The sequence below is a fragment of the Hyperoodon ampullatus genome (genome assembly GCF_949752795.1).
Source record: "Hyperoodon ampullatus genome assembly, chromosome: 12".
NCBI classification, from domain to species: domain Eukaryota; kingdom Metazoa; phylum Chordata; class Mammalia; order Artiodactyla; family Ziphiidae; genus Hyperoodon; species Hyperoodon ampullatus.
The window spans coordinates 15,094,566-15,238,744 of NC_136925.1; positions in this window are offsets into that span (position 1 = coordinate 15,094,566).

The window sequence follows — 144,179 nt, forward strand, 5'->3', positions numbered from 1 at the left end:
CTGATGTTAACTCACTGTTCTATTTTCCTCACTGAGCCAGACAGTATTTTATCTCCATCTTTTTAAGTTAGCATCTCCTCACCATGGATTTACTTTTGTTTCTTGGGAATATCTGTCTTCCTAGAGCTTACGGAGATCCTGGACAGTAAGCCCTGTGAGGGATGAGATTTAGACAGTCTTCCTCATTGTCTCCTACACTATCTAGCAACTGTTAGTCATTCAATAAAGTTTAGTTAAATATTGGAAAAAAGCAGCTATAGAAAGGTGTTTTAATAATTACTTCTATTATGTGCAACAACTATTTCCAGATATCTGCTTTGCCTTGTCCTCTTTAGGATTTTCTCAGATTTCTGTGTTGCAGGTTTTTTCAGGTGCTGTTTTGTTTCCTGTTTACTTACCCTTGAATTAGGAGAAAGAGGATTAGTTATTTTCTGGACACAGTAGTTATCATCCTTTTGTACACACAGGTTTTCTGGTGAAATACTTCCTTACACGTCACAGTCTGTAAAAGTATCAGTGCACAGATTTTAGCCAATATTTAGTGTATTATGGCCATTCATTTAATATTCTCTGTAATATATTTGTACTCTCTTTTCCCCTTCAGAACTAAATTATTTAATTATATTAAAACACATGAGATAAAATCTTATTCTTTTCTGTATCTTTCTATTGTGAATTCAGAACTATTCTTACTCTCTTGGCCATGCTTCTTGGCAGGCTCTTTTTGTCACTGAAACCACTTGTAACAGTTTCCCAAAGTGGCTTACACATTTCAGGATATAATGCATATCTCTGCATTATATCTTAGCCCTTTTCTCTGCCTGAGCTGAGTTCTGATACCTTCTGAATGGATTTAGTAGTAGAGTCCCTGACTGTGAGGGGTCTGGTGGTGGTGGTGGGAGGTTCACACAGACAACTGCCTGTTTTTCCAGTCACTAGTGTTTTCCTTTATCATAGTGTCTGCAGTAAGCTTAAATCTCTTCCTTGCTGTTTCTCAAGTGTTGTGTTATTCTGGTCAGTGGGTTATTTATTTATAAGACCTACCTTTATGTTTCATTCAAATCCATTAGTAGATTCATTAGTTGAGACTCTCCCAAAGAAGCTATGCTTAGAATTTTGCTTTATATCTTCAGGAGAATTGTATTGAGAAATCTGAAAAGATTATACAATGTATAAATAACATCACACCACATAAATTTGGACAACTGCTGTGTTAATTTTATGTATCAAGTTGACTGGGCTAACGGATGCACAGATAATTGATAAAACATTAATTTTGGGTGTGTCAGGTCTGTGATGGTGTTTCTAGAAGAGATTAGTACTTGAATTAGCCAACTACATAAAGATCTCCCTCACCAAATCGAGTAGGCTTCATCCAATCTGTTATGGGTCTGAATAGAACAAAAATACAAAAAATAAATGGAAATAATATAACAAATTGGAATAATATAAACTACTTCACTGTGTTAATTGTAAAGATGTAACCTCATGTGAGATAAAATGTAAATAGAGGGCTCCCCTGGTGGTGCAGTGGTTGAGAGTCCACCTGCCGTTGCAGGGGACATGGGTTCGTACCCCAGTCCAGGAAGATCCCACACGGATCCCACGGAGTGGCTGGGTCAGTGAGCCATGGCCACTGAGCCTACGCATCCGGAGCCTGTGCTCTGCACAACGGGAGAGACCACAACAGTGAGAGGCCCATGTACCACACAAAAAAAAAAAAAAAGAAAGAAAGAAAAAACGTTAATAGATTAATGAAGCCTTAACAGTAAGCTGTAGTAATTCATGAGACAGCATAACTCTTTGTACCCTCTACAATTCTACAAATGCTTCCTTAAAGAGCATTTCCAACCCTCCCTTATAATACTCCTTTGAACCACTGAGGGAGACATAATATTGGCCAAACAGACATGAGATTTATTCCACTGTCTCACTGCTTAAGTTCTTAGGGTTTAATTTAAACTAACTTGAAAGCAAAAGTATCTCTGAGTAGCACTAATAAAAAATCTAATGAATATAAGAGTTAAAGAACTTAACAAAAAATTCATCAATCTTAGATCAGTTTATAGAAATTCAGAACAAAATCATATTTCACAGTAGATTTTAGGTTTTAACTCTACAGGCAATATGAAAGTACAAATTGAACTACTTCTCCTAGGATGAGGGGAACTTAGAGATTTAAGTAGTCAAATATGATGTCCAGAAACTCAACATACATTTTAAAAATAAATGCCATTTTGACTCCCAAATTTTCTGCATAATTTTATTTTTTAATTTCATTTTGACTTACCTGTTAAAATGTGTATCTTCAAAAATGAGCTAGAAAATCAAGGGAATGGGAGGATTGCCTTCAAAAAAAATTGGAACAAGTTTATATGAAACTCGGTGTCCCAAAATATGCACTATATTGGAGAAATATAAATTTGGGGAGAACCAAAACAACACTTTATAACTGCTAATCATGTAAAAACATCTGACAGGAAAGGAGGTAGTCTATTAAATCATTAGCCCTGAAAAACTTCTACAGAACACCTGGTACATGCAGAGAGGAATGAGAACATTATATATAAGGGAAAATCTCACACAGAAACCAGTAATTAATTTTCATTTACTATTTAATCTTGTTTCATTTAATGGAGAAAGTAATCTTTGGAGATATGATTTTACTTGATGTTTACCTCTACATTTTGGCACTTAGGAGAAAATAGTAACCAATTTAACTTACCTTGTATATATTTTACTAGATTTGTTCTAGCTTTTTGTATGGTTGCATGCTATACAAATTTATTAATGTAAAAATATCAAGTCTAGGGGATAGCTCATTGGATTTAGATGCAGAAATATCCACTGGCAATTCTGACATTAAAATATTTACTCTCAATTCTCACCCTTCCTCAGTTACCAGAAATATCACTTCCCACAATTGTCCCTTGTTCTCAAAGATAGATCTTCCAGAGATAGGTGATTGCAATTTAAGACATACAGCAACATCTGTCAGAAGAGTTAGCCAAGTGCAGTGAGAATCAGAATGAAATTAGAATACTTCCTAACACCATACACAAAAATAAACTCAAAATGAATTAAAGACCTAAATGTAAGGCCAGACACTTTGAGTCTCTTAGGGAAAACTACAGTCAGAACACTCTGTGACATACATCACAGCAAGATCCTTATTGACCCACCTCCTAGAGAAATGGAAATAAAAACAAAAATAAACAAATGGGACCTAATGAAACTTAAAAGCTTTTGAACAGCAAAGGAAACCATAAAAAAGACAAAAATACAACCCTCAGATTGGGGGAAAATATTGGCAAATGAAACAACTGACAAAGGATTAATCTCCAAAATATACAAGCAGCTCATGCATCTCAATATCAAACAAACAAACAACACAATCCAAAAATGGGAAGAATACCTAAATAGACATTTCTCCAAAGAAGACATACAGATTGCCACAAACATATGAAAGGATGCCCAACATCATAATTGTTAGAGAAATGCCAATCAAAACCACTATGTGGTGTCACTTCACACTGGTCAGATTGGTCATCATCAAAAAATCTACAAACAACAAACGCTGGACAGGGTGTGGAGAAAAGGGAACCCTCTTGCACTGTTGGTGGGAATGTAAATTGTTACTGCCACTATGGAGAACAGTATAGAGGTTCCTTAAAAAACTAAAAATAGAACTACAATATGACCCAGCCATTCCACTTCTGGGCATATAACCTGAGAAAACCATAACTCAAACAGTATGTACCACAATGTTCATTGCAGCTCTATATACAGTAGCCAGGACATGGAAGCAACCTAAGTGTCCATCGACAGATGAATGGATAAAGAAGATGTGGCCCATATATACAATGGAATATTACTCAGCCATAAAAAGAAATGAAATTGAGTTATTTGTAGTGAGGTGGATGGACATAGAGTCTGTCATATAGAATGAAGTAAGTCAGAAAGAGGAAAACAATACCGTATGCTAACATATATATGGAGTCTAAAAAAAAAAAGGAAAATGGTTCTGAAGAACCTAGGGGCAGGACAGGAATAAAGATTCAGACATTGAGAATGGACTTGAGGATATGGGGAAGGGGAAGGGGAAGCCGGGATAATGTGCGATAGTGGAATGGACATATATACACTACCAAAAGTAAAATATCATGAACAATTCAGTTTTCAAGAAGGTAAACACTCCTAGGCAAAGTTGTATAAAATTTCAGCAAAAAGTCATTAATGTATCAAAGCCAGTGTAATTATAATAGTGATATCATTACATTAATGTCTTTGTAAATTCTTAGGCTGGATTAGGACTTGGACTTAGCACTTTACCTCCATTTCCATGTTTTATTTTTACTATAATGTTATGAGATGAGCAATATCCCTCCTGTTTTTCAGAAGAGGAAATATTTGTTTTATTTCTTTAAAATATTTTTGTTTGTTTGTTTGTTTGTTTGTTTTTGCAGTATGCGGGCCTCTCACTGTTGTGGCCTCTCCCGTTGTGGAGCACAGGGTCCGGATGCGCAGGCTCAGCAGCCATGGCTCACGGGCCCAGCCACTCCTCAGCATGTGGGATCTTCCTGGACCAGGGCACGAAATCGTGTCCCCTGCATCGGCAGGTGGACTCTCAACCACTGCACCACCAGGGAAGTTATTTTTTAACTTTGGAAAAGAGCTAAAATGTACATTAAACAGAACTATATTTCACCACATTTTTGAACAACAATGTTTCAGTTAACAGTACTTACTGTTATAACACCTTGTTTTTGTTTTTTTTTTTTTTTTCCCCTGGGACACCAACTCTCATTGCTCCTTTGAAGGGAAATAGAATACTGTGCTTAAGAGACCTGTCTGCTAACACAGTCAGACCTACATTTCAACCCTAGTCTGCTAAATGCTAAGAGTGATCTTGGACAAATTACTGTCAGGCTTCATTTTTCATATAATTTTGGATTAACAGGGCTTGTACCATAGGGTTGTTGTAGAGACTAAATTAGATAATATATGAGATATACTTAGTACCTGGCTTATGTTAGTTACTCAGTAACTGGTAATAATTATAATAATTTGCTTAAATTATCATGAGCCAACTTTTTCCAGGTCATGTTTTGTCTCCTTTATCATCAGCATTTTCTTTCATTTATATTCAATTGAAAATGTCTCTGTGCAGCTTTCTTCAGTGTTTATCTCAACCTCTGTTATAAGAGGTCCTTTTTGCCTTCCTACATTCTTAGTTTGTCTGTTTTTCATGCTTCTAATCAGCGAAACAAATAGACCATTCTATTACAAGGGGATTTCTTTAATCCAACACTTATTTTTCTTTGTCACGTTGCAGAGGCAGGAAAACAAAATGATCAGCTATGAAGCATGTGTTTGACAATGTAAAAATCCATGGGTGATTATATTTTCCTAGTCTGAATAGTAGAATTCTCAGTGTTTATCCCTTTAGAGGAGGAAGGGATAGTTGGGGGGGGGGTGTGAAACAAGGGGCACTTACTAAATTTCTCTTCCATACAAGGAACTTCCTGGATTAATTGACACATAATGCTCCATTATATAGAAACCTTTAAAAATTTACTCAGTTTCTAAATTAACAAGTGAAGAAATGGTCTTTATACTAAGTCAAGAGAATGCTGTGCTAAGATCCATTTTTCTTAAGATAGTCATGGATATTCATCTGAGTTGCTACCATTTAACTTTTTTGAAGACTTTAAATTATCCAATATGTCTTAATAAATTACATATTCATAATTTACATAAAATTATGCAAGGATATGATGTAATATTAGATATATTAGATATAAATACAAAACACATATATAGTGCTGCTTATGTTTATAAAATTGTACAAATATAAGAACCGAGAGGAGGCACATTAAAATAGTAACCATTGTATATGGTGATTTGATTTATCATCTTGGTATGTATAATGAATTGATATTTTCTAAATTTTCTAAAACAAACACACGATTTTAAAATCAGAAATTAGCATAATCAAAAAAGAGAAAAGAAAATATAATACAAAGATTAAAAGACAAATAGAATTAATTACAAAAAGGACATTTCTAAAAATAATTTTTAATGATTAAAATGATTTGAAAAGAGGAATTAACAGGAAAAATAAATAGTGAGCATGAAGACAATTCAATATTAAGCCTGCAATAAATGTAGCTAACACTATTAGTTTTTGACTTATATTTTTACTTTTTCAAAGGTAAAGTTAGAGAACAGATGGAAGACAATTCAACATATTGAAGGTGGCAAACGATTTTTAAAAGGTTGATTAAAGTCTCATATGTTTTTCCCCACTTACATTGCTTTCAATTTAGAGCCCGTGTCTCCACCAGCAGGAAAACTTAAAGGACCAATTATATTAGTTTTAACTTTTAATTTTTAAAAAGGTGGAACTTAATAACAAAAAGAGGGACATCAGAGAGTATGATTAAATAATCATGAGAGGTGGTTAAATAAAGTCCAAGTCAAATAAACGTTAAAAGCATAGTCTAGTCACAGGCTGTGTTCAGGCCTCTGATGCTGATGTGTGCCACTGGTAAACTCACTCTTCATTATTTAGCTCAGGCAAGATCCTAGAATGCAACAGCCAGTTTTCCTCTGCACATTTAGGTTCTACTCAGACTTTTCCAGCTGTAGGCCTTGGCTCTGTCGCACCCTCCATTCAGTTCTCCAGCCCATGGGTCCCCCTCTAGCATTGGCCCCGTGGTTAACAAGTCCCATCATGGCTGGGCCTGTGGCCAACTGGCTGGCTCCCAGCTCAGTGTGGCAACCCCACCCTGAAAGAAAGAGGGGTTTGGGAAAACTTGCTCTCTTCTCTGATAAAGCAACTTTGTCCGCTTGAATCAGCTTTGACTTCCTCACTTTGGTACAGAGCAGTCTAGATATAGTACTCTCACCCAGAGGTGTGTGGGTCTCTGTGCTGCCTTCCTCCTATGTAATACCTGCATCCATCTGAAATTCAGATACCAGAAGTGAGAAAACATCTAAAAGTCTGATTCACCTACATGTCTGCCCATCTTTCTACTATAAATTCCCTGGGGGAAGGGAAATTTCCCTCTCCTTCATCCAGTCTGAATACTTCCTCCAGGGCATACTATTCTGGGTTCCTCCATAATCTGTGATCTCTGTATTGTAATTCTAAAGCCAACGGTAAACTACATTTTTGCCTCTATACAGTTTGTGTTCCTTAGAAGGGTATACTTTAGAGTTGATTTTATTAATACCTTTACTTGATAGAATTGGTTCTCTCATATTTTAAGAAATATGGATATTCATGTCAGTGAGATTACCTATGAGAAAAATGCTAGAAGATATATCTGTATCACAGTGCCTTTAATTTACAGATCTTTTCCCCAAAGAAACTGCCTCTTCCTTTGTAATTCTTTGTCTTACTTACAAATTATTTTAATTTCTTAGTGTTTTATCTTATTTCTACTATATGATTTTACTTAATGTATATGACAATTTATCACAATCTATTTTTAGAAAAATAATGTGTGCATTTACCTTGTAAAAATATATATCATTGAACACAACTAAAAATACCAGTAGTTTGTTCTTTTTATATGAATTCATTCTGAAAATGCATTCTTTTCTGGGAATTGTCATAGATGCTAAACATTTTAAGATCTTTAGATTCCAATGTAAAAAAAAAAGTTAATTAGTATAGTCATTTTCCCTTAAGTATAATCTAATTTAAAGAGTGTTTTGGGAATCAGTTGTTTGTATGGTAACTCAGAATTCAAGTGGAATTACAACCTGCTGAAGCATGATCCATTTGATCAATCTCATGAAAGAGATTTAGAAAAATACTACTTAAAAGGACAGGCGTTAGTTTTCTTCAACTAAATTATTGGGATAAAAGACAACACTTCTTTGTGTTTACTGTGTTGTGTTCACTTCACTGCTTCAAACAAATTCCAGTATAATGTATAATAGTTTAATTACAGGAATAGGACTTAGGAATTCTTCACTGATAAAGAAAAGTCCATAAAAACAATATAATCACAGGTTATAATCACAGGTCATAGAAGATAGGAGCCCATATTATATAATTACCCCAGCTTCCATTGGCGTTCCAAACTTTTTCAGCTGTACACAAAGAACTGATCACAGAATCAGGAACTCAGTACAATTTCAACAGTTAAACATGCGTACAATCTACTCTAATGCATAACAGTCTAAATTTTTAGAGAACAAAACTTAGATAAGGAAGCTTGAGTAGGGGTTTTCTCTTCTCATCTGAATATACATGGTTGATCCCCTCCAGATAGTCCCGCACCACTTTACCTTTGAGATTCAGGTTTGATGACTGGTAATAAGGTGACAAGAAGAGGAAAGATGCCTTACCAGATTTTGCCTTCGGATGAAGAGGAGCAAAGTGCCCTGGGCACTGGGTATCCTATATGCTGAACAATTGGAACAGCAATGATTTTTTTCTTAAAGTATGAAAGTGAATGTGGAGTAAACAGAAAAAGGCATGGGAAGAGCACTGAAAGTTCTCTCTCCACTGTGCCTTCTTCAGGTTACTCAAATCTCCATAATCTTCCACATATAAATTAAGAAACGCCATCAGATTCAGATTTTTTATGAGAATTAAATTGATTCATCACATCTAGTAGATTCTTATTGATCATAATGGTTCACTACTATAAAACTGTTCCTTTAAACAGCATATTCTTGATTTTAAAGATTATTCTGTAATATTGAACAAAATTTTGATTTGAAAAAAATTACTGTTCACTAGCTGATTTTCTTTTTCCACATGAAAAGAGGTGTACATCCAGTTTATTTATTATTGAATTAAACATAGTGATGTTACCAGTCTTAGAAGGATAGTGTGAGTATTAGATAGTGTTTATAAAAAAGTTTTATGAACTCTAAAGGCATAGAAATTTTAACGGACATATTATCTTTTGCAGTGTGATAAAATCTTCCTATTTGAATTGGACAAGTAAAAAAGGTATAAATGTATTATATTTTTATTTTATAAATAAATATAGCAATTATGAATCTCTATCACAATACTCAGATTCAGGCTTTCAAGAACTAAAGCTTTATTTTTAATATCTCATCCTCTAGTATTGTCTTCCATTGGACTGGCAGATAAACTGGAACCCACCCATAAAACCCCATCTGTATAGAAGGGATTGTGCCATAGTTCTGTTTCTTACAGACAGTTGAAGGATTAAAGGGAGTGGGGCCAATATTCAGACAATATGAGTTACTGCAAAACTATCTCTCATCACTGTCTTGAGGATGTCCATGAGTTTAGTATGTTTCTACAGCTTCTCAAGATACTTTTTTTAAACTGCTTATCTTATCTATCTGGAGCTACTTATGCAACCAACCTCCCTCATTTTGTTGCCTTTCTCTAATACTTCCAACGTGAGTGAACGAACACTTTGTTCTAGTCTTACAGAAATATTTTTCTTCTTTTAGAGGAAAAGCTATACCCATAAAGATGCTTCTCCAAGGTAGCACTTCTATGATTCCAAATTTCCTCCACCACTTTTACCTTTTTTATTAACTTTATGCTCTCCCAAGTGATTAGGTATTTAGTGTACAAAGAGTAGAATGGCTTGACCTTACATCTCATTTCTTCCCTACCACATACTTTCCAGACACCAGTAAAGAATATAACTTTCTAACTTCATGAAAGCAAGTAAGGAAAAGGTAAATATACTCGGAGAAACAGTATGTTATTCATTCAAATTATCATCCAGGCAGATAGTTTGAATATGTAAGCACATTGAGAAAATTTGCTTTGTGTTTGTATCAATCAGAATAGTTATGTTATGCTGAGATAACAAATACTCCCTAAATTTTGTGCTTCAACAATAACCATTTTTGTTTTGTTTGGTTGTTGTTATTCATTTTATTGCAGGTCTTCTAGTGAATCTTTTCTGTATCACTGCTGGCTTAACTCAGGGACCTGGGTTGCTGGAGCAGCTGCTATCTGGAAAGTGTTATTGTTGTAAAAGGGGGAAAAGAAAAGGTCTTGAATTGTCAATTACATATGCTGGCCTAGAAATAAAATTATTTGGCCAATACAAGTCAACCAAACGGTTTCCTCCAAATCAAAGAACTTGCCTAGAAGAAAACAACTATCTGAAAATAACCCCAAGTGCCACCACAGTTCTGTGCATTAGTGTTAAATGTATCTTCATGTCTGTCTTTGCAAAAAAACATAATCATTTAATGGAAGGATTTAAAAATAAAGTGAATGAACAGAGTTAATGTCTACCCACAACTAAGGCACATGTCGGCCACTGGTGGGGGACTTTGTTGCCCAAGAAGATGGGAGGCACCCCAAAGTGAACCAGTAAGAGGTAGGGGGACAGAAGGAGAAGAAGAAGTGGAGGCCAGACAGGATCGGCACCCCTGAGGCCGGGCAGATCAGGAGAGTCAGGCAGGAGGGGCCATCCAGGAGGAAAACGAGAGGAGCAGAAGGCATTTGCCCTGCCCACTGAGGCACTGGAATCCTGCTGAGCTCCCAGGGTGAACCCCTGCCCTCCAAAGCACCCCCAGGCCACGTGGGTCCTTGGGGCACAGGAGGGAGACCTGGGAAGTCAGGAGAAGCAGGCAGGAGGAGCCAAAAGGAGGAGCAGTAGATGAGAAGATAGGAAGGTGTCTGCCCTGAGCACTCGAGCACAGGAAGCCTGCTGCACTCCCAGGAGAGGTCCCCTCCCCTCTGAGACCAGGGGTAGGGGGCGCACCTGGGCCCTTTCTGTTTCTTGAGCCTAAGCCCCACCCTCCACAGTTCCCAGAGATTTTCCCAGCCCTGTAGGTCCTGAGCATTGTGCCCACCCACCACCCAAACTTTGCCCTTGCTTAGGCCTTGCCTTCCACAGCAAAGGCCTTTTCCCTTCCCCTCTCCTTTTTTTTTTTTTTACTATTGTGGTACTAACGTACCTTCTGGTACATTAGTACCACAATAGTAAAAAGTACCTTCTGGTTGTTGATTCATCTATATTTTTATTTTTATATTATTTCTAACATATCTGAAGTTTCCTAGTCTAATTTTATTTTTTACTTTGTTATTGTTCTCTTATTTTTGTTTTGTTTTGTTTTTGCTGCCCCATATGGCTTGTGGGATCCTGGTTCATGAGCCAGGGGTCAGGTCAAAGCTCCTGTGGTGGGAGCTTCAAGTCCAAACCACTGGACTAACAGAGAACCTCAAATCTCAGGGAATATTCATCAGAGTGAGGTCTCACAGAGTTCCTCATCTCAGCACTAAGATCCAGCTCTATCCAATAGCTTACAAACTCCAGTGTTGGAAGCCTCAGGCCAAACAACCAGTAAGACAGGAATACAATCCCACTCATAAAAAAAAAAAGAAATGGAATGGCAAAAGAATATGTCAAGTTGAAGAAACAAGGTGAAAACCTCCAAGACCAAATAAACGAAGAGGAAATAGGCAAATCTACCTGAAAAAAAAACTCAGAGTAATAATAATAAGATGATCCAGAATCTCAGAAATAGAATGGTGGTATGGATTGCGAAAATACAAGAAATGTTTAATAAAGCTCTAGAAGAACTAAAGAACAAACAGAGATGAGCAATACAATAACTGAAATGAAAAATACACTAGAAGGAATCAATAACAGAATAACTGAGGCAGAAGAACGAATAAGTGAGCTGAAAGACAAAATGGTGAAAATAACTGCCGAGGAACAGAATAAAGAAAAGATAATGAAAATAATTGAAGACAATCTCAGACACCTTTGAGACAACACTAAACAAACCAACATTCGAATTATAGGGGTCCCAGAAGAAGAGAAAAAGAAAGGGTCTGAGAAAATATTTGAAGAGATTATAGTGAAAAACTTCCCTAACATGGGAAAGAAAATAGTCACCCAAGACCAGGAAGCACAGAGAGTCACATACAGGATAAACCCTAGGAAAAACACACTAAGACACATATTAATCAAACTAAAAAAAATTTAAATTCAAAGAAAAAAGTATTAAAAACAGCAAGGGAGAAACAGAAAAATAACATACAAAGGAATCCTCATAAGGTTATCAGCTGATTTTTCAGTGGAAACACTGCTGGCCAGAAGGGAGTGACAAGATATACTTAAAGTGAGGAAAGAGAAAAGATTACTCTACCCAGCAAGGATCTCATTTAGATTTGATGGAGAAGTCAAAAGCTTTTCAGGCATGAAAAAGCTAAGAGGATTCAGTACCACCAAACCAGCTTTACAGCAAATACTAAAGAAACTTCTCTAGGCGGAAACACAGGAGAAGAAAAAGACACCCAAAAACAAACCCAAAACAATTAAGAAAATGGTAATAAGAACATAACATATGGATAATAACCTTGAATGTAAATGGATTAAATGACCCAATGAAAAGATACAGGCTGGCTGAATGGATACAAAAACAAGACCCATATATGCAATGTCTAAAAGACACTCACTTAGGACCTAGGAACACATACAGACTGGAAGTGAAGGGATGGAAAAATATATTCCATGCAAATAGAAGTCAAAAGAAAGCTGGAGTATCAATACTCATATCAGATAAAATAGACTTTAAAATAAAGACTGTTACAAGAGATAAGGAAGGATACTACATATTGATCAAAGGATCAATCCAAGAAGAATATATAACAATTATAAATGTTCATACACCCAACGTAGGAGCAACTCAATACATTAGGCAAATGCTAACAACCAAGAAAGGAGGAATCAACAGTAACATAATAATACTGGGTTATTTAACACACCACTTATAACAATGGACAGATCTTGCAAAATGAAAATAAATAAGAAAACAAAAGCTTTAAATGACACAACAGACCAGATAGATTTAATTGATATTTATATATCATTCCACCCAAAGTGGAAGACTACACTTTCTTTTCAAGTGTACATGAAACATGCTCCAAGATAGATCACATCTTGTGTCACAAATCAAGCCTTGGAATATTTTTAAAAATTGAAATCATATTAAGCATCTATTCTGACCACAACACGATGAGACTGGAAATCAGTTATGTGAAAAAAACTGTAAAAAAAACACAAATAAATGGAGGCTAAACAGTGCACTACTAAATAACAAAGAGATCACTGAATAAATCAGAGAACAGATTAAAAATACATAGAAACAAATGACAATGAAAACACGATGACCCAAAACCTATGGGATTCAACAAAAACAGTTCTAAGAGGGAAGTTTATAGCAATTCAATTTCACTTCAAGAAACAAGACAATCTCAAAAAAGCAATCTAACCCTACACTTAAAACAACTAGAGAAAGAAGAACAAAAAAAAAAAAACCCCTAAGTCAATAGAGGAAAGAAATCATAAAGATCAGAGCAGAAATAAATGAAATAGAAATGAAGACAACAATAACAAAGATCAATAAAACTAAAAGCTGGTAGTTTGAGAAGAAAAACAAAACTGATAAACCATTATCCATACTCATAAAGAAAAAAAGGGAGAAGATGCAAATCAATAAAAGTAGAAATGAACAAGGAGAAATCATAATTGGCACTGAAGAAATACAAAGGGTTATAAGAGACTACTACAAACAACTATATGCCAATAAAATGGACAACCATGAAGAAATGGACAACCATGAAGAAATGGAAAAATTCTTGGAAAGGTACAATTTTTCAAGACTGAACAAGGAAGAATTATAAAATATAAACAGACCTATCACAAGTAATGAAATTGAAACTGTAATTTAAAATCTTCCAACAAAAAAAAGTCCAGGATGAGATGGCTTCACAGGTGAATTCTCTCAAACATTTAGAGAAAACAATGAATCTTCTCAAACACTTCCAAAAAATTTCAGAGGGAGAGAAACACCTGAATTCATTCTATGAAGCCACCATCACACTGTTACCAAAACCAGAAAAAAAATCACAAAAAAAGAAAATTATAGACCAATATCACTGATGAACATAGATGCAAAAATCCTGAACAAAATACTAGCAAACAGAATCCAACAGCACATTAAAAGGATCATGCACCCTGATCAAGTGGGATTTATCCCAGGGATGCAAGGGTTCTTCAATATATGCAAGTCAATCAATGTGATACACCACATTAACAAATTAAGGAATAAAAAACACATAATCATCTCAAAAATGCATAAAAAGCTTTTGACAATATTCAACACCTATTTATGATAAAAACTCTCCAGAAAATGGGCATAGACAGAACCTACCTCAACATAATAAAGGCTGTATATGACAAATGCATGGTGAAAAACTGAAAGCATTTCCACTAAGATCAGGAACAAGACCAGGATGTTCATTCTCACTACACTTATTCAACATAGTTTTGGAAGTCCTAGCCACAGCAATCAGAGAAGAAAAAGAAATAAAAGGAATACAAATTGGAAAATAAGTAAAATTGTCACTGTTTGCCGATAACATGATACTATACATAGAAAATCCTAAAGATGCCACCAGAAAACTACTAGAACTAATTAATGAATTTGGTAAGGTTGCAGGATACAAAATTAATGCACAGAAATCTCTGGCCTTTCTATACACCAACAACAGAAAATCAGCAAGAGAAATTAAGGAAACACTCTCATTTACCATTGCAACAAAAAGAATAAAATACCTAGGAATAAACCTGCTTAAGGAGTTGAAAGACTTGTACTTAGAAAACTATAAAACACTGACAAAAGAAATAAAAGATAACATAAACAAGATGGAGAAATATACCATGTTCTTGGATTGGAAAAATCAATATTGTGAAAATGACTATACCACCCAAAGCAATCTACAAATTCAATGCAATACCTATCAAACTGCCAATGGCATTCTTCACAGAATTAGAACAAAAAAATTAACAGTTTGTATGGAAACACAAAACATTCCGAATAGCCAAAGCAATCTTGAGAAAGAAAAACGGAGTTGGAGGAATGAGGCTCCCTGACTTCAAACTATACCACAAAGCTGCAGTAATCAAGGCAGTATGGTACCAGCACAAAAACAGAAATATAGATTGATGGTACAGGATAGAATGCCCAGAGATAAACCCACGCACATATGGGCACCTAATTTATGACAAAGGAAGCAAGAACATACAGTGGAGAAAAGACAGCCTCTTCAATAAGTTGTTCTGGGAAAACTGTATAACTACATGTAAAAGAATTAACTTAGAACACTACCTAACACCATACACAAAAAAAGCTCCAAATGGATTAAATACTTAAATGTAAGACCAGACATTATAAAACTCTTAGAGGAAAATATAGGAAAAAACACTCATTGACATAAACCATAACAAGATCTTTTTGACGCACCTATTAGAGTAACGGAAATAAAAACAAAAATAAACAAATGCAACTTAAACTTAAAATATTTTGCACAGCAAAGGAAACCATAAACAAGACAAAAAGGCAACCCTTAAAATGGGAGAAAATATTCACAGATGAAACAAGAGACCAATAATTAATCTCCAAAATATACAAACAGCTCATGAAGCTCAATATCAAAAAAACAAAATGTCCAGTTATAAAATGGGCAGAAGACCTACATAGACATTTCACCAAGGAAGACATACAGATGGCCAAGAGGCACATGGAAAAATGCTCAATATCCCTAATTATTAGAGAAATGCAAATCAAAACTGCAATGACGTATTACCTCATGCCAGTCAGAATGGCCATTATCAAAAAATCTAGAAACATTTCCAGGCAAGGGTGTGGTGAAATGGGAACACTCTTGCACTGTTGGTGCAAATGTAAATTGATATAACACCTATGGAAAATGGTTTGGAGTTTCCTTAAAAAATTAAAAATAGAACTACCTTATGACCCAGCAAACTCACTACTAGGCATACACCCCGAGAAAACCATAATTCATAAAGAGACATGTACCACAATGTTCATTGCAGCACTATTTACAATAGCCAGGGCATGGAACCAACCTATATGTTCATCAACAGACGAAAGAGTAAAGAAGATATGGCACATATATACAATGAAATATTAGCCATACAAAGAAACGAAATTGAGTTATTTGTAGTGAGGTGAACGGACTTAGAGTCTGTCATACAGAGTGAATTAAGTCAGAAAGAGAAAAACAAATACCATATGCTAATGCATATATATAAAATCTAAATAAAATAAAATAAAATAAAATGGTACTGATGAATCTAGTGGCAGGGCAGGAATAAAGAAGTAGACAGAGAATGGACTTGAGGACATGGGGTGGGAGGGGGAAGCTGGGGCAAAGTGAGAGTAGCATCAACATATGTACACTACCGAATGTAAAATAGTTGACTAGTGGGAAGCAGCATCATAGCACAGGGAGATGGGCTTAGTGCTTTGCAGTGACCTGCAGGGTTGGGATACTAATGATGGGAGGGAGGCTCAAGAGGGAAGGGACATGGGGACATGTGTATGCATATGGCTGATTCGCTTTGCAGTGCAACAGAATCTAACACATTATTGTGAAGTAATTATAATCCAATAAAGATCTATCAAAAAATTAATAAACTGAATGATTTTGACATCCTCTAATTCTCCAAAAATTTTAGACCAACCTAAAATAGGTAACTTAGTAAACCAAACAGTTTGAAAATTGAGAGCTGCTTTTTCTTCTTGACATCACTCAATATTTTTTTTCCAAAATATTGATTAAGTATTTATTTGGAAATTACTATGCAATTTGCCTTGGAAAACACATCATAAAAATGGCTGATATTGACATCAAGGGATTTAGAATTTAATGATGTAGAAAATTTATGTAAATAACATTTACCTTGCAATTCCAATAAAATCACCCTTGTGAAATTCACAAATACCTACTTGATTGCATATCTACTGGTCAGCTCCTAGTTCTCTTTTTAATAGACCCTCTCCAGCTTGTAACATATCATTATTATTCCTTCCTCTTTAAGAACCTCCCTCCACCCCACCACCTGTACCTTATCTTCTGACACATTCTCTTAGTTGCAGATATACAAGTAATTTTTCTAGCTGCATTTTTTCTTTTGATCTCCAGACTTCTATAATCCACCATCTAATTTACATCAACACTGCTATAGCTAAAAGAAAACTCAAAAGTACCATGCCTAAAATTTTACTCTGAGGTTTCCCTCCCCAAATACATCTTTCTCTCACTTTACCTATCTCATTAAGAAACACAACAATTCATTTATTATGAGCGACTTTCTAAAAGTCACATTTGAAGGTTCTCTATAGTTGTTACACACTCCTAACTCCTCATCCAACACTTCAGCAAATGTTATCAACCATACATTCGACTGTACATTATACCTTCATTACCTTCACCATTAAATACACACACACACACAACGTCCAATGTACTATCATTTCTATGTGAATTTGTACTGTTGACCTAAAACAAATAGACTGCCAACAAAGATGAGTTGACTTGTGAAGAGCAGAGAATTGCAAATCGGATTCTGCAAGCATATTTGCCAACAAGGGAAGGAGAACGCTTTTATGGAGGCAGAAACAAAGTTGGGGGGCTACAGTAAACAAACAGTCATGGATTTTCACTGCCTGAGTCCTTGCCAGAAAACAAGAGGAGCCTTCCTGTTGGGCTCTGATATCATCACAGGGCATGAGAGCTCCTCCTTCGTGCTTCATGACTCTGTTTAATTGAGGTTTCTGTTTATGAATTTTTAACACTTTCCCTTCTTAAGATTTTTCTCTGAAAGTATTGTTGATCAAGAGTCAGGCTTTCTGAGTTCAGTTACTCTTTGTCCCTCAATGCCAGGAAAGATCTTCCTGGGTGAAGTGTCTGACATCCAAAGGAAAGTTCACTGCTTGAAATCTATTAAAGTCACATGTGAACAATATAAGGAGGGGTAGGAGGGAGAGCTTTCAGATTTTTTTTTTTTATCTGAAGTCCATATGTGATCAGGATCATAGACACTGAAGATCATCTTATGTGTTATGTCATCATCAAAGGTTGGTTACGAACTTGCAACAGGCCTGTCTGGTTATCTTGGGAAAGCTGTCATCAGATGTCGTCTGCTTCATCTCCAGGAAATCTTTACTCTCGGGTTACCAGATAATGTGCAGATCCAGTCAGGGTTTTGTACTTTCTTTAGGTGTGTCACGTGACTCCAAAAGTCAATTCTTTGGAGTTTGGCAGCACAAGGATTGATTGGCAGTATCTGATGAAGAGAGTCCTTCTGGAGGTGCCTTTCTAACAAATAAAATCTCCAGGTAGCAAGGTGTGATGCTTAAGGTCTTCATCTCCAAACAGTGCAGTGTGAAAAGATTGCTCCACCAAAACATGGATATTTTTAATAGATGTAATTAAGCACCTGAAATATTGGAGTATATTTTCCTTTTATTGATTGTTGGTCAAAAAGAGGTGGATCTGAGATTTAGAAAGACCGACAGCAATGTTTTTGCCAATGTATTCTGAGAGCCTTTAAAATTTTGCCAATTGAGAATTAACAGTGCCATTAGTGCATTTGACTGAACCAGAGGAATGAGGGTAGGAGGCACATTAGAAGTGTTGTAAAACCAGATGAAGTTAAATAGTCTGTACAGACGTGTACCTGACCAATAAAATGGGTCCTTCTGCCACAATAAAGTATAGAGGAGTTTCCCAGGTAGGAATAATGCATTTTTTCCCCCAAAAGGATTACAAGAGATGGCTTCAGTCCAGTTTGAAAACATACAGACCATGACTGCAATATATTTATATCCATGAGATGGAGAATGTTGCATGAAAGCCTTTTGCCAGACCTCAAATGGTTCATTAAGCAGTTTAAAATTTTTGGGAGCAGTACAAACAGACTTTCTTGGGTTGTACTTCAGACAACTGGGACAAGTGAGTTAGGCAGTTTTGTGGCCTTGCTAATGTTTCCCCAACAATATAGATTTATTAAAGCTACCATTTTGTCAGTAGATCAATGGTTTATCATGTACAGTGGTGAAGAGTGGACATTTAGAGTCTCCAGTAGGGCTGGGTTATTTGGTCTAAACCAGAATTTTCTATTTTTATCAAACTAACAATTGTTGAATTTCCAATCTTGCTTTTCCTTTTCTGAGGCTAATTGTTGGGGTTCTCTAGACAGTGTTTCTAAGTTATCACTTGGATAAATAGTCCATTGGACCATGGCAGATGTTTGGCTGCTGTTGGTCCCTTTAGGGCATCATTCCTTATGGAAATATCAGCAATGTGATTATCCTTAACTTCCAGAGAGACACATTTATAATATCTTGGAATCTTAATAACAGCTAAAATGGTAGGTTAAAGTATTGCAGTCAATAATTTTTAAACATAGGGGCCATTTTAAATTTTATTTCCACTGTAAGTAACAAAGCCACATTGTTTCCAGAACATTTCAAAATCATGTGTTACTCCAAAGGCATACCTTTATCAGTATAAATGTTGATAGTTTTGCCCTTAGTTAAAGTGCAAGCTCATGTAAGAACATATAATTAAGCTTGCTGGGCTGAAGTAACCATAGGTAAAAGATGCTGCCTCAACAGTATCGAAAGGAGTTGAAATAGCATACCCTATTTGTATGTACAAATAGAAATGTGAACTACAACTCAGTGTTACCCAGAGAAATTTCCTGTAGATCACAAAGAGTCAGAAGGTGTTCCATTAGCATCAATCAGTCATGAGGGACTTTGTTGATAGACAGAGGAGAGAAGGGTAACAGGTTTAAAGTCATTACAATCTAAATGAGTTATGTGAGGAACAGTCAACAAAAGGACTTCCTAGGAGGTGAAGCCACTGACTGAGAAATGTTGAGTGTGATGAGAATTCATGAGAATTTTGTCTTAACCCAAAGGGCAGTGTCTGTAATTGCAAGGCAAAGGGGGTATCCCTGGGCTACAGGGTCCAGTTTCTGGCTGTAATACCCTATGAATCAATGGTGCTCCCTATGTTTTTGGATGAGTACCCCAAGAGTATCCCCTTCCTTTTCATATACAAAGAGGAGAAAGGGATCTGATAATTGGAATGCCCAAGGGCAAGTGGAATTAGCAATTCTCTTTTAAGGTCTTAAAATCTATGTCATCTGATTCTTCCCATAAAATTGGGTCAGGGTTTTTATTGCTTAGTAAAACTTACAGAGGTTTGACCACAAAAGAGAAGTTTGTAATCCAATTTTGAAAATAATTAATTAGCCTCAGAAAATCTTGCAATTGTCACTTAATTTTGGGTTTGGAAAAATTAGGACACCATGAAGTCTGTCTGGATCAAGGTGTTTCCAGCGTTCTGACATCAGATGCCCTAAATATCAAACCTGGGTTTGGACAAACTGCAATTATTTTTGGCAACCTTATGTCTCTTTAAGGCTAAAAGCTTTAGCAATTTGATGCTGTCTTTTTGTGTGGAAGCTTGAGAAGAGCAAAGGAGCAAATCATCCACATCCTGAAACTAGTACAAACTCAAGGAAACTTTATGTCATCCAGGTCAGCCTTTATTTACTGGGAGAAACAAAAAGTACTTGCAGTACAACCCTGAGGCGCTACTGTCCAGATGAATTTTTTCCTTTCCCAAATGTACACAAAAATGTACTGGCTAACTTCATCAACTGAAATACTAAAGAAGGTACTGCATAAATCAATTACAGTAAAGAATTTTCTTCAGGTGAGAATGGGTCTTAGTAATGTATGAGGGTTTGACAAAACACTGTATCTAGAGAAAACAAGGTTGTTTATTGCTCAGAGTCCTGGAAAATCCTCCATCCTCAGCCCTTAGGTTTTCTCAATGGGAAAATTGGAGTATTACAGGGACTAATACAAGATATAAAGAGGCCTTGAGTCTTATAATTTTCTATTACATATTTTATGCTTTAAAAGGCTTCTTTACCTATAGGATATTGATTACTTCTGGGAAGAGGTTTTGCAGGATCTATCTGAATATTAATGGGATGTGTGCTGCAAACTTTGCCAATATCAGTGAGAGATTTTTCCCATAAGGAGGTTTGTAGCTGATTCAATAGAAACAAATGATCATTGTTTTAGAATCAGCTCTAGTACCATCAGAGAAAGGGAGAGAGGGAATAAAAAAGTCAAAGGGTCATTTCATTCACCTTGTTGGTTACTTTTATGGCTATTGTCAATTTCTAGAATTATTTTCCTCTTTTGGGAGAAAAATATTTCTGAATGATACTTCCCTGAGAGTCTTGGCCTAAATGGATAGGGTTGGAGGAACTAAGGAGGAAAGAGCATGTATCTCTCAAAGGACCTAAACAAAAAGGAATAGGCTGAGTAATCTCCACCATTTGAACTGTTTTTTCTGAGGTGGGGCTGCTTTGTACTAGTGGGGCTGAGCACCAAGAGTGTGACTCTGGTATCATTAGGACTGAAAGAGATTCATCCCCAACTTGGAGAAGTGTTTCTCCAAGCTGATTAAGACAGAAGATTGGGAAAATCTCCCATAGTTCCTTGGAGCCCCATTATAGAGAATTGGGAGGATATTGAAAAGGCTGGTTAAAAGACTGAAGGTGCCTAAAGTGCTTAAATTTGTAAAAATCTCTTTTCCAATGTCCTGGCTCTTTGCAATAATAGCAGAAATTAGGAGGGCTTTGATTTCATTAAGGGGTGTCCATTTGCTGGAGTTAAAGGATTTTGGCAGGCTTCCTTTGACGTGGCTCATCTAGAGTGTGAAGAGAGCTGGTTTGCCAATCTGGAGCGGACATAGTTTCCTATTCCATCCTCGTCCTTTTTACCAGAGGGGTAGTGTCCTGGCTCAGCCCATTAACAGAGTTGAAAGCTATCCAGGTGAAATCAACATCTGAAGAATGACTAGAATTTTCTTTAAAAATAATCAGAAGTTGATTGTAAAAGTCATAAACAGGTTCATCAGATTTTTGTGTGGCAGCCTGAATTTTGTTCCAATCAACAGACTTTGGAAAAGCCTTAGGAATTACTCTATGAAGTTGCCTGGAATTTACCTGATCCTGATCATATAATAAGTAGTTAGAAGACTGGTCTCCCAGTTGTAATTCTAGATATCTCAAAGGATTTCCCAATTAGAGATTTTCACCCAATATTGTGTTTGGCCTTCATCAACAAACATATGAACTAGCTCATACAGGTCAGAGAATCCAGGTTGATAAGTCTGAATGACTGTATTAAATTCCTCAGCAAATCTGTGAGGATCTTTGGAACTTTGGGAAAATCTTTGACTTTGACTCTCAGTACAGTCTTAATCCAGGGAATTTAATCCAGGCCCAAAATTTAATTGTTTGGCCTCTGGTTCCTTAATTTTAAAAGGGATATATTTGACAAGTTCAGAGAAAAAGGGAGAGTGAAAGTTTCAGGGAAAATGGAAAGTTTGGCAAAGGAATTAATATTCCAGAACTGAGGGTATAATGGGGCTTAGGGGTGAGTTTAGATCCAGGAGAAAGATGTAACTTCAAACTACAAGGTTGGTGAGAAAAGCAGTGAGCAAACAATGGGTTCAAGTGTGGGTACCACACCTGTTTGCTCACCAATCTACGAACCTTCAGTTTTTATGTTTTTCTGGACCCCATATGGGCCACCAAAATGTTGAGCTGAAATAGCCTGCCAGATATTTCTCCAGCAAAAATAGGTTTATTGGGATCAACAGAGAATTGCAATCCAAGGTCTGCAGCCATATTGAGCCACACCCAATTTCCCCACCCAGCAAGGGAAGGAGAAGGATTTTATAGAGAGAAAAATGATGTTGGGAGGACTATAGGAAAAAATAAAAGGTTATTTTTGGCTGAGTCCTTGCCAGGAAAGAAGAGGACTTCTTCTTCCTGTTGGACTATGCTATTGTCACAGGGTGTGAAAATGTTTCTTTCTGGTCTTTCAGCTCTATTTAATTTAGGTTTCTGTTTATTAATGTTTTTATAGTACAATAGCTGTTTGGCTTCTGTTTTGCAACTTTGTACCAAGTTCACAATGAATGCCTGTACGTGGAAAATAATTACTGAGTGGTGATTGTACACATCAGGCTTGCAGTCAGTCATTTAGCTTGTTATTAACTCTATTGAATGCCTGCTATACAAAAGGGAGTGAACTAGAAATAAAGATGACACACCTATGCCCTTAAAGACTGAATAAATGCTCAATTATATTTAATGTAAGTATCCATTTTTATGCTTTTGTGTTTATAAAGGTGATTATATTATGTTTCAGAGAGTCTCATAGTTCTTCTGAATGTTGTAAAATACCTCCAATAAAAATTTGTCAAAAATATTTCAATAAATCTGGTTTCAATTTATTTTCTATCTAATCCTCTCACTAATTTATAGAGGGAAAACCAGCACTGTGCTGAATGAAATAAAGCTTCCCATCAGTAAATTTTTGCAAATGCAGGTTCAAACATTTGTTTTGATTAAGTCAAACATAATTTTCTGAAAGAATTAACTCCACCATATAACTGACAATTTTTTTAATAGATAAAAGAAAATAGTTTCACTTACACGTTTTTTTCAGAAAGTCACTAAAATCTTCTAATTTTCATTTGCAATGTGTTTATAAATGGTGATAAGCTCACACACTGGAAATAATAGTTCAACAACTTTAAAGTGAATAATTTTATTATAAATTGGAAAAATTAAACTGGAAAAATATGCCAAGCTTTTATTTATTTTCTACCCATTAACTTTATTTTATTTTATTTTACTTTTTATTATTTACCATCTTTATTGGAGTATAATTACTTTACAGTGTTGTGTTAGTTTCTGCTGTTTAACAAAGTGAATCAGCTATATGTATACATATAGGCCAATATCCCCTCCCTCTTGCATCTCCCTCTCACCATCCCTATACCACCCCTGTAGGTGGTCACAAAGAACCTAGTTGATCTCCCTATGCTATGTAGCAGCTTCCCACTAGCTATCTATTTTATATTTGGTAATGGGTATATGTCAATGCTACTCTCTCACTTCATCGTAGCTTACTCTTCCCCCTAACCGTGTCCTCAAGTTCAATCTCTACATCTGCGTCTTTATTTCTGTCCTGCCCCTAGGTTCATTAGAACCTTTTTTTTTTTTTTTTTTTTTTAGATTCCATATATATGTGTTAACATACGGTATTTGTTTTACTCTTTCAGACTTACTTCACTCTGTATGACAGACTCTAGGTCCAACCTCCTCACTCCAAATAACTCAATTTTGTTTATTTTTAAAGCTGAGTAATATTCCATTGTATATATGTGCCACATATTCTTTACTCATTCATCTGTTGATGGGCATTTATGTTGTACCCATGTCCTGGATATAGTAAATCAAGCTGCAATGAACATTGTGATACAAGACTTCTTCTTTTTTTTTTTTTTTTTTTAAACATATTTACTGGAGTATAATTGCTTTACAATGGTGTGTCAGTTTCTGTTTTATAACAATGTGACTCAGCTTTACATATACATATATCCCATATGTCCTCCTTCTTGTGTCTCCCTCCCTCTCACCCTCTCTATCCCAACCCTCTAGGTGATCACAAACAACTGAGCTGATCTCCCTGTGCTATCTGGCTGCTTCTCACTAGCTATCTATTTTATATTTGGTAGTATATGTATGTCAGTGCTACTCTCTCACTTCACCCCAGCTTACCCTTCCCCCTCCCCGTGTCTTCAAGTCCATTCTCTATGTCTGTGTCTTTATTCTTTTCATGCACCTAGGTTCTTCAGAACCTTTTTTTTTTTTTTTCTTTTTTAGATTCCATATATTTGTGTTAGCAAATGGTATTTGTTTTACTCTTTTGGACTTACTTCACTACAAATAACTCAGTTTTTTTTTTTTTTTTTTTTTTTATGGGTGAGGAGCATTCCATTTTACATATGTGCCACATCTTCGTTATCCATTCATCAGTCGAAGGACACTTAGGCTGTTTCTGTGTCCTGGCTATTGTAAATAGAGCTGCAGTGAACTTTGTGGTACATGACTCTTTTGAATTATGATTTTCACAGGGTATAGGCACAGTACTGGAATTTCTGGGTCATATGCTACCTCTATTTTTAGTTTTATAAGGAACCTCCATACTGTTCTCCATAGTGGCTGTAACAATTTACATTCCCACCAACAGTGCAAGAGAGTTCCCTTTTATCCATATCCTCTCCAGCATTAATTGTTTGTAGATTTTTTATGATGGCCATTCTGACCAGTGTGAGAAGATATCTCATTGTAGTTTTGATTTGCATTTCGCTAATGATTAGTGATATTAAGCATTCTTCCATGTGTTTGTTGGCCATCTGTATATCTTCTTTAGAGAAAGGTCTATTTAGCTCCTCTGTCCATTTCTGGATCGGGTTGTTTGTTTATTTGATATTGAGCTGCATGAGCTGCTTGTAAATTTTGGAGATTAATCCTTTCTCAGTTGCTTCATTTGCAAATACTTTCTCCCATTCCGAGGGTTGTCTTTTCGCCTTGTTTATGGTTTCCTTTGCTGTGCAAAAGCTTTTAAGTTTCATTAGGTCCCATTTGTTTATTTTTGTTTTTATTTCCATTTCTCTAGGAGGTGGGTCAAAAAGGATCTTGCTGTGATGTATGTCATGGAGGATTTTGCCTATGTTTTCCTCTAAGAGATTTATAGTGTCTGGCCTTACATTTCGGTCTTTAATCCATTTTGAGTTTATTTTTGTATATAGTGTTAAGAAGTCTTCTGATTTCATTCTTTTACATGTCAGTGTTCAGTTTTCCCAGCACCACTTATTAAAGAGGCTGTCTTTTCTCCATTGTATATTCTTGCCTCCTTTATCAAAAATAAGGTGACCATGTATGTTTAGGTTTATCTCTGGGTTTTCTATCCTGTTCCATTTATCTATATTTCTATTTTTGTTCCAGTACCATGCTGTCTTGATTACTGTAGCTTTGTAGCAGAGTCTGAAGTCAGGAAGTCTGATTCCTCCAGCTCTCTTTTCCTTTCTCAAGTTTCCTTTGTCTATTCAGAGTCTTTTTTGTTTCCATACAAATTGTGAACTTTTTTGTTCTAGTTCTGTGAAAATGGCATTGGTAGTTTGATAAGGATTGCCTTGAATCTGTAGATTGTTCTGGGTAGTATAGTCATTTTCACAATGTTTATTCTTCCAATCCAAGAACGTGGTCTATCCCTACATCTGTTTGTATCATCTTTAATTTGTTTCATCAGTGTCTTATAGTTTTCTGCATACAGGTGTTTTGTCTCCTTAGGTAGCTTTATTCCTAGGTATTTTATTCTTTTTGTTTCAATGGTAAATGGGAGTGTTTCCTTAATTTCTCTTTCAGATTTTTCATCATTAGTGTATAGGAATGCAAGAGATTTCTGTGCATTAATTTTGTATCCTGCTACTTTACCAAATTCATTGATTAGCTCTAGTAATTTTTGGGTAGCATCTTTAGGATTCTGTATGTATAGCATCATGTCATCTGCAAACAGTGACAGCTTTACTTCTTCTTTTCCAATTTGGATTAGTTTTATTTATTTTTCTTCTATGATTGCTGTGGCTAAAACTTCCAAATCTATGTTGAATAATAGTGGTGAGAATTGACCACTATGTCTTGTTCCTGAACTTAGTGGAAATATTTTCAGTTTTACACCATTGAGAACAATGTTGACTGTAGGTTTGTCATATATGTCCTTTATTATGTTGAGGGAGGGTCACTCTATGCCTACATTCTGGAGAGTTTTTATCTTAAATCTGTGTTAAATTTTGTCAGAAGATTTTTCTGCATGTATTGAGGTTTTCATATGTTTTTTCTCCTTCAATTTGTTAATATGACATATCACATTGATTGATTTGCAAATATTGAAGAATCCCTGCATTCCTGGGATAAACCCCACTTGATCATGGTGTATGATCCTTTTAATGTGCTGCTGATATTGATATTGGCTTGTAGTTTTCTTTTGTTGTGACATATTTGTCTGTCTTTGGTATCAGGGTGATGGTGGCCTTGTAGAATGAGTTTGGGAGTCATCCTTCCTCTGTGATTTCTTGGAAGAGTTTGAGAAAGATGGGTGTTAGCTCTTCTTTAAACGTTTGACAGTATTCACCTGTGAACCATCTGGTCCTGGACTTTTGTTTGTTGCAAGAATTTTAATCACAGTTTCAATTTCATACTTGTGATCTGTTTGTTCATATTTTCTTGTACTTCCTGGTTCAGTCTTGGAAAATTATAACTTTCTAACAATTTGTCCATTTCTTCTTGGTTGTACATTTTATTGGCATATATTTGTTTTTCATAATCTCTCATGATCCTCTGTATTTCTGCAGTGTCAGGTGTTACTTCTTTTTCATTCCTAATTCTGTTGATTTGAGTCTTCTTCCTTTTTTTTTTTTTTTTTTGATGAGTCTGGCTAATGGTTTATCAATTTTATTTATCTTCACAAAGAAAAAAGTTTTTGTTTTATTGATCTTTGCAATTGTGTCCTTCATTTCTTTTTCATTTATTTCTGATCTGATCTTTATGAGTACATTCCTTCTGCTAACTTTGGGGTGTTTTTGCTCTTTTTTTCCTCAAATTGCTTTAGGTGTAAGGTTAGGTTGTTTATTTGAGATTTTTCTTGTATCTTGAGGAGTGTATTGCTATAAACTTCCTTCTTATAACTGCTTTTTCTGCATCCCATAAGTTTTGGGTCATCATGTATTCATTGTCATTTTTCCTAGGTATATTTTGATTTCCTCTTTGATTTCTTCAGTGAGCTCTTGGTTATTTAGTAGCATATTGTTTAGCTTTCTTGTGTTTGTATTTCTTACAGTTATTTTTCTGTAATTGATATTTAGTCTGATAGTGCTGTGGTAGGAAAAGATACTTGATATGATTTCAGTTTTCTTAAATTTACCAAGGCTTGATTTGTGACCAAAATATGATCTATCCTGGAGAATGTTCCATGAGCACTTGAGAAGGAAGTGTATTCTGTTGTTTTTGGATGGAATGTCCTATAAATATCCATTAAATCCATCTTGTTTAATGTATCATTTAAAGCTTGTGTTCCCTTATTTATTTTCATTTTGGATGATCTGCCCATTGGTGAAAGTGGGGTGTTAAAGTCTGCTATTATTATTGTGTTACTGTCAATTTCCCCTTTAATGGCTATTAGCATTTGCCTTATGTATTGAGGTGCTGCTACTTTGGGTGCATAAATATTTACAATTTTTATATATCTTCTCAACTGATCCCTTGATCATTATGTAGTGTCCTTCTTTGCTCTTGTAGTAGTCTTTATTTTGAAGCCTATTTTGCCTGATATGAGTATTGCTACTCAAGCTTTCTTTTGATTTCCATTTGCGTGGAATATCTTGTTCCATCTCTTCACTTTCAGTCTGCATGTGTCCCTAGGTCTGAAGTGGGTCTCTTGGAGACTGCTTATATATGGCTCTTGTTTTTTTTATCCATTCAGCCAGTCTCTCTTTTGTTTGGAGCATTTAATCCATTTACATTTAAGGTAATCATCAATATGTATGTTCCTATTGCCATTTCCATAATTTTTTTGGGTTTATTTTTGTAGGTCTTTATTCTTCCCCTCCTCTTTTGTTCCCTTCTCTTTTGTTTCTTGCTTAGAGAAATTCCCCTATCATTTGCTGTAAAGCTGGTTTGGTAGTGTTGATTTATTTTAACATTTGCTTGTCTGTGAAGTTTTTATTTTCTCCCTTGAATCTGAATGAGATCTTTGCTTGGTTGAGTAATCTTGGTTGTAGGTTTTTCCCTTTCATCACTTTAAATATGTTGCCACTCCCTTCTGGCTTGCAGAGTTTCTGCTGAAATATCAGCTGTTAACCGTATGGGGATTCCCTTGTATGTTCTTTGTTTCTTTTCCCTTGTTGCTTTTAATATGCTTTCTTTGTATTTAACTTTTGATAGTTTGATTAATATGTGTCTTGTCATGTTTCTCCTTGGATTTTACCTACATGGGACTCTCTGCACTTCCTGGACTTTACTGACTATTTCCTTTCCCATGTTAGGGAACTTTTCAACTATAATTTCTTCAAATATTTTCTCAGATCCTTTCTTTTTCTCTTCTTTTTGTGGAAACACTATAATTCGAATGTTGGTTTGTTTGATATTGTCCCAGAAGTCTCTGAGACTGTCTTCAATTATTTTTATTATTTTCTCTTTATTCTGCTCTGTGGTAGTTATTTCCACTATCTTATCTTCCATGTCACTTATCCATTCTTCTGCCTTGGTTATTCGGGTACTGATTCCTTCTAGAATTTTTTTTTTTTTTTTTTTTTTTTTTTTTTGCAGTACATGGGCCTCTCACTGTTGTGGCCTCTCCCGTTGCGGAGCACAGTCTCCAGACGTGCAGGCTCAGTGGCCATGGCTCAGGAGCCCAGCCGCTCCATGGCATGTGGGATCTTCCCAGACTGGGGCACGAACCCGTGTCCCCTGCATCTGCAGGCAGACTCTCAACCACTGCACCACCAGGGAAGCCCTAGAGTATATTTAGTTTCATTTATTGTGTTGTTCCTCATTATTTGTTTGCTCTTTAGTTCTTCTAGGTCCTTGTTAAACGTTTCATATATTTTTTCCTTTCTATTTCCCAGATTTTGGATCATGTTTACTATCATTACTCTGAATTCTTTTTCAGGTAGACTGCCTATTTACTCTTCATTTGTTTGGCCTGTTGGGTTTTTACTTTGTTCCTTCATCTGCTGTATATTTCTCTGTCTTCTTCTTTTGCTTAACTTACTCTGTTTGGGGTCTCCTTTGTGCCAGCTGCAGTTTTGTAGTTCCCATTGTTTCTGGTGTCTGCCCCCAGTGGGTAAGGTTCATTCAGTGGCTTTTGTAGGCTTTCTGGTAGAGGGGACTGGTGCCTGTGTTCTTGTAGGTGAGCCTGGATCTTGCCTTTCTGGTGGCCAGGGCCATGTCCTGTGGTGTGTTTTGGCATGTATGTGAACTTAGTATGTTTTTATTCAGCCTCTCTCCTAATTGGTGGGGTTGTGTTCCTTTCTTGCTAATTGTTTTGTGTGGGATGTCCATCACTGGAGCTCACTGGCCATTGGGTGGAGCAGGTCTTAGTGTTGAGATGGCAGTCTCTGAGACAGCTCTCACCAATTGATATTATGTGGGGCTGGCAGGTCTCTGGTGGTCCAATGTCCTGAACTCAGCTCTCCCATCTTGGAGGCTCCAGTCTGACATCAGGCCAGAGCCCCAAAACCCTGTCAGCCACACGGAGGTTCCAGTGATTTAAATGTTGACATCATTTGAGATTGATGATTATGCCCTTTACAGTACTTTATAGTAATTATGCTGCCAGGGACATATCCTTTTATTTCCTTCCTGCTGCATCTAGTTTCACTTGCTCATAGGTTGTAATGTAATGTAATAGGTTGTACCCGTCACTTTAGGCCAGAGTTCCTAGTGCAAAACAGCTGCACCTCTCCATGCTTTTATGAAATAAGATTTTAAAAGTAAATTAAATTTCCATTATTTTGAGAATTATTTCTTTTTGTATGGAATTCTTCTAAGTCCCAAGTGCAAAGGCACTCTTGGTATTTTGGGGGGTGGTTCACCTCAAGAGACTCTTATGTCAACACTAAATCATTTAAATTCTTCAGAGTTTTATCTATGCTTCACTGCAGTCCCAGTATTAATGTTATGCTGAAGAACTTTGAGATACTTGTGCATTTTCAATTGATTTCTTTGGAGATCACTGCAAAGCACTACAAGTGTGAGCTTTATAACGACTTCCATGGGGTTTAATGGCTGATGGTTATTTCTTGATGTACCGCTTGTCTGTTCTTGAGCTCTGGAGAGTTGAGGTGCTGTCATGGTAGCTGTATAAATTTACATTTCTTCATAATATTAAAGAAAGCCTAAGACTCATTCCCAGGAGAGTTTTCTGGTCCTATTTTTGTCTAGTGGTAAAAATCTCAAAAGGATAGTCCATGCAGATATACTGTAATCTTGATAGTTTTTAAGTACTTAATAAAATTTAAATACAGAAACAATGAGTAGGGAAATAGAGGAAGTTAGCAAGATGTATATGTTTAATGTATATGTGTATTATATAATTAAATTAATTAAATATTTATATATGTATTTTTTTTACTTAGATGTCTGAAATGAAACAAGAAAAAAAAAAAAAGTTAAAACTTTCGTGTCCAAAGTCTCACAATGATTCATCAATCATAAAGTTTTCTGATGCTTCTTAAAATATATTGTCTTACCTGATTAAATAAAAACATGCCTTTTTTATTGTTAGCTGAAGGATCACTGAACATTCCAGAAATGAGAAGTAAACATTAATACTTCTTTGTTATAGCTGAATCTAGAATTTTGTATTGATTTTTTACAAAAACTTCCAACCTGGACTGGCAACAAACTTCATATTGGGCAATTCTACTTCATATTTTTTACATAATTTCAGCAACTCTTTTAGTTTACTTTTAAATTCTAATGAAACATATTGGGAAATATTATGGAGCAATATAACCTCTCCTGGCCAAACAGCAACTTCCTGTGAAGTAAATGGCTTACTATTACAATGCAATTTAAAATTATTTGTACTAATTTTTACTTGTACCAAGAATAATACTAAATAAATTATACTCATGAGCTTTCCATTTGCAAAAAAAAATCTCTGTCAAGAAGAAAATTCTGCTCATGGCTGAGAAATGTGTCTTGTGGGAGGAAAGTACAGTAATAGTTTTCTTCCTTTTCTAAAACATGCATTTCTAATATGCTGATGAAGGGTAAAATATATCTCCCAGTCGAACAAGACATGATTCTCTTCACTCAATTTTATGCTTCCAGTCTATTGCTCCATAGATTTTTTTAGAATGGAACCCTCTTGAAATTTATTATTTTAGTCACCTATAATTTGAATAAAGTAGGAATGTGCTAAGACACATCAGGGCATGAATAAATATAAATTCACAAGAATCTCCATAAAGAAATAAGAAATGAACATAAAAATGATAACTTAGTAATATTATGGGAAGCTACCAAGAGTTAAGGTTGTAAGATTTTTATTTCCCAATAAAAGAAAAACAATGTTGAAATATTTTTATTGACACATTGCAATAGATTTTCCTTATATGGAAGACATCTCTAATAGACACAGTCCACCAATAAAAGACTTATAGAGTACAAGGGGAGATATTAAAAAGCATTATGGTGACTTCTGGTTTCAAAAGCAATATGAGAAAAGTTTAAATGTAGTCACTTTCATCGTTAGTATAAGAAAAACCTACACTAACTGAAAATAAATTATTTTTCTTGGACTCATCAAAAACTGAAATTGGGAGGCAAACTGCTACTGTAAAATATGAAACTTGGATGAATCTATATCTGCTTACATGGTGGAGCAAAGAGGAGGGGTATTACACCAGTAGAGGTTCTCCCCAATGAGCAACGGGTCCAAGTTCCACATGGGGGTCCTCAGTTGAGGTTCTTTCACCAGGAATGGGATCCTCGAAAGCTGGGTTTTGAAAACCAGTAGTTTCCACTCAGGAGAGCCTGAGGGTTACAGGAAATAAATATTCCATTTTTAAAGGGTGAAAGCAAAATCTCACATGCTCTGAGTGCCACTGCAGAAGCAGTAGTTTGAAAGGTACCTGGGTCAGTTGTACTCCCTAATCCTGGAGAAACTCCCAGAGAGACAAGAGGTAGCTAGGAACCCCTGGGGACACAGAGGCTGGCAGCAGCCATTTTTATGATCTTGTTCTACTGTGTTAACACTGGCCCCATCAAGTGCCATTGTGAAAACATTGCTCTAGCCTATACTATAGCACTAGAGTTCAGCCCCACCCACCAGTGGACCTGGAACAGCCACATGACACTGGGCCTTAAGCCAGCAGTCCTGGGTGTTGATCTTGCTCACCAGTGGTCCACAGAAGCCACATCAGGCAGGATCCTGCAGCTAGCCAGGGGAGGGTTCAGCCCTATCTACCAATGTACTAACAGGAGTCAGTCCACCAGAAGAGAAGGGTGTATGCAGCCCAAATAGGGGACACTCCTGGAGCATTAGCTGGTAGCCAGATGAGAGCATGCTGCTGGGCTCCATGGGATGTCTCCTACATAAGCCACTTCTCCAAGACGTAAAATATTTACCTGTTACATAGGAATAAACACAGAGAACTAGGCAACATGAGGAGAGAGAGAAATATGTTCCAAATAAAGGAGCAAAACAAAACCTCAGGAAGATATTAAATAAAACAGAGATAAGCAATCCACTCTATAACTAGTTCAAGGTAACTATCATAAAGTTTCTCACTGATCTCAGGAGAAGAATGAATAAACAGAATGAGAAATTCAACAAAGAATTAGAAAATATTTTTTAATATTGGAGCTGAATACTACAATAACTGAATTTTGTTTTTAATTGAGGGAATCAACAGTACAGTAGGTGATCCAGAAGAATGGATCACTAATTTGGAAGACAGAGCAGTGGAAAAAAACCCAAACTGAGCAGAAATAAATAATTTTTAAAAATAAGGATAGTTTAAAAAACCTCTAAGACAACATCAAGCATACTCTCATTTGCATCACAGGGGTCCCAGAAAGAGAAGAGAGAAAGGGGCAGATAAATTATTTGAAGAAGTAATGGCTGAAAACTTCCTTAATCTTGGGAAATAAACACATACACGTCCAGTAAGCACAGAAAGTCCCAAAAACGATGAACCCAACAAGACACACACCAAGATATGCTATAATTAAAATGTCAAAATTAAAGACAGAGAAGTTTATAAGCAACAAGAGAAAAGTAACACCTTATTATACAAGGGAAGTTCCATAAGACTATCAGCTGACTTTTCAGTAGAAATTTGTAGGCCAGAAGGGAGTATACATATATTCAAAGTGCTGAAAGGAAAAAAAAAGAAGAAATCTACAAATAAGAATACTATACCCAGAAGTTACCACATTCAAAATTGCATGAGAGATAGAGATTCTGAAGACAAGCAAATGTTAAAAGCTAAAATGGGCAGAGGAACTGAAGGAACATTTTTGCAAATGAGACATACAAATGACCACAGGACATGGAAAGATGTACAATATCGTTAATCATAAGGGAAATACAAATCAAGACAGCAATGAGTTATCACCTCACAGGTGGCAGAAAGGCTATCATGAAAAAGACAACAGAAAAAAAGAGTTGGTGAGGATGTGGAGAAAAGGGAGCCCTAATGCTGCTTTGGGGATTGTAAATTGGTGAAGTCTCTGGAAAACTGCATGGAGGTACCTCAAAAAATTAATAGTAGAACTACCATATGATCCAGCAATTTCATTTCTGGGTATTTTTCTAAAGAAAACAAAACACTAATTTGAAAAGACATATGCACCCCTATCTGTATTACAGCATTATTTAGAGTAGACAAGATATAGAAGTAACCTGACTATCCATTGATAGATGGATGTATATATAAGATATGGTATGGTGTATGCACACACACAAACCCCACTGGAAAAATACTCAATAATAAAAATGAATAAAATCTTACTATTTGTGATAACATGGATGGACCTTGAGTGTATCACACTAAGTGAAATGAGTCAGACAGAGAAAGACAAATACTGTATAATCTCACTTATAAGTGGACACAAAAAAACTAAACAAAGAACAAACAAAACACAAGTAAAACTGACTCTTAGGCAGAGAGAAAATAAGGGTGATTGCCAGAGAGTAGAGGGCTGAGGGAATGCCTGAAATAGGGGAATGTAATTAAAGGTACAACCTTCCAGTTATAAAATAAATTATTCATAGATCATAACAAATATGTTCATTAATATTGTAGTAAGGTTGTATGGGGACAGATGGTTACTAGGCTTATAATGGTGAATATTTCCTAATGTATTTAATTGTTGGGTCAATATGTTGTACATCTGAAACTAACAGTATAGTAAGTCAACTATATTTCAATAAAAAAAGAAAATGTGAATGAAATAGGAAGGGAAATTGAAGGTTTAAAGTATTGATACAACTACTGATACCTGCTAAAGCACTCCAAACTTCTGCTTTATTACTATAATATAAACAATAATAATATTAATAGTTCCCCTTTCTTTTTTTTTTTTTTTTTTTTTTTTTTTTTTTTTTGCGGTACACGGGCCTCTCACTGTTGTGGCCTCTCCCGTTGCGGAGAACAGGCTCCAGACGCACAGGCTCAGCGGCCATGGCTCACGGGCCCAGCCACTCCACAGCACGTGGGATCTTCCCGGACCAGGGCACGAACCCGTGTCCCCTGCATCAGCAGGCAGACTCTCAACCACTGTGCCACCAGGGAAGCCCGATAGTTCCCCTTTCTTAAGTACCATGCACTGCAAGGCACTTAGCATACATCATCTCATTCAACCCTCAAAAAACTCCCCATGAATCAGGTATTATTCTTCCCATATTTCAAATGAAAAATCCTGAGAATTAAAGAGGTCCCTAATATGTGAGGCTTACATGGGTAATCAATGCAAAGCCATCAAGAGGATGGGTCTGACTGTAGAGGCTGCACACCCACCCACTGTGGTGCACTCATGCAGAGGTGTCAGGGCACGGGTTCAGTTCTGGAAAAGTCCAAGTGCTGAACTGTATGTAAACTGAACAGCCATAAAAACAAAATAAAACAAAAATGAATAACTGCTCCTAAAATTTTCTCTTCTATTCTCCTCCTCATGGATTTTTTGGTGTTACATTAATAATTTTGTCTACTCCAAAAATAGCAATAACTTCTAACTCTTTGATTGTCTTAATGGATCTCTGGGATTATAATTGCTGTACTGTCTTTATGCCAAAGCAGTACTATTTCAGAAAGCTGCATAATTGTAGAACAAGGCCTATGCTGTGAACAGAATAAAAGTAATCCTTTAAAAAAAAACTGAGTAGATTGGGCAATGTTAGTTGAAATATCAGTAGCATTAAACATAATGTAATAAGAAATTGCCAATATGTAATGAATGTTCTGGATACTAGCACATTAGATGTAAAGTATCAATGACCTTGGGGGGAAAAAAAAAAAAAAAGAAGAAACTAGATTTTAGAACCAGATGCTGAGGAGTGATTAGCTGTTCTCTGATGTTCTTCCCAACTCACTGATTTTGTGTTTCTTCTAAAATAAAAATAATCTCTAAGCTGTTCTCCTATGAGTAAAAGTAAAAGTGTTTGCCTCTTGAGAATGACACTAACCATCTAATTGTATTGTGATTCTTATATAAGAGTAGAATATGAATAAAAGCTTGAATGCCAATTCATATCAACAGAAATTCTAACTCATTTTGTACCCCCACAAAAGTTCACTTCTGGCCCAAAATGCTAATAACAGAGTTGGAATACATATTCAGCATAAATTTTTGAGAAATAATCTCATAGAACTTGGAAGGTTACTAATAAATAAAACTATACAGTGTGAATTAGAAATTTTCTATGTTTACACTACAAACTGTAAACTAGACTGGGTGCATAAGCAGACTAGTTTATATGTATTAAATATTATTTGTACCTGAGATTTCAGATATGGGAGGAAACTTGACCTATTTTATTGACCTGATCTAAAGGGCTGGCAATCAAAAAACGTTGTTTTAGATTGCAATGAACTAATTAATACTGTGTTTTGTCACAACTTCTCCATTATAAAATTCATTTATCAAACTGTGAGTTAATCACAATTTGGCCAATGGCTATGCTAGGAATTATGGCATCAGCAGTGTTTCATTAAGCAAATAATTACATTACCATTAAGATAACTTGATTTAAAAAGAGATATTAACTGATTGATTGAGGAATTGAAAGTAAAGCAAGGGGAGAACTCGGAGAATATGGTATCCAGGAAACCAAGTGAACCAAGTGTTTCCAGATAGAAATAATCCTTTTTCTGGGTAAAGTTAACCAATTCAGAAAGATAAAGTAACAAACATTTAAGGTTTGACCATTGGACTTTGGAGTTCACACCTCTGGAACCCTCTACAGGGTGGTGGAAACAAAAGCCCAATTGGAAGGCCCTTAAGAGAGAATGGCATTGAGTGATAAGAGATAGAAGTATACTCCACCCAACAAACTGAGAAATGTTGCTGAAAGCTGAGGAGGAGAGAAAGGGGCCAGTAGGGAAAGATGGCATTGGACCCTTGAGGGTGATAAGATGGAGTAAAACAAAATGCATACATGCTTACCACAGTGATCTAGCAGAGAAGGAAAGCTTGGTGATGTGGATGGGAGATGGTGAAATTGCTGAAGTGATAGCCCTTAAGAAGGTTAACAAGGATGAGATTTAGTGCAGTTTAAAGACACAGGAGAGAGGGCAACAACTGTGATTAGAGAGGCTCATTGATGTTGAATACGGTGGTGGTAATTGGTGAAAGTTTTCTCCTGGTTGCTTTAGCTCCTGGAGTGGAGGGATTGGGGGTAGTAAGAATGCTGAGCTGAATGCTGTGCTAAATGTTGGAGTGGAAATACTGAGCATATGGGGGAGAGAAGAAGAAACTAAAAGTCATGATTTAGAAGAGTTAGAAAATGATGGACTCAACTTTTGTGGTTACCACTTAACTACTGTATGTGACCTTTAAAAATATTATTAATGATAGGGGTATATATTCTCTTAGTTTTTCATGAGCAAATAACAACTGAGCTAGCACAGTGCCAAAGGAGAAAAAATCATAATTTAGTTTTTTCTGTAAATATATTTTAAGATGCTTTCAATAATATTGTATGTGTTTTTAAAAAGCAAGCTTGTCTGGATTGAATTCTAGGTCACTGAGGTGGATTCTAGACACTTTATTAAAACAAATAAGACCTCATTGGAATTTTATAGTCATGTCTGCATGGGACCAATCCAGGAAATTCAAGAAGTAGAACTTATTTGCATAACAGAGCTGGCATATAAACAATATTTTTAGAATGTCTGCATAAACTTTATAGATAATTTGAGAATATCTTACTACAGAATTTTTTCTTTCACAAACTTAATAGGAAGTACATGCTAATGGGTTCATATAAAAAGAATGTCATGAAGTTATATATATATATATATATATATATATATATATATATATATATATATATCCTACCTATTGCACAAATTAATCACGTCACATTAGAAACAGTATATTGATTTACGTCTCCCTTAATATATCTTCGAAGGCTCTTTACATTTTGCATAATGGCAGTGCTGACCATAAACAGGGCATATATGATTTTCCAAATTACTTTATGTTTTAAATAGTATATTTTATTAAGCTCCTGGGGAGAAGATTAGTTTGAATATTTCTCTTATAGCATGTACGTGTATGTTGAGTGGTTTATTTTTCTCTCTTTAATGTTACCTATTTACATTTTGGCTGTTTTGTGGTGTTCAATTGCTTTTGGTAATAAGAATTCACAGCAGTATATTTTTGATAACGGAGAGTCAAGTTGAAATTATAGGCAGCCATGAATTAGAACTGAGAAAGTTAGTAGCCCTCCTATTGAGATGAGTATTAAAGTTATTTTTTTTTTTGTATTTCAAGATGTAATCATGCAGTCTACACTAAATTCACTCTTTTCTGAATAACAGAATTATATATTTTATACTGAAGTGATGTAAACAATTTACCTATCTATCCTTATTTAGCAATAAGATATCTATTTTCAAAACTTAATTCTTAAAAGAATAAATTCACATTTTTTTTTAAATTACATCTTATAAATATTGCCTGCTGCCTTCAGTACGAAGCAGAAGGATGTAGCCAAGTCATGTAAAATAAACAGCACAGACACACAGGCGGGGAAATGGTTTGTAAAATGAGCAGCTTGCTTGGTGGGCTTCATTGTCCCCTACACTTCTTGTTCAAACACCATCCACAGAGACAAACACACAAGAAGAGTCAGAAAACACTCTGCTGGGCAGCATAAGTGAACTAACTATAGCACGATGCAAGTGGCCCACCGTCTCTGATGTGGGTTCTGAGTTGTACTGGCTGTTCTCCTCAGAGCATCATTCACTCACTCACTACTATATGAAATCTGCTTTTTCCAGGATTATTTTGGCCATATGGTTCTGGGTTACAGTGTGAAATGAGAGTGCTCTCAAGATATTTGGAAAGTGGAGAAGAAAGACAAGTGGCTATTCTCTGGAGACAGGTACAGGCAGATGTGTGAACAAATGCTCAGCTTACCAAAGCTTCAGGGTGGGTCTTTCAGAACCACCAGCTTCGTTTAAATCACTGACATGAACAGGGGAGAGAAAGGTCAGGGAGCACCACCGATGCTCTCATTTGTAGAAATAAAATGGTCTGAGCATGTGTCTCAAAAAGCCCTATAGAATTACCGCCAAATTCTTGGCTTACATAGCACATGAAAGTCTCTTTAATCAGAATTGCACACATGGACCAAAAACAGATATAACGACAGCTTGCTCATCCCCACTGCTGGCTTCTACTTTTGGCGTAGCATCAGAAGGGTATCTAGCATTTCTTTCATTTGGTATGTGAGGCAGCAGACTCACTGCCCCCTCTTGGTCAGTAACAGTTCTATTCTTGAGAACGCTGAGGGACAGAGGCTCCTCAGGTAGACCAACTAGAAATGAATGGGGGTTGTCAGCAACTCTTTGCCTTCTCACATTAAATTTTCATAAAAATGACGTCCCTTAGTGGAGCTGTCTCCAACCTTTGATATGTTTAATAGGAATGAAGAAAGACATATTAGAACTTCAATTATATCTTAATCATTTTAAATTTCTATTTTTGTCTATGTTGTATAATTAACATAATATTCTACTATTATGTAACTTATAGAATACAACATAAATATGCATATACTATAAATATAAGCCAATAAAATGTTACTGCTATTAGTCACAATTAATGGTATTTGGGGACAATTGGCTTAAACTATGTCATATACAGTCAACTGGAAAAAGAAAACTATTGGTATTAAAATGTTTTAATTATCACATTTTATCTTTAGTAATTAAAAAGGATTATGGTTTAGGTACTCTTTTATAATCAGAAAAAATGTGGCAAAGCCACTTACTACACAGCATCTTTACTTTCAACCTTGTTTACAAGTGGTACAGTATGTCTCTTTTGACTGAAGCATTTCAGAGCTAGTGCACAATCCTCCAGCCCTTGTTTTCTGTGTGTAAATGAGATAGATTTTGCAAAGGTTTGGAATCTAAAGAAAAACTTACAAAAACTGAGGAGTAGGACTTTACTTATTAAGGTGCTTACATTTAAAAAAATTGTTACCATAGTATAAACTTGTCCAAACTGATTAAAACAAAATGCAGGTAATAATTAAAATCATGGAAAATTCTGAAAAAAAATATGAATGAATATGTTTCTGATCTTCAAATCAGGATGGACTTTTAAAGCATACTGTTATGTAATAAATTATTTCCCTCAAAATTCACATATTGAAGCCCTAACTCCCAATGCAATTGTATTTAGAGACAGAGCCTCTAAGAAAGTAATTAAGATTAAATGAGGTCATAAAGATGGGACCCTCATCAGTTATAAGAAGAAGAGATACCAGAGCTCTATCTTCCTCTGGAAGAGCACAGAAAAGGCCATGGGAAGACACATGAAGAAAGTGCCATCTGCAAACTGAGAGAAGTTTCAACAGAAACCAACCCTGAAGCCACCTTGATCTTGGACTTTCAGCCTCCAGAACTGTGAGAAATAAATGTCTGTTGTTTAAGCCACCCAGCCTGTGGAATTGTGTTTTCACAGCCCAAGCAGAATAATATAGATGTTTGTTCCAAGAGTGGCATGCTGCTGTAACAAATGTGGAAGTGACTTTGGAAGTGGGTAATAGGTAGAAGCTAGAAGAGTTTTGACATGGATCCCAGAAAAGGTTTATGTTGTCTTGAAGGGACTGTGGGTAAAAATATAAACCTTAAAGGTGATTGTGATGAAAGCTCAAAAAGAAAAGAGGAGACCTGTAGAGAAAATGTCTATCATCTTAGGGGATGCTTATATCATCATGAACAAAATATTGGTAGAAATATGTACCTGAAATGTGATTCCAGAGAGGTCTCAGATGGCAATGAGAAATATACTGTTGGAAACTGGAGGAAAAGTGATCCTTGTTATAAAATGACAAGTACTTGGATGAATTATATTCTAATGGGTTGGGATAAGTAGAAGGTTTGTGATGAATTTGGGTATTTAGCCAAGCAGATTTCTAAGAAAAGTCTTGAAAATGCATCCTGGGTTTTTTCTTACATCTTGAAGTAAAACATGAGAGGAGAGAGATGAATTGAAGAAGGAATTGTTAAACAAAAGCAAAAAAAAAAAAAAAAAAAAAAAAAAACAAAATTCTGGAAAGTACATTAAAGCATTGGCTTGGACAAACACTCCATAAAGACATTACCCATGATGTTAATCAGCCATCTCAACAGAAGCCAGAAACAACGATGGGGCTATACCAACAGAGATATTGCTAGTTTGAACAAAAGGGAATAGAAAATCAATGAAATAAAGGAAGGCTTTGGGTCTTCTGAGATTCTATAGAGCAGAGCAATAGAGTTATCCAGCTGAGAATATGCATTTTTTTCCACAAGAAAAGGGAAGGTCATCAGGGCTGAAACACCTACCACAGACCCTGAGTGTACAGCTGGAATGGCAAGGCTGTTTACTCCTTGGTGTCAGAGGGTTAGGTTCCTTGCTTCATTTCACTGGGCCAGGCTCCCGTCCCAATGCCTCAGGGTGGTGCCACCAGCAGAGAGGTTGAGGTCTCTGCCCAGCACCAAGAGGTCACTGCCTCTTGGTCACCACCAAGAGGTAGGTCTGCCACCTATGGTCTTCGAAGTGATATTGCCACCCCAGTGGACCCAGAGAGTATAGAGTCAATGACAGTTGTTTTCAAGCTTTAAAATCTAATGGCTTTTTTTTTTTTTTGTATATGGTGTGAGGAAACATTCTAATGTCATTGTTTACAGGTAGCTGTCTACTTTTCCCATTATCACTTGTTAGAGACTCTGTCTTCTCCATTGTGTATTCTTGCTTCCTTTGTTATAGATAAATTGAATATAGGTGAATGGGTTTATTTCTGGGCTTTCTGTTCTGTTCCATTGATTTATGTGTCTGTTTTGATGCCAGTACCATACTGTTTTGATGAATGTAGCTTTGTAGTATAGCCTGAAGTCAGGGAGTATGATACATCCCGATTTGTTCTTCTTTTTTCTAAAGATTGCTTTGGCAACTTGGGGTCCTTTGTGGTTCCATATGAATTTTAGGATTATTTGTTCTAGTTCTGTGAAAAAATGCCATGGGTATTTTGGTAGGGATTCCATTAAATCTGCAGATTTCTTTGAGTAGTGTAGACATTTTAGCAATATTAATTCTTACCATCCATTAACATGGGGTACGTTTCCATTTCTTTGTTTCATATTCAATTTCTTTTATCAATGTGCTATTGTTTTCAGAGTATAAGACTTTCGCTTCCTTAGTTAAGTTTATTCATGTGTATTTTATTCTTTTTCATGTGATTTAATAGTATCATTTTCTTGCTTTCTCTTTCTGATATAGTTCATTTTTAATGTATAGAAAACACTTTCTCACACTATATACAAAAATAAACTCAAAATGGATTAAAGACTTAAAACCAGAAACCATAAAACTCCTAGAAGATAACATAGGCAGAACATTCTTTGACATAAGTGGTAGCAGTTTTTTTTAGTATATGTTTCCTAATGTAAAAGAAATAAAAGCAAAAATTAACAAATGGACCTAATTAAACTTAAATGCTTTTGCACAGCAAATGAAACCATCAAAAAATAAATAAATAAATAAATAAATAAAAGGCAATCTACTGAATGGGAGAACACATTTTCAGAAGATATGACCAATAGGGGTTAATATCCAAAATATATATAAGTCAAAATCAAAAAAAAAAAAAAATACAAGTAACCTGATTTAAAAAAGGGAAGGACTGAATAGACATGTTTCCACAGAAGACATATAGATGGCCAACAGACACATGAAAAGATGATCAAAATCCCTAAACATCAAGGAAATGCAAATTAAACAGCAATGAGATATCACTTCATACATGTCAGAGTGACTGCTATGAAAATGACCAAAAATAACAAGTATTGGTGAGGATGTGGAAAAAAAGAGAACCCTGGTTCACTTGTGGTGGGAATGCAAATTTGTTCAGCCACTGTGGAAAACAGTATGAAGGTCCCTGAAAAAATTAAAAATAGAAGCGCCATCTGCAATTTCACTTCTGGATATTTTTTTCTGAAGAAAACAAAAACATTAATTTGAAAAAGATGTACATCACTCCATTCATTGCAGCATTATTTACAATAGCCAAGATATGGAAGCAACCTAAGTGTCTGTCAATAGATGAGTAGATAAAAAGATGTGTTATATATACACAATGGACTACTAGTCAGCTACTATAAGGAATGAAATCTTGCCACCACAACATGCATGAACCTGGAAGGTATTATACTTAGTGAAATAAATCATACAGAGAAAGACAAATACTTGTATGTCACTTATATGTGGAATCTAAAAAATAAATTAAATAAACAAACATAACAAAACACAACAGACTCATAGTTACAGACAACAATCAGGTGGTTTCCAGAGAGGATGTGTGTTGGAGGAGGAGTGAAATACGTGAGGGAGATTAAGAGGTACAAACTTCCAGTTACAAAATAAATGAGTCACAGGGATGAAATGTACAGCTTGGGGAGCATAGTCAATAATACTCTAGTATATTTGTATGGTGACAGATGGTGACTGGACATGTCATGATGATCATTTTGTGATGTACAGAAATATCAAATCACTGTATTGTGCACCTGGAACCAAAATGTTGATGTAGGTTGATTATACCTCAATAATAATAATAATAATAATAATAATAATAATAATAATAATAATAATAATAATAAACTACTATGATTCAGCAAGCCAAACTGACCTTAGTTGTCTAAAAAAAATTATTATCCCAGCTACATAAGGTCTATGTCAAATAAAAAGAGGCAATGGAATTTTTGATGATCTGTAGAATGTGTTGGAATTAAAAACAAAAACAAAAACAAAAACAACACAAACACAAACAGGAGCAGAGGCCATAAGCTAGATCAGGAAAGAGTTAATGCCAAGCAGCAGTGGAATGATAGCCTTGGAAATCAAAGAGTAGGGTCAGATAGGAAAGAGTTTCTGGAATGAAAATCTGTGGGATTTAGAAATTAATTGGTTGTAGAGAAGAGGGAGTGATAAATAACTACTGTGAGCTTTAAAATCTAGTTGACTGTGCAAATTGTGGTGTTATCTATCTACATCAAGTGCTCAGCCATGTTTCTCTGAGGCTCAGCTGGTCACGGTTTTTATTATATTTCCCCAGATTTAGCTGAGTTGGGTTTTCACTTACTGAATCCAATCAATAAGCATAGCAACCAGTGATGACATGGAAATAATGCAAATCTGGGACCTTAGGAAGACATATCTGAATATTATATGTATGTGTAACACTGTGTGTGTGTGTGCGTGTGTGTGTGTGTGTGTGATATATATATAGAGAGAGAAACAGTGTGAGAGAGAGAGAGAGAGAGAGAAGGGAAGAGATAGTGGGCACAATACTAATTAGCAGGTATTCAGCCATTGATCTATGCTAAGCATGTTTTTTTTTTTTTTAAGATGTTGGGGGTAGGAGTTTATTAATTGATTTATTTATTTTCTGCTGTGTTGGGTCTTCGTTTCTTTGTGAGGGCTTTCTCTAGTTGTGGCAAACGGAGACCACTCTTCATTGTGGTCTGTGGACCTCTCACTATCGTGGCCTCTCTTGTTGTGGAGCACAAGCTCCAGACGTGCAGGCTCAGTAGTTGTGGCTAACGGGCCTAGTTGCTCCACGGCATGTGGGATCTTCCCAGACCAGGGCCCGAACCCATGTTCCCTGCATTGTCAGGCAGATTCTCAACCACTGCACCACCAGGGAAGCCCAGCATGGTTCTTAATATGCCTTTACTTGCAGGAACTCACTTAATCATCAAAAATGATGACTACGTGCTCTCATTACATCGATTTTTACAGATGAGGAAGCAGGCTTAGAGAGATTAAGTGTGTTTCCTAGGGTCAGAGAGCCAGTATGTGGAGGCTCAATGACTCCTTCCATTCAATCTGACTCTAAGGCCTGTGATAATGCCCCATAATGTCCTTCACTATCCAAAACCAGAGTGGTAGGGAGAATGGTTGTGCAGACCACAGAATCTGGGATCCTTAAGCCTTAGGCAACAGGGTCATTGTGGAGGTTAGAAGGAAGGGGGTGGTCACTTTGGGAGAAGCCCTGTGTTCAGATGACTGAAGCATAGGATGAGATGGCTGGTGCTGGAAAAGGAGAAACACGTTTAATCCAGGATCTGTGGCTGGGACGACTCACCACTCCTTCAAAACCTGGATGCAGAACTGGGGTTAGTGTGGTTAAGAGAGTTGACCACTAAAAGAGCTGAGTTCTCTGGATCGAAGGAAAATGCTAGGTTATAAAGCCTGTGTTCTAAAATGATTCTAAGATATTTCTTTAATATCTTTAAATACCTTTAAACACTCCTCAGAATCTACTTATAAGACATTATCCACATTCAACAATATATGAGAAGGTACAAACTTCCAGTTATTAAATAAATGTCATGGGAACGTAATATACTTCATGGTAACAATAATTTATTGCATATTTGAAAGTTTCTAAGAGAGATGTTAAAATCTATCTTCACAAGGAAAAAATTGTACTATGTGTGGTGATGGATGTTCCCTAGACTTACTGTGATCATTTCACAGTATATACAAATTTTGAATCATTATGTTGTCCTCCTGATAATAATATAATGTATATGTCAATTATACCTCAATATAAAACGGGATATATATATATATATATATATGAGAGAAATTCAGCCTCAGAAAAAGCAATCTAGGCCTAAAGATGAACTAGGCAGACAGGCCATTCTACACAGACTGACACACTTGAAATACTGACCACTGCAGACTTCTGCGAGCCAGAATGAATAGACTACCATGAATGTTGTTTCACTGCCTGGCATTCATTGTCCTCCTCTTCCTCAGGCATCTGCCTCCACATTCTGTTCTGTTCAGGCTCCCCCACGATTCCAGGTAAACTCCCTCTGAACCCTGCCTATCATTCAGAGCAAAGCCACCCACTTTTCTGGGGACAAGTTACCGTCCACTAGGCTGAATGAGACAAAATAGTTCCTGGAGAATTTCACAAAATTCCTAACCATTTTTTCTCCCAGAAATAACTCATTCCTGCTTTTGATAAATGAGGAAGTCTTAACCCCAGTTTCTCCTGGCAGCCACTTTATGATCATGAGGCAATCAGCCAAAGAATAAAGTAACATTCTGGGTGGTGGTTTGGAGAGAAGAACAGAGACTCCTAGAATATTTTTTTTAGTGGCTGGATCCACTGATCTGATGTCTGTCCTAACTTTGGATTCACACTTCTATGAACAAATTGTTCTCATTATTTAAGCCATTATTAGACAAAGCTTCTGTTTCTTGCTGACAAATGTATTCTATTGATATGCTGACAGTTTGGTTAAACCCAGAAGTGCAGACACATGATTATGATCAGCTATAATTACCTGTTTGGTTTCACAGACTTTTTGAGACCTTGATGTCTCTAGACATTATAATACTTTGGGTATACTGACTGCTGTATCTGGCCCCACAAAAGCAGACACTCTGACGATCTTAGTCACTTTGACTAAACCTGATGTTTACATGGGTCCCCTAGCCAAAAGGTCCCTGGGCATCTGTCCAGCCCACGTCTTAGGAAACCCCTCAGTCATAAGCCAACAGGAAAGCCACCACCCTACCTAGAGTCTCATGCTGCTATGTTTAGTTGGTGGGTGAACTAGGGATCTGGCTCAACTGTAAGTGGACATTCATTCCAAGCACTCTCAAGTTGCTGTGGCCACAAGGAAATAATCTAAAAGTGTTAATATAGGAGCTTCCAGATGGCTTAAAGTCTACTTTTCCAAACCTCATGACCTCACTTCTCCCACATTCTATTGGTCAAGCAGATCACAGGCCAGTCCAAATTCAAGGAGAGTAGAAATAAACTTAGATTTGAAACTTTTCCTTGAAAATTAAACTATAAATTATAGAGCAGGGGCTCTGACAATGAATACTTGACTAAAAGGAATCCCTCCTTTGAATTATTGCATACCTGTTAGATGCTATTTTAGAAAAACAGTTTACACATAGTCCTCCGAATATGTTTTCTAATGACTTTTAAATTATCTTTCAGAAGTCTCTAGATCTAAAGATGGGAGAGGGAGATAGGGGGAAAGCAGATGAAGCTAACCCTCAATTCCCACCTGACCTCCCACTTCCTACTTCCACTAACTTTATCTGTTTTACATACTGAGCATCTGGACAATATTTCATTTGGAAAAATAATTCTCTTGTTAAAATTCGTTTAAAGAAATTTGTGCATTTTATGTTATTTTATATAATAAATCACATTATAGCAACTTGGGATTCTAAGTCTTAAATTTAAAAAAAAAAAGTAAACCTGGTGTTCAAATCTCTCGTATTCAAGCTTAATTATGCTTCCAGGATGACATTTTGTAGAAAAGTATGAGTCCACCTAAATATACACAGAAAAATCTAGGATTATGAACTTATAAAAGACACATTATATGCTCACGGCATATAACAATTTGATATTGTTCTTGATTTTGAGCAAGAATACAACTGACACTTGAACAACATGAGCTCCACAGGTCCACTCTCTGCAGACTTTTTTCACTACATACCTGCTACATTACTATATGATCTGCAGTTGATTGAGTCCTGAGATGCAGAACTGGGGACACAGAGGCCCGACTGTGAACTTACCTTTGGATTCTCAACTGCAGGTTGGAGGTGGTTGGTGCCCCCTGCAACTTGTTAAAGGTCAGCTCTACATGTTCTCCCGGAAAGGTCAAAACAATGCAAAACTTGTTTTATGAAGAGGAAAATTAATATGTTAGTAAGACAGTGATTTTTGTTTTACCTTCAGCTGTAAAACAAAACAAAACAAAAGAAAAATAGACATATTTAGAAGTTTCATATAACACAAGAAGGGATTATAGTCCTTCACAAGATTCATCCTCTTCTTTTTTTTTTTTTTTTTTTTGTGGTACATGGGCCTCTCTCACTGTTGTGGCCTCTCCAGTTGCAGAGCACAGGCTCCGTATGTGCAGGCTCAGCAGCCATGGCTCATGGGCCCAGCCACTCTGTGGCATGTGAGATCTTCCTGGACCGGGGCACGAACCCCTGTCCCTTGAATCAGCAGTCAGACTCTCAACCACTGCACCACCAGTGAAGCCCCATCCTCTTACTTTTTAAGAGTTGGGATAATGTGTTTCTCTGTTCCATAAAATAAATTTCCACTGAAAGTAGAAAAAAAAATAACTTTGCCTTTCATTATGACCCATCATATCATACCCTGTACATTCTGAGTAGACAGATGAGGTGAAATGTCTACTTTTTTTTTTTTTATCACAGTAAGTCAACATTAAGATTGCCTATTTCTTAGATAATGTTTAATAATTTCCAGTGCTGATACCTTTAATCATTCATTGTGCCTGTAACAGAAAGATAGAACTTATTTCAAAAATAGCAGTCTTGTCCCTTGCACTGAAGAAAGAAATCCACAATGTTAATTGATCACTGTGACAGTTTTCATGGTCAGAAATAGGACCGAGGCAAAAAGAGAAAGTACAGTTTCCATTTATCTTCCTTAGTAGCGTGGGACAGGCAGAGAGAGAAAGAATCTGGGCATGCAGTATTCGACTTTATCCAGTGGTTTAAAGTTTATGTTGACAGATAATGGAAAAAATATTTTTTATCAGCTCTAAAGAAGATATATTCCCCCATCTAATCATTTTATTATTTGCTTATTTATTCTTTCAGTAAATATTTCTTAAACACTTGTATGTTTTAAAATATTGTGCTAGTCAATGTTGTTCTAAGAGTGAAAAAAATGGTATTAGCTAATAAAATAAAGAACCAAAACAATATGAAAAATATTAAAGATAAAATTCAAGATTGAGTTTTAGCCAAGACAAATTTATCTAAATATGTGGTGACAATTTCTGCAAAACTAACAGAGATTGTTATTTTACTGAATTAAAAATTAGACTATTGAATATTTTTAGAGGGAAAATTATATAAAGACAAATTCATAAGGCCTAAAAAAGAACTCAAACTAGTATTTTATTAAAGGCCATTTTAAATATAATAAATATTTCTTATGATATAGAAATATTTGTTGTTAATACTAAGGGATAAAATATACAGCATTATATTTAGAAACTTTACTTAGGACTTAGTGAATTCCCCTAATGCCGTTAAATGTTGAAAGTATTTTAAATTCTAGAAAAATTTATGGAATCATAATCTGTTTTGTCACATAAAATCTGCTACCTTCAAGTGAGCATATTAAACAAATACTTATTAGATTTACATAAACTATGTAACTTTACATAAAGTATACAAGAAACTTACATGAAATATACCAGATCTTATCCAAATATGCATTAATATTTCATGCTACCATCAGTCAGTATGAAAGAATGTGGGTAGCAGGATTATCCAACATCCCATATTAAAAGCAACCAAAATCATTAAATTTTTTTTTCCCTTAAGATGCAAATATATACATTTTAAGTCATGGTATGTTTCCAAAGAGACAATAATAAAGTTCATGTTAATTACTTAAAGTTCTTAAAAGATGAAAGTAGAAGAAAAACAAAATCCAGCATAAAATTTATTGAGCATTTACTTATTTGTTGTTTGTTTTGATTTGTTATTCACTTGTTATTTTCACTTTTGTAGATGAAGAATTGAATTTTGAGGATTTAGATCCCAATCTAGTGCTGCATCTTTCCTCCAAAGTCATTCTTTTTTATCTGAAAGCATGTGTGGTTTTCAATTCCCTACTGACTCATTGTCATTGTGTAGATGTTCATGTACAGCCTTTAATACATATTTCCACAAAGCACACTGATGTAAATAGCAGCAGAATTAAAGCCGAGGTCCTCCTGCTTCAAGTCCAATGCACTTTCACTATAAGTTACTGCTTTCCTTAATATGATAAATATTGAAAGCATATCAAATAATCATAAGGAAAGTTATTAATTTTCTTAAAAATGTATCTTGAAGAAAAACACATATTTCTATATTATACCCAATCTCAGATTTTCTATATATTATTTTCTGAGTTTGGCAAGTTTAAGATATTTATAAAAGAAACTCTTGATGACTCTGTTTACTAAATTAGTCTCTAAATACCTCTCTAGTCATTAAGAGAAGGATCACACAGAGCTCAGAACAGTAAAATCAATAAGCAGGTTCTCACAGAATCTATTTCAGGATGAGTGACTCATGTAGCCTCTATTCTTCACCATATTGTTGATAATTATGATGGAGGGTGGAGAGAGAAGGGGAGAGTAGGAAGGAAATTTTTCCCCTCATAAAACGCATTACAAAGATTTAAACCACCAAGCTTTTCTCACTGGCACCTTAGAAGTTGTGAATATCACTTTATTTTTCATCAAAAAGACTCATGAAATACTCTCAAAGATTTATATAGAGCTTTTTGTAGGGATATTTCTACATATATAGTATATGGGAATAATATGTGATGAATTTTAAGTAAAAAAATATCAGTTTCATAAATAACTTCTATAGAAGCCAAATTGAATGTGTATTCACACACATTAGTTTATTAAAATGATTTAGAAATATTTGATGGAAGACCTAACTTATTTCTAATATTTATTCTTATTTATTAAGGAACATAATTTTCTTCTAACATGATGATCAATGCTGAGGGTTTTCTAAACAATGAGGTTCTACTTATAATAAGATATTCTCTATGGTAGAATGATTTACGTGGGGAAATCCCTATGAAATCAACCTCATGATTGTTGATATTTTCAAAGGACAGTTTTGTTGATTAATCTGCAAAATACATATAAGCTATTTTTATGTCCATATGGATCCAGAATTCTCTCTGATAGAAAACATATCTTCATTAAACTAGTTTCTGTTTAATTTTAATTCTCATCCTATATTTTGTCAAAGGATATATTTTCAAACAATATGTGGATGTTTATTAATGTTTGTATGTACTGTATGTACAGACACAGTGGCTATTGTGACACAAATTCCGCAGGAGAACAGTGTCCACAAAGCATTATATGCTATTGATGAAACATAGTACCTATCAATTATCATTATATCACTTATAGATAGCCGTCATTAATCTTTTTTTTTATCCTAAGTTTGCTTAAGAATCTAAAGAAAGACATTTCAACCACCACCCCCTACACCCCTTTCCAAAAAATAACTTTTGTGCACTAAATCTTTCATTCCATGTCAGAGAAACCATAGACATTCAATTTGGCATTTATCAAAGTAACTTATAATAGTCTACATTTTAAAAACCAATATCCATATTAACTTCATTGATTTTTCAATAAGCATTGATTAGAAATCGAACTATTTGGAGAAAGAGAGGAATGATATCTTAATCCTAACCTTAAATCAAATGAAGTCCCATGATTAAAGAGTGAAATCTCATTTAAAAATTTAGAATGCCTGTTATATTTATATGACTTCTAGCTGCTTAAAGATTATTTTTTCACCATTTAAAAATTAACTTGTCTGGAGTCGACAGAGCAAACTCAGAATTAAATGGAACCAGAACTCACAGAACCTTCTGGAGTGCAGGGGACAAACTGAATTAAACAGAACCAGAACTCACCAGGAGGCGCCAGGCTCACAGAACCTTCCACAGTCCATCATGTATCCTTCCCCCTGTCAGGCACGGCGCTCAGGTTGTTCACCGCTGCTGTGCTGGGCTGTCCTCGCAACCTGGCTGCTCTGTCCACTCCTGTGGTGCTGGGGCTGCTGACGCTGTACTGTTTTGTGTGACGCCTCTCATTGCAGTAGGGTCAGAGCCAATCCTCCTCATTGTGGACCACACACCTGCTCCCTGGCATCACCCGGATCTTGTTAAAGTGCCGAATTCTAGACCTCAGGCAGTGGATTGTTAGAGAATCTGCGTTTGACAAGGTTTCTCAGTGATCTGTAACTACATAACAAATCACTCCAAAACACAGATGCTAAAAACAGTGAACATTTATGATCTACTACGGCTGCAGGAAGATTTGTCCAAGGTTAGCCTGGGGCTGGAGGGCCCACTCGCTCTGCCTGGCCAGTCAATGCTGGTGTGGTCAGAGGTGACAGCTCTTCATCACGGGGCCACTCCACCCCACGGGACAACTCGAGTGTCCTTACAACATGGCAGCTGGGACCTCACAGCATGTGGTCCAAGAGAGCCAGGAGGAAGTCCCAGCGCCTCCAAAGTCACCTGTGTCATTACACAGGTTGCCACCACTCAGACTGCCAGGGGCCACTGAGGCCATGACTGCCAACGGCAGGCTCACTGGGGCCAACCTGAGACTGCACACCACACACGTTACAGCTGGGGAAGCACTAGCTTCTCCCCAAGCTTCACATCCCTGATGCATGGGGGGTGGGAAGGTTTTTGAGATTCCTCGGGGTTCCAGGCATTGAGCCTCCTTCAGGGCAATGGGCTGCTCGCCCCCGCCCATCCTGGAAAGGCCATGCTTGTCCCCTGCTGGAGACGCCGCTTGGATGAACACACCTCGACTCAGACCCACTGAACACACGGTCTGCTTGAACAGGGCAGTGGCCAGTGAGCCCCACTGTCTTCCCAAGGAGTTGAGGTGACTCCCTCCCCTACCAGCATGTCTATTCCTCCACATCAGCACTTGGTTTTGTCCAATTTCTATTTTTTTACCCACTTGGTGGGTGTGAAATAGATGTCATCGTTTTTTCACATGAATTTCCAAGGTTCCTAATAAGGCTTAATATCCATTTATGTTTCCTTTGTGTGAAATGCCCATTTTTCTATGACACGGATCCTTTCTTGACCATTGGCGTCCTAGGATATTTTGGATATTAATCCTTTGCTGTTACATGTGTTACAAAGAAAAAGAAAAATTCTAATGCTGACTAAAACTACCAGATGCTGGGGGAGAGTCAAATAGCTAATTAAGTCTCCTCCCCATGAACATTCAAGCCCTGAATAATGATTACGTGGCCTCACTCAATAACCATACTCTTGAGGAGCAGACTTTTCTTTATGAAAAATTAATATTGGAATGAGGTGCCACTTCTATTGTATAGCCAAGAACACTCCCTTGGAAGATACTGCTTCATTGTAGAGAAGGATTTAAAAGACCCTCTAAGTTATGAAAATTTATGGCAAACAGGCAATCCTTGCCAGTGAAAGTTTGTGTGTAGGTGTAGGTATGTAAAATGGGTGTGTGTTTGTTGCTTAGGAACATTTGTCTTTCCCCTTTATGTGAAACGGGGACATCCCTTATTAGGATGTACTGAGGTGGACCCATGTAGGGGGAGTGGATCAAGCTCTATGGGGAAGACTTATTCCAGCACCTCAGGAGGCTGTGGCTGGGTTCTTCTCCAACGTGGCCCACCTGACACTGCACTAAGCATTAAGGGAAATGGCTGAGTATGTGTGTGTGATCTAAAAGGATAGTGTCCTCAGAGCTCAGGGGGACGCTGCTCGGGTGATGGGAAGAAAAGAGCTGAATCAATAGGAGTATCATAGCCACTGTGAACATATTTCCTGCCATCAGAATGTGCAGGACCGACCACCTGTAGCTTCATGTGGTAGATACTCAAGCCATGGCATTCGTGGACTGGTCACACTTCCTGATTTACTCTCTCTTCCCTAGAGTTCCTGCCTAAGTGTGGGGGTTGGGGGAGGCCTTGGGAAATAAGGGGGCTTCCTGAGGGAAGATGGGTGCTCAAGCAATAAACTGAATAAGTTAAAGTGAGGTGATTGTGTTTGTACTCCAAGCTAGTAACGTGGATCATTCCAGTTACACTACTGACTTGGATTTCTACAAAGTGAGTCATTTCCCTTATATGGTCTTTCTCTAGATTTCTTAAATGTATCCCAATAACACCTGCAGTTAAACCCAATGTTTCTGGGGATATAAAAAGCAAAGGACAAAGCCTATTTCTGAGGAAAAATGGACCCAGAGGGTAATAAAGAGAGCTTTGAGAGCAAGAGACCTGCATGGGCTAGTGTGATTCTTTGTGCTCCTTCTTTCTTACATCCCAGCATGCTGCCTGCCTGAAGCCATCTCACAAGGACATTTTCAGGATCCACTAGGTTGGCCATTCCATGAAAGCAAGAGTTCTGCATTGTTTATTGACCTATACGACAGCCAGGTATAAGCTCAGTAAATATTTATTGAACAAACAAATAAACCTAGTGAGCTAACGGACTAACAGAAAGTATCTAAACACTACCATGTAGGACTGAAGATTGATGAGGGTTAATTTCTGTCCACTGAAAACACTACTAGGGAGGGAGAAGTTTTCTGAAGGAGTATCAGTGAGAGGAAGGAACACGTTAATACAAACATACTGGGGAGAAACCTTGTGTCATGGAGGGCTTCAGTCTAGGTCCCTGGGAGTTAAATTGAGCCAAAGAATATTTGTTTACTGATGAGTATCCCTACCAAGAGGAAATAGACAGATTCAAAGAAAGGGAAGTAAATCTCGATTTTCTGGGCCTGATGCCAGATAGTCCAGCACATTGAAGATGGAAGACAAAGGAGACAACACCTTAAGACCTATTCCAGATTGCATATTTTCCTTCCTATGTAGGTTAGCCGGCATTGTGTAATGTGTGTCCAGGAAGTAATAGAGAATGTGGGGAAATATGTTTTGTGCTGTTTTCTCTGTACTTTTAGGAGGTACACTGTCAGGGAGCTTGAGGTCTAAGTCATATTGTGATGTCTAGACTATATGAGAAGAAATGGGATGACAGTAAGATATAACTTATCCAAGGATGCTTGTGGCTGAACATATATTAATGTTTCGATTTCTCCTAGAGTGACTGGAAAGGTCAGGGTAGCCTCTAGTTACTGGGAAAGAAGAATATTTTATCTTTGATTAGAAAAAAAAAAATGTTACCTGTTAGGAAACCCTATTTTTGCGGGTTTTCTTTGCAACAGTATTATACTTTGTACCATATTATTCATTATGCTAATGTAGAGAATGATCTAGTAAACCATCTATGTCTTGCTACTTGTAGCATGGGAAGAGTTTTGAAAAAATGTAGAATTGTGAAAAGGTATAGAGTTTCTCTGAACTGAAAGGTTTATACTTAATTCAAACAAAATTGGAAGGCTTTCTGCAAATGTGATAATTTCAAAGCATGGGAGTTTGAAAGACTGAAAGATCTTACAGTCTCCAGAAATTTTGAGTGGAAAAATAAACACATTTAGAACATTAACTCATGCGGGGCTGGGTTCTAATTACTGTAAAGGTAGAGGTAAAACTTAGCAGACAACAATGATTTACAATTTATAAGTATTTCCTTGTTAGTGAAAGAACCATTTAAATGTGTGAAAAGCAATTTTGTCAAAAGAATAAACTGGTAGTGAGACTGTTTTTCACATTTAGCATTACGGACATTAACGAAACTTAAGTAGAATAAAGTCAACTAAATTATAAACAATAAATTTAAAAAATAAAACATAATTTTATAAGGCATAATTGGCATGCAACAAAATGCTCAAAGATGGATCAGTTTGTCAAATCTACATATCTGTGTAATGAGCACTTATAACCAACTTACACAACACCCACACAAATATCCCTTATGACATGTACAGTCAACCTTTCCCACCACGTACCCGAGATCCAGGTAGCCATTGGTCTTTCTGTTACTTTACATTAGTTTCCTTTTTCTAGAATTTCATATAAATGGACTCTTTATACTCTTTTGTGCCTGGCTTTTTTCAGTCAACATAATATTTTTAAGTTATTTCCATATTGTTTTACATATCAGGAATTAATACTCTTTTTAAAAATAAAAACATTTTTTAAAAGTAGAATAAAAACCATAGACAACTACAATAATAGTAAAAGTATTTCCTTATGTCACAAAGAGTTAATATAAATTAAAAGGCATATGGAAAAATGGATAAATTGTTTCTATAGATAAAACAAACTATGACAATTTTTGGTATATATAAATCAATTAGGCAATATTTACCATTACATCAGTAAAATGGATAAAGGAAATTTATAGAAAACTGACAGAGAATAATAAATATGAACAACTAACAAACATCTAAAATATCCAAGCTTATTAATAATGAAATGTGTGATAATAAAACGAAGGAGATACTTATTTTATACTATAAAACAATTAATATAAAAAAGAAAATATGATCATAATAAATACCCTCAGGATACAGTAACATAGACATGTTCATGCCCTGTTTGTAGCAATCTCTACAATTTAAATTTGTAATTGAAAGTTTCCAAAAACAGAAATTTCCAAGCACAGATAGTTTCATAGGAGAATTCCACCAATCATTTAATGAAGAACTCTACACAATCTTTTCCAGGAAATAGAAGAGGAGGTAAGACTCCCAGTCCATTTTATGAAGATAGTATCACCTGATACCAAAACCAGACAAGAAAATTATAAACAAAGAGCAATACAGATCTATATTTCTCATGAATATAAATGCAAAGGTCTTTGACAAAATCTTAGCAAATGAAATTTAGCAATACATAAAATAATTATATACCATGACTAAGTTTACTGCAAGGGATGCACATATAGTTCATTATTTACAAATTAGTAAATGTAAAACATACTATCAACAGGCTCAAGAAGAAAAGTCACATAATTTTATCAACTGATATATAAAAAAAGCATTTGTCAAAATTCAACAGTCATGTAACAATTAATTCAAAATAGCTTATGATTAAGTGTTAAATGTAAAGTTCTAAAACTCTTACAAAACGCACTAGAGTAAATCCTTCGTATCTAAATCTAGGTAAATACTTCTTAGCCTTGCCACCAAAAGCAGAATCCATAAAAGGAAAATTTGATAAATTAGACTCTGTCAAACATTCTAAAAAGCAGCCAAAAATGTTTGCTCTGTGACTATACATTTAATAGGATGAAAAAACAAGCTACAGACTGGGAAAAAATATGTGCAAACAACAGGATAGGCCAAAAGACTGTCAAAAACCGTAAACAACCAAAGATAGCAATTAGAAAATGGGTAAAAATATGAAGAGACATTTCACCATAAAGGTGAACAAAAGGTGACAAATAGCACATGAAAAGATGCTGAACATTACTAGTCAGTAGGACAAAATTATGTGAGATATCACTGCATATCTATTAGATTGGCTTAAATGAAAAACACTGAAAACACCAAATATTGGAGACAATGCAGAGAAATTTGACCACTCAGACATTGCTCTGTGTGTGTTTTGCCACTCTGGAAAACAGTTTGGTAGTTTCTTAAAACACTAAACACACAACCAAGCAATTGCACTCTTGTGAGTTTATTTCAAATAGGTGGAAATACACACACACACACCTACAACAAAAATGTTTATAGCAGCTTTATTTGTAACAGTCAAACGTGGTCCTTCAGTGGGTTGACCCACTGTCCTTCAGTGGGTTAACCTTGAGTGGGTGATGATTTAAGAAACTGTGAAGACAAATACTGTATGATATCTTTATATGTTGACTCTAAAAAATACAGCTAACTATTGAATAAAGCAAAAAAGAAACAGATTCACAGATTTAGAAACCAAACTAGTGGTTACCATTGGGGATAGGAATAATGGAGGGGCAAAATAGGGGTAAGGGATTGAGAGGTATAAACTATTATGTATAAAATAAACTACAAGGATACACTGTACAGTGCAGGGAATATAACCAATATTTTATAATAGCCATAAATGGAGTATAATCTTAAAAAATTATGAATCACTGTAATATATGCCTGTAAATTATATAATATTGTACATGAACTATACTTCAATAAATGAAAGGAAAAAAAGAAATACAAAGAAACTGTAATACATCTATACCATGGAATAGTACTCAACAATAAAAAGGAATGCACTATTGATACAGACCACAGCCTGGATTTATCTCCATAGACTTAGGTTGAGTGAAAAAAAAAATTACAAAAGATTACAAATTGTATGATTCTGTTTATACACGGTTCTTGAAATGACACAGTCATAGAAGTGAAGGATGTATTAGTGCCTGCCAGAGGTAAGGAGGAAGTGGGGCAGGAAGGAAGTGATTGTGGTTATAAGTTGCAAAATAAGGGATTCCTGTGGTGATGGAAATGTTCTGTTTCTTGTCAGTATTAATGTCAATATTCTGGTTGTGATAATTGTACTATACTGTATAAGGCATTACCGTTGGTAACTGGTTAAACCATACTTGGGATCTCTGTATCATTTCTTATAACTACATGTGGGTCTGTAATCATGTCAAAACAATAAGTTTAACTAAAACAATTAAAGGAAATGTGAAAGTCAAAAAAAAAAAAAAAAAAAAAACCAAGAAACAATATGAAGAATATGTATGTTTTGAATTTAAAGCCCATATAAGATATTTTATAAGAATTTAAAATGTTATCTTAAATTTATCCTAGTCGTATCAATGATTAATCCCAGTGGGTAAAAAGTTTACATTGTTTATTCAGATCTGAAACAAGTGAGTAAAATTTCCTTAAATAATAATCTAGAGAAAATCATATACAAAGGAAAATTAATGGAAACATCTATGTAAATTTTATACTTTTGAATGAATAACTTACATTTAGAAATTTCAAAAATGTAGATTCACCAATCTATTCAGTTGTGCTACATTTTAATTTACTTTCACTTTATGCCTTCTTTCAAAGAGGTCTTTCAAAATAAACTTTAATTATTCATTTAAATAATGTTTCTTTTGCACTTTTAAGACACTATATTTAAAATAAATAATGTAATTTTACAATGTATCACAATATATTATTTATCAAATTATAAAATTAAGCAAGGCCGCTCTTTCCAGAGGTAGTGCTTGGAACTTTCAGGCCACTGAACAAACACACTAACAGGTATGGCTAAATTTCTATACTATCATGCTTCCAACTTGAACTTTTCAAGAAAAACATTTTATTAGAGAACCTTCATAATAATTATTACTACTTATGAACTATCTACTTGCTAGGCTCTATGACAGATGACAAAGGGAAAACAGTGAAATGCTGCGGTCTATCACAGTAAGTTGTTTAAAGTAATTTTTCGGTTGAAGTCGTATTTTGTTATTCTGAATGAGCAATTTAAAAATATTAGCTCATGGAAATATCCTTGGGGAATCTTGTTAAAAACAGTTAGCAAGTGGTTAAAATGAGAACCAGCTTGGAGAACTGTAATGTATCATGCATTTTTTACTCATTCTAAGCAAATATTTATTTTTATACCTAATTTTATATTAGGGATTCTGTAACCTCTCCCTTTAAGAGGGTTTCCAAAATTATATAAGCTTCAAGCCCCCGAAAGTCGATGTGCACAGCAGCCTGCTTCGAACCACTGTCATGTGGTGCAGTGTCTTCTCCACGGCCCAGCATAACCTGCTCATTCATGGGTTCTTTTGCAGGGTATCCAGGTCCTGCAGTGGTCACTTCCAATGGGATTTCCTTCATGTGGGCAGTATGTTTCTAGCATCTGGCTACTTGAGGTGTCAACCTAGACCCCTATGTTTCCAGTTCTCTTGTCTTCTTTTGGGATCATTTTTCTTTCTTTTCTTTCATGTCTTTGCACCAACATCAGTGGAAATACAGCTGGTTCCAAATGCAGCCCCATCTCTAGTCTACCCAGTCAACACCCACCCAGCCTCACCATTAGACCTGTCAGATGGGTTACAGCTAATTTATCCACACTTGAGGGGGCAAACGTGTGAGTGGTCCCCATGGAGCACCCTCACTTCCTCTAAGGACAGGACACGATTCTTTGCTTTTCCCTGAGTGAGACTGCCTATGCTTTCTAAATGAGTCTTTTCCATAGTTTTGACAACTCTGTCTCACAGAGCATCGCCTTACAGGATAAGATGGTCTCTGCTAACCTGTTTCCTCATCTCACTGTGGACTGCATGATATGCTATGTTTACAGGAATATTAAATCAGCACTTCGGGTGACAAAATCCAGACAAAAAAACCCCATTTTAATCACCTATTACATGAGCTTTTTAAATTTTTTTTAACATCTTTATTGCAGTATAATTGCTTTACAATGGTGTGTTAGTTTCTGCTTTATAACAAAGTGAATCAGTTATACATACACATATGTTCCCATATCTCTTCCCTCTTGTGTCTCCCTCTCTCCCTCCCACCCTCCCTATCCCACCCCTCTAGGTTGTCACAAAGCACCGAGTTGATCTCCCTGTGATACGTGGCTACTTCCCACTAGCTATCTATTTTAGGTTTGGTAGTGTATATTGTCCATGACACTCTCTCAATTTGTCCCAGCTTACCATTCCCCCTCCCTGTATCCTTAGGTCCATTCTCTAGTAGGTCTGTTTCTTCATTCCTGTCTTCCTGCTAGGTTCTTCAGAATTTTTTTTTCTTTTTTCCATATATGTGTGTTAACATACAGTATTGTATTTCTCTTTCTGACTTACTTCACACTGTATGACAGACTCTAGGTCCATCCACCTCACTACCAATAACTCAATTTCATTTCTTTTTATGGCTGTGTAATATTCCATTGTATATATGTGCCACATCTTCTTTATCCATTCATCTGTTGATGGTCACTTAGGTTGCTTCCATGTCCTGGCTATTGTAAATAGAGCTGCAATGAACATTTTGGTACATGACTCTTTGAATTATGGTTTTCTCAGGGTATATACCCAGTAGTGGGATTGCTGGGTCGTATGGTTGCTCTATTTTTAGTTTTTTAAGGAACCTCCATACTGTTCTCTATAGTGGCTGTATCAATTTACATTTCGACCAACAGTGCAAGAGGCTTCCCTTTTCTCCACACCCTCTCCACCATTTATTGTTTCCACATTTTTTGATGATGGCCATTCTGACCAGTGTGAAATGATATCTCATTGTAGTTTTGATTTTCATTTATCTAATGATTAATGATTTTGAACATTCTTTCATGTGTTGGCAATCTGTATATCTTCTTTGGAGAAATGTCTATTTAGGTTTTCTGCCCATTTTTGGATTGGCTTTTTTTGTTTCTTTGTTTTTTGTTTTTGTTTTTTGACATTGAGCTGCATCAGCTGCTTGTAAATTTTTGAGATTAACCCTTTGTTGGTTGCTTCATTTGCAAATATTTTCTCCTATTCTGAGGGTTGTCTTTTTGCCTTGTTTATGGCTTCCTTTGCTGTTCAAAAGCTTTCAAGTTTCATTAGGTCCCATTTATTAATTTTGTTTTTATTACCGTTTCTCTAGGAGGTGGGTGAAATAGGATCTTGCTGTGATTTATGTCATAGAGTTTTCTGCCTACATTTTGCTCTAAGAGTTTGATGCTGTCTGGCCTTACATTTAGGTCATTAATCCATTTTGAGTTTATTTTTGTGTATGGTGTTAGGGGCTGTTCTAATTTAATTCTTTTACATGTAGCTGTCCAGTTTTCCCAGCACCACTTATTGAAGAGGCTGTCTTTTCTCCACTATATATTCTAGCCTCCTTTATCAAAGATAAGGTGACCATATGTGCGTGGGTTTATCTCTGGGCTTTCTATCCTGTTCCATTGATCTATATTTCTGTTTTTGTACCAGTACCATACTGTCGTAATTACAGTAGCTTTTTGTATTGTCTGAAGTCAGGAAGCCTGATTCCTCCAGCTCCGTTTTTCTTTCTCAACACTTCTTTGGTTATTTGGGGTGTTTTGTATCTCCATACAAATTATGAAAATTTGTTTTCTATTTCTGTGAAAAATGCCATTGGTAGTTTGATCGGGATTGCACTGAAACTGTAGATTGCTTTATGTAGTATAATCATTTTTACAATGTTGATTCTTCCAATCCAATAACATGGTATATCTCTCCATCTATTAGTATCATCTTTAATTTATTTTATCAGTGTCTTGTAATTTCCTGCATACCATTCTTTTGTCTCCTGAGGAAGGTTTATTCCTGGATATTTTATTCTTTTTGTTGCAATGGTAAGTGGGAGTGTTTTCTTAATTTCATTTTCAGATATTTCATCATTAGTGTATAGTAATGCAAGAGATTTCTGCACACTAATTTTGTATTCTACTACTTTACCAAATTCATTGATTACCTCTAGTAGTTTTCTACTAGCATCTTTAGGATTCTCTATGTATAGTATCATGTCATCTGCAAACACTGATAGCTTTACTTCTTCTTTTCCAATTTGGATTAGTTTTATTTATTTTTCTTCTATGATTCTGTGGCTAAGACTTCCAAAATTATGTTGAATAATAGTGGTGAGAGTGGACAATTTTGTCTTCTTCCTGATCTTAGTGGAAGTGGTTTCAGTTTTTTACCATTGGGGATGATGTTGGCTATGGGTTTGTCATATATGGCCTTTATTATATTGAGGAAATTTCACTCTAGGCCTACATTCTGGAAGGTTTTTTATCATAAATGGGGGTTGTATTGTGTTGAAAGCTTTTTCTGCTTCTATTGAGATGATCATATGAGTTTTCTCCTTCAATTTGCTAATATGGTGTATCACAATGATTGATTTGTGTATATTGAAGAAACCTTGCATTCCTGGGATAAACCCCACTTGATCATGGTGTATGATCCTTTTATTGTGCTGTTGGATTCTGTTTGCTAGTATTTTGTCGAAGATTTTTGCATCTCTGTTCATCAGTGTTATTTGCCTGCAGTTTTCTTTATTTGTGACATACCTGTATGGTTTTGGTATCAGGGTGATGGTGGCCTTGTAAAATGCATTTGGGAGTGTTCTGCTCTCTGCTACATTTTGGAAGAGTTTGAGAGGGTTAGGTGTTAGCTCTTCTCTAAATATTTGATAGAATTCACCTGTGAGGACACCTGGTCCTGGCCTTTCGTTCCTTGGAAGATTTTTAATCACAGTTTCAATTTCAGTGCTTGTGATTTGTCTGTTCATATTTTCTATTTCTTCCTGGTTCAGTCTTGAAAGATTGTACATTTCTAAGAATTTGACGATTTCTTCCAGATTGTCCATTTTATTGGCATATATTTGCTTGTGGTAATCTCTCAGATCCTTTGTATTTCTGCCGTGTCTGTTGTTACTTCTCCTTTTTCATTTCTAATTCTATTGATTTGACTCTTCTCCCTTTGTTTCTAGGTGAGTCTGGCTAATGGTTTATCAATTTTGTTTATCTTCTCAAAGAACCAGATTTTAGTTTTATTGATCTTTCCTATTGTTTCCTTCATTTCTTTTTCATTTATTTCTGATCTGATATTTATGATTTCTTTCCTTCTGCTAACGTTTTGTTCTTCTTTCTCTTATTGCTTTATGTGTAAGGTTAGGTTATTTATTTTAGATGTTTCTTATTTCTTCAGGTAGGATTTTATTGCTATAAACTTCCCTCTCAGAACTGCTTTTGCTGCATCCCATAAGATTTGGTTTATCGTGTTTTCATTGTCATTTGTTTCTAGATATTTTTTTGATTTCCTCTTTGATTTATTCAGTGATCTCTTGGTTATTAAGTATTGCATTGTTTAGCCTCCATGTGTTTGCATTTTCTACAGATATTTTCCTGTATTTGATATCTAGTGTCATAGTGCTGTGCTCGGAAAAGATACTTGATACAATTTCAATTTTCTTTACTTTACCAATGCTTGATTTGTGACCCATGATACGATTTATCCTGGAGAGTGTTCCATGAGCACTTGAGAACAATGTGTATTCTTCTGCCTTTGGACGGAATGTCCTATAAATATCAATTAAGTCAATCTTGTTTAATGTATCTTTTAAAGCTTGTGTTTCCTTATTTATTTTCATTTTGGATGTTGTGCCCATTGGTGCAAGTGGGGTGTTAAAGTCCTTTACTATGATTGTGTTACTGTCAATATCCCCTTTTATGGCTGTTAGTGTTTGCATTATGTATTGAGGTGCTTCTATGTTGGGTGCATAAATATTTACAATTGTTATATCTTCTTCCTCGCTTGATCCCTTGATCATTATGTAGTGTCCTTCTTTGTCTCTTGTAATAGTCTTGTTTTGTTTTTTTTTTTTTTTTTTTTTTTGCGGTACGCGGGCCTCTCACTGCTGTGGCCTCTCCCGTTGTGGAGCACAGGCTCCGGACGCGCAGGCTCAGCGGCCATGGCTCACGGGCCCCACCGCTCCACGGCATGTGGGATCTTCCCGGACCGGGGCACGAACCCATGTCCCCTGCATCGGCAGGCAGATTCTCAACCACTGCGCCACCAGGGAAGCCCAATAGTCTTGTTTTAAAGTCTCTTTTTACTGATATGAGAATTCCTACTCCTGCTTTCTTTTGGTTTCCTTTTGCGTTAAATATCTTTTTCCATCTCCTCACTTTTTGTCTGTATGTGTCCCTAGGCCTGAAGTGGGTCACTTGTAGACAGCATATATACAGGTCTTGTTTTTGTATCCCTTCAGCTAGTCTCTGTCTTTTGGTTGGAACATTTAATCCATTTACATTTAAGGTAGTTATCAATATGTATGTCCCTATTACCATTTTCTTAATTGTTTTCTGTTTGTTGTTGTAGGCCTTTTCCTTCTATTTTGTTTCCTGACTAGAGAAGTTTCTTTAGCATTTCTTGTAAAGCTAGTTTAGTGGTGCTGCATTCCCTTAGATTTTGCTTGTCTGTAAAGGTTTTAATTTCCCATTCAAATCTGAATGACATCCATGCTGGGTAGAATAATCTTCGTTGTAGGTTTTTCTCCTTCATCATTTTAAATATGTCCTGCCACTCCCTTCTGGCTTGCAGAGCTTCTGCTTAAAGTTCAGCTGTTAATCTTAGGGAGATTCCCTTGTGTGTTATTTGTTGTTTTTCCCTGGCTGCTTTTAATATTTGTTCTTTATATTTAATTTTTGATAGTTTGATTAATATGTGTCTTGGCATGTTTCTCCTTGGGTTTTCCTGTATGGAGTCTCTCTGCTTCCTTGTCATGATTAACTATTTCCTTTCCCATATTAGGGAAGTTTTCAACTATAACCTTTCTAAATAATTTTCCAGTTCCTTTCTTTTCCTCTTTTTCTGGGAGCCATATAATTCGAATGTTGGTGCATTTAATGTTGACCCAGAAGTCTCTGAGACTGTCCTCAGTTATTTTCATTTTGTTTTCTTTATTCTGCTTTGCAGTAGTTATTTCCATTATTTTATCCTCCAGGTCAGTTATCCGTTCTTCTGCCTCAGTTATTCTGCTATTGATCCCTTCTAGATAATTTTTAATTTCATTTTTTGTGTTGTCCATCAGTGTTTGTTTGCTCTTCAGTTCTTCTAGGTCCTTGTTAAATGTTCATTATTATCAAATATTTCACTATTTTGAATTCTTTTTTCAAGTAGACTGCCTATTTCCTCTTCATTTGTTAGGTCTGGTGGGTTTTTGCCTTGCAAATTCAAATGCTGTGTGTTTTTCTGTCTTCTCATTTGGCTTAACTTACTGTGTTTGGGGTCTCCTTTTTTCAAGCTGCAGGTTCTTAGATTCTGTTGTGTTTGGTGTCTGTCCCCAGTAGCTATGGTTGGTTCAGTGGGTTGTGTAGGCTTCCTGATGGAGGGGACTAGTGCCTGTGTTCTGGTGGATGAGGCTGGATCTTGTCTTTCTGGTAGGCAGGTCCATGTCTGGTGGTGTGTTTTGGGGTTTCTGTAGCCTTACTGTGATTTTTGGCCGCCTGTCTGCTAATGGGTTTGGTTGTGTTCCTGTCTTGTTAGTTGTTTGGCATAGGGTGTCCAGCACTGTAGCTTGCTGGTCATTGAGTGAAGCTAGGTGTTAGTGTTGAGATGGAGATATCTGGGAGATTTTCATCATTTAATATTACATGGAGCTGGGAGGTCTCTTGTGGACCAGTGTCTTGAACTTGGCTCTCCCACCTCAGAGGCACAGCACTGACTCCTGGCTGGAACACCCAGAGCCTGTCATCCACATGGCTCACAATAAAATGGAGAAAGAAAGAAAGAAAGAAACAAAGAAACAAAGAAACAAAGAAAGAAAGAAAAGATAAAATAAACTAAAATAGTGTTATTAAAATAAAATATAAAAAATAATTATTAAATTTTTAAAGTAATAAAGAAAAAAAAAGATAGAAAGAAGAGAGCACCCAAACAAACAAACAAACAAAAAGAAATCCACCACTGATAAGAAGTGCTAAAAACTATTCTAAGAAAAAAACAAAAACAGGCAGACAGAACCATAGGACAAATGGTAAAAACAAAGCTATACAGAGAAAATCACACACAGAAGCATACACATACATACTCACTAAAAGAGAAAAAGGGAAAAATATATATATATATATATATATATATAGTTGCTCCCAAAGTCCACCTCCTCAATTTGGGATGATTCATTGTCTATTTAGGTATTCCACAGATGCAGGGTACATCAAGTTGATTGCGGAGATTTAATCCACTGCTCCTGAGGCTGCTGGGAGAGATTGCCCTTTCTCTTCTTTGTTCGCACAGCTCCCAGGGCTTAGCTTTGGATTTGGCCCTGACTCTGCATGTAGGTCGCTGAAGGGTGTCTGTTCTTCGCTTAGGCAGGACAGGGTTAAAGGAGCAGCTGATTCGAGGACTCTGGTTCACTCAGGCCAGGGGGAGGGAGGGGTACAGATGTGGGGCAAGCCTGCGGTGGCAGAGGCTGGCAAGATATTGCACCAGCCTGAGGCATGTTGTGTGTTCTCCTGGGAATGTTGTCTCTGGATCCCGGGACCCTGGCAGTGGTGGGCTGCACAGGCTACCAGGAGGTGAGGTGTGGATAGTGACCTGTGCTCGCACACAGGCTTTTTGGTGGCGGCAGCAGCAGCCTGAGAGTCTCATGCCTGTCTCTGGGATCCACACTTTTAGCCGCAGCTCGCACTTATCTCTGGAGCTCCTTTAAGCAGCACTCTTAATCCCCTCTCCTTGCGCACCAGGAAACAATGGTCTCTTGCCTCTTCGTCAGGTCCAGACATATTCCTGGACTCCCTCCCTGCCATCCGTGGTGCATTAACCCCCTTCAGGCTGTGTTCACGCCGCCAGCGCTCCGACCAAAGCCCGAGCCTCAGCTCCCAGCCCCGCCCCCCCACCGGCGGGTGAGCAGACAACCTCTCAGGCTGGTGAGTGCTGGTTGGCACTTATCCTCTATGCAGGAATCTCTCCCCTTTTCCCTCCATACCCCTGTGGCTACTCTCTCATCTGCGGCTCGGAAGCTCCCCCCTCTGCCACCCACCATCTCCGCCCACGAAGGGGCTCCTAGTGTGTGGAAACCTTTCCTCCTTCATGGTTCCCTCTCACTGGTGCAGGTCCCATCCCTATCCTTTTGTCTCTGTTTATTCTTTTTTCTTTTGCCCTACCCAGGTATGTGGGGAGTTTCTTGCGTTTTGGGGGGTCTGAGGTCTTTTGCCAGCATTCAGTAGGTGTTCTGTAGGAGTTATTCTGCATGTAGATGTATTTCTGGTGTATCTGTGGGGAGGAAGATGATCTCCGTGTCTTATTCTTCCGCCGTCTTGAAGCTTCTCCCTCTACATACGCTTTTAACAAGATATTTTCATGGTATTATTATGTACATTGTAATTTTAAAGTTACTGTCTCAAAATAGCTGAAAATCACTATTTTTAAGCTGAAAATCACTCTTCTTTAAACTCTTATTATGAAAGAACACAACCTTTCAGATTTTTACTTTAATCATTGAACACAGGGCCTAGCAAACAATATAAGTATAATAAATACTATTTTGTTATTATAAAGTTTCTCACATTCAATTCTTTTTTCACCAAGTCATTCAGATCAGAATTATTTGGGACTTCCCTGGTGATCCAGTGGTTAAGACTTCGCCTTCCAATGCAGGGGGTGCAGGTTTGATCTCTGGTCAGGGAGCTAAGATTTCACATGCCTTGTGGTCAAAAAACCAAAACATAAAGCAGAAATAATATTATAACAAATTCAATAAAGACTATAAAATGGTCCACATGAAAAAAAAATCTTTAAAAAGAAGCATTAGAGTGTAGAAGATAGAACTTCATTGTATCTTGTTGTGTGGTTTTACTTTAATTATTAATGTTTTGTTTTTTGGGTGGATCAGTGGTCCAAGTTATCAACAAAGTAACAGAACCTGCTTGCTATTTCATGCAGTGGCAAAGAGGAATAACTTGTACAGAACAAGCTGAGAGGTGATGAAGAAAAAGAATAAGGTTATTTTCAGCTGACAGCTAAAGTCTTCCACTCTTTCCCACTGGATGATGACATTAATGACTCAGCAGGTTTGGTGTGCAGGGACATAGCTACATCATCTTTGAAATCACGTCCTAGATCTGAGAATATGTTAATTTGTAAAATAAAATATACACAGACTCTAACTTTTGTAAAACGCTGTTGACATGTGTGAAAGTGACTCACATTGTACATATTTTGCAAGGAAACAAAAATCCTCTATAAATACACTTATCATAAAGATAGGGAGTTTCAAGAAGAGGAAAAATTAATTCATTTGTTTCAGAAATTATAGATAAATCCATGTCCTTTTATTTATTTTAAATATATTACATATTAATAATTCACAATTAGTTTGATATAACAAGTTAAGCATATTCAATAAAAAATGGCAACTTTCTGAATATGACAATAATGAAAATTTGGACTACAAGGTTGTGTATTACTGAAGCAGATTTCCCCAAGGTTATTCAACTTCTTCCACTAATCATTTGCTCTGAGACTTCATTAACTTGAAGGATAAAAAACTTCCTCTGTGAAACAGGATAAGATTGGACCTCTTTCTTTTGTTGGTTTTATTAGATGAGATAATGAACATCAGGACTCAGGATAGTGACCACTAAAACTGTTCAATAATGTAGGGGTGACAAAAACAATGATAGTATTGATGAAGATAATTGTTTCAGGGCTTAAGTTAAATCTTGAATTTATACTAAAAACAAAATGATGAATTACCATTAAAAAGCAGAAGAAACATGATTCCTGTGACTGAAGGAAATGCTGTATTGAACAAACAACCTTCATTCCACAATGGCACATTAGTTTTGTATTCTTCTTTGAATATGAGTGTTGTGAAATAGAATTTGATGCCATTGCTATTATTGTTGATGACATATTTTGAACATTTAAGGTAGTTAAATGGACATTTAGAGTGACTGTAGACTGAAATATAAAGGATCAATTCCTCACTGAAGGCCATATTCTACACTCGACCCCACAACACTCAAAAATATATATCCAGAAATGTAAAGGTTGAATATCTCAACTTGAAGTAAGCACTGGATAGATTTTGAATCTACTCTTCCATTACATTTGGCTTCTACGTTCTATTAACACTTTTGAATATTCCATAAATATGCATACTCATGTAGCTTTATTTATCTTTTGAAAATTAAAGCAAATAATCAAAGGGTAGGAAACAATATCTCACCTATTAGACCATTTTAAAGAATCTTGATATATCACCTCAAATATTAAGAGTCTATAATTGAATGCTCTGGAACAGTGTTTCTGACTATTCAAGAAACATGATGCATTGACAAGAAACACAGTTCCCCAAGGAGCTGATTTGAAATCATAAACATAATGATTTAATGGCTTTGTCACATCGTGAAAATATATATTTTGTAATTTAATTCCTCAACTCAGAAACTCACATAATCGTCTTTACTCCTCCCATGCAGCATTGAGAGAAGATAGGCTTTTATTCACCACATCGTTCTCCTCAGATTCTGGAAAAGATAGAAACTGAGTGACGAGGATTTGATAACAGGTAGTATTCCACATTACCTACTCAAGGTCAGGAGTCAGAATTGCCCCTCAGCTATTTCCTGTGAAGTAACACTCTGAGGTTCGGCATGGGAAACAACTAATTTTATTGATATGACAACACCCTTTCTTTCATAAATGTAACTGGCACTCCCTCAATATTTCCCCAAAATTCTTTTCAGCCTATGACCCAAAACTCAAATCTAAAGTAACTTAACTCATTTGTAGTGCAAAATTTCTGTACTAAAAAGAACCAAAAAATGACCTTAGCTCTCATATATTTGACACACATATTCTTTGAAATCACTCATACTTTTTGAATCAGTGGTTCCACTGATGTAACTGGCACTGAAAATACACCTGAATTAAGTCATTTCCTATTGCATGCATCTCATCTGATTTTTCTCTAAGCAAGATAACTCTCCTTGATATTTCAAGTGGTTTTATAAATTCTTTGTAATAGAGTCACTTATGTCAATAGTGTCTCCTCAGAGTGCTAACAATAGGGGTGAAGAACTTGCCATTTCAATAAGAGCCAGTTTTCAGATATTCATATTTTTATACATACTACTTCTGCAAAATCATCATGTTTATAAATTCTTTGTTCTAGGTGGATACAAGTTCACAATACTTTATTTATACACACAGTTGTTTTTACTGTTTGTTGATATTATTTTATCCTCAATAGAAATATTCACATAATTTTTGAGTTTTAGTTCACTACTGTAAAACAGTGCTCTAATTTTTTAAGTGAAAATGTAACCATGAGCAGAAGAAAAAAAAATCCATATGATATGGAAATATGATGATAGTTACACAGTGCTACCCAGTGTTAATATTAGTATATGAACATGTCATTTTAATAGTTACTAAATTCAAGAAGCCACATAGGTCCCTGAAATAATTTCACAACAATTAAAATACAATAGTGAAACAGATATGAAAACATGTGTAGCATCACTAATAAAAATTAAGTCAAAATTAAAATAAAAAACTAAATGCTGATTAATGTACCACATTGGAACGTATATGTTTCTAATTATCACAAATTATCACTCCTAATATAGCATTGCTTTTGAAAGTGTGAAATGGTACAACCATTTTGAAGGGCTATTTGGCTGCCTTATCAAAAGCCATATATCTGTGCTTGATTGTTCACTGAGAAGTACCCTTTTAGGAATTTAGTCTAAAGAAAAAATCAATGATAGGAACAAAGATTTAGATATAATGATCCTGATAGCGTATACAATGGAACAAAGCAATGACCACATTAGACTATTTTAAATATAATTTATAACACAATCATTAGGTATTATCAGTTAAATAAAGTGATCTTAAAAAGGAATAATCCTACTGAAATTATGTTAATAATGCCAGCAATGAAAATGTGCAAAACATTCTTACATAGAGAAAGAGATACAAATGACCAGAACTTGCAGGTAAATAAATGAATTTCTGTATTTCAATCTCTACATCAACATTCTATTAAACAGAATTTACTGTTAAATAAATATATAACAGAATGTTTACAATAGTCATGTCTGGATGAAATATCATTGATAAAGTGTGTATGCATGAGTGGTGTTTTCTAACATGTATTTGCTTAACTGGAAAAATTTTACTTGGAAAATTTTATTTTCCAAGTAAAGTAAATATTAAGAAATATATATTTCTTTTGTCATTGTTAAAATATATGTTTAATTTCTTTATAATAATATTTTTATGTAACGGAGAGAAGTAAATTAACACATTCTCATTTTATTTAAGTTAAAAGGGATACATTTACTCAACCCTTACCTGAAAAAAAAAGGAAAAAATTATAAATCCAACCAAAGAAGTTAGTGATTTCAGAGGCAGAATGAAATTAGGAAACAAAGTACATTATCATCAGAATATATGTCATTTCTATTTTGCTCATAATTGATAGTTATTGAAAACAACAAGTTATTTAAACTTCTAAAAATATTTGAAAACATACATATAATAAATATTTGTATATCTATTTTATATATACTCATATAAATATATGCCTGTACACACACATATACACACACACAGTGTATTCTTCTTCATTTTCTTTTAATGAGTAACAAGGGAAATGTATCATAATGGTGGCTTAAAGCAAAAAAAAAAAAAGCAAATGTTAATTCAAATGATTTCAGAAGCCACTATAGTACCTGCCAGAAAAAAAAAAATGTAGTATCCACTTTGTGTGAGTAAACATTTGACCATTTTTCCTGTCATTATCAACATACTTCACATTTTAAAGAGAACAGCAAATGAGTTTGACTAGTGCAAATAGCATCATATTAAAAGCCTGTATTTTAGTCTAACAGAAATAAAATCAGCAATTACTTTAGAAATGGAAACTATGTGGGTTTTATTTTATGTTAAGTTAAATATTTGAGTGTAGAACCTCTTTTTATGTATTCATGATTAAACCAATTACTCTTAAAATGATTTTGGCGATGAGTTTTGCTTAATCAAAACTTAACTAAGATGAAGGTGAATAATTAGAGCTGGAGTAAAAAGGTAGTATAAAGAGCTAGTAGAAAGTATTAGGACCAAAAATGACTCTATGATGTTATTTTGGGCAGATTCCTCATTAATAGCATTCTTTTTACATAAAGGTACTAAAATGTGTGAACTGTCTCATTCTCTATGTAACTGAAACCAGTGAGGAAAGAGGGCAATAGGAAACTAGTGTGTATTATATGAGCATACTGTCTTAGGAGACCTCTATCTGGAACTGAAAAAAAGTTTGTCCTAAAGTTGATTGGAGAACACTGGAATGACGAGACATTAATATTTTGGATGACTCAGCTAAGCTAATAATTCCTTGGTCTTCTTTTTCCTTGTATATGAAAATATGAATCTTTCACCATTGAACAACAATAATTTTAACAGTATTCTTTTCATGTCATCATGTATAGAGGCCACAATCCTTCATAATAAATCTTATCTGGAAAAATGGTTTCTTAAATAAAATACATAAACTTGACAGATTTCTTAGGTAAGCAAAATGAGGTTTCATTTTACTAACAGTAAAGCCAATTTGTAAAAATGCAGTCATGCAAGTGTGCTTATGATATAATATTTTGGAAACAGTCCATTGAAGGGAAAATAAATGACTTCTATGGGAGAAAACTGTCATCTATAAAATTGCTCACAAAAAGCCCTACAAAAGCACTAAAAATAATTAATATTGTTAAAACGACCTTACTACCCAAGGCAATCCACAGATTCAATGTAATCCCTATCAAAAAAGAAACAAACAAAAAACAGAAAACAATAGCATTTTGCACAGAACTAGAGCAAAGAATTATAAAATTGTGCGGGGGCAAGATCAAGATGCTGGAGTGGAAGTTTGTGGAACTCACGTCCCCCCACCAACACATAAAACATACATCTAAATGTGGAATAATACTCATGGAAAACTAACTGGTGACTGACAGAAAGACCTGGAATAAGGTAGAGAGGCGGGAGAAGTGATCAGATCAGGACGTGATCAGAAGAGGAAGGGGATTACACAGGTAAAGATCCTCCCTGAGGAATGAGCAGTCTGAGCCCCATATAGGCCACCCAAGTCCTGGTGTCCAAAACTGGGAAGATGAGTCCACCTGGCCAGTTGGAGGACAGGTGGAACTAACAGGAGGGCTTTGGGAAGCCTGGACTCTGCTCAAGAGGAGTATGTACATGCTTGCATACTCTTAAAACAGGGCAAAGAGTGTGGATTGAAACTGCACAGGACAGAAGCCAGTTTCCTGTGACTGCCATGGCACATGCCCCAACCTGAGCCTAGTGCCACTCCAGCCTTGTTTGCTCCAGGATACAGCTTGACACTACGGCAACAGCTGCAGTGGCTGGTCCAGGAGAAGGCTTTGTTGTAAGGGACAAATGTGGCTTGGACCCAGGGCCAAATCTGAACGTGGCAGGGGCAGCCACTACTGGCATTTGCAGAGGCAGCAATTCAAAAGTGTTTCGAGACTCTGACGAAGCGCCACCGCATTCTGTGCTCAGATACATGCTGAGAACCCATGCCAGCCTCTTTTGCTCCAGCACTGCTCCCCTCTGGGGTGAGGGTGACTACTGGGACGCGAAAGAGCTTGAGCTTAAGGAAATGGCGCCAGCTCAGACATGAACCTCTGAGCTTTTGCTCTAGCAACTTGGGATCTGACCCTACCCCCAATAAGGTAGTACTGGCCACTAAGCAGAGGTTAAGCCCCAGCTCACACTTGACTCTGGCCCTAATCCTTGCATCTCTAGCCCCACATCTTACCAAGGTGATAGCTGCCAGCAAACACTGGAGAAAGACGTGACCTGTGCTCACATCAGATCCAGCTCTCTCACCAAACCCCAGGCACATGCAGACGGTACAGAGATGCTCCCACAAAAGGACCCTCTTCAAGACCACAATAGGTAACAGTTTACCTAATTTCATAGAGAAAATGAGAAGACAGAGAAATTTGTTTTAATTGAAAGAACAACAGAACATCCCCAAGAAAACAACTAATGAAAGAGAAATAAACAATTTACCAGATGAAGATTTCAAAGCATTAATAATAAAAATGCTAACTGAATTAGGGAAAAGAATAGATAAACATGGTGAGAATTTTAACAAGGAACTAGAACATATATAAAAGAATCTGTCAGAACTGAAGAATACAGTAAGTAAAATGAAGAACACATTAGAAGAAATGAACAACAGACCAGATGATGCAAAAAAACACATAAGTGATCTTATAGATAGAAGAAAGAATAATAGAAATCACCTAGTCAGAACAGCAAAAGAAAAACACTAAAAACATTAGGGAAGTCTCAACAGCAAGCATACTAATGTTTCCATTATAAGTGTTCAAGAATGAGAAGAGAGAGAAAAGGGCCAAAGATGTATTTGCTGTAATTATGGCTGAAATGTTTCTGAACCTGAAGAAAGAAACATATCGAAGTACAGGAAGAACAGTGAGTCTGAAATAAGATGAACCCAAACAGGCACACACAAAGACATTTCATAACTAAAAAGGCAAATATTAAATATAAGAGAAAATTCTAAAAGCAGCAAGAGAAAAACAAAAAGCCATATTTAAGGCACCACCATAAGGCTATCAACTGATTTTTCTGTAGAAATTTTGCAGGCCAGAAAAGAGTGGGATGATATATTCAAAGTGCTGAAAGGGAGGGGAAAACCTGCAAACTATGATATCAGTATGATTATCCTTTAGAATTGTTTGTTTTAGTACAGATTTTTAAGTAGGATAGATAAATTAATCTTCCTGGTACAGTATTATAGTTAGAGATCTGGAAGCTGTGTTTGTAAATTATTTCTCTCTGGTCTTTGGGGGTACTTTTCTTGTTGCTTCATGTTTCTATTTGGAAGGACCTACACTGGATAACACTCCAGACTTATGACTACTCTTCACTCATTCCTATGTGGAAGAGGAGAGATAACTATAGTCAGTTTTCTTTAAAGATTATGGTTTATTTCTGAATTAAAAAGTAAAGTTTTGGAAAGCAGTCAGTGAATTTGTTTGAAGTTTGATGTGTAAAAATAGGTAAGAAGGTTACAAATAAAATATTCTCCAAAATTTAATCTAACATTAAGTGATATTTCATTGATTATGAGTTTGCAATATTTCATTACTGTCTATTTCCTTTCATTTTTCTCCTTTAAAAGCCTACTATGAATTCTTCAGTTACCAAGGAAGTATTATTGACTCATATATCTTCAAGCCTTTGTGTTATTCAATATTTTTGGTTTCTTTCCCAAGATGAAATATTTTAGGCTGTTTTTTGCACATGAATGGTCGAAGGTGATGTCGAGTCAAGATGAGTACCTCTCTCTCTCTCTCTCTCTCCCGTCCCTTGTCCAGGAACAAAAATCCCTCCTGAATACCAAGGGATGACTTAATTGTCCACAGAATTGCTTACTGATTCATTTAACGTAGTATTTACAATAGGTTTTATTTCTCATGAAGATGTAATCTAAAAGGATTTTACCACTTTCAGAAGATTTTTACATTACTACTGTCATATGCCAGGATGTTAAAATAGGTAGGGTGGTTGCCCTTTTTTACACATGAAGAAATAAAAGCTCAAAGATGTTGAATAATATGATGATGAAAAGTAACACAGCTCAGGTATTCCAGACATGAGCCTCAAAACTAGGACTTCTGTGTGACTCCAGTGGTTTTTACTATTTTGAATAAAACTCATTGTCTCTTACATATAAAATTATTTGGTAAATATTTTTTCACTTGCCTAATTAATTAGGCACCGAGGCTTTAATCCCACACAGTAACAATTTTCCTCAGCATTTTAGAAGCACTAATGAAAGCAGTCAAAATGAAGACTGAAAATATGCTGATCTGAGGACATAATCTGGAAATAGGATTTAAAAAAATACTATATTCTGGTTTATTCATTTTACCCTCTTTTTTTTTTTTTTTTTTGCGGTACGTGGACCTCTCACTGTTGTGGCCTCTCCTGCCATGGAGCACAGGCTCCGGACGCGCAGGCCCAGCGGCCATGGCCCACGGTCCCAGCCGCTCCGCAGCATGTGGGATCCTCCCGGACCGGGGCATGAACCCGCGTCCCCCGTATCGGCAGGTGGACTCTCAATCACTGCGCTACCAGGGAAGCCCCATTTTTCCCTCTTTATTAAGAGTTATGTATGAAAAAAAAAAAAAAAACTTTGTTGATTGCTCCCCTTGCTTCCCTATAATTCTTAATTTACATCTATAAATTGATCTATTGCCTATCAATAGATGTGTATTAGCATTTATAAAGGTTTCAGAGTAGACATTTAAAATGTTAGCTATACCACTGACTTTGTTAAAATGATATCTATTCCTTTCCTTACAGAGGAAGGATTACTCTAATGGCTACAGGATGATATCTTTTTAATTTCAGTGGTTTAAATATACTTCATATCATTATTCAAGAAAGTCTGAGTGTGAAAACAATAGTGTATCTTTCAGGAATTCCCTACGGTCCAGTGGTTGGGACTCTGTGCATTCACTGCTGAGGGCACGGGTTCAATACCTGGTCGGGGAGCTAAGATGCAGCAATTTTAATTTTATCAGTATTAACAGCTGATATCACTCTCTTCAAGTAGAATAATACCCATACCTTGAAAATTTTTCCTTCTAAGACTCTTGAGATACCACTTACCCTCTAGAAGTAAAAAATATATAAATAAAAATTATATGTAAGATTCCCAAATCAAATTTTTCTTAAAAATTTGTGTTTATTGTGCATATGCTTATAGTATAAATCTCCATTATACTGGAGTTTTTTTTTTAAAATAAATTTATTTATTTATTTATTTTTGGCTGTGTTGGGTCTTCGTTTCTGTGTGAGGGCTCTCTCTAGTTGTGGCAAGCGGGGGCCACTCTTCATCGCGGTGCATGGGACTCTCACTGTCGCGACCTCTCTTGTTGTGGAGCACAGGCTCCAGACGCACAGGCTCAGTAGCTGTGGCTCGCGGGCTTAGTTGCTCTGCGGCATGTGGGATCCTCCCAGACCAGGGCTTGAACCCATGCCCCCTGCATTGGCAGGCAGACTCTCAACCACTGCGCCACCAGGGAAGCCCTATACTGGAGTTTTATCTTGCACTTGGTGAGTACATTTGTGGAGACTGGAGCACTTGTTTGAATTGATTCATGGATTTTTTATTCTTTTATTTATTTTATTTATTTATTTTTGGGGGGCATGTGGGCCTCTCACTGTTGTGGCCTCTCCCATTGTGGAACACAGGCTCTGGACATGCAGGCTCAGCAGCCATGGCTCACGGGCCTAGTCGCTCTGAGGCATGTGGGATCTTCCTGGACCGGGTCACGAACCCGCGTCCCCTGCATCGGCAGGCGGACTCTCAACCACTGCGCCACCAGGGAAGACCGGATTTTTTATTCTTGCTTCCAGGTGGTTTGTATGGTAGAGTTTTTGTACCATAAATCACAGCCCCCATATTTGCTAAGATATCCAATACTTACTTTTTGTGTTTAAACAACTCCTGTCTTACAACTAATTGGTGGTTTAAATTACAGAACATTTTTTAACAAAATAAGAAAAACAATGAGGGTCCATCTAAATATTATGTCAAGTAGATTAAAAAAAAAACTATTAACATTCTATACCTGTACTTGGCTTATTCCTTAGCTAAGTGCAAAGCTCAGCCACAACTGCCTTGATGTTTATTACAAACTGTTTTTTTTTTTAACATCTTTATTGGAGTATAATTGCTTTACAATGGTGTGTTAGTTTCTGCTTTATAACAAAGTGGATCAGTTATACATATACATGTATCCCCATATCTCTTCCCTCTTGCGTCTCCCTCCCACCCTCCCTATCCCACCCCTCTAGGTGGTCACAGAGCACTGAGCTGATCTCCCTGTGCTATGTGGCTGCTTCCCACTAGCTATCTATTTTACATTTGGTAGTGTATATACATTCATGCCACTGTCTCACTGCGTCCCAGCTTACCCTTCCCCCTCCCCGTGTCCTCAAGTCCATTCTCTATGTCTGTGTCTTTATTCCTGTCCTGTCCCTAGGTTCATATGAACTTTTTTTTTTCTTTTTTTAGATTCCATATATATGTGTTAGCATATGGTATTTGTTTTTCTCTTTCTGACTTACTTCACTCTGTATAACAGACTATAGGTCCATCCACCTCACTACAAATAACTCAATTTCGTTTCTTTTTATGGCTGAGTAACATTCCATTGTATGTATGTGCCGCATCTTCTTTATCTATTCATCTGTCAATGGACACTTAGGTTGCTTCTATGTCCTGGCTATTGTAAATAGAGCTGCAATGAACATTGTGGTACATGACTCCTTTTGGATTATGGTTTTCTCAGGGTATATGCCCAGTAGTGGGATTGCTGGGTCATATGTTAGTTCTATATTTAGTTTTCTAAGGAACCTCCATATTCTCCATAGTGGCTGTAGCAATTTACATTCCCACCAACAGTGCAAGAGGTTTCCCTTTTCTCCACACTCTCTCCAACATGAAAGGATGCTCAACATCACTAATCATTAGAGAGATGCAAATCAGAAAACTTCTCTTTTAAAATAACCAAAATGACCTATTTTATGATCTCCCATTTCCCTGTAAATAGTAAAAACAGCAGAGTTTTGATCTGCAGATGCAGAAATCTACTCTCCAGTAGCTATGAGAAGGGGACTTAGCATCTATGAAATCTTAGATATAAACCCTGAGTTAACTATTCACTAGTTGTGTGAATTTTGAGCAAACTCTAGTAATTGTTGAAGGGTTACTCCACCTGAAAGAATGGCTACAATAATTATTCCTGACAAAATAATTATGAAAAACCGCAATTATATATACTATATAATATACAATACAATTTATATAAAATGCTGCCAAACCATATAATAGGAGCTCAATAAATAGTAGATATAATGAATGATGTCTCTTCAAGTTCACTTTTTAAATGGCAGTGTTTTTTTAGGAAACTAGGAGTTATATCTATTATTTTTTCCAAAATATGAGCCCAAGAATTTCCTATCAACTATGCTGTTGTTTTACAAACGATGGTATCATTTGACTGATTTTCTCAAAAGGCCAAGCCAATGTTGAAACAAAAGCTTATTAACATTGTGGTGGAAAGTAGGTGGGTGTTTTTTCTTACAGATTTGTCCAAATTCAAATAAAAATCTCAAAATATACCCTTTATATAGTAATATTGTCCCTGCTTTAATTTTCTTACTTTTTAAAACTATATCTTATTTTTTTCTCTATTTGACACATCTTTGTAAGACAATTTAAATCTTTGTTGAAATATCAGTCATCAGTTAATCATTGTCACCCTTCTTGACTAAAACTAAAACCTTAAAATATTCATCAGTAGTAATTTAAATCAGGAGAAGATACCTTAGTTGGTATTAGTTTTAAAATCACTCTGATAAACATTCCCTTATATTTAAGGGAATTATGTGGTACACAGAATTTTAATGTGGCCCTAAAGATTCCTGTTCCTGATCACACACCTTATAAAATCCCCTTGTTTGAGTGTGAACCAAATCTGTGAATATAATTTGATAGGCATTTCCTTGATCAGTTATAGTTATATAACCAAAGGGTTTTGTTAACTCCCATAACTATGTTACTGCAGACTAGCAGAGTAGAAGAAGGCTCTCCCATGGCCTTGAAGAAGTAAGCTGTTATGCTGAAAGGGCTAGAAAGGGAGCCACATGGCAAGAGCCTAAGGGCAAGTCAAGAATGGTCTCTGACCAACAGCCAGCAAGGAAATGGAGAGACTGTAATCACCCCGCTCTAAAGAAGTGTTTATAATATCCTCACAATAGGGTAAAATTTAGAGAGCTAGTAAAAATGTCACAGGCTTATATGGCTTGTGGAGATTACTAAAGGTCATCTGGCCCATATTCTCCTTCCTTTAGGAAAACTTAAACCTAAATCTTCCCAGATAACTCTTATTTCTAAAAACACCCTGAGGTTCTATGACCTCAGTATAAATATATATTCAGGTTTTCCTTCTCTGAGAAATGTCCTCTTCATATCTACTCTAAATCACCCACACCTATTTAAGTTTATTAAGACTTTGATACAAACAGCTCATACAACTTAATATCAAAAAAAAATTAAAAAATGGGTGGAAGACCTAAATAGACATTTTTCCAAAGGACACATATGGATGGCCAACAGGCACATGAAAAGACGCTCGATGTCACTGATTATTAGAGAAATGCAAATCAAAACTACTATGAGGTATTACCTCACACTAGTCAGAATGTCCATCATTAAAAAGTCTAAAAATAATAAATGCTGGAGAGAGAGTGTGGAGGAAAGGGAATGTAAATTGGTGCAGCCACTATGGAGAACAGTATGGAAGTTACTTAAAAAAACTAAAATTAGAGTTAACTTATGATCCAGCACTCCCACTCCTGGGCATATTCTGGAGAAAACTCTAATTTGAAAAGATACATGCACCCCAGTGTTCATAGAAGCGTTATTTACAATAGCCAAGACTTGGAAGCAACCCAAGTGTCCTTCGACAGATGCATGGATAAAGAAGATATGGTACATATATACAATGGAATATTGTATATATAAGAAAATGAAATTATGCTATTTGCAGCAACATGGAGGGACCTAGAGATTATTATATTAAGTGAAGCAAGTCAGACAGAAAAAGACAAATACCATATGATATCATTTATATGTAGAATCTTAAAAAAATGTTATAAATGTACTTATTTACAAAACAGAAATAGACTCACAGATATAGAAAAGAAATTTATGGTTACCAAAGGGGAAAGTTGGGGGAGAGATAAGTTAGGAGTTTGGGATTAACATATACACACCATTATATATAAGATAGATAAACAACAAGGACCTACTGTATAGCACAGGGAACTATATTCAATGTCTTGTAATAACCTACAATGGAAAAAAAAATCTATATCTGAATTACTTTACTGTACACGTGGAAATAACACAATATTGTAAATTGACTATACTTCAATTTTTTTTTAAAAAGGGTTTAAAAAAGACTTTGACATGAACCAGAACTAAATTATTCATGTTTATGTTGAAGCATAATACTATATTCTGCTTCATATTTACATCACATATAAATAGAATTCTATCTGTGGTAAATAATTTCATATTTTTGTGTTGGAATGGTGGTCAGGGAACTGCAGTAGCTGTGACAAAGACTAGCCAAGTGTTCACCAATCCTGATTCCTCTCACTTTGGTTACAATTATCAGCCCCTTTTTCTCTTGGCTTGGGACTGTCTAGCAAGTTCCTGGCTAATGAAATTTGTGCAGAAGTGATAAAAGTCACTTCCAGGCCTGACCAAAAAAAAAAAAAAAAAAAAAAAAAGTGACCTATCTTCCATGGTGTCTTTCTCCTTTTCCCCTGGACTGGAAACGAAGATTTCAAAATAATGAAGCAACACCATGGAAGGAATCCAGATACCTAAGTCACAGATTGGATGACTGCGTCAGGGTGGAATGCCTGATCTTCATTTATCTTTGATGTGAAAGAGGACACAAAACTTGTGGGGGCACACTGAGATTAGGGGTTTAAGCAAACTTACCCTGTCCTAACAGTGTAGAGTTTCATTATGTTAAAAATTAATAGTTTATGCAATTGAGAGTTCATAATGAAATACAGATATTTCCAGATTTTCACATCTGTAAAATTGATTGACTGAATCATTTCTTCAATCAGTCAACAAAATATTAATTAACATAGGCAGCAGTTATCAAAGACATTTTTGTTGACATATACAAAGTCTTGTGTTCAGCAAAGCTCAGCTTCTGGTTTTGAGCACGGATGAAAACTATCTAATCCTACTCTCTGGAGTGCTTCTTTTTCTCCATTTGCCCCAGTCACAAAGCTTAGTACATTTTAAACAATATTATTTTAACAATTGAACACAAGAGTGAGGATTAAGTAACCAGAAAACATCTCAAAAATGGAAGTAAGATTTTGGTTACTCATCACCATCTCTATCTCCATTATGGAATCATCTGCCAAAGAATGCCTCATTAAATTTCCTTATTACAGCTCCTCTTATCCTGATAAACTCTATGAATTCCAGAAATCAAAAATATGTCTATTAATTTGTTATTTGCTTAATGGATGGACTACCAAAGTAGTAAAAATATTTCCATAAAGTGGATGGCTATTATATTTAATATCAAAAATAATACATGCTTATGGCAACATCAAACAATGCAAAGGTATATGAAGAAACTTATCAAACTCTCTAACCTCCAAATGACAGGATGAAAATTTAAATGTATCCTTCCACATCAGTCTCCATACTCATGAAAATAGCTTTAAACCCAACTAACATGTGGAGCTTTTTATCACTCCATCCCTCACCACAGCACATGCCTTTCATGGCCAGTGGTCCCTGTAGTCCATGGGAAACCTGCATTCATGAGAAGCTGCTGTAGCACTTATTCCCTTGGACAACTTCTTACCTCAACTACTTGAGTCTCTCTTCTCTCGGGAGTAAGAGCTTGTGCTAGTGCCATAGAAGTTTGAGTAACCAAGACATGTTGGCAGTCACTGGACAGGTGTGGGGATAGGGTTTACACACAAGGAGGGGAGGAAAGTCTGTAGATAACACTTATCATCCCTTTTCTTCCAGTGGGACCTTCTGAGGAACACCTCAGACAATTTCAGAGTGTCTCCAACAGAATTGAGACCAGTTGTCCTTTCCTTACCTGTAACAGAATCATTAATGGATACCATACCACAAAATTTATGGATTTCTCTCCCTTCACTGTCTCACTTTCCCTGCATCTTCATTTGTGTTTCCAAGGATCACCTCCCAAATGATCTACTTGCACTCAATTCTTTGTCTCTGAGTTTGTTCTGAAGGAGATCCAAATCAAGATACCTACTCAATGTAATCATACTGTATATATTTTTTCTAAGAATAGTTTTTTCTCATACCAACAAGATATTATAGGTATATTTCTGGTTATATATATATATATATATATATATATATATATATATATATATATATATATACACACACACACACACACACACACATACACAGTATGTATAAATCTCAATCTGCCATTTGAGGGGAACATTAGATATCCTAATGCATATTTCTTTATGAAGGAATACTCCCCTTTATAAAGGGAGTATGGACTTGCACTCAGGTTACCTGATATGCCATCTGGCCTCACTAGGTGTTGGCTATGTGGTTTTACTTCTCTGAACCTCGGTATCCTAATCTCTTACAGTGAGGAAAATAAATGTGCCTATTTCATAGGTTGTAATGAGGATTAAGAAAAATAATGCAATTAATATCTCTTGACACAACAATGTCTGGTACATTTTAAGTATTATGTTTACAGCTACCAGGGTTGTGACAGCAACCATGATGGCTATGGTTGTATGGACTACTACTACTACTCTTTCTCATTCTTCTTATTGAGAGCTTACTATATGATTCACATTGTACCAAATGCTGGAGACAGAAAAGAAGACAGAAGAGAAAGTCAATTTCTCGTGTCCCTGATTTGAGTTGATTTTTTTTTTTTAATTTAAAATTTTATTTTGAGGGGCCGGAGGAAGATGGCGGAAGAGTAAGACGCGGAGATCACCTTCCTCCCCACAGATACATCAGAAATTCATCTACACGTGGAACAACTCCTACAGAACACCTACTGAACGCTGACAGAAGACCTCAGACCCCCCAAAAGGCAAGAAACTCCCCACATACCTGGGTAGGTCAAAAGAAAAAAAAGAATAAACAGAGACAATAGGATATGGACGGGACCTGCACCAGTGGGAGGGAGCCGTGAAGGAGGGAAGGTTTCTACACACTACAAGCCCCTTCGCGGGCGGAGACTGCAGGTGGCGGAGGGGAAAAGCTTCGGAGTAGCGGAGGAGAGCACAGCAACAGGGGTGCGGAGGGCAAAGCGGAGAGATTTTGGCACAGAGGATCGGTGCCCTCAGGCACACACGAGCCCGAGAGGCTTGTCTGCTCGGCCACCGGGGCGAGCGGGGCTGGGAGCTGAGGCTCGGGTATTGGCTTTCAGTCGGAGCGCAGGGAGAGGACTGGGGCTGGCGGCAGGAAGAGAGCCTGAAGGGGTTAGTGCTAGCCCGGAGGGAGTCCGGGGAAAGGGTCTGGAGCTACCGGAGAGGCAAGAGACTTTTTTCCCTTTTGTTGCCTGGTGCGCGAGGAGAGGGCATTCCCCTCCCTCCCCTCTGCCTGAGTGAGCCAGAGCTCCCGAATCAGCGGCTCCTTTAAACCTGTCCTGTCTGAGCGAAGAACGGACACCCTCCGGCGACCTACGCGAAGAGGCGGGGCCAGGTCCAAGGCTGAGACCCGGGGGTTGTGAGAGCAGAGACAGGGAAATCTCTCTGTGCAGCCTCGGAGGCAGTGGATTAAAGCTCCACGGTCCATTTGATGTGCACTGCGTCTGTGGAGTGTATGAATGGACAGCGAATCATCCCAAATTGAGGAAGTGGACTTTGAGGACAAGATTTAAGACTTTCCCCCCTTTTTACAACGAATTATCCTAAATTAAGGAGATGGACTTAGCAGGATTTCAGACTTCCCGCCCTTTTCCTCTTTTTACAATGAATTATCCCAAATCGAGGAGGTGGACTTGGAGAGCAAGATTTTTGATTTTTCCCCCTGCTCTCTTTTTGTGAATGTGTATGCGTAATCTTCTGTGTAAGATTCTCTCTGTATAGCTTTGCTTCCACCATATGTCCCAGGGTTCTATCGGTCCGTGTTTTTTTTTTCAATAATTACATTTTAATTTTAATAACGCTACTATATTTCATACTTTATTCTATTTTACTTTACCTGCTCTTTCTTTTTTTCCTACCTTCCCTTCCTCCCTCCCTCCCTCCACTCCTCCTTTCCTTCTTTCTTTTTCTTTCCTCCCTCCCTCCCTCCCACCCTTCTTCTTTCCACTTTCTTTTTCTTTCCTTCCTCCCTCCCTCCCTCCTGCCTTCCTTTCTTTCTTTCCTTCCTCCCTCCCTCCCTCCCTTCTTCCATTCACTCTTCCTTTCGCTTTCATTCCTCCCTCCCTCCCTCCTTTCTTTCCTTCTTACTTTCCATCCTTCCTCCCTCCCTCCCTCCTTTCTTTCTTTATTCCTTCCTTCCTTCCTTTCTTCCCTTCTTCCTTTCTTCCCCTCTATCTTTCTTTCTTCTACTAATTCTTTCTTTCTACTTTTTCTCACTGTTATTCTGAGCCGGGTGGATGAAAGGCTCTTGGTGCTGCAGCCAGGAGTCAGTGCTGTGCCTCTGAAGTGGGAGAGCCAACCTCAGGAGACGGGTACACAAGAGACCTCCCAGCTCCACATAATATCAAGCAGCGAAAATCTCCCAGTGATCTCCATCTCAACACCAGCACCCAGCTTCAGTCAACGACCAGCAAGCTACAGTGCTGGTCACCCTATGCCAAGCAACTAGCAAGGCAGGAACACAACCCCACCCATTAGCAGAGAGGCTACCTAAAAACATAATAAGGCCACAGGCTCCCCAAAACACACCACCAGACGTGGACCTGTCCACCAGAAAGACAAGATCGAGCCTCAACCACCAGAACACAGGCATTAGTCCCCCCCACCAGGAAGCCTACACAACTTACTGAAACAACCTTAGCCATGGGGGACAGATACCAAAAACAACGGGAACTACGAATCTGCAGCCTGCAAAAAGGAGACCCCAAACACAGTAACATAAGCAAAATGAGAAAGCATAAAAACACACAGCAGGTGAAGGAGCAAGATAAAAACCTACCAGACCTAACAAATGAAGAGGTAATAGGCAGTCTACCTGAAAAAGAATTCAGAATAATGATAGTAAAGATGATCCAAAATCTTGGAAATAGGATAGACAAAATGCAAGAAACAGTTAACAAGGACCTAGAAGAACTAAAGATGAATCAAGCATCGATTAAAAACACAATAAATGAAATGAAAAATACTCTAGATGGGATCAATAGCAGAATAACTGAGGCAGAAGAACGGATAAGTGAGGTGGAAGATAAAATAGTGGAAATAACTGATGCAGAGCAAAATAAAGAAAAAAGAATGAAAAGAATAGAGGACAGTCTCAGAGACCTCTGGGACAACATTAAACGCATCAACATTCGAATTATATGGGTTCCAAAGAAGAAGAGAAAAAGAAAGGGACTGAGAAAATATTTGAAGAGATTATAGTTGAAAACTTCCCTAATATGGGAAAGGAAATAGTTAATCAAGTCCAGGAGGCACAGAGAGTCCCATACAGAATAAATCCAAGGAGAAATACGCCAAGACACATATTAATCAATCTGTCAAAAATTAAACACAAAGAAATCATATTAAAAGCAGCAAGGGAAAAACAACAAATAACACACAAGGGAATCCCCATCAGGTTAACAGCTGATCTCTCAGCAGAAACTCTACAAGCCAGAAGGGAGTGGAAGGACATAATCAAAGTGATGAAGGAGAGAAACCTGCAACCAAGATTACTCTACCCAGCAAGGATCTCATTCAGATTTGATGGAGAAATTAAAACGTTTACAGACAAGCAAAAGCTGAGAGAGTTCAGCACCACCAAACCAGCTTTACAACAAATGCTAAAGGAACTTCTCTAGGCAAGAAACACAACAGAAGGAATATACCTACAATAACGAACCCAAAGCAATTAAGGAAATGGGAATAGAAACATACATATCAATAATTACCTTAAATGTAAATGGACTAAATGCTCCCACCAAAAGACACAGAGTGGCTGAATGGATACAAAAACAAGACCCATATATATGCTGTCTACAAGAGACCCACTTCAGACCTAGAGACACATACAGATTGAAAGTAAGGGGATGGAAAAAGATATTCCATGCAAATGGAAATCAAAAGAAAGCTGGAGTAGCAATTCTTATATCAGACAAAATAGACTTTAAAATAAGACTATTAGAAGAGACAAAGAAGGACACTACATAACGATAAAGGGATCGATCCAAGAAGAAGATATAACAATTGTAAATATTTATGCACCCAACATAGGAGCACCTCAATACATAAGGCAAATACTAACAGCCATAAAAGGGGAAATTGACAGTAACACAATCATAGTAGGGGACTTTAACACCCCACTTTCACCAATGGACAGATCATCCAAAATGAAAATAAATAAGGAAACACAAGCTTTAAATGATACATTAAACAAGATGGACTTAGTTGATATTTATAGGACATTCCATCCAAAAACAACAGAATACACATTTTTCTCAAGTGCTCATGGAACATTCTCCAGGATAGATCATATCTTGGGTCACAAATCAAGCCTTGGTAAATTTAAGAAAATTGAAATTGTATCAAGTATCTTTTCCGACCACAATGCTATGAGACTAGACATCAATTACAGGAAAAGATCTGTAAAAAATACAAACACATGGAGGCTAAAGAATACACTACTCAATAACGAAGTGATCACTGAAGAAATCAAAGAGGAAATTAAGAAATACCTAGAAACAAATGACAATGGAGACACGACGACCCAAAACCTATGGGACGCAGCAAAAGGAGTTCTAAGGGGGAAGTTTATAGCAATACAATCCCACCTTAAGAAACAGGAAACATTTCGAGTAAACAACCTGACCCTGCACCTAAAGCAATTAGAGAAAGAAGAACAAAAAACCCCCAAAGTTAGCAGAAGGAAAGAAATCATAAAGATCAGATCAGAAATAAATGAAAAAGAAATGAAGGGAAGAATAGCAAAGATCAACCAAACTAAAAGCTGGTTCTTTGAGAAAATAAACAAAATTGACAAACCATTAGCCAGACTCATCAAGAAAAGAAGGGAGAAGACTCAAATCAATAGAATTAGAAATGAAAAAGGAGAAGTAACAACTGACACTGCAGAAATACAAAAGATAATGAGAGATTACTATAAGCAACTCTATGCCAATAAAATGGACAACCTGGAAGAAATGGACAAATTCTTAGAAATGCACAACCTACCAAGACTGACTCAGGAAGAAATAGAAAATATGAATAGACCAATCACAAGCACTGAAATTGAAACTGTGATTAAAAATCTTCCATCAAACAAAAGCCCAGGACCAGATGGCTTCACAGGCGAATTCTATCAAACATTTAGAGAAGAGCTAACACCCATCCTTCTCAAACTCTTCCAAACAATATCAGAGGAAGGAACACTCCCAAACTCCTTCTACGAGGCCACCATCACCTTGATACCAAAACCAGGCAAGGATGTCACAAATAAAGAAAACTACAGGCCAATATCACTGATGAACATAGATGCAAAAATCCTCAACAAAATACTAGCAAACAGAATCCAACAGCACATTAAAAGGATCATACACCATGATCAAGTGGGGTTTATTCCAGGAATGCAAGGATTCTTCAATATACGCAAATCAATCAATGTGATACACCATATTAACAAATTGAAGGAGAAAAACCATATGATCATCTCAATAGATGCAGAGAAGGCTTTCGACAAAATTCAACACCCATTTATGATAAAAACCCTGCAGAAAGTAGGCATAGAGGGAACTTTCCTCAACATAATAAAGGCCATATATGACAAACCCACAGCCAACATTGTCCTCAATGGTGAAAAACTGAAACCATTTCCACTAAGATCAGGAACAAGACAAGGCTGCCCACTCTCACCACTCTTATTCAACCTAGTTTTGGAAGTTTTAGCCACAGCAATCAGAGAAGAAAAGGAAATAAAAGGAATCCAAATTGGAAAAGAAGAAGTAAAGCTGTCACTGTTTGCAGATGACATGATACTATACATAGAGAATCCTAAAGATGCTACCGAAAAACTACTAGAGCTAATCAATGAATTTGGTAAAGTAGCAGGATACAAAATTAATGCACAGAAATCTCTGGCATTCCTGTACACTAATGATGAAAAATCTGAAAATGAAATCAAGAAAACACTCCCATTTACCATTGCAACAAAAAGAATAAAATATCTAGGAATAAACCTACCTAAGGAGACAAAAGACCTGTATGCAGAAAATTATAAGACACTGATGAAACAAATTAAAGAGGATACAAATAGATGGAGAGATATACCATGCTCCTGGATTGGAAGAATCAATATTGTGAAAATGACTCTACTACCCAAAGCAATCTACAGATTCAATGCAATCCCTATCAAACTACCACTGGCATTTTTCACAGAACTAGAACAAAAAATTTCAAAATTTGTTTGGAAAAACAAAAGACCCCGAATAGCCAAAGCAATCTTGAGAACGAAAAACGGAGCTGGAGGAATCAGGCTCCCTGACTTCAGACTATACTACAAAGCTACAGTAATTAAGACAGTGTGGTACTGGCATAAAAACAGAAAGATAGATCAGTGGATCAGGATAGAAAGCCCAGAGATAAACCCACGCACATATGGCCAACTTATCTTTGATAAAGGAGGCAGGAATGTACAGTGGAGAAAGGACAGCCTCTTCAATAAGTGGTGCTGGGAAAACTGGACTGGGACATGTAAAAGTATGAGATTAGATCATTCCCTAACACCATACACAAAAATAAGCTCAAAATGGATTAAAGACCTAAATATAAGGCCAGAAACTATCAAACTCCTAGAGGAAAACATAGGTAGAACACTCTATGACATAAATCACAGCAAGATCCTTTTGGACCCACCTCCTAGAGAAATGGAAATAAAAACAAAGATAAACAAATGGGACCTAATGAAACTTCAAAGCTTTTGCACAGCAAAGGAAACCATAAACAGGACCAAAAGACAACCCTCAGAATGGGAGAAAATATTTGCAAATGAAGCAACTGACAAAGGATTAATCTCCAAAATTTATAAACAGCTCATGCAGCTCAATAGGAAAAAAACAAACAACCCAATCCAAAAATGGGCAGAAGACTTAAATAGGCATTTCTCCAAAGAAGATAAACAGACTGCCAACAAACACATGAAAGAATGCTCAACATCATTAATCATTAGAGAAATGCAAATCAAAACTACAATGAGGTATCATCTCACACCAGTCAGAATGGCCATCATCAAGAAATCTAGAAACAGTAAATGCTGGAGAGGGTGTGGAGAAAAGGGAACACTCTTGCAGTGCTGGTGGGAATGTGAATTGGTACAGCCACTATGGAGAACAGTATGGAGGTTCCTTAAAAAACTAAAAATAGAACTACCATATGACCCAGCAATCCCACTACTAGGCATATACCCTGAGAAAACCATAATTCAAAAAGAGACATGTACCAAAATGTTCATTGCAGCTCTATTCACAATAGCCCGGAGCTGGAAACAACCTAAGTGTCCATCATCGGATGAATGGATAAAGAACATGTGGCACATATATACAATGGAATATTACTCAGCCATAAAAAGAAACGAAACTGAGCTATTTGTAATGAGGTGGATAGACCTAGAGTCTGTCATACAGAGTGAAGTAAGTCAGAAAGAGAAAGACAAATACCGTATGCTAACACATATATATGGAATTAAAAAAAAAAATAGTCATGAAGAACCTAGGGGTAAAACGGGAATAAAGACACAGACCTACTTGAGAACGGACTTGAGGATATGGGGAGGGTGAAGGGTAAGCTGTGACAAAGGGGAAGAGAGGCATGGACATATATACACTACCAAACGTAAGGTAGATAGATAGTGGGAAGCAGCCGCAGAGCACAGGGAGATCAGCTCGGTGCTTTGTGACCGCCTGGAGGGGTGGGATAGGGAGGGTGGGAGGGAGGGAGACGCAATAGGGAAGGGATGTGGGAACAGATGTGTATGTATGACTGATTCACTTTGTTATAAAGCAGAAACTAATAAAAAAAAAAGACAACTATTTAAAGCAAAAAAAAAAAAAATTTATTTTGTTTTATTTTGTTTGCTTTTGGTTGGGAGAGTGATATAATAGATAATAAATAAAATACCTTAATCTGTTAGTGGAGAAAGGAAATAGGAAGTATTTCTTTCCTTTTGCTGAAGTGTTCCCTTGTACCTTGCCCAAACCTTAGTAATTAGCTCTTCTTTAAGGAAACCTGGACTCCATCTTCATTTGAGCCCTATTGAGCCCATGACTAGAGTATGTATACATCTAGCAAAGAGCATTCTAAGCTGGAAAAATAGCAAGAACAAATCTGAGTAGCTGCAGTGTGTCTTTTAAGGTCAACAACTGACAAAATAAATAAAGTGTCTATGACAAAGGTGGAGTGAATGAGTGGAGGAGTAATAAGCATTAAAGTAAAAGAGGTGAGAGGTGCCACATCATGGAATGCTTTGTGGGACAATGTAAGGAAACAACTTGGCTCTTATTCTGCTTGGAAAAGGGAAACCAGGGAAAGATTTTGAGCACATGAGTGGAATAGTGTGAATTACTAGGAGGACTATTACAGCTTCTCCTTTGAAAATAAATTAAATAGGAGCAAGTTTAGAAATAGTAAAAACAGTCTGGGAGGCTACAGAAATAACCCAGGGGGGAAATAATAGTGATTGAATCAGGATGTTAGCAGTAGAGCTGGTTAAACCATAATCAGATTTGTCTGATATTTGATATTTTGAAGGTTGAGGCAACGGGTATTTCTGACACTGAACACGTAGTATGAGAGAGCTGTCAGGAATGACATGAGGCCATTTTACCTGAAAGAGTGAGAACTCTAATTTGTTTTTTTCTAAGATGAAGTTGAGGGTGAGGAGGACAAACAGGAACTTGTTTTTCACACAATGATTTCGAGATTCCTACTAGATATCTGAGTGGTTATATTGATAAAGCAGTTGGCTGTATGGTTTTGCAGATATTGGGACTGAAACATAGATTTCAAAGTTTATTAGTGAAGAGACAGCATGAAAGTCCATGACACCAATAAAAATAACAAGGAAGAAAATAAATAATAAAAAGGGAAGCTACTCAAAAGCTTGCCTTTGGGGCAAACCATATTTTTAGAAAGCCAGGGTCTTCTTTCTCAGAATATGTGTGCTATCATTTGGACATGCCCTGGGCAGTCTACAGATACCGTTATTTTCCAATTCATTTCATACACTCAGGTATTCAGAATAAAGCTGCTTTCCTCCATTTTTGTAAACTCATTTTCAGATTATGTTTCTATAATGAGACCACATTACCCTGATGTTTATCTCACATACAGCCTTTTAAACTATGGTTAACTTCACAGGCACCTCATGCCAAAAGGAGACTGTATCCACCATGCTTTCATTGGTTTTCTATATAAACAGGTTTACAATTTATTCAGCATGTAACTAGGTTACTTCCAAAGATAATTTTGAGAGATTTCTTGTGTTTAGATTTCCATTATGTTTGAAGCTGTTGAAAACATCTGCTTATTTAGGTATTTAAAAATTAAAACTTTTTTTCATTTTGAACAGTTGCCAGGTGATAATGGACACAGTCTGTTTTGGTATATAACTTTTTTTTTTTTTTTGTAAAGAATTCATTTGTTATATAGTTTTTGTTTTTCTCAATAGATTCCATTCTTTCATATTTCTTTTTTATCAATGCTCTTTTGTGTTCAGAGTTGTTTTTGCAATACTGTTTTAGAAACTTGTTTTTACACTTAACCTAAAATAGAGCTTATAACTCATGTAAAAATTTTGTGGAATGCTGGTAAAAATATTGCATTTTTAGAAAACCTAAGATCTAGTCCCAGCTAGTTGCTTTGAAATTTATTAAATGTGTGATTAAAATTTTACACCTAAATGCTCTGAGCCTCAGTTTCCCCTTTTAAGAAAAATTGAATACAATGATACTGTGAAGTTTGTTTCTGTTGCTCTTTCTCTGTTTCCACTTTCAATAAAAGTAAAATATCTAGTTACACAGTCCTGATCCAAGAGCAAAAGGGGCTGATAATTGTAACCAAAGTGAGAGGAATTAAGATTGGTGAACACCTGGCTAGTTTTTCTCACAGCTACTTCAGTTCCCGTGACCACCATCCCAACACCAAAAATATGAATTTATTTACCACAGATAGAACTCTATCTATATGTGATTTAAATATGAATCAGAACATAACATTATTCATCAACATAAACAAATGATTTAGTTCCAGTTCATGCCAAAGTCTTTTTAAATTGAAATAGTTGTTTTATGATTTAGAGTAGACATTAAGAAGACATTTCTCAGAGAGGGAAAACGTGCATATATATTTAAACTGAGGTCATAGAGCCTCAGGGTGTTTTTAGAAATGAGAGTCATCCGGGAAGATTTAGATTTAAGTTGTCCTAAAGGAAGGAGAATATGGGACAAATGACCTTTAGTAATCTCCACTAGACATATAAGTCTGTGACATTTCTACTAGTCTTCTAAATTATATACTTTAGGATGCAGTTATAAACATTGTATGGTATATGTGAAAAATGTTTAGAAGTCCTGCTTACCATTCCTGAGAATTTCCTGTAATCAGAGTACTCATTTCAGCTATTCTAAATTACCTTTCTAATTGCTTAAATGGTATAATAACAATAATAATAGTAATAATGATAATACAACTCTGGAATGTTGCCCTTGTCTTGGTCTCATTATGTAAAACTCTAAAGCACCTATAATGAGTGTCTTGAAGTCTGTGGTAATAAACCTGTCACTGGAGGGGAAGTGGCTGGGGGGAACCTAGACTTCACAGCCTCCTCTTTTTATTAAATTATAAAAAAGTCAGTGTATCATGGATTATTCACAAAGTTTCAGAATTAATATAAACCACAATGATTTGGGAGTTGTGCATATACTTTTAAAAATTTTACTTGCTTCTTTGGCCAACGATTATAGTGATTACTGTTTTCTGAGTTAGACTGAACTCTAATTGTAAAGACAAATAAGTAAGTCAGTAGAAAAATTCATCTGGTAGACATCATTTTATCTTCTGAATTACCCATTCCCTCTTAATGTGTTTCTATTTGGTCATGATCTTAGAATCTGTTTCTTCGTTGCAAGGAAAAACTAAAGTCCTCCTAGCAACAGATGAGGATACCAGTTGCTCTACACCTTTGTCATCATTTGGAATGTTTTATCTTTTCCTTTTAGCCATTCTGCTGAATTTGTAGTAGTTAATCAAATATGGTTTTAGTTTGCATTTTCCTGAGTGAATGAAAGAAGTTGGGCATCTTTTTTACATAATTAGTGGCCCTTTTAATTATATGTGTGTGTTCAAATATTTTATTCATTTCCAAAGTGTGTGTTCTGTATTTTATTTAATAATTTGCAAAAAAGAGTTCATTTTAAACTCATTTACATAACAGTATTGATAGATGTCAGGTCAAGATTAGTAAAAACATCTAAAAGAGAGATGAAGGATGGGTGTTCTAAGCATTGAGGTGGCAGATGAGACCATGGAAATAAGTATAATACCATATAGGTATTACAGAGAATAAGACAATAAACAGAGTCCTTAGGAACAACTGGGACCAGAGAAAGGAAAAGAAGAAAAGTGTCCACTAACTCAACTAAGGATTGCCAGGTAAGGGAGGGTAGAATCCAAGCCAGTTGCTTCACCAGTCTTCACATTCCTATTGAGTGACTGAGCTGAAGATCCACAAAATTGCTCATGTTCACATGAAGCTGCCCCCACCCCAATGTCTACATATCCTTCAGCAAACGCAGGGGAACACATCAAACTGTGTGTACTTCTTCCAAACTCCTTGCTTTATCCTTGCTACCTCACTACTACTCACAAGTTCAAAACTATCATTTGCATTTAGTCACCAATGACATTATTCACCTTACTCTCTGTTCACAAGGTCACCATAGAAACTGCAATACTGCAAGTTATCTTGCATTATCTGAACTCTTACCCCCTAAATGGTTCAATCTTTGGATTTCTCTACGTCCTCTTTGGAGATCTCCTCAAGTCCTATGACTTTAAATACCATATTCTGCATATTATTCTAATTATACTCAGGCATATCTCTAGCCATTCTCCTCTGATCAACTTCACACTTAAAATAGTTAGTAAGACAGCTGTTAGGACTTCACCATACAGGGTTCATTTTTCCACCAAAGACCTTGAAGATTGAGAGAGAGAATCTGAACATTTCTCATAATGGCCTCTTCTACTTACACCCACCTTCAATGAACATAACAGCTGCAATGATTGTATTACTATGTAATTTATATTGTGGCATCTTGTATTGAATTCCCTATTATCGTTTCCCATTTCACTAAAAGTAAAACCACAAACTCTTACCATCTCTTCAATATTTTGATGACTCCCAGCCCTGTCTCCTCTGATTCCATTACCCACGGCTCTTCTTGCCCAGCCTGTTGTAGACACAATGGCCTCTTTGATTTCCTTAAATGCCCAGTAGACCCCTGAGGTCTTTGTGGAATGGTAAATTGGACGTCTGGAATGCACTTTCCTCAGGAAATCTATAAATTTCACTTATGTTCTTTCTTCAGGTCTTTGGTCAAATGTCACCTCATCAGATCAATCTGTATTGATTATGTGAGTAAAATATCACTGTCCATTTTACTATCTCTCCAAATGGCTCTCTACTTCTTTATGAAAGAAGTTTCTTCTTTAAATTATGAAAGAAGCCTGAGTTAAGGATTTTAATTCCAGGAAATCAGAGCAGGTGTTTGTTATACTCATTTAGGGAAGATTCGAGAAATACCTGAACTGAGGGAATAAAGAGCCACACTAAAGCCTCCTGGAGATGAGGGTTTAGTATAGGTAAAACTTTGAACTGGAATTACAAATATCTGACTACAGACATTATGTGAAAACCAAAGATGGAGGAAGGAGCTCAGGGTATTTGGGATGATTTAATGTGTTTTTATTTCAGAGAATGCATCAATAATGATTTCAGCAAAAGCAAATGAGAATTTGAAAAAAGCAAGTTTGAGATGTTGAGGGAGTATAGACTTTTGTGATACAAATTAGAAACAAGGAAGGTATTTTTTCCCTAGATAAGTTAAACTATTTAACATCACTAAATTATTTATTTCCAGAGAACTTGGAAATATCTAAGGAAAAGGGAAAGCACCCTCATAGAAATTAAAATTTCTTTGATTTCAAGCACTACTATGTATTGTTATATAAAAACAGCAAAAAATAAGAAATCCATAGGAACTACAGATAGCATATCTTAAAACATATGAAATATGTTTTTACCCATGGCATAGAAAAATCATCTCCATCACTAATCAGCGTGTTCAAACATGCGTAAAATGTACCTTTTTAGTTGACAAGATTGTCAGGTATCATGGAGTTAAAATTCACCTTATCCTGGAGAAGGTGTAGCTCATAAACTCAGACTGCAAAATTTGACCAGAACTACACAAAAGTCAAAAAGAACTTGAAATTACTGATGTATCTAAATACAATGTGGTATCCTGGATTACATACCAGGACAGAAAAATGGCATTAATGGAAAAATTAGTGAAATCTGAATAAATTATCTTGTTTAGGTAATAGTATTATACTAATGTGAATTTCTTGGTATGGACAAAGTACCATGAAATGTAAGATGTTAGCATTAAGGAAACTGGGTTGAAGTGTATACCAGAATTTCTGTATTAAATTTACAACTTTTTTTTGCAAATATAAAATTATTCCAAAATAAAATGTTTAAAAAACTGATATATGAAATAGTTTCTATTTTCAAATGTACAGTGATGTCATTCTTTTGATAAGATATAAATGTGGATTATAGCTTCAATTGTATTGCAGCATAACTCTTAAAAATATGACCAGGTTTTAGTGTTAATACTATAACTCATGCAAATCAAAAAAACAAAACCAATTTATGACAAATTGCCAGTGGAAGAGCTTTTTTTGTTTTGTTTTGTTTTGTTTTCTGCCAACCTATTTGCCCTGGTCTCAACAGTGGTCACCAGTGAGCCACTGGGGTGGAGCAGACTCATAACAAAGCCTCCAAAATTCAAGACCTGAGTCTTCTGAGAGTTCTCATCTCATGCTGACTTATAACTAACAAGCTGTAAAAAAAAAACAAAAAAAACATTTAGACACATAAACAGAGTCCTTGAATGTTCATACGCCACTTGTTTACTTACTTTACACCCTTCAGGCAGGAGGTACCCAGACAGGAACAGTAGCTTGAGTCTCAAAACGTTGTCACAGTTCATATTTTATTAGTTTTCATCAACGTATCAGGATGACCCAGGGGTCATCCTAAAGTGATTTTGCATCTTCACATTTCTTTTTCTAGTCACTTGGCATAATATTAGAGGTGTTTTGCCCAGAGGACATTAGCCTTTCCTTTTTAAAGAGTACTTAAAACTAAATGCTGGTTCTCATAACTGATATACCTGATCCCACAACATGGTTTTCTCACATAATTGCACTGAGAAATAAGCAGCTAGAGAATGTCTTATTCCAAAATTAGAACTCATGTGTTTTACATTTTTGAATGAAAATAGTTGTTCCTAGAAAACGTTATTTTGAGGTAACTTTAGATAGTTAAATGTTGTATTATTTTAAAAACTCTTTCAGAAGTAAAACATGGAATAAGTGTTTCTTTTTCTTTGAAAAGCTTCTTTCATCAGTGAAATAGTGTTGTCTATGGAAACCATCCACTAAGATCTACTCGAAGAGACACCAAGAAAAATATTTCAATGGTACTCTCAGCAGTAAAAACAAAACAAAACAAAATGAAAAAAACAGTTTTTGGATATTTGGAAAATAATGAATCTCTTTATAAAAGCTTATTTTCCAGAACAAAAACACAGCAAAAAATACATTTGAAAATAGTCTATTTTTTTATCTAGTGTCAAATTGTGAGTGTATATGTTTTATTTTTTTAAATTTCTATATTAACTTTATTGAGGTCACATCCATCTCCAGAATATTTCACAAGTCCTGGTAAGTATGTTCTAGAGTAGCCATGCAGACATTAACTTTACTTCACGTGAATGAACTCCTGAATCATGCTATGTCTACAGAGAACCAGAAGATGAAAACCCAACTGAATGTTAACATAATCTCATCACTTAGGCCATAAATTAGTGAGAGTTGGAATCATAAACAAATGTTGTTACCAACATATCAAGATAATTGAAATAAACATTGTTATTCATTCATTTTATAAAAATCATAAAAAGTCTGAGTTTATAATAAAATAACTTTACATAAAATAAAGAGTAATCATATAAAAATTAGCAGCAGAGTTAAAAGCTATTTTCTGCTTTCATACTAGTCATATGTCTTCTTCACTGATAACTTTTTAAAATCATTTGCTAACTCATTCATGTCATTTTTATTTCTATTCTTAAACTTACTTCAGAGAGGATTCAGTTTTTTGACTACAGAAGATTCATCTTAGTCATAGTGGACTGAGATGTGCATAAAAGATCATGGGTGACAACCAAGAACAGTGAAGTTCTTGGCTACAGTGACATTGCTTAGAAAGGAAGACCATGCTCTCTTTCAAAAAATTAACACTGTGCAGCAAAAAAACTGAGTTAACCTTGGGAAGTAGTAATACTAATTACCAAATTCCCTGAAAAGTTGGCAGAAAATTATTTGCTGCAACTCTGAGTGAATACATATGTATATACATATACAGTATATGTTTGTATACAGATTCAAAAATGTATGCAGGGTTAAGTAGATAAATATTAAAGCTTCTTATGGTCTGACATTCTGTCATAATTTAGCTACCTTCACTTGATAATGTTTAGCAAAAAAAAAAATGTTTGACATTCATATTTTACTTTATTTTAAACAAAGTGTATCATTATTTAGGATGTGTTATATTTACTGCAAATTATTTTGCTCTCCTTTACTGTACTACATTTCCTTTATAAATTAAACACTTGTGCAATCCTGAAACAGTAGTTCCTGTACATTAGATAGATTTAATGTTATCAAACTCACTATAGCATAAAAATACTTTATATTTAACATAACTGCTAATTACTATTGATTATATGAGATAGAATTCCACTCAAAAGTTTGATGTTATAGCTGAACATCAAGCAATTAACATAGTGAATCAGATAGTAAATGACAATGATCGATCAATATACTCAAGAAAGAATTTGGATTCTTTGCACTTCAGATTTTTTTCACCTAGAAAACAGATAGAATAGCTGCCTCATGTGTTGTGAGGGTTAACAAAATTATAGCCCAAAACATAATTACAGCAGCAACTAACACAAAATAAATAAACTACTAATAGCTGCTTTCAGCATGTTTTAAATTTTAAGGCATTGTATAGAAGGCACGAAAGGCATTGACAATGACAAAAGAAGAAGAAAAAAAAGGAGGAGGAAGAGAAGGAAATGACATGCATGAGGGAAAAAGGGGAAGATGTCAAAGAATACCCTCTCGAATGGAGTGACATTTAAGTTTCTTGCAAAGTTCACACTTACTATTTCTTGTCCACTTTGTACTAGCAGTATGATTGTTTTAGAATTCAGATGTAAGCACTGTACATATGTACCTAAACATTTTGTATGACACTGTATCTTCTACAGAATTATGAACAATTTTTATTCTTGCATTGACACTTCACAGTCTGAGTGACTTAAGCATAACTTATGCCACTATCTGTTGTAACCAAATGGTTCTTTTTTATTTCTGCCCAACAACATTTGCACATGAAAAACAACTTTATTAGTATCACCTTTCATTATAATAAATAGTGAATCTCAATTAGAAAGTCATATCTCTAGGATATGAAATGCAGAGCTAGAGTGAGGAGCTTGTGAAATTTAAACAATCTACCAGAAGATTTCATTTACTTATGTAAGAAAGAATCTCTACATTAAGTTTGAGAATAACCACTGTGGCACCATTGAAAAACCTGTGTAAGCATATGCTGTGCACTTTGATAGTTTTGCTTTTAATCTGGTTAATCCATTGCCTGGAGTGGTTTACCATCTTCTCTACATAGTGGTCCCTGTACCTGTGCAAAAATTACCTCTCACTTGAAAATATGAAAACGCTGTAGGTATTACTCAATAGTCATTTTATCCTGTTCCACTGGTAGCAATTAGTTCATTCTACTGTTATATCACTTATTTCATTGTATGATAATTATTCCTTTAGGTTTCTATCTCCCAAATAAAATATAAGTCCCTCAAAATCTGGTTTATCTTTATCTTTCAGAACACTGTATAGTGCCTGGTGCATAGCACATGGTGCATAGCAGTCATTTAAATGCAGAAGTAGAGTTTTACAACCTTTATTGCATTGCTTAAAGCTCTAAGTCTCCGTTTCAGATTTTAAGCCTAAGGTATGCTTTTCCAGAAGTGTAGCTCAAAATATAATTCCTGTGTAAACCTTTTCTTTATTTTTATTTTTTTTTAATTTTAGTGAAGTATAGTTGATTGACAATGTTGTGTTAATTTTTGCTGTACAGCAAAGTGACTCAGTTATTCATATATATGCTCTTTTTCATATTGTTTTTTCCATTGTGCTTTATCACAGGATATTGAATATAGATACCTGTGCTATACAGTAAGACCTTGCTGTTTATCCATTCTATATATAATAGTTTGCATCTATTAATCCCAAATTCCAATACCTCCCTCTCCTTCCCCACCTGCCCTTGGCAACAACAATTCTGCTCTCTATGTCTGTGAATCTGTTTCTGTTTCATAGACAAGTTCATTTGTGTTGTATTTTAAATTCCACATATAAGTGATATCATATGATATTTGTCTTTCTCTTTCTGACTTACTTCACTTAGTATGATAATCTCTATGTCCATCCATGTTGCTGCAAATGACATTATTGCATTCTTTTTTATGGGTGAGTATTATTCCATTGTATATATGTACCATATCTTCTTCATCTGTTGATGGACGTTTAGTTGTTTCCATGTTTTGGCTATTGTAAATAGTGTTGCCATGAACATAGTGGTGCATGTATCTCTTTGCATTATAGTTCTGTCTGGGTATATGCCCAGGAGTGGAATTGCTGGATCATATATATGGTAGTTCTATTTTTAGTTTTTTGAGGAACCTCCATATTGTTTTCCATAGTGCTTGTACCTATTTACATTCCCACCAACAGTGTAGAAGTGTTCCCTTTTCTCCACACCCTCTCTAGCATTTACTGTTTGTAGACATTTTAACGATGGTCATTCTGACTGGTGTAAGGTGGTACCTCATTGTACTTTTGATTTGCATTTCTCTAGTAATTAGCAAAGCTGAGCATCTTTTTTTTTTTTTTTTTGCCATACGTGGGCCTCTTACTGTTCTGGCCTCTCCCATTGCAGAGCACAGTCTCCGGACATGCAGGCTCAGTGGCCATGGCTCACGGGCCCAGCCACCCTGTGGCATGTGGGAGCTTCCTTGACTGGGGAATGAACCCATGTCCCCTGCATTGGCAGGCAGACTCTCAACCACTGTGCCACCAGGGAAGCCCAAAGCTTAGCATCTTTTCATGGGCCTATTTGTCATCTGTATGTCTTCTTTGTAGAAATCTTTATGTAAGTCTTCTGCCAACTGTTTTGATTGGGTGGTTTGTTTTTTTGTTATTTAATTATATGACCTGTTTGTATATTTTAGAAATTAAGTCCTGATTTGTCACATCATTTTAGACCCTCTTTTAATAGTGGTTCTTTTTGAAAGAAATTATGGATGAATACGGTGGAGGAAGGAATTTTTGATGTTAATGCAAAACAAAATTAAATTATAAGTAACAATCTTAGGAAAATTTAAGATTACAAAATAAACTTTCACAAGAATTCCATTCCCACATTTCTGTCTAATGTGGGGACCTGTGTGAACATTTATAACTTTCATCTATCTTTTTATGTTTTCAGTCACCATAATATATAAACTTTTATAATGTATTTGTCGTAAAAAAAATCCCTCAAGATTTCAAAAATTATGGCTATTGTCTATGTAATAGCCTCTTTAGCATTTGAAACATTTTTTTTTTTTTTTTTTTTTTTTTGCTGTATGCGGTCCTCTCACTGTTGTGGCATCTCCCATTGCAGAGCACAGACTGCGGAAGCGCAGGCTCAGCAGCCATGGCTCGCGGGTCCAGCCGCTCCACGGCATGTGGGATCTTCCCTGATTGGGACATGAATCCGTGCCTCCTGCATCAGCAGGCAGACTCTCAACCACTGTGCCACCAGGGAAGCCCTTATTTAATAAATATTTTAATTAGTTGTCCTGAATAATAAATGTTAAAGAAATTGTCATTCATTTATTTTGTAAGTATACATAATGTTTTTTGTTTGTTTGTTTGTTTTTGTCAGTATCTAGAGTGTTTTGGAATTTAGGTAAAATAAGCGAATGGTTTTGATATTTTCTTAAAAATATGTGTATGAGTAATTTTTAAAAAATCATGTCACAATAAGTATATTAATGAAGAAAATGTTTATATACAGAGCAAATAGTTTTATTCAACATTTAAAACACTGGAAAAAATAAAACTTATTGAGCTACATAATTTTGTATGAAGATACAAAAAAGTACAGGGAAAGACTATTCTAGTTATTTTTTCCTGTGACTTCATAGTATTGTTTTCCTTTCTAATTGATGCCCTTTTAATTTCCACCTATTTAGCTACTCTATCCTCTTGCTATATATGTGTCTATCCATCTACTGTTCTTTCTATATTCACCAGTTTTATCTGAAGTCTGGAAAGTCTAAATAAAAGTGTAAACTTAAAAAAAAGTTTTTCTTTTAACTTGCACTATGAATTAAAGTATTTTTGCTACTCAAACTAGGATTGTCTACCTCATGACATGATATTAATCATTAAATGAAAGGATAGTTTAGCTTAAGCTTCCTTTTAAATTAGAATTGAAAGTTGCCACACATACACACATAGCCTGTTTAAATTTTATATGTGAATATAGAGAAAGTGATTTATATATATATATATATATATATATATATATATATATATATATATATATATATGGAAAGAAGTGATTCACTGCATATACTTACATCTAATTAATACCCATAAGGTTTTTTTTTTTCAGATTTGCATATAAAGAACTTGGAAGTCACCGCTCCATCGTAACTATAAATAAAATCTGAGCAGAGTGATAAAATAACAACTCTTCTTGGATCCATAGGAGGGGGGAGGATACAGGGCAAACTACTGTTCCCAAGATTCGAGAGACAGATGGCTGAATATAGGGGTTGGGCTCACAGGAACAGAGACTTACTGGCAGACACCTCTTGGGAACCAGTGCCAGGGTAGGAAACCTGAACTTCAAATGATGAATTGGTGGCAGTTTCACAGCCTGTACCATGTTCTATCTACCTATTACTTGATGCACATGTGGACAAGATCCACCCCAGATTCCTTGGCTATGGTGCTGAATCCCATGACTCCCTCAGAGACACTTTTGCTCCTGGACGGATTCCAAATGTTAGTTGTTAAATTGGGAACAAAATGAGGGAAGATTTATGCTACCAGAATACTGACGTCACTCTGTACTCTTTCTTTCAGCTTTGTTTTGAACTGACAACATTAATGTTGGAATAATCCAAAAGGAAAAGAGAAATCATCTTTCTCATATCAGAAAAATAATTGGACAGCTAAAATTTTATTCAGTTTTTGGTGTTTAATATTTAGATACTTTAGCATCCTCTAAGTCTACTTGGTAATTTTTTTATTAAATTTTTTTTTTCTGTTTTGTCTTTGAAACTTCTACTGTATCCAAAAACATGTAGCCCAACATTATTCATTGATATGTCCCATGTGTTAACAAATGTTTATTCATTACTGGCAAATAGAAGCATTTCTCCCTTCACTCACTTAACAATGTAAAATTACATATGACATTATTAATTTCCAGAATGTTAGAAACTATTAGAGGTCATAAATCAAGCCTACTAACTGCAAATCTAGTTACCTTAGAATGTGAATTCAGTGGAGAAACTGAACAAAGTATGTCTAGACATAAGTGGGAAAGGAAGTCCTAAGTGAAGAGGGAACATTGAAAAATATATAATCGTGGGTAAATATAAGCTGAGTGAGAGGTACCCAAATCTATGAATTTGGCTGTGGTCAGACATATGTGTAAAGACAGAGGAACAAAGGGGCAAAGTGTAAGTTTGCATCAGAAAACCATGGAAAGGAGTCTGATATTTATTTAGCACACCTGAAGAGAACAAGAGAGAGACTTTTTATTTCCTATAAATGTCTTGATTGTCCTCCAGAAAACATGAAAAAGCTGTTTCAATGGAATGCCTTTGGACTTGCTTTCACAAACAAAGGTATACTGAAGACAAGAAATAAGAGAAATAAAACTAACACAATACCTAACAAAACAATTCCTGTCAAGTATAACCAAAGGACACAGCATTAGCTATTTTCCAGTAGGCGTCTTAATTTCATAATAACTGAGAAAACAAAGAAGTGCCTGTGATATTCCTTTATTGAACATAAGCATAATCAATAAAGAGATCTTAATAAGTCTGAGACAATATTGCTCAGAAGCATAATTGCGGTGAAAAGTCAGAATTTAAACAATACTTTTAGGAATAAACTATAAGCATTAGCGCACATCATAATAAGAAAGATAACATTGATTTAGATAAGTATAAAGTAAGAACAAGAGATGCCATCAGAGTGATTCTTAGCTTTATGTAGTGAAAAAACATATGCAATATATTATAAGGTTCATTTTGGCCTAAAGGTTATAGAACCAAAACATAGGGGAAAAAAAGATATGAAATCTAGGTATTTATTGAACTCTTTCTATGTTCCAGACAAAATATTAGATTTTCATTTGTTCTATACAAAAACATTCAACATAGATATCATAATCTCCACATTCAAGTTCATGAATTTAATTGCCCAGGGTCTCATAGCTGGGATTGTATGTATAAGAAATAGGTAAGAACACTTGATTTTTCTTGCTCTAAATTCAATTTCACTAAATCATGATAATATTTTATATTATAGTTTACTTGAGATAAACTTCTAACTTCATCAGATAATTATAAAAGCCATTTTATCTCCCGCACTTAGAATTTATGAAGTATTTTTAAAAATTATATTTGGCATTAACACCAATGAGGAAATGTTGATAACAGTGAAGTAACCAGAGAACAAATAACTTGACCAGTAACCAGTTTGAATCATATTTATTAAAATAAAATATATTATGTCCAAGTATTAATTACTAACACTTTTGATGAATACTTATTCCTTCAGGTTGATTTAATGCATATGGAGTGCAGTAAATTAAACTGTTTCTCCAAAGCCATAAAGAGTTAATATACCTTTTCCATGTGCTAAAATCTATTGTCTATGACTAGTATTTAATTGCTTAAGTGTTTTTTTTTTTGTTTTTTTTTTTTGCGGTATGCGGGCCTCTCACTGTGGTGGCCTCTCCCGTTGCGGAGCACAGGCTCCAGACGCCCAGGCTCAGTGGCCATGGCTCACGGGCCTAGCTGCTCTGTGGCATGTGGGATCTTCCTGGACCGGGGCACAAATCCGTGTCCCCTGCATCAGCAGGCGGACTCTCAACTACTGCGCCACCAGGGAAGCCACTTAAGTGTGTTTTAAAACCAATGTATTCCAATAATGAACCATAAAAATTCTCCCTCTAAATTATTTTACAAAGACTCTTATTTCTAATTCCAGTATCTAATTAGGCAATAGAATTTAAAACTGGAGAGGGGGGTTGTTGGAGTGCAGAGAAGAGGGGCTACATCCCTGTTATTTTATCTCCTTGGCAGATTTTCTTTCTGTTACTTTGAAATCCCAGATAGTATATACTTATTATATTTAATTATTTGTCCTGAAATACACTAAGTAATTCAAAATGGTAAACCATGAAATCAACTCAGACACATACTCTTGTTTATTCCATCCCTGATGTCATAATTTTAACATTTTCCAGTTGGCCGGGCCATGTCTGACTTGTGAACTCTTCAATCCCTGCTGCCTAGCAGAGTACCTGATACATAGCAAGAACTCAACAACTAAGTGCTGCAAGTAGGAATGCCTATTCAACTGACAGAATTAAAAAACATCCTACTTTATATTCATATACCAACCAGTCTTTATTAAATACATTTACATACAGCATGTAATGTTTTATACATACACATGTAATCTTATATCATGTACTAATATTGTAATAGTTATTATCATTTCAAGTTTTTCAATGGATATAGATGCTGAAAGGAATTTGAGAGGCTGCTTAGTGTCATACAGCCAGTAGGTAGCAAAGGCTAGAGTGAACTGGGAGTCCACAAATGTTCATTTTTACAGAGCAATAAAGTCAAGATATCATGGTGTAATAAAATTAGTGAATAATGCTATGATGCTTTTAATAACCTATTATAATGAACATATCATATAAAGAGTTGGTAGAAACTTATAAATTCATCACGAGTAAGCTGCACATTCATGATCCTCATATCATGGCTTAGGCTCTGTCTTGTGTTATAAAGTATAAAAAGGCCCATAGTACATAAGGCAAATTATTACTGAATAAGTATTCAAAAGAATCTGCAAGCACAATTTTAATAACAACTGTCTATTTCAATGAAATTAGAAACATATTAGAGCTGATGATTCATATAATATAATATCATTTATTTAAAAAAATAAGTAAATAGAAATTCTCCCAGAAAATATGGTGAAGAAACATACTTTCTATGATGCTTTCTTAACTTGACCAAGGATTCAGTAGAATAAATCTTATACATTACTGTTTATGTTGAAAAGCTTTTACTTTCAGAAACACATTAAGAAAATCACAGTTAACAAAATAGTACTACATCATTCATTGACCGTTCAAAAGCATAATAAGCACAAAGAGGTACAGGGGTAAGGATATGACATTACTCTTTATTTAAGATATAAAAATGACTTTCATAGCCACGACATGGAAGCAACCTAAGTGTCCATCCACAGATAAATGGATAAAGAAGATGTGGGACATATACACAATGGAATATCACTCAGCCATAAAAAGAAACAAAATTGAGTTATTTGTCATGAGGTGGATGGAACTAGAGTCTGTCATGCAGAGTGAAGTAAGTCAGAAAGAGAAAAGCAAGTTCTGTATGCTAACATATATATATGGAATCTAAAAATAAAGTTCTGAAGAACCTCGGGGCAGGACAGGAATAAAGCCGCAGATGTAGAGAATGGACTTGAGGACGTGGGGAGGGGGAAGGGTAAGCTGGGACAAAGTGAGAGAGTGACATTGACATATATACACTACCAAATGTAAAATAGATAGCTAGTGGGAAGCAGCCGCATAGCACAGGGAGATCAGCTCGGTGGTTTGTGACCACCTAGAGGAGTGGGATAGGGAGGGTGGGAGGGAGACGCAAGAGGGAAGAGATATGGGGATATATGTATACATATAGCTGATTCAGTTTGTTATGCAGCAGAAACTAACACAACAATGTATAGCAATTATATTCCAATAAAGATGTTAAAAAGAAATGACTTTCAATGTCATGTAATAATAGAATGCATGAGCTGAAGAGAACTCTATCCTATTTTTATTTGGGAATACATTAAATGAAGCAATAAATATATCCTTTCAAAAGGTAATGTCACTCAGAGGCCACAGAATTTTGTTAAACATTTCATTTTTTTTTACCTAAAAATTATTCTTCAAATCTTTGATCAACTGATTAACCAAAGAAATATTTTGAGATACTGGAAAAATAGAGCATAACACTGTATTTCTACTAATGATCCAGGCCTTATCTCTACAGAGTTCAAAATACATTATAGATTTTTACTTTTATATAATCCATTTGCAAAAGTTTCTGTGCAATAACTTACCCCATAGCAATAAATCTTTTTTACATGACTTTTCTCACCAGAGACAATGTACTTTTAGCCATTTAAATAAAATTCTGAATTACTACATTAACATAAGTTCAAAAATACTGCATAAATGCCCCATAAGGAAATGGAGCATTGCATAGATTTTAATATATGGAAGGTTGTTAATCTATGTCACATTTAAGCACATATTAGTTTAAATAAGACCAGTGTCTTTGATAAGGATTTTAACTCTGGTAGAATTTTCAGTATCAAAAAGGATAATTAGTTTTATTTAACAAGTCAAAATGAAATCCCAGTCACGCTGAGGCTGAAGAGATCACGGTGTTTGTTGTGGGGATATGGTGGACATAGTGATCAAGTTTTACTCAGTGTGTTTAAAATTCACTTTTTTCTCTTTTTTTTCTTATAAAGGTTATAGAAGGATTCTAAGTGGACCTGACAGTGCACATTAGTATCGTATGGAATGGTGGAAGCCTGTTATTTTCAGTTAATTTGAATATAAAGTCTTGTCAAGAAGAATTTGTCAAGAACAGTTTCTGATAACAATACATTGATCTTTGTAACTAAGCCTACCTTTTCAATAGTGATGTTTTCAGGGTAAATCTCTAAGTCCTATGAGCATTCTTCACAACTGTTACAACATTGAAGTAACAACAAAAACAAATACAACAAAAGGGAACCCTACTTTTTCATAAACATGCACTAGATGAAGCAATCTAATAGATCCATCTCTGTTAATAAACATGTTGTTCTAAAGAAATAATGGTGCTGATAGTAAAAGAAGTAGGCTGTTTCCTTAAGACTATAAGTCAGAATAAATAACAAAAATAATAGGTAATAGCTAAATTCATAAGCCCTAAGAATTTGAGATGAAGGAATATATTTAATTTAGAAAGTATACAAGTAGTCATTAAAAATTGTAACATAGTCAGACAAAGACAAACATCATATGATATCACTTACATGTAGAATCTAAAAAACATGATACAAATTAACTTATTTACAAAACAGACTCACAGACTTATAAAACACACTTACTGTTAACAAAAGGGAAAAGTGGGGGGAGAGATAAATTAGGAATTTGGGATTAACATATACACACACTATAATATATAAAATAGATAACCAACAAGGGCCTATTGTATAGCTCAGGAAACTCTACTCAGTATTTGGCAATGACCTAAATGGGAAAATAATCTAGAAAAGAATAGATATATGTATATGTATAACTGAATCACTTTGCTGTACACCTGAAACTGACACAACATTGTAAATCAACTATACTCCAATATAAAATAAAAATTAAAAATATAAAAAAACTTTATAAAATAAACACTTCTTAAAAGAAGTGAGAATAAGATTATCAAGAAGAAGAGGGGAATCAGCTTTCTATTGTTCATTAGCTGCAAAATCTTTGTGTGGATTTTGATCTACCATAGATCTCTCTTTTGGAAATTTGAGAAATCTCTTAATAGTTGCCAGTCGACAGTAGTAAATGACAAAAAAGAGATTTAATATCAAGTAAAAAATATATATATTGCTAATTGTTTTGATTCAATATACACAAAATTTACTCAAGTGCATTAGGTCAATGATTATACAGGTGGGTGGCAGGAAAAATAATGAAAAAAGACCTTTGCATGTGTTTGGGTTGGGAAAAAATGAGAAAGAGATTTCCAGATGGAAAATCATAGAAGAAAATAAAGAAAGCTGTTATGGGTTGAACTGTGTCCTCTCAAAATTTATGTGTTGAAGTCTAAGCCCCCTGTACCTCAGAATGTGATTCTTACTTGGAGATAGGTCACATATTAAAATGAGGTCATTAGGGTGGGCCCTAATCCAATGTGACTGGTGTCTTTATAAAAAAGGGAAAGTTGGAGACGGACACAGACACAAGGAGAAGTCCACATGAAGATGAAGGCAAAGATCAGAGTGATGCTTTCACAAACCAAGGAACTCCCAAGATTGCCAGAAACTGGGGGAGAGACATGGATTAGATTATTTCTTATAGCTCTCAGAAAGAACCAAACTTGCTAACAATCTAGTCTTGGACTTCTAGCATCCAGAAGCATGAGACAAAACATTTCTGTTGTTTAAGACACTCATTTTGTGGTACTTTGTCCTGACAGCCCTAGCAAACTAATACAGAAGCTGTATGCAGTGTAACAATGTAGAAAAAATCTCAAATTTAATTAGTAAATAAACGTTCAGAATAAATTAGCTGTCTAAACCTTCCTCTGAAAGCAAGTAGGGATAATGTAATTTTAGAAAGGTAAGATTTTTTTTTTCATTTTTCCTCAGATAGTGTTAAGCTAGCCTATCGATTTTTTCTCTGTTATTTGTTTGCTTTAGAGTGAGATATGAGCCTTTGCTCTTGTCTCACAGAAAATCCTTCCTCCTCTTTGAATATTTAAAAATGTGTCTTCCATTATCATGTCATGTGGTCATTTAGTTTTTGAATTTCTACATATGAAAATGGGCACATTTTAAACTTGGAATTTTTCTTCATTGCGTCAGAACATTCACATATCGAAAAAGGCAAAAAATGTGAAAGTGCAGTCTAACAATTAATTATAAAGCAAACAGCTGTATAAAAAGCCAAGTTATGACAAAGAAAATTCCCAGGACCTTGGATCCCCTGGTGTATGCTAACCCAGTCATAAATTTCACTCTTACCTTTAGAACCAGTCATTATCCCATTTTACGGTAATAACTTCTTCACTTTTCTTTATTATTTCATGTCATGTATGCATTCCTAAGTAATACCATTAAGTATTGTTTGCTTTTGATTTTTATAAAAACGTATCCATTGTTTCATGTCTTACTTCTTTAACTCTTTTGTTTTTGTTTACAACAGCATTCCATTAATTCTAATTACTCTACATCAATAATTATTTACTTATTTTACTCTGGATGGATATTTGGTGTTACCAGTTTAGGGCTATTAAGAGTAATGATGCTATGACCATTGTTTATACATCTCCTGTTGAACATGTGCACAAGATTTTCCAGGGAATATACTTATGTTGGAATTTCTGGGTCATACAATTTTCTTTCCTATCTCTACCCCTAGGAATACTGGAAACACCTTGCTCCACTATGGGAATATATCATGTATTTTTGGTACAGATTTCTTAACATATTTTAAGTGTCTTTATTACATAATAGGAATAAAAATAATCCCTCAAATTTTCTAATAGATATAAAATGAAATCACATTTCAATTTCACTAGTAATATTTTAATTGACAAATAATAATTTAAGTAAGGAGAAGATGCTATTGGATTCAGTAATTATTGATAATTCTTTGACTCTCTTGGAACGAAGTCCTAAAAGGAAAATTTCTAAAATGAAGAGCAATAAATCCAGGGCATCACCAAAGGAAAGAGGGGAAAGAATCTATTTTTGCACTTAATTCGTTTCTGAACTCTAAATCACATAAGCTTCAATTATTAAGTACTATAAGGTTTAATGTTTTAAAATGAAGGATTTGCCTCTTAATGTGAACTTTTCAGTTCATCATAAAGAGAAGAAGGAAATGTCTTTAGCATAGTTACTCTCAGAGAATCTAGTTCTCTTTTTGTGCTGTCTGCTGGCACATACAAAAGAGAGATTTGGAAAAAAAAGTATTTCCCACATGAAGACATGGCAGAATATCAATAGGTTGAAGTAATGCAGCTTCTCCTAAAGCACTGAATGTTCTACACGAGTCATTTTGCTGGAAATTCAAATATTTTATGTGGAATCTCTTAGGTTTATTAATTCTCACTATAAAACTAAAAATGTATTCTTCAAATAAAAGTCACCTAAACATAATTGAAGTCAGTAATAACAGTAAAATATTCAAAAAATATAATCATAATTGTATTAGAAAAGTAAAACATTAAATCTAAAAAAATATAAGAAACTTTAAAATTATCTCCATGAGTTAATAATACTTTAAGTATGGAAAGATCAAAACAAAATATTTCCTTAATTTTAACTAAAATGTTTACTTCCTTTAAACTACAAATACTTATGACTATTGTATAGAAGGAAGTGATTATTTGCATATCTAATGTTATGCTATATCCCTTTGAAAAATAACCTTATTAATGATATTTTATTAAATAAGATACAAGGAGAGATTTTTTTTAATTTTACTATTTCTAAATACCTAAAATTTATTTATTTCATTTATTTTTTTCTGTTTTTGCCCATGTCACTTTTATGCTTCCTTACCCTCTTCTTGAAAAACTGGTGACAGTGGAAGGTCCAGTGTTAGGATTCTGTGCCTAAGCTTGTGGGTATAACATGTTTTTGTTTACTTTGTGGTTCATCTAGTGCCCAAAAATCTTAAATAAGAGGTAACAGAATGTTTAAGGTAAGAAAAGAAGGCAGTCTGTCTAAAGATTTAGTAAGGGCTAATTATATTAACTAGATAACATGGTCCAGCCCAATTAGTTGACAGATATCAATAGGCATGGCTGCCACAATAAAATATGTCTCAGTAGAGGCTGTCCAAGTTTATAGAAATAATTGTCCCATAGATTTGCATCTTGGTATGCATATGGTCTGTTTTGATGGAGATGTCCCATTCAATTGGGAAAAGGAAAATGAAAAATTATTGCTTATAGGATGTCAGTCCCAAGCATACTAGGTAAAATTATGTTTGGAATCATTTGGTGTATTAGATTTATATAACAAGGCAAGGAATATGTACCCTTGCTTTCCGTGATAACAGGATCGGTATTTGCACATGTGGAAAGTAGATGTGAATGCAAATACTTAGCCTTATGAAAGAGCCTTCTTTCTTGTTCTGGTGGAAGAATAGATTGATTTTTTTGAAAAACATTGACGTTGAAAGAAGTTCCTTTTGAAGTCTAGGGTGGAAAGCTAAAGGGTCTGTCCTTTAGTGATAACTCAAAGAATCCCCTTAAATATGAGGCAGATACAGGAATTTGGAGGAACCCTGCGGCTTCCTTAAGAAAGAGAGTACATAACCAGCAATCAAATTAGGGTTGTGAGATTGTGCTATGAGTTGAGTGAAAGAATGCTATAGTTTCCAGTGTCCTTTCAAGGATGGATAAATTATTAAAGGGAAAACAATGTGTGTGAGGACAAGAGAGAAATAGTACAGTGTAAAGCTCATTAGCTACATCATGGTGGGGGAGAAAGAATCCCATTTGGAGGAGCAAAAGGGAAAGAAGGGGAAAGTATTGAGGGTAAGAATGCCTTAGATTTGAGGGGAAAAGAGTATTGGAGGAAGACAGATATGGCCTTTAAGTGATTAGGTAACTTCAGATAAGGCATATTAAGGTTGTGGAAGAGCTTGCTTGAAATTTGATCGGGAGAAGCATTTTTTTTTTTTGCTTCATCATATCAAGTAAATAAAACAAGCCATTATTTAAAGGGGATGATTCTGGGCCCCTGATACTCAAGGGCTCTTCAAAGATGGAAAGTCTGGAGAGATTGCAAGAGCCCAAAAGTGACTTTTGCAGTTCTAAATTATCCTTAGTATTTTGAAGGTTTGGAACAGAATCAGTGCCATGGTGGTGACACATTGTCTGCTGGAAGGTAGAAGGAGGGTGCCCAGTATCTGAGGGTTACTTATGAGAGAACAGGATCAGATAGAGAAAGGAGCAATGTAGGAGAAAGCAGTCTCCACCTGGGTCTCTCATACAGCCCTTGTTGAGAAGCTGAAAGACTTGCTCTGAGCAATCCCTGGACAAAGAGGAAGGAAAAACAGAAAAGCCTCACAAAAGAACGGGGTGTTTTTGATTCTGCTTCTGTCAGGGAATAAATCTCCACTTAAAAAATCCAAGAACAGTTCCATCCAGGAAGTTGTCTCTTGAATAGAAAAGAGCCAGGAAGAGCCCTGCTCAACAGAAATAGTCAGGGATTAAATTTCCCTTCAAGAAAGCCAAGAATAATTCCACCCAGGAAGCTTCCCAGTCAACATGAAAAAGCCAGAGAATGTCCTGTGCAAACAGAACCTAATGAGACAGAAAAGAACCAGGAAGAGCCTCATTTAGTAGAATTAAATAAACTCCCTGTATCTGGTAAAACGGTATTGTTATAACTCAACATAAACATGATCATGGGGTTACTAATTAAAATAATACCAAGTAAATGATGAGCAAAGATAATTGGAGACCTTGACCTCTGGTATGGATAACTCATTTCTTAAAAACTTGCTTGCATTTTGTATGTTCATGAAATAAAGAAAAAGAAAACCCACTGTTTCCCTTATCTAGATAATTCTTTAATTATTTACCCCAATTTAAATGTACATACAGCATGTGAGTTAGACATCATCACTAATGTCTAACAAGGAAGATCTCTATCTTTTGAAATATTAAATAGAAAACATGTATATATATCCTCCCTTTACCTATTTCAGTTGTGGAGACAAAAAATAAAAATAAAAATTAGACCGTGTTTCAGTTCTGCAGAGGCTAAAACTGTATGTTCTCAAAGGCATATGGCTGAAGTAATTTTTATGCTGAAGTTGGAAGCAATAGAAATCTCTAAAAACACTGGACCAAGAAAATTGGATACAGCCTAACAAGCAGAGAGGACCTAAAGTTATTATTTACAGTATTTCTTAATATATGAACTATTCAAGCATTTGGCAATGATCAAATGTTTTTGAAATGTATTTTGCTCGTTTAAAAGGATAAACAACTACTTAGGTAAATCTGCTCTCAAAGGTTCTATCTGCACAAAAATAAGCATTCACACAGAATTTTAAAGAAAATCTCCAACTCTTTTGAAATACATTTATAATTTCACATAGCAGTGTTTATGTGTGGTTTTATCAAGCTTTGGAAGGCAAGAATGTTATATAAGTTAAAGTTTCTTTCTTACTCTGCAATCTAAAATTGTGATTCATAGAGATTTTCCTGGAACAATCATTTCTTTCTCAATGCCACCCAATATGTTTTCCAATTAATTATAAGCCAAGATTCTACTGTTCTCATACAACCTCAGCTATCTACATCTAACGACTATGTAGCATTTAATTCTCTATTTTTGAAACAAAGGATCAAGTAATTATGTTATATATATATATATATATATATATATATATATATATATATATATATATATATATATATATATTTATATATTTATATATTAATTTTTTTGAGAATTACAACTTATTACAATATACAATTGCAGTCTGGAAATAAATGGAAATTATACTTCTCTGAGTTGAATATTCACTGTGATATCTTATATCAAGTCTTTAGTTGAAAACAATAGATGCTTTACCTCTTTAAGTGTTTTATTTCTAATGCACTATTTTAACCAATGGACAATATTTAAATATACTTTGTTAAAAAAACTAATGGCAATTTCTTGTAATATTTTGTCTTTTAGTGTGCTTTTTAATTAATGTGATAGAAATTGCACTGAAGTAGATTAAATGATTATAACTGAGTTGTAAAATATTAATTATAATATTAAAAATACATGAAGGTTAATTTAATATAAGGGCAGATCATAATCAGTTTTATTTTCATCAGTTTGTTGTAATTGAGGGTTGAAGTGGACAAACTAAGGCAATGATTTTAAAGATCAGGTTCCCAAAATGCTGACCTTTAGCTTATCTATCGATACAGTTGCTCTCCATCTTGAAGAGAGATACTTCAAGCACAAGGAACGTTTTATCTACCCTTTAGGAAAAAAAAATAATTGAAAAAAATAATACAAAATCCACCGAGATCCACATACAATCAAACACAGATCCAAAATATGTCTCTGTTTCATGACACCATTCCCAAGACATTGCATCCAAGGCAAAAGAGATGGAACTTTACACTGTCTATTTTTATGAAACATTGTTTTCTCTTCCAAGTGGCCAACAGTGTTCATTTAAACTACATTCCTCCAGGCAGAGATGATATGGACATAGGATAGTTAAGGGGAGACACAGTATAATTACTCTCTGACATAGGAGTTAGCTGGAGATGTCTATAATAGTAAGGTGCCCTACATTTCAAGGACAGCTTTGATATTTGGAGGACTTACGTGTAAACCATAAATTCACAGGCAGATTGCAGAAGAAATTTCTATTATATGGATGTAAGTTTCCTGAAATAATTCTCAACCGTATAGTATAGTGACAGGGTAGGAAATCATACAAGCTGCACATAAGCAGAACAAAACAAAACAAACAAAAAAGACAGGGTGCTAAGATACAGTCAAAAACTTGAGCAGGGGCTTCCCTGGTGGCACAGTGGTTGAGAGTCTGCCTGCCAATGCAGGGGACACGGGTTCGTGCCCTGGTCCAGGAAGATGCCACATGCCATGGAGTGGCTGGGCCCGTGAGCCATGGCCACTGAGCCTGTGCATCTGGAGCCTGTGCTCCACAATGGGAGAGGCCACAGCAGTGAGAGGCCCGCGTACCCCCCAAAAAAATAAAATAAAGAGCAAACACCCATTTATTCAAGACCAACCATTAGTCTTCAATAGATGGTATTTTTCTCTAAGATTGCTCTTTACTTTTAGTGTCAAATGACCTAAAACAAACCGACTACATAGTGATAAGATTCTCAATTTGCACTTAAGGTAGACCTGATTTTTTTTTACTTGCATCAATCTGTCCATGTTTTTAGTCTAATATTAGAATTATATAAGAGACCCAACAGATAAGCCAGTCTAAGACCCAAATAGTTTCCAATGTAGATGCCTCAGTGACTTGATGCTGTTTAAATCAATGTGATAGATTAGACATTAAAGGTGAGGATCAGTTTCAAGATAGCAAAGAACTATCTACCCAAATATTAAATTGTGTTTGTCAAATTTGGGGCATTGATCATGTCTTATATTGTAATTCTTTGAAATCTATTTATTACACACTTCTTTGCTTTGCTGTGCTCTATATAACCTGCATCATCTTCTAACACCCAATATGACATATTTATTTGGTACATTATTGCTCACCAAATAGAATGTAAGTTTTTAGGGTGAATAATTTTTGTCTCTTTTCTTAACTGATACATTGCCAGACTCTAGAATAGTATCTGGCACAAGGTAGACACTTAGAGTCAAATGTGTCAAATAAAGGAGAGAGTGAATGTGAAAAGAGGAAAAGAACCTCTTCAAAATTATTTTAGCTCTCAACTCAATATAATGTGTCAGAGTTTATGATCAGGCACTAGGATTTTTTCTTGAGTTTTGCAGGAGAGAAATGAAGTCTGATTTGAGGGAAGCTCAGGATGCATTGGCATTAATTTTGACAATCCGTAATGCTTCCTGAATTTGCTCTTGACCTGTGGCTAGTTACACACATGTGTAATGTAATGAAGAATCTCCTTACCTGTCAATTCACCATAATGCCTGTGGAATGTGTTCTGAGTTTTTGAAGGGCTGTGGTCATTGCCTGTGGAAGCATTTAATGACATGGCACAATTATAGATACTATCAAAGTTACACCAGACAGATTTGGATCTTAGTTGCATCTGTAGCCCACAAAGCATCATCTTTATCCATGACAATCAATACTGGGAGTGGCCAGCAAGTTCTGGGCAAGACAATGTACACGTTCTTTTCACTGCTTCTCATATCAAAAGGGTTTATGCCTCAGGTAGGTCTTGAAATCTGCAATCATGGAGCTCATTTTGTTAAGGATAAATAGGGTTGTCAATTTCTGCTGGAAAACTCTACTTTCAGGCTATTTGAAGGTTTTATTTTCCTGAGCTGTGTCTTCTGAATATCTTTTCACAGAGTAGCTACCCCATCATAGGTAATATTTATATATCTCTAAAGTACACTTGATAGCTATTCTCTCTGCTTACCTTGTATATTTTGCATAAGTCTGACTAATTCCCTTGGGAAATCGATTCAGGGAGAGCAGCACAGAATCCTGGGTCCCATTGGGAATGGTGGGCTCAGGTGGACCTTTGGAAAGCCTCCACTTCATCTGGGTGTGCCCAGTCCAATATTTAATGGGTCGGAGGTGTTTTCAGTCAAAGAAAAGGAGTAGATATCTCCCTTTCTTGAAGTCGTGGTGGATAGGAAGAGAAAAGAACCAAGAAAGTATCCTGTGAACTGTCAGGAATCATCTCTGTTCTTCCCCAAGGCTTCCAGTCTAGTGCTCAGTTAAAAAGAAAAGAGATGTAGATGCCAAGCTGTAGTAAACCATGTCACCTCTCAGAACTTTGTCAGACCTCCTTAGGCCTTTCTCAGATGAACTTGGCCCTACACTAAAGAAGGAAAGAAATACAGCAAGGCCCTGTTCCATCTGCTAGGGTCGTTTGCAATGGCTTCCTTAACTCAGGAATCTGTCTGTATTTCTGTCTCTTGTCTAAATTGTTCTATTTAATTTGTTCCTTCTTGTTTGCATTTTCCTTGACTTTCCCACCTGCTTTCCTCTGGGTCAGTAGCCTGAACTGAGGTGTGCATACACCTTAGGGTAACTCCAAGAGACATACTGTCAAACAGAATTTTAAGAAAATAAATTTCTCGATACTCAACTTTCATTTGTAGTGTCTCCTGAGCTTGAACTTTATCAGAATACTCCTGCTCTCAAGGCATCATGCAGATACTTTTTTTCCCATTCTCTTTCATAGTCAAGCTTCTCATCCTCTGTAAAAGAAATCATACCTCTATGCATCCTAAATCTTACTATCATGTGTTGCTCTGGGCTGTTAATAAAATCTCAGGGTATTAAACAAAGGTAGAGTTCAAAATGGAAATATTCTGTTGGTGAACGCTTATTAATCAAGGCATCTGAACTTATTCTAGGGCTTCTTGCCTTTTCCTATTTTATACATTTTTGTGTTAAGGGCAAAATACAACACTAGGAACTAACTATTTTTACTTGTTACTGGATATCTGTATTTCAGATATATTGCAAAAGGGTGCAGCAGAAGTGAAGGCAAACATTCCCCTTATATGCACCAACTATTACTAAGGAATATAACACTAGCAAGAGAATTCCATGATAGCACTGCATGCTGCCCTGCAAATAAACACTGAAGAGGAGGTAGTCTCTTTGCTTTATCCATGTTTAAAAAACTGTTGAAACATAACACTTATCTAGTAATCCTTATTAATTCTTCATTTTTACCATCCTATATAATAAGTTAGAACTATGTGTAAACTTTCATTTGCCCATGATTTTTCCGGGTTTCATTTGCATATTTTCCTGCTTTGGAAGTGGAAGTAGTAAAAGTTTTTACATATACCTTCAGCAGACCAACATTATAATTTCACACACACACTTCTTTGTAGGGGGTCACGAAATCTTGAGCTAGAAATAAATAAAAACATCAAAATACACTTTAGGCATCCTTTGTCTGTTATCTATTACAGAGTAATCACTTTCCTTTTCCTCTGAGTTTTAGGAAGAAACATTTCCATTTGTATTTCCAGCATTCCTAAACTCTGGAATATTTTCCATCTGTAATGTCCTCCTTGTGCTTATACCTGTTCTGTCAGTGTGGTGGTCGGTTTGATGTGTCACCTTAGGTTGGCATAGTACCCAGTTAAACAAACAAAAACTTATCTAGGCGTTGTTCTAAAGATACTTTGCAAATGTGAGTAATATCTACAATCAGTTGACTTTAAGTAATGGAGGTTATCCTCAATAATCTTGCAAGCTTGATCCAGTCATCTGAAAGGCCTTAAGAGCAAAGCTGGCAGTTCCCTGAGAAAGAAGTTCCACTTGTGGAGTGTAGCATCAACTTATGCCCCTAAATTTCCAGCCCACCCTTCCCGATGCTCCACCCTCTAAATTTCAGACTTGTCTAGCTGGTCCCACAGGCACATAAACCAACAAAATCTGTATCAGTTTTCTACGAATGCCTTAACAAATTATTACAGATGGGTGGCTCACAGCAACAGAAATTTGTTCTCTCACAGGTCTGAAGGCTGGAAGACCAAGATGTCAACAGGATGGCACTCCCTCCAGAGGCTGTCAGGAGAATCTGCTCCTATTCTCTTCCAGTACTGGTGGCTGCACACATTCTTTGGCTTGTGGCCACATTACGCCATCCACTGCTTCTATTGTCCCATTGTCTCTTCCTCTTCCCTGTCTTCTCTGTGTGTCATCTCAAAACTCTTGCTGCTTCTCCCTTATAAGGATACATTTGATTGAATATACTGCCCATAGGGATAATCCAGGATAAGTGCTTTCTCTAAATATCTTTAACAAAATCACATGTTTTTACATATAAGTAAGTATTCACTCTTTTTGCTATATAAGGTAATATTCAGCTTCTGGAAATTAAGATGTGAAAGATTGAGGGGGGTGCTTTTTTTAGCTACCACACTCTATCCTTTTGCTCTGCAGATTCACATCTATCCTACATGCAAAATATATTTACTTCACTCCTACATACCCAAAGTCCGAAATGAGTACAGTGTCAATTCAATATTAATATCCCATCTAAACATCATCTAATTAAAAGTCCCAAATCTCATCATCTAAATCATCTAAATTAGGTATAAGTGAGACTCTGCATATTATCCATCTTGGGGCTAAATCCCTCTCCTTTTCTGGACCTATGACACTAGAAAACAAATTATGTGTTCCTGAAATACAATGCTGAACACACCTAGTATAACAGTTACAGATCTTCCAATTCCAAGAGAGAAAATGGAAGGCAGAAAGGAGTTACAAGTTCCAAACAATTTCAAAATCCTGCAGAGCAAATCCACTAGGTTTCCAGGACTGAGAATTGTCCAGCATGTCTTGTGGTTCAGCCCTCTGGTCCTGTGGCTTGATTCCTGTGGCATGAAGCTCACTCCTCTACACCCAGTGTTCTGTCCTCAGAGTTATTCCTACAGTTTTTTGAATGGTAGCACATGTTTGCCTGTGAGTGGTTTTATCAGCCTGTTTCCTGCATAGAGAATTTTTGGAGTCCAGCAAACATTTTGCTTAACAGTTCCTTCTCAATTCATTTATTTCTTCTTGCACTTTATCATGGGCAGCAATAATAAAACAGGCTGCACCTTAAACACTGCCTGGAAAGCGTCTCAGTTAAACATCTAAGTTCATCACTTATAAGTTTTGCTTTCCACACAAATAGAGGACACAATTCAGCCAGTTTTCTGTCTCCATAAGACAAGGATTTTCCTTCCATTTCCAATAACATGTCTCTCATTTCCTTCTGAGCTTCTACCAAAAGAGCCTTTCCATTCATATTTTTAGCAGCATTTGTTTATGACCGTACATGCATCCCCTAAGATGAGAGAAGGTTTATGGACCATATTCTTCACTTCCTTCTGATCCCTGACATATTATCTAATTACAAAGCCACTTCTATATTTTTAGGTTTTTGTCATGCCTCAGCAACCCACTTCTGGTAGCAAAATCTGTATCAGTTTCCCAGGCCTGCAATTAAAAAAAAAAATCACTACCAGTAAGCAGCTTAACATAATAGAAATTTTCTCTCTCATAGTTCTGAAGACCAGAAGTACAAAATAAGGGTGTTGTCAGGGCTGCACTCCACCATCAGGCTCTAGGGAAGATTCCATTCCTTACTGCTTCTAGCTTTTCGTGACTACAGATGCATTGTTTTCACAGTCCCTTTGTAATCTTCTATGTGTCTTTTCTTCTGTGTAATTTTTCCATAACTCCTTGTGCCTCTCTCTTATAAGGACACGTGAATACATTGTGTGCCCACCCAGATAATCCAGGATAACCATCTTTTCTAAAGATCCTTAACTTTACCACACCTTTTGCATAGATCATAAGGTAATATTCACTTCAAAAGATGGACTTTCAAATAAATTGACTCATTTATCAAAAAGAAACATTTTCCTGATTAATTGTCCTGTTTCAAAAGGAACATTTCTTGTTTGTACTAATTCCCTTGAACTATCATTTGAACCATGGAAACAACTAGTTTCTCAAAGAAAATAAAGCAAACAAACTGGCAACGACTCTAAATTTCTATACCTAGAATTTTATTTCCATTTGAAAGAGAAAAAAATGAAAGAAGAATTTGGAAGCATTACATGTTTATTTCTTTTTCCCCTGATAGTCCCCCATCATTCCACAACTCACTGATGTATTACTTCTAGATCACTTAATTCTTTTGTTCAACTGCATATGTGTAGTCTAAACTGTGACATTTTATAAAACATTTTTTTTGTGGGGGTGAAGGCAAAATTACTTCTTCATAGCAGAAAATGAACGTATATTTATTGTTTTTTACTAAAAGGATATTTGCGCTTTTTCTTCCAGGGAATATTTTGAAACACACTTGAATATCATTTTTTAACAGAATAATACAACAAAATCTCCTTAGAGTATTGTAAAATAATTAAATGGAATGCTGAAAGTAAGATGAGACCAGAATTGAAATACAATACCAATTACATGTCCAAAAGTAATTTGAAGTGGTTTTATTTGCAAGTCACAAACCTTTACAAATCTTGCTTTAAGACTGTTAAATTCCACTATATGCAAACATTATTTTTTCAGGCAATTGCTTATACACAGGGAAATAAGTGCAATAAAACCAAGGATATCTGGTTTTTGTTATGTTTCTTACCATTGTTTCTCATGAGCCTTATTAAGTAATCTGAAGGATTCTTTCTTCTATTGTCTGAAGGATTTAAGTAATTTAGTTAAGATAGTCTTTTTTTTTCTTCCCTTAGACTCACACCAGCAGTTTCACTTGCTCAGACATTGTCTAAAGTAACCTTAGATGATATAAAAATCTAAAAGATAAACACTAACTTTTATGTCAAATGAAAAACATGCATTATAAAATTCTAAATTAGCTTTGCATGCTTTCAGTGATCTTCAAAATGTATGATTTAAATCAAGACATTACATTTGTATGCTTGATAATAACCTGAAATCATCCTCATTTCTGACACAGCAGGTTTTTGATAGCTTTGTAAAAAACAGAACATCATTACTTCAGGCAAGGTGACAAGGATAATCACTTTCTATAATTCATGTTTAATACCTGAATGCCAGGGAGGAATCATTATGTCCTTGGTCCAAAATTTTTAAGCACACTGCATCATCTGCCCTCCAGGAAATATTGGTGAGAATAACGAGAGTGACTCCAGTTCAAAGAGACGTTATTAGATTTTTGTCAGCTTTTGAAAATGTAATTCAAAGTAATACTTGAACGGCTAACTTGCAATACAGAGTTTATAGCTTCCTTACAGAACTAACTCTCTTCAGAAGTCTAGAAGTCTGATGAAATCACTTTATCTGCACCTTTTGTCAAATAAAGTGGTATCTCGTGAAGCAGAAGTTGGAAACATTTAGAATGTGAAATACAGTTATGTTCTTGCTTAAAAACTTGATTGAAAACTATGAGCGTTTTTGTGTGTTTGTTTTCCTTAAAGTCCAATTGTTCCTGTTATAACTGGAGATCTTTTGACTCAAATGAAATAATTTAAATCAATGTGCTTTATTAGTAAAGTTAAAAATAAGGACGCTTTCATGCATAATATGATCTTGGGTTTTCTTCTTTAACTTGTAAATACAATAACTTGCATTTGTATAAATCCTGCTCTGACCACATACATGCTGCATCTCGGTCTTTTCATGTAAATATGTTCAAGCAAGTGGAATATGTGTTTTATTTTTAACATTTTTATCACATTTCCTTCTTCTTTTCCTGCTATTTCCAAAGAAAGAAAATCATTATTATTTTATGTATGTACTGAGAATTTCTTTTCATTTAAAACCTTGTAGACCTTGTAGTCCTAACTGAGCAATTATATTGCTGAAAATGATTTTTAGAATATTGTCAGATTTCTTTAGAGCTACATTATCTTTATTTTTTTTTCAGCTTATTAATGCTTATCTCTAGGCATTTCTCTTCTTGCAAACTATTTTAAACTTCTGGCATTTGAGTCTCATATTGACCATAAATGAGCAAGATTATTGGTGGAGAGAGATTATATTAAAATCGGTATGCCCAGGGTAAGGCTTACTGAGAAACTGAAAAGTAACAAGTCTACAGAAGGTGGAAGATAAACCATGCAGATATTGGTAAACAGCATTTCAGGTGGAGGGAAGAGCCAATTCAAAGCCTTGAAGCAGTAGAGAGTCTGCTTTCTTATTGCAAGTTAGAGGTCAGTGTGATTGTCATAGGATGAGCAGGGTGAGGCAGTGGTGAGATTAGTGGTGGATGACATCAAAGAGGGCAGTTCATGTAGGGCCTCATAGGACCACATGAGGAGATAGATCATCATGTAACCAATATTTTTCCCATATGATTTGAGGCCTTTGATTCAGGGAGGCTGATTGAAAGTGTACATTTACCTCATTTCTAAATCAACTTCTACTAGAGTGAAAGAAGGAACATATACATTAGAAAATCCTTAACAATGCACTAGAAAAGGAGCAAAATAACAGTTGAGTCATACAGAAATTTTGGAGGATATGCATTGGGTGAGATCAACTTGACTGTGAAAACCATTAGTAATAAGAAACTCATAAGCTCCTTCAGAAAAAAAGAAAAGATCTCAGAAAAGACAAGATAATTTTTGATTTGTTGTGTTTGTTTGAGTTAAAAAGGGGATGGAAGAATGACAACATTTATAAATAATGGACAATAAATGCTCCCTTCTCTCAGTAGAACTGATGTGTGCCTACACCTCCAGAGTAAAGCCACTGTCCAGCTCGGTGCAGTGGGGATGCCTAGAGTGTGTGGTCTAGACTATGCATCTTCTAGGTGCCCAGCAACCATTTTAAATGATCAGGGGACAGGAGAAGTTAGGCAGAAAAATTATAGATATGACTTGAGATCTCCATGGATCTTAATTGTAGTAGAGCAAAATTAATAGGAAATGTTTCACATAAGACCTTTATAACAGCATTGTATATGATACAATAGCAAAAGTGAATACTATATATTTGACATCATAATGAATATGAATGACTATATATTTATATATGTGTAATACAAATCTGGTTAAAATAGATATTTATGGATATTGATAACTTTATTATCAGCAAAAAATGTACATGCTTTTCAAATGTCAGTAGAATGCATTTAACAATTGTCTTATAATAGGACATAAAGGAGAATCCAATTCAATACAAAAGGTCTATTTAGACAAATAAATATATAAAATAAAATATTTTATATATTCTTATACTTAATAAAAATATATTATGTAATGTGATAAATGGTAATTAAATTATACTGAACCCCAAATCTCCACATTATGGAAATTTTAGAAATTCAATTCAGAAACAAACCACAATTAGAGTGTTAGATTTGAAAAATCTATGGTATATATATATATATATGTATATTTATATATATATATATAATTAGAACACAGTGTAGATAAATTTAAAATAAGTAATCTTTAAGCTCTAGAAGGTATAAAATATGACAAAAGTATAATAGTGGAATAAAATATTTAACAAAACTGACAGTGATTATTATTTAAAGTAAAAAAGAGAAATGAAGACAGAAGATGAAAATGGGTAGCAGAAAGGATTAGGAGTCATTTTAGGGATGATGTTAAGAGTTTTTCCCTAGGACACAGGTAGAGGGTAAAATTTTATAACACTATCTACTTAAGATAATTTATGTTCAAATCTCATTAACAGTAATACTTCTGTTTTGAAAACAAATCATTTTTCACAGATATGTTAAATGCAACCCTGCATAACCATATTACACATACTCTATATATCTCTGTTAAGTAAATTGATGAAAATACAAATATAAATAATCAACCCAAAGGAAAATGGAATAGCCTGCCTTCAGTACTAAAAAACTTATTTTTATTGATGAGTAACATTTTATTCATCATGTAAAAACATACTCATTAATAGACATTAATTATTTTAATTAAAACAATTTATAAGATAAAGCAATTTTTTGTTAAACATAAAATATGTGCCGTCTTCAGTTTTAAATCGACTTTGGATATTTTAGGCAAATTAAAGATCAATTATATTTTAAATCTGAAATGTTTGAACATACAAATTGTACCTGGGTCTTTCTTATACAGCAGCTCTAAAATGTGTTTTCACAGTCCACATATTCACACAGCATCATGTAGCACATGTACTTGTCATATACTTAGACAACCTTTTCCCATGAGGTTTCAAGACCCCCTGTGGATATCTGAATCTGCATTTAGTATGGAATCTTATATGCAGAATGTTTTCTTCCATTATATACCTACCTAATGATAAAGCTTAATTTATAAATTAGGAACAGTAAGAGATAAATGACAAAAACTAATAATAAATTAGAAAATTTATAACAGTATACTGTAATAAAACTTATACGAATGTGGTGGTTCTCTCTCAAAATATTTTATTGTACTCTACTCACCTTTCCTGTGAGGACATGATAAGACACCTATGTGATGAGTTGAATAGAAGTGAATGAAGTAGGCATTGTTAGGTAGTGTTAGGCTACTATTGACCTTCTGAAGATATGTCAGAGGAGGACCATCTGCTTCAGGTGATCCTGGATCACTGAGCCAGGTTGCTGCTTTTGGTTGGGGATCCCAGGAAGGAAGGAGGGAACAGCATGAGATTTCATTACACTACTCAGAATGGTGTGCAATTCAAATCTTATGAATTGCTTATTTCTGGAATTTTCCATTTAATGTTTTCAGACTGCAGTTGACTGAGGGTAACTAAAACCATGGGAAGTTAAATGGCAGGTAAGGAGGAACCACAGTAAGATGAAGAAAAAAAATAAAAAGGGTCTCTTGTCTTCAAAATCTTACATTTTGCTTAAGGGTGACAAAAATGCTTAAATAATCTGGGATGACAATTGCCTTGTTGGTCATGAAAAGGTATATGATCAGGGTTGCTAGTTAAGATGGGCTGAGATTTTGAGTTTCCTTTTGTGTGTGGTGTTAAGGAGTGTTCTAATTTCATTATTTTACATGTAGCTGTCCAGTTTTCCCAGCACCACATATTTTTATTTTTATTTTTTTTACTGTAAGATCAATGATATGCTTTTTTTATTTTTTAACATCTTTATTGGATTAAAATTGCTTTTCAATGGTGTGTTAGTTTCTGCTTTATAAAAAAGTGAATCAGTCATATATATATATATATATATATATATATATATCCCCATATATCTTCCCTCTTGCATCTCCCTCCCTCCCACCCTCCGTAACCCACCCTTCTAGGGGATCACAAAGCACCGAGCTGATCTCCCTGTGCTATGCCGCTGCTTCCCACTGCTATCTATTTTACATTTGGTAGTGTATATACCTCCATGCCACTGTCTCACTTTATCCCAGCTTACCCTTCCCCATCCCGGTATCCTCAAGTCCACTGTCCAGTAAGTCTGCAACTTTATTCCTATCTTGACCCTAGGTTCTTCTGATCATTTTTTTTTCTTTTTAGATTCCATATATATGTGTTAGCATATGGTATTTGTTTTTCTCTTTCTGACTTAATTCACTCTGTATGACAGTCTCTAGGTCTATCCACATGACTACAAATAAATCAGTTTCGTTCCTTTTCAAGGCTGAGTAATATTCCATTCTATACATGTGCAACATCTTCTTTATCCATTCATCTGTTGATGGACACTTAGGTTGCTTCCATGTCCTGGCTATTGTAAATAGAGCTGTAATGAACATTTTGGTACATGACTCTTGTTGAATTATGGTTTTCTCAGGGTATATGCCCAGCAGTGGGATTCCTGGGTCATATGGTAGTTCTTTTTTTTAGTTTTTTAAGGAACATCCATACTGTTCTCCACAGTGGCTGTATCAATTTATATTTCCACGAACAGTGCAAGATGGTTTAGTTTTCTCCACACCCTCTCCAGCATTTCTGGTTTGTAGATTTTTTGATGATGGCCATTCTGACTGGTGTGAGATGATAACTCATTGTAATTTTGATTTACATTTCTCTAATAATTAATGATGTTGAGCATTCTTTCATGTGCCTTTTGGCCATCTGTACACCTTCTTTGGACAAATGTCTATTTAGGTCTTGTGCCCATTTTTGTCTTTGGTTTCTGTTGTTGTGTTTTTTTTTTTTTTGATATTGAGCTTCATTAGTTGATTGCATGTTTTAGAGATTAATCCTTTGTCAGTTGCATCATTTGAAAATATTTTCTCCCATTCTGAGCGTTGCCTTTCCATCTTGTTTATGGTTTCCTTTGTTGTGCAAAAGCTTTTAAGCTTCATTAGGTCCCATTTGTTTATTTTTGTTTTTATTTCCATTTCTCTAGGAGGTGGGTCAAAACGGATCTTGCTGTGATTTATGTCATAGAGTATTCTGCCTATGTTTTCCTCTAAGAGTTTGATGGTGTCTGGCTTATATTTAGGTCCTTAATCCATTTTGGGTTATTTTTGTGTATGGTGTTAGGGAGTGTTCTAATTTCATTCTTTTACATGTAGCTGTACAGTGTTCCCAGCACCACTTATTGAAGAGGCTGCTTTTTCTCCACTGTATATTCTTGCCTCCTTTATCAAATATAAGGTGAACATATGTGCGTGGGTTTATCTCTGGGCTTTCTATCCTGTTCCACTGATCTATATTTCTCTTGTTGTGCCAGTACCCTTCTGTCTTGATTACTGGAGCTTTGTAGTATAGTCTGAAGTAGGGAGTTTGATTCCCCCATCTCCATTTTTCTTTCTCAATATTGCTTTGGCCATTTGGGGCCTTTTGTGTTTCCATACAAATTGTGAATTACTTTGCTCTAGTTCTGTGAAAAATGCCAGTAGTAATTTGATAGGGGTTGCATTTAATCTGTAGATTGCTTTGGATAGTAGAGTCATTTTCACAATGTTGATTCTTCCAATCCAAGAACATGGTATATCTCTCCATCTATTTGTATCATCTTTAATTTCTTTCATCACTGACTTATAATTTTTGCATACAGGTCTTTTGCCTCCTTAAGTAGGCTTATTCCTAGATATTTTAATATTTTGGTTGCAGTGGTAAATGGGAGTGTCTTCTTAATTTCATTTTCAAATTTTTCATCATTAGTGTATAAGAATACAAGAGATTTCTGTGCATTAATTTTGTATCCTGCTACTTTCCCAAATTCATTGATTAGCTCTACTAGTGTTCTGGTAGCATCTTTAGGATTCTCTATGTAGAGTATCATGTCATCTGCAAACAAAGACAGCTTTATTTCTTCTTTTCCAATTAGGGTTCCTTTTATTTCTTTTACTTCTCTGATTACTCTGGCTAAAATTTCCAAAACTATGTTGAATAATAGTGGTGAGAATGGGCAACTTGTCTTTTTCCTGATCTTAGTGGAAATGATTTCAGTTTTTCACCATTGAGGACAAGGTTGGCTGTGGGTTTGTTGTATATGGCCTTTATTGTGTTTTGGAAATTTCTCTCTGTGCCTACTTTCTGCAGGGTTTTTAGCATACATCTTTTTCAAATTTGTCAAAAGATTTCTCTGCATCTATTGAGATGATCATATTGTTTTTCTCCTTCAATTTTTTAATATGGTGCATCAGGCTGATTGATTTGCGTATATTGAAGAATCCTTGCATTCCTGAGATAAACTCCACTTGATCAAAGAGTATGATCCTTTTAATGTGCTGTTGGTTCTGTTTGCTAGTATTTTGTTGAGGATTTTTGCATCTATGTTCATCAGTGATATTGGCCTATAGTTTTCTTTCTTTGTGACATCCTTGTCTGGTTTTGGTATAAGAGTGATGTGGCCTCATAGAATGAGTTTAGGAGTGTTTCTCGCTCTGCTGTATTTTGGAAGAGTTTGAGAAGGATTGGTTTTAACTCTTCTTTAAATGTTTGATAGATATAAACTATGAACCCATCTGGTCCTGGACTTTTGTTTGTTGGAAAATTTTTTTTTTAAATATTTTTTTTCTTGCGGTACGCAGGCCTCTCACTGTTGTGGCCTCTCCCGCTGTGGAGCACAGGCACCAGATGCACAGGCCCAGCAGTCATGTGAGATCCTCCCAGAACGGGGCACGAATCTGTGTCTCCTGCATTGGTAGGTGGACTCTCAACCACTGTGCCACCAGGGAAGCCCCTGCTGGAGAATTTTTAATCACAGTTTCAATTTCAGTGCTTGTGATTGGCCTGCTCATATATTCTATTTCTTCCTAGTTCACTTTCGGAAGGCTGTGCATTTGTAAGAATATGTCCATTTCTTCCAGGTTGTCCATTTTATTGGTATAGAGTTGCTTGTAGTAATCTCTCATGATCCTTTGGATTTCTGCAGTGTCAGTTGTTACTTCTTTTTCATTTCTAATTCTATCATTTTGAGTCTTCTCCCTTTTTTTCTTGATAAGTCTGGCTAATGGTTGATCAATTTTGTTTATCTTCTCAAAGAACCAGCTTTTAGTTTTATTGATCTTTGCTATCGTTTCCTTCATTTCTTTTCATTTATTTCTGATGTGATATTTATGATTTCTTTCCTTCTGCAAACTTTGGGGATTTTTCGTTCTTCTTTCTCCAATTGCTTTAGGTATAAGTTAATATTGTTTATTTTAGATGTTTCTTGTTTCTTAAGGTAGGCTTGTATAGCTATAAACTTCCCTCACAGAGCTGCTTTTGTTGCATCCCATAGGTTTTGGGTCATTGTGTTTTCATTGTCTTTTGTTTCTAGGTATTTTTTGATTTCCTCTTTGATTTCTTCAGTGATCTCTTGGTTATTAAGTAGTGTGTTGTTTAGCCTCCATGAGTTTGTATTTCTTACAGATTTATTCCTGTAATTGATATCTAGTCTCATAGCACTGTTGTTGGAAAATATATTTGATATGATTTCAATTTTTTTAATTTACCAAGTCTTGATTTGTGACCCAAGATATGATCTATCCTGGAGACTGTCCCATGAGCACTTGAGAAAAATGTTTTTTCTGTTGTTTATGGATGGAATGTCCTATAAATATCAATAAAGTCCATCTTGTTTACTGTATCATTTAAAGCTTGTGTTTCCTTATTTATTTTCATTTTGGATTATCTGTCCACTGGTGCAAGTCGGTTGTTAAAATCCCCTACTATGATTGTGGTTCTGTCGATTTCCCCTTTAATGGCTGTTAGTATTTGCCTTATGTATTTAGGTGCTCCTATGTTGGTCCATAAAAATTTACAATTGTTATATCTTCTTCTTGGATTTCTCCCTTGATTATTATGAAGTTTCCTTCTTTGTCTCTTTTAATAGTCTTTGTTTTACAGTCTATTTTGAGATTTGCTACTACAGCTTTCTTTTGATTTCCAATTGCTTGGAATAACTTTTTCCATCCCCTCACTTTCAGTCTGTATGTGTCTCTAGGTTTGAAGTGGGTCTCTTGTAGACAACATATATACGGGTCTTCTTTTGTATCCATTCAGCCAGTCTCTGTCTTTTGGTTGAAGCATTTAATCCATTTACCTTTAAGGTAATTATAGATATGTATGTTCCTATTACCATTTTCTTAAGTTTTGGGGGTTTATTATTGTAGGTCTTTCCCTTCTTTTGTGTTTCCTGCCCAGAGAAGTTCCTTTAGCATTTGTTGTAAAGCTGGTTTGGTGGTGCTGAATTCTCTTAGCTTTTGCTTGTCTCTAAAGCTTTTAAATTCTCCATCATATCTGAGTGAGATCCTTGCTGGGTACAGTAATTTTGGTTGTAGGTTTTTCTCTTTCATCAATTTAAATATTTCCTGTCACTCCCTTTTGTCTTGCAGAGTTTCGCTGAAAGATCAGCTCTTAACCATTTGGGGAATCCCTTATGTGTTACTTGTTGTTTTTCCTTTGCTGCTTTTAATATTTGTTCTTTGCATTTAATTTTTGATAGATTGATTAATATGTGTCTTGATGTGTGTCTCCTTTAATTCATCCTGTATGGGACTCTCTGTGCTTCCTGGACTTGATTAACTATTTCCTTTCCCGTATTAGGGAAGTTTTCAACTACAATCTCTTCAAATATTTTCACAGTCCCTTTCTTTTTCTCTTCTTCTTCTGGAACCCCTATCATTCGAATGTTGTGGTGTTTAATGTTGTCCCAGAGGTCTATGAGACTGTCCTCAATTATTTTCTTTTTTTTTTCTTTATTCTGCTCTGCAGTAGTTATTTCCATAATTTTTTTCTTCCAGGTTACTTATCCATTCTTCTGCCTCAGTTACTCTGCTATTGATCCCTTCTAAAGAATTTCTAATTTCATTTATTGTGTTGTTCATCTATTTTTGTTTGCTCTTTAGTTCTTCTAGGTTCTTGTTAAATGTTTCTTGTATTTTCTCCATTCTCTTTACAAGATTTTGGATCATCTTTACTATCATTATTCTGAAGTCTTTTTCAGGTAGAACACCTATTTCCTCGTCATTTTTTAGGTCTGGTGGGTTTTTGCCTTGCACCTTCAAATGCTGTGTGATTTTCTGTCTTCTCATTTGGCTTAACTTACTGTGTTTGGGGTCTCCTTTTTGCAAGCTGCAGGTTCATAGATTCTGTTGTGTTTGGTGTCTGTCCCCAGTGGCTATGGTTGTTTCAGTGGGTTGTGTAGGCTTCCTGATGGAGGGGACTAGTGCCTGTGTTCTGATGGATGAGGCTGGTTCTTTTCTTTCTGATTGGCAGGTCCACGTCTGGTGGTGTGTTTTGGTGTGTCTTTGGCCTTATTATTATTTTAGTCAGTCTCTCTACTAATGGATGGGTTTGTGTTCCTGTCTTTCTAGTTGTTTGTCATAGGGTGTCCTACACTGTAGCTTGCTGGTCATTGAGTGGAGCTGGGTCTTGGCATTGAGATGGAGATCTCTGGGAGATTTTCACCATTTGATATTACATGGAGATGGGAGGTACATTGGGGACCAGTGTCCTGAACTTGACTCCTCCACCTCAATGGCACAGCCATGATTCCTGGCTGACACACTAAGAACCTGTCATCCACATGGCTCAGGATAAAAGGGAGAAAAAGTAAAAAAGAAACAAAGAAAGAAGAATATAAAATAAAATAAAAAAGTAAAAAAATATAAAGTAAATTTATTAAAATAAAAATAATTATTTAGAAAAAAATTATGTAATTAAAAAAAAGGACAGACAGAACCCTAGGACAAATGGTAAAAGCAAAGCTACAAAGGCAAAATCACACACAGAAGCATACACACTAGTAAAAAAAGAAAAAGAAAAAAAAAAATATATATATATATATATATATATATATATATATATATGATTGCTCCCAAAGTCCACCTCCTCAATTTCGGATGATTTGTTGTCTATTCAGGTATTCCACGTATGCAGGATACATCAAGTTGATTGTGGAGATTTAATCCGCTGTACCTGAGTCTGCTGGGAGAAATTTCCCTTTCACTTCTTTGTTCCTACATCTCCCGGGGTTTAGCTTTGGATTTGGACTTGCCTCTGCATGTAGGTCACTGGAGGGCTTCTGTTCTTTCTTCAGACAGGATGAGGTTAAATTAGCCGCTGATTTGGGGGCTCTGGCTCACTCATAACGGGGGGAGGGAGGGGTGAGGATGAGGGGTGAGCCTGCGGCGGCAAAGACCGGTGTGATGATTCACCAGCCTGAGGCATGCCATGCATTCTCCCGGGGAAGTTGTCCCTGGACCACGGGACACTGGAAGTGGTGGGCTGCACACGATCCCGGGAGGGGTGGTGTGGATAGTGACCTGTTCTTGCACACAGGTTTCTTGGTGGTGGTGGCAGCAGCCTTAGCATCTGATGCCCATCTCTGTGGTCCACGCTGATGGCCGCAGCTCGCACCCATCTCTGGAGCTCCTTTAAGTGGTGTTCTTAATCCCCTCTTCTCGTACACCAGGAAACAAAGAGGCAAGAAAAAGTCTCTTGTCTCTTCAGCAGTTACAGACTTTTCCCGGACTCCCTCCCAGCTATCTGTGGCGCACTAGTCGCTTCATACTCTGTTCAAGCCACCAACACCAGTCCTCTCCCTGGGATCCAACCAAAGCTCAAGCCTTAGCTCCCAGCCCCCGTCCACCCCAGTGGGTGAGCAGAGAAACCTCTCAGGCTGGTGAGTGCTGGTCGGCACTGCTCCTCTGTGCGGGAATCTTTCTGCTTTGCCCTCCACAGCCCTGTTACTGTGCTCTCCTCTGTGGCTCTGAAGCTTCCACCTCTGCCCCCCACAGTCTCCGCCCATGAAGGGGCTTCTAGTGTGTGGAAACCTTTCCTCCTTCACAGCTCCCTCCCACTGGTGCAGGTCCTATCCCTATGCTTTGTCTCTGGTTTTTTTTTTTTTTCTTTTGGTTGTTTTGTTTTTGTTTTGTTGTGTTTTTAAGCTACCCAGGTATGTCGGGAGTTTCTTGCCTTTTGGGAGTTCTGAGGTCTTCTGCCAGCATTCAGTAGGTGTTCTGTAGGAGTTTTTCCAAATATATTTTGTATTTCTGGGGCAGAAGGTGACCTGCACATCTTATGATTCTGCCATCTTGAAGCTCCTCCTAGCAAAACTTATTGTAGAGGCTGTCTTTTCTCCATTGTATATTCTTGCCTCCTTTATCAAAATAAGGTGACAATATGTGTGTGGGTTATCTCTGCACTTTCTTTCCTGCCCCATTCATCTATATTTCTGTTTTTTGTGCCAGTATCATACAGTCTTGATAACTGTAGCTTTGTAGTGTAGTCTAAAATACAGAAGCCTGATTCCCCCAGCTCTATTTTTCTTTCTCAAGATTGCTTTAAATGGATTAAAGACCTAAATGTAAGGCCAGACACTACAAAACTCTTAGAGGAAAACCTAAGCAAAACACTCTATGACATAAATCAAAGCAAGATCCTTTTTGATCCACCTCCTAGAGAAATGGAGATAAAAACTAAAATAAAAAGCTTTTGCATAGCAAAGGAAATCACAAACAAGATGAAAAGAAAACTCTCAGAATCGGAGAAAATATTTGCAAATGAAGCAACTGACAAAGGATTAATCTCCAAAATTTACAAGCAGTTCATGCAGCTCAATATGAAAAAAACAAATAACCCAATCCAAAAATGGGGAGAAGACCTAATTAGACATATCTCCAGGGAACATGTACAGATTGCCAACAAACACATGAAACAATGCTTAACATCACTAATCATTTGAGAAATGCGAATCAAAATTACAATGAGGTATCACATCACACCAATCAGAATGGCTATCATCAAAATATCTACAAACAGCAAATGTTGGAGAGGGTGTGCAGAAAAGGGAACCCTCTTGTACTGTCGGTGGGAATGTAAATTGATACAGCCACTATGGAGAGCAGTATGGAGATTCCTTAAAAAACTAAAAATAGAACTACCATAAGACTCAGTAATCCCAGTACTGGGCATATACCCTGAGAAAACCATAATTCAAAAAGATTCATGTACCACAATGTTTATTGTAGCTCTATTTACAATAGCCAGGACATGGAATCAACCTAAGTGTCCATTAACAGATGAATGGATAAAGAAGATGTGACACATATATACAATGGAATATTACTCAGCCATAAAAAGAAACGAAATTGAGTTATTGGTAGTGAGGTGGATGGACCTAGCATCTGTCATACAGAGTGAAGTAAGTCAGAAAGATATAAACAAATACCATATGCTAACACATATATATGGAATCTAAAAAAAAAAAAAAGTTCTGAAGAACCTAGTGGCAGGACAGGAATAAAGACTCATGTGTAGAGAATGGATTTGAGAACAGTGGGAGGGGGAAAGGTAAGCTGGGATGAAGTGAGAGAGTGGCATGGACTTATAAACACTACATTTACACAAATATAAAATAGATAGCTAGTGGGAAGCAGCTGCATAGCACAGGGAGATCAGCTCAGTGTTTTGTGACCACCTAGAAGGGTGGCATAGGGAGGGTGGGAGGGAGATTCAAGAGGGAGTGGATATGGGGATATATGTATACATATAGCTGACTCACTTTGTTATACAGCAGGAACTAACACAACATGGTAAAGCAATTATACTCCAATAAAGATGTAAAAAAAAAATGGTCCATCAGTCCTGCCTTGTTGAGTTTGTAATGTTTCAGGAGATGTGGTATAAGTATATTTTGTGGGTAATAGGAACTATGAATATGAAGTTTTCAGAGGCAGAAAGCAGTGTGGCTACATAGAGGAGGGACATAAAAGAAAGGGTTGTGGCTTAAGAGTGTGACAATGGAGGGGACAGAGATACTAAGATGGGGGAGGAGAGGGAGGGAGTCAGGAAACAAGATTAGAGATGTAGACACAAATTAGTTTACAGGGATCTTTGTGATGAAGTGGAGAATTTAGATCTCATTCTAAATGTGATTACTCAGAGTGAGCTATCAAACGAAGTTTAAGCAGAGAAATTTTAGAATCTCCTGCACATTTGAGAATGTCATCCTGGGAATAAATTATAAAGAAAAAAAAAACGGTAGCAGGGGGACCTCAAAGGCATTATGCTAAATTAAATAAACAGAGAAAGACAAATACCATATGATCTCTCTTATATGTGAAATCTAACAAATAATAAATAAATAAATAAATAACCCAGCTCATGGATACAGAAAATAGACTGGTAATTGCCTGAGTCAGGGGGTGAGGGGTGGGAAAAATGAGTGACTGTTTGTTTGTTTAATTAAGTTTAAATAAATTTAAATTTTAAAAAAGGAGGGAAAAAAAGCAGAGAAAGGAGGCAGAGGGCTATTTCGGATGGTACAAGATGACACTGGGTACTGGTGACTTGGATTAGGGAGGTGACAGTAAAAATAGAAGTGGACAGTCAGGATATAGCTTGGTGTTAAAATCAGCAGAACCTGTTGATTGCTTGACTGTGTGGGGGCCTTAGAGGGAAGTTACTAAGGACCAGCCCTAGGTGTTGGGCTTGAGAGATTTTGTTAGTTGTGGACAAGTTGGTACCTTGGAGAAGAGAGTTTCACTTAAATTAATTTTGGGATACTAATCCAAATCCTCATGTTATTAACACAGATTATATAATCACATAAGCAGTACTTTGTGATTTTAATTAAGAAATAATGCACAATCTATTTTATCTGGTTATATTATTAGATTACCTTTTTTGAACCTTATGAAAATAAAATATGTTTACATTTCTTATTCAGGTGGTTTTTTCTCCTTCCCTATTTGAAGAGGATAATTATTGAAAATACCACAAAGACCTGATTCTGGAAGTGAGTCACACATAAATCAGTGGTAGAAAATCGTCCGCAGAGACAGTAGTATACTGTGAGACAAGTTATTTCTCTCGGTATTTCTTTTAAAATCCATTTAAAGGAGACGGTTTCAAAGTAAGTCTGTAACCATGCTGTGTTATTACACTCATTTCAACTAAGAATGCACTGTAGTGATTATTGTATTTTTATGATCTTGTACATGTGTTTAAATGTCTATTATAAGACAATTATAGAAATGGTCAGACACATCAGTGTGGAAGTCAGACTCTTTATGTTTTACGATCCAGAACAGATCTAACAGAGTATCTTTATCTCAAGATTAAATATAATGCCCTAAATCATTTACACAATATGAGTTGGTATTTGTGAGAGTTTCTTAAAGTCCTAAGAGGAAAATCATTATAATTTTTAAGAAAGGGATATTTAGTAATAAGGGAATTTAGTTGTAGAGTACAAATTACCACCACTTATATATATTTAGAAAAGGCATAAATCAATTGATATGAAATACATGAAATAAAAAATAGGTGGTCACACTATTTAAAAGCAAAATAGGTTACTACAAATGTGAATTACATTATAAAGCTGTCAATAAGTTTATGAGATATTATATTTTTACTTTATATATTTTAAGACAAACCCAACATTTCATTTTTAAAAGACTCAAACTACAGGTGCATCCTGTATTACCATATTAGATGCAAAATGCAAATTTACTATTTAAATAACTGTATTCCTATCTGACTGGAATTTTAATTATAACAGATGGTTTCTTTCTTCACATGCATTTAAAAAAATTAAAATAAATAAGTTAATATGAAACTTCAGCTCAGAAGTACTCATGTATATTTTTATAATAAAATAAAACTTTTTAAATAATAGTTTTATTTTTTCTGATTATCTGTAACACTGATTGAAGAATTCTGTCAACAAAGGAAGGCTAAAAATTAAAATAAAAACAATCAAGAAACCCTTTTAACAGATGATACCACTGCTGTATAATCATATATAGAGAGACTTTATATACACAGATTTTTTTTTACTGCTACAAAATCAGACTATAAAATGTTTGCTCTTAAGTAGTTTGTTCTTTATTTAATATCAATATGAATATATTTGTGGTTTAATAATGTGTGTGCCCCATTCTACTAAGTCACAAAGGATTTATTTATAAATTATATGTCATAGTTTATTAGTGTGTTTATTTATATAGTTTATCACTTACTGTTTCTCTTTTAAGAACAACTTAAAATTACAAACTGCTTTAAAATGTATACAGGTTTTGGAGGAAAGAAATTTGTTAATAATGTAACAAAAGTGATTTTGTAATAACTTTTTTAGTAATAATTGTTGCTTATTGAATAATTACCTTGTGCTGTTTCTACTTACAAAAACTTCTATAAATTATGTTTACATTATTAATCCCTTTTTTAGGATAAAGAAACTGATATGCAGAAAGTTTAAGTAACTTACCCAAAGTCACGCAGCTGGGGTTCAAATGCAAGGACTGCGACCTAGAGGCTCTGAACTACTGTTACTATTTCAGCATGTTTGGGTGATGTGTGAATTGTCTATTACTTCACTGAATGATGAACTACATTTCCAATATCAAAACTGGTACATTCTTATGCCCCAAATACCAATATGCTGGTAGAAATAATGCCCAGCTTCTGTTAGCAGATTTTTTCTCAATAAAAATGTCCAGTCTGATTGCAGAAATAATTTGATCCGAATAAGTTTCCAGCCTTGCCTCAACTATTAATTGTACAACATTGCGCTAAACCACTCACATGCCATTCCTTAACTGATAAATGTGGAAATGAAGTTAAATGTTGCTAACTTGGAGGACAGATTCTCCTCATGTAAATAGTGATTTATGAGACTGGAAAAAGCTCTCAGTGAAAAAGTGGTAAAAGTTAAAACTGACTTTGACATTATTTTAATAACTACCACTTGTCTTATACATAATATACGTTGTGATAATAATAACCACCTAATTTATCTGTTGTGACGACTAAACAATTCATGTAAATTATGGTAACATTCATGGAGCACTTAAAACATGCAAGTCACTCTTTTAAGCACCTTATGTGTAAATTCATTTAACCCTCATTAAAATTCCATAAGATATGATCAATAATTATACCTCCAGCAGTAATAATGATAAAGTCAGAGCTCAGGGAACACTTACATGTGGACAGACACTGTTCTAGACAATTAGCTACATTTTTGTAGAGAGTAGAACCTGAAGCATGTAGAAGTGTAGCAGGTTTTTGGACGTACCATAGGTGCCCATGGAAGAACCAGGCTACTCACCTGGGCAGTCAGGCTCCCGCTGCCCATTTAATCATTATTCCATTTAATATAGGAAAAGTGCTTCACAAATGATGATGATGGTGATGATGATGATTATCATGGGCCAGTTTCACCACAACATTGTTATCCTCTCATGCACAAAAAGAAGCCATAGTAGCTTACGTATGCCTGGACCACACAGCACAAATGTGTCAGAGCTAATATTTGCAAATATTCGACCAGCACCAAAGTCCATGTACTTCTCAACATGTGGGACTGTCTTCCCACTAAAGGGATACAAAAGTCCACTGTAGGAAATATTGGATGATGGGAGATGGGGAGAAATTGAAGTGATGCAGCATGTAGTCCTTCCTCCTTGTTAAACCAGAACTAATTTGTTTCATGTGCTTGTCATATTTATGTATTGTTCTTCATAAGATTTCATTTGGGAAAATAAAAGTTTCTACAAAAAAGAAATAGAAAAATAGATGGACAACTTTTCTCTACTAAAAGGAAATCACATTACTTCCCACCACATTCATGTCATTTATTTGATCATCTTACCTGTTTTCAATTAGTTTTCCTCATCAGAAGGTAATGCCTGTCCAAGTTTAACCTAGACCTTCACATTTAGCTCCACTTTCTATTCTGAAGGTTAAAATCTGCCCAGATCTATTTAGCAGAACTCCACTAACTGGTTCATTTAATTACCCTAACCTCCCATGCTCATGGTTATCAGTTATAAGTACTATGGCCAATGCCTTAGATAAAGCTAAATATCAGACAGATAATATATAGATGATAGATAACTTGCCTACTGCCTAACATCTAATTTGAGCAATTCACAATATCATAATATCTAATATAAAGACATGATAACAACCTTACAATAATAACACTAATTAGTTGATAAATACATTGCTCCCTCATACTAAGAATGACTCTCAATGCTCAGCTTTGAAAAAAAAAAAAAATGTTTAAAATAAAAAAAAGTCATCTGGAGCCAAAGCTATTTGAAATACTTCAATTTTTCTATTAGCCACTGTGTTGCCTAAAAATACAGTTGATCCTTGAACAACATGAGTTTGAACTATAGTGGTCCACTTATATAATGATTTTTTTCATTAATAAATATTACGGTACTGCCTGGTCCACAATTGTTTGAATCCTTGAATACAGAATCACAGATATGGAGGAACCAAGGATATGGAGGACCAACGACACTTTACACGTGGATTTTTGACTGTTCAGAGGATCGGTGCCCCTGACCCCTGAGTTACTCAAAGATCAATTATACTTATCTCTCAGAAAATGTTTCCTGTTGAAAACAACTGACTATAGACTTTAAACACACATTCAAGCATACATTTCTGGTAAATCACCTCAAATGAAAGCACAGAATGTTGCTTTATCAGGTAAAGCAACCTTTCTATTTACCAAACTTAGGTGATAGCCTGAAATCTTCCTATTCATCTTCAATAGATGGTGCTCACTGAGATCTTCATCCATTTCCAAAGACTGAGCCTCTTCACAGAGAATTCCAGAAGCCTGTTTAAATTGACAGTTGGCTGATTAAATACGGTTGGCTAATTGAATAATGAGAGGAAATGTTTTTTCACTATGTGAGACACCTTACTTACCATGGTTGTGTAATATATTGTTAATAAAGGTTTTAAGTTTATTTACTTTTATTACGTTTCCTCTTACTTTGCCTAAAGCCTTTCAGGTCCAATATACCAAGTTCTGTTAAAATGAGCATCCAACTATGTGAAATTATATCCCTTTAATCAAATGCTAGTGATCTACCCTTTCTACAAGGCCTCAGCATGAGTGTTGCTGGTGTATGTGTTAAGATTAGAAGACTCCTTGAATTTCATTTATGTAAATGGTTCAATATTGATGTTTCAGGTGTTTCTATGATTGGCTCACTTCTCAGAATATTCTAAATAACTTATAATGTAACATTCCGAGTCATAGGGTTGGTACTGTTTCATCAGATAGAGTCAGACTCCCTGGCAAACTGCTCACTACCTTTTCCTATAACCCATCTATTAAATTAAAAAGCATTATCCTTCAAAGACCTTTCTATAACTGTATTCGCACATTTATTATGCAGAGCACCTCCCTAAAGCCCTTGATATTGACAATAAGAAACTCTCAGAACTACTAGATAAAAGCTATTTGAAATATTTATCAACCCAGTTCTGTCTGTGAGTTCCCCTAGAGACATGTATTTAAAATGAACAGTGTGAATGTATGTCCTTTATTGGTATTGTCCTTGTTAAGTCAATTGTAGATGACAGGTCTCATGCTTTGAGTCATATGGCCTCAGGATCCCATGTGAAGAATAATGATAATAATCACTGTTTGTGATAGAATCATTGTTTTCTGACCTGACATAATCAACAGCTCTAGGCTGTATTTTTATACCTCTCAAAACACAATGTACTCGTCATAAAACTACAGTTTCTTCATTTAGAAAGTATAGTTATTTTCACATAGTTATCATTAATTTTATGTTTCAGGCTGATATTTATTTTGTTAACTGGCACAAAAGCAGGCCATGGAATAAAATATCTGACAAAAGAGTATAATTGAGTTGTACTGTGGTATATTCTGCTTCGTAACTAAAATCTTTAGGTTATGGTTTATAATTCTATATAAGTTAAGATATTAAAATTTTCAGAATTGGAAGTATACGCTTGCATTTGTCACAAAATGTTAAATGGTAAGATATTGCCAAACATGATTATTGCTTTTCCAAATTTGCTTTTATATATTATTGGAGATTGGAGATAATGTTACTTACAATGTTAGTATTTTTACACCCTGGCATCTCACTTATTGTTAATCTTTTATGATTTATACTATTCTTGTTACTATAAACAGTGCTTCAATAGCTAGGAATTTCTTTATATTAAAGAAAAATAGGGCTTCCCTGGTGGTGCAGTGGTTGAAAGTCCTCCTGCCGATGCAAGGGACATGGTTTTGTGCCCCGGTCTGGGAAGATCCCACATGCCGTGGAGCGGCTGGTCCCGTGAGCCATGGCTGATGAGCCTGTGCATCCGGAGCCTGTGCTCCCCAACAGGAGAGGCCACAACATTGAGAGGACTGCATACCACAAAAAAAATAAAATAAAATAAAATAAAATAAAAAATAAATAAATCTATCTCAGAAAACTAAGGGATGCTTTATCATCACACATATTCTAAGTGTGAAATTGTATAATTTAATAATATTTATATGAATAGTACATTTTATCTTTTCCTAGACAAAATTGTTCTCTTATCTTACTTCATATAATTAAAAAAAATATAAAGCAAAAAAATTAAGTGAAAATGTTTTCAGAGGACAACCCAGCTTTGAGTATCTCCCATGAAAATGTATAAATCCTTAAAATTAGCATGCTTTGGTATTACATACTTGTAGGAAAAATTATTTCAAAGCAAGTAAGCACTTCTTAAGAAAGAGATTACAATATATATCTGTAACAATATATGATCCTTTTTTTTTGTCCAGTTACAAAGCTTTTGGAGAAATTGTTCAATACAAAAATAATTCAGTTCAGTGCCATTTCTCTGGTTGATTCCAAAATTATACGTAGCACTAGATATTGCCATGTTCATATTCTTTCCCCCTTTTTCTCATAGATCTTTGCTCTGACTTACTATGAAAAAAGCCTTGCAAAGCATTCAGTTTGGCATCTCAATGAAGTCCATGACTCATTAGGGTGACTCCTTCGGTCCTCCACCAGAAAATATGATCAAACACATCATTCCTCCACCGAGAATTCCAGAGCATCAGTGGACTGTAAAATAAGCAGTCTCTTTTGTCTTCACTCTGCACAGACTTCAGTAAGGCATCCAGGTGGCTGTTTCTGAGTCAGAGAAGCACTCAGAAGTCTTTCCTGCTGGGTTACTATAACACATGATAGAAATTTACTACTTCAGATGTTACTTTTACTGATTTAAAATTGTTTAACTGATGAGAAAACATAAATTCCACAGCCCAGGCATTTTAATTGAAGTGATCTATGTTATATGTTAGGTTAATAACATTGATCACTTCTAATTTCCAGTCTACATTTTTTGATCAAATTCACTGTAAAAATGCTGTTTTTTAATGAGACAATCAATGTCAAACATAATTCCTGTAACTCACTTTATAGAAAATATATACATATATTCTAACAAATGTTTACTCATTTAGTATTCATCATTATGGTGGCTATTTAAAAATAAATGTGGTATATTTCAGTTGGTTTTCTGTATTTATCAGTTTTATTACATTTTAAGATAAATTTTGAATCAAACACATTTTTTAATGTACTTCTGACCATAAAGCTCTTGGCTCCACATAGTTCAATCTCATAAGTTCAAATATTTATTTGTATAAAAATAAATTCATTATCTCTTAAAGTATACATAGTTCTACCCCCCTTATTTTTTATTATATGATTATATTAAGGCAACAAAAGCATTTACCATACTGTACATAAATAGGGAATTGAGCTTGAGAAATATGACCAATACATCAAATTTGGAGTCTTCCAGTGACCACCAATTATTTTTGTTAAATGGGATTAAATGGTTTGGGGATACTTGACATTTGTATATTAGAAACTAAAGTTTAAGAGATAAACATTTTAACAATTGAGATGTACTACACTAACCCATAAGTGGTTTACCAAATTCTTGACTAGAGTTGATAATATTTACTTTGGATCTCTGTCTGGCCTATGTTCTTTTACGACCCAACCCTTTGGGCAAATATATAAGTTAATTATTTTGGATGATTTTATAAAAATCTATGTGGATCATGTGTATGTGTATATGCATATGTATCAGTATGCAAATACACACACACAAGATGTGGAGTGTGAAAGAGATGTATTTTAATGAGGGAAAATTCCAAAGGAACATAACAAAGTAGCAGTCTATGACTAGAAAAGCTTTTAGTTTACAAATGACAAAGGAACTTTATAAATTCACTTTAAGAAGCTCCTTACTCTTAGACATTAGATGAATCTTTACTAAAACAGATGACTTGTGGTAAAAGAACAACGTTCAGTCTTTCATATCACTATTACCAATTAAACAGTGCAAATGTTAA